The sequence below is a fragment of the Bufo gargarizans genome, chromosome 5 (genome assembly GCF_014858855.1).
Source record: "Bufo gargarizans isolate SCDJY-AF-19 chromosome 5, ASM1485885v1, whole genome shotgun sequence".
NCBI lineage: Eukaryota > Metazoa > Chordata > Amphibia > Anura > Bufonidae > Bufo > Bufo gargarizans.
In genome coordinates, this window is record NC_058084.1 from 392,027,593 (window position 1) to 392,171,771 (window position 144,179).

Genomic DNA, 144,179 nt, shown 5'->3' on the forward strand with positions numbered 1-144,179 from the left:
CCCTTACTATATAAGAACCTCCCCAGCAGCCATTTTCTGCAGTTTTTTGCAGTTCTGAGAGAGACAGCAGTGTTATTGCTGTGCTCTGTGCTTTACTGTTTAATTACATTAGATAGCTAGTTAGCTTTTTTTTATATATATATATATATATATATATATATGTATATATAATACAGATAGTTAGTGGGAGATAGTCAGTGTAGGTTAGATGGTGATATAGTGTAGCTGTCCATACATACATGCTACAGACATAGTGCTTTAATGTCACAAGTTTACAGCAATATTTAGTGCGCCAATCACTAATAAGTAGTCAGACCTGCTAAAATGTGAAGTTGCGCGTATTGCGTAAATATATGCGCATCATTAATTGCCGATTTGCGCAAACACTCTATCTGCATATAAAGCTATTGTAATGTCGTGCCAACCATTTTCTTTAGTCTCAGGAAACTTCTAGCAGCTTGAAAAATGTAGCTATAGAGACCCACACCTGTATTTTGCGCGTATTACGCAAATATTACCAATTTTTTACTAATAAGAAAATAATCTTGAATATCGCGAATCTATGACGAATATTCTACCAAATATTAGCAAAATATCACAAATTGGCTACCAAATCATAAGCCAATTCTGATGGGACCCTACAGCTGCTACACAGAGAGGACCTGTTCTACGTCTCATTTTACATTTCTTCTGACAGATCAGAAGAAGGGTCAAATAAATGATGATATCAGCCAAGTCAAAAAGCGAAATAGTGGCCCATAGTGTTGCTTGATAAAGACTTGTCTAAGTTGAAACGTCGCATTGTAATCTGCTGATGGAATAAAAAAAAAAACTGTATTTTTTGCACAAATTGGAGAGTGCTGCGGATTTTCTATTATTTCGCTAAATAGTGGCCCAGTCATGAGGTGGGGATGGGGGAAAAGCATAAGAAGTCCACCAAGTGGCCCTATGATATAATCCCAATAACATAACCTGAAGGGGGCAGCAGCATCTGGAGGCCACAGAGGGGCACAATGACAAAAGTGTGGAGATGGTGGCAGCATCAGAAGACCACAGAGTGGCAAGGTGACATAGTGTGGAGGTGGCAGCAGCATCAGGAGGCAACAGAGTGGCAAGGTAAAATAGTGTGGAGGTGGTGGCAGCATGAGGAGACCACAGAGTGGCAAGGGGACATAGTGTAAAGGTGGCAGCAGCATCAGAAGGCCACAGAGTGGCAAGGTGACATAGTGTGGAGGTGGCAGCAGCATGAGGATACCACAGAGTGGAAAGGTGACATAGTGTGGATGTGGAAGCAGCATTAGGAGGCCATAGAGTGGCAAGGTGACATAGTGTGAGGTGGCAGCAGCATCAGGATGCCACAGAGTGGCAAGGTAAAATAGTGTGAAGGTGGCAGCAGCATCAGGAGGCCACAGAATGGCACAATGACAGAGTGTGGAGGTGGCGGCAGCATCAGAAGACCACAGAGTGACACTGTGATATAGTGTGGAGGTGGCAGCAGCATCAGGAGGTAACAGAGTGGCAAGGTAAAGTAGTGTGAAGGTGTCAGCAGCATCAGGAGGTCACAGAATGGCACAATGACAGAGTTTGCAGGTGGCGGAAGCATCAGAAGACCACAGAGTGGAAAGGTGACATAGTGTGGAGGTGGCAGCAGCATCAGGAGGCCACAGAGTGGCAAGGTGACATAATGTGGAGGTGGCAGCAGCATCAGGAGGCCACAGAATGCCAAGGTGCAGTGGTGTAGCTATCAGGGAAGCAGGGGAAGCAGCTGCTTTAGGGGCCCTAACTCAGAAGGGGCCTGGGAGCAGTCACTGTACCTCATCACCCCGGGTCCCTGTCAGAGCAGCTGACTTCTCCTGCACCGGGTCCAGAGTCCTGCACTTGCACTTCTGTCACTGACCTGACATCAATGACATTGCTTTGCCTCTCCCCCTCCTCAGTTCTGTTGATGGACAGTGACCAGCATCAGGGCAGTCCAATGTGGGCGGAACTAGAATAACCCCGCCACCTTTCATACCCGTGATTCTTGCGGCCTGAACCTTCCATGCCCAGCATGCTCAACATCAGTTGGATTGCCACAACTACACCAGTGATGTGAGTGGCAGGGGAACTGCGGTTATATTCAGTTTTCCCAGACTGTGCACATGTGACCTGCAGTACAGTAGGAAAGCTGGGTGAATTATATCATAAGTAGGGATGAGCGAACTCGAACTGTATAGTTCGGGTTCGTACCGAATTTTGAGGTGTCCGTGACACGTACCCGAACCCGGACATTTTCGTAAAAGTCCGGGTTCAGGTTCGGTGTTCGTCGCTTTCTTGGCGCTTTTTGACACTTTCTTGGCGCTTTTTGAAAGGCTGCAAAGCAGCCAATCAACAAGCGTCATACTACTTGCCCCAAGAGGCCGTCACAGCCATGCCTACTATTGGCATGGCTGTGATTGGCCAGAGCACCATGTGACCCAGCCTCTATTTAAGCTGGAGTCACATAGCGCCGCCCGTCACTCTGCTCTGATCAGCATAGGGAGAGGTTGCGGCTGCGACAGTAGGGCGAGATTAGGCAGATTAACTCCTCCAAAGGACTTGATTAATTGATCGATCTGCAGCTGTGGATCATTGAGCTGCTGATACTCGATTGCTCGCTGTTTTTAGGCTGCCCAGACCGTTTGTCAGTCACTTTTTTATGGGGTGATCGGCGGCCATTTTGTGTCTTGTGGTGCGCCAGCACAAGCTGCGACCAAGTGCATTTAACCCTCAATGGTGTGGTTGTTTTTTGGCTAAAGCCTACATCGGGGTGAAGCTGTCGCACCAAGTGCATTTAACCAGCAATAGTCTGTTTATTTTTTGGCCATATACTACATCAGGGGCAAGCTGCGCCTGTCACCAAGTGCATTTAACCCTCAATGGTGTGGTTGTTTTTTGGCTAAAGCCTACATCAGGGTGAAGCTGTCACACCAAGTGCATTTAACCAGCAATAGTCTGTTCATTTTTTGGCCATATACTACATCAGGGGCAAGCTGTGCCCGTCACCAAGTGCATTTAACCCTCAGTAGTGTGGTTGGTCAAGCTGTCACACCAAGTGCATTTAACCAGCAATAGTCTGTTCATTTTTTGGCCATATACTACATCAGGGGCAAGCTGCGCCTGTCACCAAGTGCATTTAACCCTCAGTAGTGTGGTTGGTCAAGCTGTCACACCAAATGCATTTAACCAGCAATAGTGTGGTTATTTTTTGGCCATATCCCAGTCTAATTCTGTCAGTAAATCCATACCGGTCACCCAGCGCCTAAATACTAGGCCTCAAATTTATATCCCATTAAATCTGTCGTTACCGCTGTACTGTTCTGGCTGGGCAAGTTATTTAGTGTCCGTCAAAGCACATTTTTTGTTCTGGGTTGAAATACAATTCCCAATTTAGCAATTTCATAATTTAGTGGTTTCTGCTATATCAGAGCTATTTGAAATCTATCCCTAAAAGGGTATATAATATTCAAGGTGCACATAGGGTCATTCAGAATAACTTCACACACACGCTACAGTGCATTTCCAAGTCTAATTCTGTCAGTAAATCCATACCGGTCACCCAGCACCTAAATACTAGGCCTCAAATTTATATTCAGCTGAATTTGAATACAATACATTGGGCCAAATAATATTTTTGTTGTTGTGGTGAACGATAACAATGAGGAAAACATCTAGTAAGGGACGCGGACGTGGACATGGTCGTGGTGGTGTTAGTGGACCCTCTGGTGCTGGGAGAGGACGTAGCCGTTCTGCCACATCCACACGTCCTAGTGTACCAACTACCTCAGGTCCCAGTAGCCGCCAGAATTTACAGCGATATATGGTGGGGCCCAATGCCGTTCTAAGGATGGTAAGGCCTGAGCAGGTACAGGCATTAGTCAATTGGGTGGCCGACAGTGGATCCAGCACGTTCACATTATCTCCCACCCAGTCTTCTGCAGAAAGCGCACAGATGGCGCCTGAAAACCAACCCCATCAGTCTGTCACATCACCCCCATGCATACCAGGGAAACTGTCTCAACCTCAAGTTATGCAGCAGTCTCTTATGCTGTTTGAAGACTCCGCTGGCAGGGTTTCCCAAGGGCATCCACCTAGCCCTTCCCCAGCGGTGAAAGACATAGAATGCACTGACGCACAACCACTTATGTTTCCTGATGATGAGGACATGGGAATACCACCTCAGCATGTCTCTGATGATGACGAAACACAGGTGCCAACTGCTGCGTCTTTCTGCAGTGTGCAGACTGAACAGGAGGTCAGGGATCAAGACTGGGTGGAAGACGATGCAGGGGACGATGAGGTCCTAGACCCCACATGGAATGAAGGTCGTGCCACTGACTTTCACAGTTCGGAGGAAGAGGCAGTGGTGAGACCGAGCCAACAGCGTAGCAAAAGAGGGAGCAGTGGGCAAAAGCAGAACACCCGCCGCCAAGAGAGTCCGCCTGCTACTGACCGCCGCCATCTGGGACCAAGCACCCCAAAGGCAGCTTCAAGGAGTTCCCTGGCATGGCACTTCTTCAAACAATGTGCTGACGACAAGACCCGAGTGGTTTGCATGCTGTGCCATCAGAGCCTGAAGCGAGGCATTAACGTTCTGAACCTGAGCACAACCTGCATGACCAGGCACCTGCATGCAAAGCATGAACTGCAGTGGAATAAACACCTTAAAACCAAGGAAGTCACTCAGGCTCCCCCTGCTACCTCTTCTGCTGCTGCCGCCTCGGCCTCTTCTGCTGCTGCCGCCTCGGCCTCTTCCTCCTCCTCTGGAGGAACGTTGGCACCTGCCGCCCAGCAAACAGGGGATGTACCACCAACACCACCACCACCTCCGTCACCAAGCATCTCAACTATGTCACACGGCAGCGTTCAGCTCTCCATCTCACAAACATTTGAGAGAAAGCGTAAATTCCCACCTAGCCACCCTCGATCCCTGGCCCTGAATGCCAGCATTTCTAAACTACTGGCCTATGAAATGCTGTCATTTAGGCTGGTGGACACAGACAGCTTCAAACAGCTCATGTCGCTTGCTGTCCCACAGTATGTTGTTCCCAGCCGGCACTACTTCTCCAAGAGAGCCGTGCCTTCCCTGCACAACCAAGTATCCGATAAAATCAAGTGTGCACTGCGCAACGCCATCTGTGGCAAGGTCCACCTAACCACAGATACGTGGACCAGTAAGCACGGCCAGGGACGCTATATCTCCCTAACTGCACACTGGGTAAATGTAGTGGCAGCTGGGCCCCAGGCGGAGAGCTGTTTGGCGCACGTCCTTCCGCCGCCAAGGATCACAGGGCAACATTCTTTGCCTCCTGTTGCCACCTCCTCCTACTCGACTTCCTCCTCCTCTTCTTCCACCTGCTCATCTAGTCAGCCACACACCTTCACCACCAACTTCAGCACAGCCCGGGGTAAATGTCAGCAGGCCATTCTGAAACTCATATGTTTGGGGGACAGGCCCCACACCGCACAGGAGTTGTGGCAGGGTATAGAACAACAGACCGACGAGTGGTTGCTGCCGGTGAGCCTCAAGCCCGGCCTGGTGGTGTGTGATAATGGGCGAAATCTCGTTGCAGCTCTGGGACTAGCCAGTTTGACGCACATCCCTTTCTTGGCGCATGTGCTGAATTTGGTGGTGCAGAAGTTCATTCACAACTACCCCGACATGTCAGAGCTGCTGCATAAAGTGCGGGCCGTCTGTTCGCGCTTCCGGCGTTCACATCCTGCTGCTGCTCGCCTGTCTGCGCTACAGCGTAACTTCGGCCTTCCCGCTCACCGCCTCATATGCGACGTGCCCACCAGGTGGAACTCCACCTTGCACATGCTGGACAGACTGTGCGAGCAGCAGCAGGCCATAGTGGAGTTTCAGCTGCAGCACGCACGGGTCAGTCGCACTACAGAACAGCACCACTTCACCACCAATGACTGGGCCTCCATGCGAGACCTGTGTGCCCAGTTGCGCTGTTTCGAGTACTCCACCAACATGGCCAGTGGCGATGACGCCGTTATCAGCGTTACAATACCACTTCTATGTCTCCTTGAGAAAACACTTAGGGCGATGATGGAAGAGGAGGTGGCCCAGGAGGAGGAAGAGGGGTCATTTTTAGCACTTTCAGGCCAGTCTCTTCGAAGTGACTCAGAGGGAGGTTTTTGGCAACAGCAGAGGCCAGGTACAAATGTGGCCAGCCAGGGCCCACTACTGGAGGACGAGGAGGACGAGGATGAGGAGGATGAGGATGAAGCATGGTCACAGCGGGGTGGCACCCAACGCAACTCGGGTCCATCACTGGTGCGTGGCTGGGGGGAAAGGCAGGACGATGACGATACGCCTCCCACAGAGGACAGCTTGTCCTTACCCCTGGGCAGCCTGGCACACATGAGCGACTACATGCTGCAGTGCCTGCGCAACGACAGCAGAGTTGCCCACATTTTAACCTGTGCGGACTACTGGGTTGCCACCCTGCTGGATCCACGCTACAAAGACAATGTGCCCACCTTACTTCCTGCACTGGAGCTTGATAGGAAGATGCGCGAGTACAAGCGCACGTTGGTAGACGCGCTACTGAGAGAATTCCCAAATGTCACAGGGGAACAAGTGGAAGCCCAAGGCCAAGGCAGAGGAGGAGCAAGAGGTCGCCAAGGCAGCTGTGTCACAGCCAGCTCCTCTGAGGGCAGGGTTAGCATGGCAGAGATGTGGAAAAGTTTTGTTAACACGCCACAGCTAACTGCACCACCACCTGATACGCAACGTGTTAGCAGGAGGCAACATTTCACTAACATGGTGGAACAGTACGTGTGCACACCCCTCCACGTACTGACTGATGGTTCGGCCCCATTCAACTACTGGGTCTCTAAATTGTCCACGTGGCCAGAGCTAGCCTTTTATGCCTTGGAGGTGCTGGCCTGCCCGGCGGCCAGCGTTTTGTCTGAACGTGTATTCAGCACGGCAGGGGGCGTCATTACAGACAAACGCAGCCGCCTGTCTACAGCCAATGTGGACAAGCTGACGTTCATAAAAATGAACCAGGCATGGATCCCACAGGACCTGTCCGTCCCTTGTCCAAATTAGACATTAACTACCTCCCCTTAACCATATATTATTGTACTCCAGGGCACTTCCTCATTCAATCCTATTTCTATTTTCATTTTACCATTATATTGCGAGGCTACCCAAATTTGAATGAACCTCTCCTCTGTCTGGGTGCCGGGGCCTAAATATATGCCAATGGACTGTTCCAATGTTGGGTGACGTGAAGCCTGATTCTCTGCTATGACATGCAGACTAATTCTCTGCTGACATGAAGCCAGATTCTCTGTTACGGGACCTCTCTCCTCTGCCTGGGTGCTGGGCCTAAATATATGCCAATGGACTGTTGCAGTGGTGGCTGACGTGAAGCCTGATTCTCTGCTATGATATGAAGACTGATTCTCTGCTGACATGAAGCCAGATTGTCTGTTACGGGACCTCTCTCCAATTGATTTTGGTTAATTTTTATTTATTTAATTTTTATTTTAATTCATTTCCCTATCCACATTTGTTTGCAGGGGATTTACCTACATGTTGCTGCCTTTTGCAGCCCTCTAGCCCTTTCCTGGGCTGTTTTACAGCCTTTTTAGTACCGAAAAGTTCGGTCCCCATTGACTTCAATGGGGTTCGGGTTCGGGACGAAGTTCGGATCGGGTTTGGATCCCGAACCCGAACATTTCCGGGAAGTTCGGCCGAACTTCTCGAACCCGAACATCCAGGTGTTCGCTCAACTCTACACCTGACCGTTGTGCATGTCTGATCTGCAACTACAGGAAACGTTTGGTTGAAATTATTGTTGCCAAAGGAGGTTCAACCAGTTATTAAATCCAAGGGTTCACATACTTTTTCCACCTGCACTGTGAATGTTTATATGGTGTGTTCAAAAAAAACATTTAATTCTTTGTGTGTTATTAGTTTAAGCAGACTGTGATTGTCTATTTTTGTGACTTAGATGACGATCAGATCACATTTTATGACCAATTTGTGCAGAAATCCATATCATTCCAAAGGGTTCACATACTTTTTCTTGCAACTGTATATAATGGCCCCTATAATTATTATATAATGACCCCCTCCCCAGTATTATTATAATATATAATGGCCCCCTCCATATTATTAGGATATATAATGGCCCATTATATATCCTAAAATTACAGAGGGGCCATTATACATTATACAGAGAGGGCCATTATATATAATAATAATAATAACTAATAATAATGAAACTCTGCAGAGATGAGACGCAGCTGAAAGAACATGTCATGGAGGTCTTATCTCCGAATAAAGATGTTGAGGAAAGTCTACATCACAGGAGATGTCACTTTATGGATGAGATATGTGGTGCTGTATTATACTTTATATTTTGTAGTGATGTATGTAATGTCCAAACACATATTTGTTTCACGGTAGGGTTGGGGGATGGATTGAAAATATGGCCCACCCTGCCGCATCCTGACCCCAGACTTCAGGTCACACTGTGCGTGTTCTGAATTCTGGGGCCTCACACCCATCTACTACATTATCTGTACTCAGAGAGTTATCACTGTGTTATCTGTGGTGTTACATAGGACTGCAGGTAACATCTACTACATTATCTGTACTCTGAGAATTATCACTGTGTTATCTGTGGTGTTACATAGGAATGCTACATTATCTGTAAAAAGGGTCATGTTCACAGGTTGGGGGACGCAATACATGGCTTGCCCCGGGTGCTGGCAACCCACGCTATGCCACTGATTGTGAGCACATGTATGAGTGCGTCCATATATGTGGAGAGTGCATGCATAAGTGCATCCATGTGTGTGGTGAGTGCGTGTATGAGTGCATACTTGTATGTGGTGAGTGTGTATATGAGTGCATCTATGTATATGGTGAGCACATGTATGAGTGAGTCCATGTATGTGAGGGGTGCGTTATGAGCGCATCTATGTATATGGTGAGCGCATGTATGAGTGCGTCCATGTATGTGGAGAGTGTGTCCATGTATGTGGTAAGTATGTATATGAGTGCATCTATGTATATGTTGAGTGCGTGTATGAGTGTGTCCATGTATGTGGCGAGTGTGGAGGTGGCAACAGCATAAGGAGACCACAGAGTGGCAAGGTGACATAGTGTGGAGGTGGTGGCAGCATCTGGAGGCAACAGAGTGGCATGGTGACAGTGTGCAGGTGGGTGGCAATACCAGTACCTGCTGAAGATGGTGAGTAAAAGAAGGAGCCCTTGGCATCAGATGTGTGGCATCAGGCGGGTGGCAGCATCAGAATAGTAGCTGAGGCAGGTAGCCAGAAGAAACCGGTTTCTTTTGTCAAAGTGTGGCACCAGGGATGATCTAGTCTAATGCATCAGGAATTGGTGGGTGGAAATCCTGGCTTGTTCACACCTGATTGATTTTGACAAAGGTCAGTCTCTCCACATTTTGAGCGGACAGGCGAGTTCTTCTTGGGGTAACTAAGGCCCCCGCCGCACTAAACACCCGCTCTGATGCCACACTACTGGAAGGACAGCTTTTCCAGGACAAACTCTGCCAGTTGAGGCCACAAGTCCAGTTTGGCTGCTCAGTAGTGCAGTGGATCTTTAATGACTTCTGGCAGGGTGCACTCCAAGTATGCCACCACCTGCTGGTTCAGGTTCTGCTATACGTCTAGCTGCTGGTGAGTATTTTCTTCACTAGGCGGGTGAAGAAAGCTGCTCATTAGCAACTGTAGACTCAGGCTGCTACTGATGAAGATGGTACTGCCCCAGCCACCCCATCCCTCCCCAGCAGCCATGGCAGTGGAACGAGAGCGCAGAGGGACACCCTGGTCAGACCTGCGAGAGCAGTGGCATTCATTGAGAAGTAAGGGACCCATAGCAAGGATCAAATCAGATCCACCACACAGGACAGAAGGGTTTCTGCCTAAACCCTTTTCAATGACTCATGGGCCATTTTCCCACTGCCTCATTTGCTAAAAGTTGTTCCTTTAGAGGTTAGAATCCTGACCAAGTTTTCACCCCCAGTAGAAGAGGGGATGATCCAAACTGGACCACTTTTGCGCCCTGGGCCATATAGCAGTCGCCTAGTCTTCCACTATGGTAGTTACGCCCCTGTGCGAGAGGATGGACGAAGGCGCAGATAGGCAGCGGCCAACTGACTACATAGGATGTCTCTATAGTAGTTCAGTTTGTCCTCCCTCACAATGGGTGTAAAAAAGGCCCCCATTTTGGACCGTTAGCGAGGGTCCAACAGGTGGAAAGCCAGAAGTCATTCCTCTGCCGAATGGTGACAATTCTGCTGTCACTACCCAAGCAAGTGAGCATGCAGTGAGCCATTTGCGCAATTGACTGGGAGGGACTCCCTGCCTCCATCTCCACTGCATACTGTCAAGGTGTGTCTGGGTACTCTGCCTCATCTTCCTCATCGCCCTGTTGCTCCTCTGGCTGCTCCTGCTCCTCTCCTTTCACCTGTGTATAAAAAAACATCCATTTCGCTACACATTGCTTGTGCTCCAATCTCCTCCTCCAGTTCAGCCCCCACCGGGCTCATGTGGCCGTGAGATCTAGGCGCCACGTCTCCAGTCCCCTGACCAGCCCGATTTACCAGCATTTGTTCCAGGACATGAAGCAGTAGAATGACATTGTTCATCCTGTAGTCCTGGTGACTGACAATTAATGTGGCCTCCTCAAAGTGCCTGAGCAAACGTCAGGTGTCATGCATCAGCTGCCACTGCTTGACATCATATTTACACAGGGGAGTTCTCCTGTCCACTTGGATTATCAGGAAATCATTGATGGCCTTTCTCTGTTTCAACATATGGAGGGTGGGATTCCAACAGGTGGAAACGTCGCATATCAGCCTATGTTGGGCGATGCCGTTCTGCCGCTGCAGCGCCGACACAATGTTCTTCCCATTGTAGGTCACCATGGTTCTGATTTTTTGTTTTTGCAGAGAAAGCCAGAATTAGATTTCTTGCTGAAGGACATGGAGCAGTTGCTCCCCTTTGTGACTCCATTCTTCCAGGCAAACGAAGTGCAGAACAGCGTGACACTGCCGTGCCCTGCACATGTGGTATACTGGAGGGGCACAGTGAATTGTCCCTGCAGTGGAGAATGAGGACACGGTGGAGGGTGAGGAGGCAGAGGTGGACATTGTTGCTGGACCAACCTTGCGTCACCTGGCCAAGTTGCTGGTGTGGCTGTGCAGGTACCTCATTGACATGTATTGTCCCTGACCGTAGTTACAGCTCCACACGTCGGCACTGCCGTGCACTTTGGCAGACACCAACAGACTCAAGGACTGGCCCACCTTCTGTTCTACATGTGTGTGCAGGGCTTGTACTGCCTTTTTGGCAAAGAAATGATGGCAAAGAGACCACCACTTGGAAAGAGAGGGAATGCAGCACCAGCAACTTGGACAGGAGCACATTCAGCTTCTGCGTCGTTAGATGAGTGCACGCATACTGTTGTCTCTTGGCAATCGCTTCGGTGATTGATTGCTGATGGAATTAGTGACTAGGAGGAGGAAGAGCAGGAGCATCAGAACCAGCAGATGATTGGAAGGACAGACAGCTCCCTTCGGCTGAGGTGGCGGAGGCTTGACTGGCTGAAACCGGGTGCGTGCCATTGGGTGATGCAGGCTGGACAACTACATCGGAGCCATGGTTATCCCAGGCCACTTTATGGCGACTGCATATGTTGACGCAGGGCCGTAGTGCCAACATTGGCACCCTGGCCATGCTTCACCTTCTGCCCACAGATTCTATATTTGGCCACGTTCACCTCCTCCGGCGGCTTAACAAAAAACTGCCACATCGCCAAGTAGGTGATTTTACCCCCAACACTAGGCACTGATTGACTGCTACTGCCTCCTTGAAACCCTGCACCGCTTCTTCTCAGGCAGGTAGGCTTGAGCACAGCGGGTGCTCTACCCCAGGCACATTTGGCTACCGACCTCCCACTGCTGCCACCCGGCTGACTCCCGGCCACGCTGGCAACTTGCTGGCTCCGCCGCTGGCTCACGGGCAAGCTGCCACTCTCTTTTCCCGATGATGAAGCCCCTTCGTCACCTAGCTCCCAAGTGCGAACAGCTACATCATCATCATCGAGTACTGTCTGCACGTCACTGCTGTCCTCCTCAACCATCTCTGGGTCAGGAGCCTGACCGCTCGCAACACCAGCTCCCACAGCACTCTCCTAATCACTACTTGCCCGCCTAGCGGAGGAAGCGGATGATGTCTCCTCCAGATCTTGGCTGGGCAGTAGCTGCTGACTGTCCTCTAGTAACTCTTCCTCACTGAAAAGTGGAGCCGAGCCTATGGCATATAATACTTCTCGAGGTGATGGAACTGAAAATGACAGAGGAAGGTTTAAGACAGGTGGGGGCACAGGGCCTGCTCCCGGGCCATGCCAACTAAGCTTCATGTCAAAGGAACCCACCGACTCTTGGCTGGGGGTGTCTGATGTCACTTGGGACGAAGCGGATGACAGAGTTAAATATTCAAGAACCGCTGGGTTGCTGGTCAAGACACGACCGCTAGATGATGACACCGGGAGCTCAGGCATCTCGCTGCAAACACTGCTGCCATGCCCCCTTACTCTGCTGCGACCTCTGCCTGCTCCAGACACATTTAGGCCTCTGCCACTCCCCTGTGCAGGGCCTGGCACTTCTCTGTCTGAGATACTGTTAGATCCAATCAATAAATAAAAAGGAAATTAAAACACCCAAAAAAAACTCTGTAATCTTCAGCACACAACGGCTAATAAGCCTTTTTTTAACACTAATACACGACAAAAAGGGCAAATCTTTTTTTGTGCCAGTAATTCACGCCAAAAAGGGCTTTAGAACAGGTAACTGCACCGCTGACCGGCAAATATATATTTTCTTTTTCCACTAATTCAAGTCACAAAAGTCTTTACAACAAATAACTACACCGCTGAATGGCAAATATACCTCAATTTTGCCACTGTTACATGACAAACAGAGCTTTAGAACAGACAACTGCACCGCTGAACGGCAGCGGAATGTGGGGTGTAGAGAGAGGAGGAAAGAGGCTTACCAAGGAATGATATATGATGTAGTGTGGCGTAACGGCAGTCCAGTAATGAATTTTGTTTGGAGCTGTGGTGTGAGACTGCGGTGGAAGCGTATTTAAATAGGCTGGATTTATGCTGTATGTGGGAGACAGGATTCGGTGCACGCGCTGTGTAGGAGAGGCTAGCGGCGGCCATATTACTAACGGGAGCGCATGCGTTGTATGTTCTGCAGCGCAATAGGACAATGTCCTTGCATATTTGAGCGTGTAGATGAGGTGGTGGTCATATTTGATGTTGGAATGAAAGGTATAGAGGGAGTAGTAGCGAGATGTAGTGCATGTATGGAGGAAGGATAAGAAGAAGATGGGTGAAGCAAGTAAGGAGTAGTGTTGATCACGAATATTCGAATTTTGAATTTTTATCGCGAATATAGGTACTTCGAAAATTCATGAATATTTAGAATATAGTTATATATATTTGAATATTCCAATTTATTTTATTTTTTTTCTGATTTTCTTTTGATTTTTTTATTTATTTTTTAATCAGTACACATGATCCCTTCCTGCTTCTAGCTTGTGGGCAATATACTTGACTTTAGGAGTAGTAGTGTTTGCGAATTTTGCTCTATATTAGTTTTTTCGAATATTCGCTATATTGCTATATATTCTTGTTTTAGAATATTACGAATATTCAAAAAAATGAAGTTATAGCAATATAGCGAATATTCAAAAAAACGGATATAGAGCAATTTAGCTAATATAGTGCTATAATCTTTTTTTTATAGTTGTAATTTTTTTCCAATCTGAACTTCAGATGAGAAAAAAATTGCAACTATTAGAGAAACAAGATTATAGCACTATATTAGCTAAATTGCTCTATATTCGTTTTTTCAAATATTCGCTATATTGCTATATATTCTTTTAGATGGTCATATCAGCAGCAGGCCCTCACCCCTAATGTTTTAGATGGTCAGCTCAGCAGCAGGCCTTCACCCCTAATGTATTAGAAGATCAGATCAGCAGCAGACCCTCACCCCTAATTTTTAAGATGGTCAGTTCAGCAGCAGACCCTTACCCCTAATGTTTTAGATGGTCAGATCAGCAGCAGGCCGTTACCCTTAATGTTTTAGAGGGTCACCAGCAGGCCCTTGCTCCTAATCTTTTTGAGGGTCACCAGCAGGTCATCAATCATAATTTTTCAAGGGTGTGTATGATGCCCTCCTTTATTTGTAATAAAGGGTGTATTGGAGTGGCGGTTACCAGCCCTTTCACTTAGTGCATAGGCTTTATGAGTGTAGACGTCCCACTACCTGAACACTTCTAGCACAGTGTGAATGAGACCCTCCTTTATGTGACATATAGGTTGTATCTGAGTGCCTCTTCCTTGTAACTTTTGGCAGCACTTGCACTTTAGATACAAGTAAATATACAGGAAAGAATGTTTACTAACAATTTTTCCTCTAAAATCGATTTTATCTTCGGTTTAGTGCGTATTATTGTCAGTCTGTAAAAGTGGCGTACTACTGGGACAACATCGTTCCAGCAGCGACCTGGGAGTTCAAGACGCATCCAGACATCCTCCTCATGCTGTAACTGAACCATTTCACTGGTGCTTCCATTAATTTCTGACCTTTTCCTGGAACCAAACACCCTCCCCTCTTCAGAGCAGGGGTTGACTAGTTTAATGCTTGGGTTCTCCCATTGACTTCCATTGTGCTCTGGTGCTCTGTAGAGCACCCGAGAATGCCAAGGTGTTCTACTCGAGCACCCGAGCCCTTTGGTGCTCATCTGCTCAATCAACACTAATTGGGATTAAAAGTGCCACCTCCTAAATAGGGATGCTTTCTGAATTCTCTATTTAAATAAGATGTATCCAATGAGCATGAACTGGAGACATGATCTGCTATACAGCTATTGAACTAAACAAACACCATTGGCTTTCGATGTGATGTTTTGTAATAGCATTCCTATTATGATATATTTCATTCCTAGATCTATTTATTATTGGCCACTTTAGGGCTTGGCCAATTGTTTATAGGTCTATTGTGGTTTCAAGTATTTTGTGTAATAATACATTTTCATGCTGTGATTAAGAACAAGGAAGTTTGAAATGTATAATCATAAAGTGAACTGTGTGTTACGTGATCTGCCACATGTTTAAGAAATCCAAAATTTTGTTCTCAAAGTGCTGGGTCGTACTCCATTACTTTTTTGCCTGAACACAGCTGCAGGGCAAGCTGGTACATAATAGCAATATCTTCCACCTGCAACATCTTCCATCTGCTTATACTGATGCAAGGCATAATAAAGTGAAATACAGCTTGGGCAAAGTGTCCATGAGGAATACTTAGCCCAAGCAGTAAAGGTGACCCATCTTTCTATGGTACTTCCTCTAATCTCCATGGCCTATCTTTCCTATTCTGTGCCCTGAAGATTAAATAACTAAAAGTCCCCACATCACTTCTACTTCTCCTCAGTGCTCCAGTATATAAAGCAGTAAATTATACTGTCCCCATCCACTCCACCCATCTCTTCTGCTCCCCAATATATCTAAAATTAAAGCAGTAAGGTCTTTAGAGGGCCCTTCCTGACATTCAGTGCAGAAAAGGTTAGAGCTATGTAACATGATAGCAAATGACATCAACATATTGAGGAGGACCTGTCACCACTTTAATCAATGTAAACTCAGTACATTTTTTATGACCCATTGAGTGTTCTGAAGTTCAAAGCCCTGATAGTTCAACCCAAATATCTGAATTGATTCATGCTTTGCCAAGGGGAAGCTACATGGGGTCTTCACTCAAGAGGGAGTGATTTTCTTTCCTCTGATGCTATCCAATTACTGAAAACAATGTCAGAGTGGGTACCTTAACTCAAAATCTGCAAGTGATCTGTAGTGATCGATTGAGGTATTTGGGGAGCAAATTATCAGGGAACATGCGAGTGGTGAGTACTAGGGATAAAAATCTAAAAAGCTGGATACTCAGAGGGGTCCTCTTTAAGAATATTCAAAGGGCTCCCTGAAAGGCACAGACATTTGCAGTTGAACAAATAACTTTATGTAGCAGTGGTATAACTTGTCTGAACAGTCCTTTAAACAGAGTTTGGAACCTCTCTTTTACCAAAGGTACCACTAAGTTAGATTGTACCAAAATGACTGTTGACTATCTATTTAACCATGCTGCTATGGGTCTCTAAGGACTACTCTGTGCCACAGTCTGCCCTGCCTAAACACGATGCTCGGAATGTGTAGGAAATGCAAGGTACTCTTGCAGGTCCTAATTGTTACAATATAGCACTGCCTTTCACAGAATCCCAACTGCCCTCAACTACAGGTGTGCAACACGCATCATGTACGATGTGCACTCCAATATACACTTATCACAAAGGCAAAACATCTTTAAACATAACACTTTAGTCTATAATGCTACTCCAGTTTATCTACACCACTCCCTAGTTAGAGTTTTGGATTTTGCAATATGTCGGGTTTACTTGTGCCAACATTTTGTGACATTTTTCATATTTACACCACACACATTTCAAAACTGAAGCGAGTCGTTTAAAAATACAACACTTTTGCAAAATTAATCCCAAAACACTGTTTTAAAACATTTTGAGGCCAGAATTCTGGTCTGCAGGGTTTGATGTATTCTTCCTTTTTATATTTAGATGAGAAATCCCTCAGCCCTTAGAAGCCATCACAGCCATGCCTACTAATGGCATGGCTGTGATTGGCCGGTGCATCATGTGACCCAGCCTCTATATAAGCTGGATGTAACACCGCCCATCAGCTCTCAGTAGTGCAGGGACAGAAAGCAAGCAGCTGAAGTGAGGGACAGTGTCAGTGCAATACACCATCTTTGCGCCCCTGACACAGAAAGATAATCATAAATCTAGCTGTTAATTCTGTGGGTGACCCACAGCAATTTCTTTTGTGGGTGCAATGCAACATTGTACTTTGTACCCCTGACACAAATATAATAGTAAATCCGTCTGTTAGTTAGTTGCACGTCATATACCCATTTATTGCATGAAGTACACCTGCACTGCATACGTGACAGGGAAATTGATATAGTTAATTCGTCTGTTAGTTAGCTGCAGGTCATATACCCATTTATTGCGTGACGTACACCTGCACTGCATTCATGAAAGGGAAAATAATATAGTTAAACTGCCTGTTAGTTCAATGGGTGACCTCAAATAATGAGAAGAGTATCAAAAAAGGGACGTGGCCCTGGTCGTGGTGCTGCTGGGGTTGGTGGAGCTCCTGTTGCAGGGAGAGGACGTGGTCAATCTGTGCCAGCTACACGTCCAAATGAAACACCTTCCTCAGGTAGATGTAGGCGACAGAACGTTCAGTGTTATTTTGTTGGCCCGGGTACGAATGGTGAGGCCTAAACAAGGAGAGGCAGTAGTAGATTGGAAGGCTGACAGTGCCTCCAGTTCCTTCACATTGTATCCCACCCAGTCCCCTGCTGAAAGCGCAAAATTGGCACCTGCAGCCCATGGGCATCTGTCTTTCACTTCACCTCCTTGCAAATCAGCCAAGCAGTCTGAGCCCCAAGTCATGCAGCAGTCTCTTATGCTTATTTTGATGACTCTTCTGGCAGGGTTTCTGAGTGCCGTCCACATAGCCCTGCACCAGAAGTTGAAGTTATTGAGCGCACTGATGCCCAACCATTTATGTTTCAGGATATGGACATGGGAGGACCACCGCAGCACATCTCTTATGATGACGAAACAAAGGTGCAAACTGCTGCGGCTTTCTGCAGTTTGCAGACCAGCAAGAATGGCAGGGGTGAAGAGTGGGTGGAAGATGATGTGGAGGATGATGAGGTCCTAGACCCCACATTGATTCAAGGTCATGCGGGTGACGTGTGCAGTTCGGAGGAAGAGGTGGTGGTAACACAGCACCGTCTGCACAGCAAAAGAGGGAGCAGTGCGCAAAAGCAGAGTGGCCGTCCCCTAGCCAGTACGTCTGCTACTGCCCACTGCACCCAGGGACTGAGCACACCCAAGCCAGCTCCAAGCAGTTCCCTGGCATGGCAGTTCTTCAGACAATGTGCTGAAGACAAAATGCGAGTGGTTTGCACGCTGCACAATCAGAGCCTGAAGTGAGGCATAAATGTTCTAAACCTGAGCACCACCTGCATGACCAGGCATCTAAATGCAAAGCACGAGCTGCAGTAGAGTAAACACCTAAAAAAACACAAAAGATCTCAGGCTTCTCCTGCTTCCTCTTCTGCTGCAGTCTCTGCCTCTTCTTCCCCCTCTGGAGTGACAGTGGCACCTGCCACCCCGCAAACAGAGGATGTGGCAGCAACGCCACCACGTCCGTCACCATCACCAAGCATCTCCACAATGTCCCATGGTAGAGTTCAGCTGTCCATCTCCCAAACAGTGGAGAGAAAGAGGAGGTACCTCCTACCCACCCGTGATCCCTGGCCCTGAATGCCAGCATTTTAAGATCCCTGGCCTTTGAAATGCTGTCATTCAGTCTGTTGGAGAAGAAGACTTTTAAAAAACTTATGGCGTTGGCTGTCCCACAGTACCTGGTTCCTAGCTGCCACTACTTTTCCAGGTGAGCAATTCCCGCCCTGCACAACCAAGTGGTGGACAAAATTAGGTGTGCACTGCGCAACGCCATCTGTGGCAAGGTTCACATAACAAATGTAAGAATCAAAGGTGGTGGCTCACACCAAACGAAATGTAGGAACATGTGCACATAACCACCGATTAGTAGACCAGTAAGAACGGGCAGGGACGTTATATCTCCCTAACTGCACACTGGGTAAATGCAGTGGCGACTGGGCTTGAGGCGGACAGCAGTTTGGCGCATGTCCTTCCGCCACTGAGGATTGCAGGACATTTCTCTTTGCCTCCTGTTGCCTCATCCTCCTACTTTATTTCCTCCTTTACCGCCTCCTCATCTGGTCAGCGTAACACCTTCACCACCAACTTCAGCACAGCCGGGGGGAAACGACAGCAGGCTGTTTTGAAAAACTCATCTGTTGGGGTAAAAACCCCACACCGCGCAGGAGCTATGGCCGGGTATGGAACAACAGACCGATAAGTGGTTGGTGCCACTGAGCCTCAAGCCCAGCCTGGTGGTGTGTGATAATGGGCGAAATCTCGAAGCAGCTCTGGGCCTAGCCGGTTTGACATACATCCCTTACCTGGCGTATGTGCAGAATTTGGTGGTGCAGAGATTCCTGAAAAATTACCCCGATATGCCAGAGCTGCTGCAGAAAGTGAGGTCCGTCTGTGCGCGTTTTCAGCGTTCTCACCCTGCTGCTACTTACCTGTCTGCGCTACAGGGCAACTTCGGCCTTCCCACTCTCCGCCTCATATGCAATGTGGCCACAAGGTGGAACTCCACCTTGCACATGCTGGAGAGACTGTGCAAGCAGCAGCAGGCGATAGTGGAGTTTTGGCTGTAGCATGCACGGGTGAGTTGCTCTGCGGAACAGCACCACTTCACCACCAATGAGTGGACCTCCATGCTGGACATGTGTGCCGTGTTGCGCTGTTTCGAATACTCCACCAACATGGCCAGTGCCGATGACGCAATCACCAGCGTTACTATCCCACTTTTATTTCTCCTTGAAAAAAAGCTTGGGGCGATGATGGAAGAGGATGTGGCACAGGAGGAAGAGGGATCATTTCCACAGTTATCAGGCCATTCATTCACAAGTGGCTCCGAGGGTGGGTTCCTGCACCAACAGAGGCCAGGTACACAATTGTTCAGCTATGGCATGGCATGGCACAGATCTGGAGGAGGAGGAGGAGGATGATGATAAGGAGGAACCGTGTTCACAGCAGGGTGTCACCCAAAGCAGTTCATGGGCATCACTGGAGCGTGACTGGGGGGATACAGAGGACACAGACTATGCACCTCCCACAGAGGACAGCTTGTCACTGCCTCTGGGCAGCCTGGCACACATGAGCAACTACATGCTGCAGTGTCTGCGCAACGACTGCCGAGTTGCCCATATTCTAACCAGTGCTGATTACTGGGTGGCCACGCTGCTGGATCCCTCTACAAGGACAACGTGCTGTCCTTAATTCCGTCAATGGAGCGTGATTGGAAGATGCGCGAGTACAAGCGCACGCTGGTAGACACACTGCTGATGGCATTCCCACCTGACAACGGGGGCTCAGTGGAAGCACAAGGTGAAGGCAGAGGAGCAGTAAGATGTTGCCAATGCATCTGGGGCACCGCCAACACCTCAGAAGGGAGGGTTAGCACGGCCGAAAGGTGGAAAAGCTTTGTCAGCACACCACAACAACTAGCTCCACCAGCTGATATGGAATGTCTTAGCAGGAGGCAGCATTTCATCAACATTGTGGAACAGTACGTGTGCACACGCCTACATATACTGACTGATTGGTCTGCTCCATTCAAATTGGGCACATTATCTGAGCTTGCCCTTTACGCCTTGGAGGTGCTGCCCTGCCCTGCGCCCAGTATATTGTCCGAATGTGTGTTCAGCACGGCAGGGGGGTGATCATAGACAAGCGCAGCCGCCTGCCAACAGCCAATTTGGACAAGCTCACATTCATTAAAATGAACAAGGCATGGATCCCACAGGACTTGTCCTTACCTTGTGCAGAATAGACAAGTATACCAGCCGCACCCTGCCATTTTTATACTCCAGCACACTTTCTCTTTGTTTTCTTTTTTATATTTCCCAATGTTTTAGAGTCTTCCCAAATTTATAAAAAAATAGTGTTGGCTACCTCCTCCACCACCGCTTCCACCTACACCGCCACATCCACCGCCTCCTCAACCTCCTACTCCACTTTGACCTCCGCCTTCTAGTTCGAGATCATTATTTTTTACTTATTTTTAAATTCTATGTTATTTTAATTCATTTCCCTATCCACATTTGTTTGCAGGGCAATTGTCCTGCTCTTACCCCTATTTTGCATCCTTTTGCAGCCCTCTAGCCTTTTCTATGACTTCTTTAGAGCCATTTTAGTGCCCCAAAGTTTGGGTCCCCATTGACTTCAATGGGGTTCAGGTTCGGTGTCAAGTTCGGGTCCTGAATCTGAACTTTGCGGCTAAGATTGTCCGAACCCGGAGAACCAGAACTTCCATGTGTTTGCTCAACCCTACCTAAAACCATTTGGCGACTAAACAAATAAATTCCTTAATCCTTACAGCATAGAGTAGGTACCATACTTAAGTCTTTTTGGGTCTTTCCAGTCTCTGTCTTTCCTTTGGCCCCTTCAGGTTTCTATGGCTCTTCTCTTTTTGTCTGTGTTTTCTTGTCTCTTCTGCCTCTCCTTTTCTTCCTTGTCTCTCCTCTTCCTTTCTCTCTTCTTGCTCCTGTCTTTATTCTCTCTTTATTTGGGTCTCAAATCTTGCCCTTTTACAAGCTTAACAGCCTGTTCTAGCACCTTCTAGAATCTGGCTTGGATAAATCTGATTGGTTGCTCCTTATGATTGTCTAGCAATTTCTGGTTTACTTTTTAAGATTGAAAGAAGTAACTGGAATGTCCAGCATTTTCCTTCCCCATTATCCACCTACTGGACAACTGTCAGTCATTCTTTAGATAGTTAACAACTGTTTACTGACTTTGATATGTTAATGTGCCTTTGTCCAAAAAGACAGTACATGCTCATACTAATTCCTAAAAATCTGTATTTCTTATAGCATTGCTACAAAGTAGATGGAACTGTATGCTTCCTACTCTGGAGCTATGGCAAAACAGTTGATACAGTTGTACCTAGCTGCCTTCATAAGTTTACCATTAGTTACCACAACTGGATTTTTTATTTTGGATATTAAGCATGATTGTTTTGAAGTTTTTTTCTATTTTTGCCTGCTGATCAATACCTGAAGGCCACTGTATACACTGGGGGGATTTAATCATCAAAATGAGTATAAATTGTAGAGCAATTTGCTCAAAAAGAATTTTGACACATTATTTGGAGTAAACTAAGCCAAGAAATAGACAGTTAAAGGTGCACTAGATTTATCAGCTAGCATCAGTCTTTGAAATAAATATGGTGCAGTTTAAGACTGTCTAAAGACACTGCCCAAACATTGGATAGATTATCTCTAGCATGCATTTGTAGGAATGCTCGTTAGCGACTATATGCCTGTGTAAAGGTGCCACCAATTACACAATGAACGACCAAAATGCTCGTTCATTGGATTATAGGATCGTTCTTGTGGTCACCTAAATCATAATTTGCTGGCAGCAGAACGCGCCGTCTAAACAGCACTCTGCTGTCTACAAACAGTGATTCTTAATGTGGATGAGTGATGGCATTAGTGATCACTCCTCCCCATACTGTGGAGGAGATCACTGTATGTAAATGCAGCTGTCTCTTCCACTTACGAGAAATCATCTGCTCAACAGAGCAGTGTAAAGGAAATCCCATATAAATGAATGGAGCAGCCACGCTTAAGTGTGACCCGCTGCTCTGTTCATTTTACTGGGGCTGCGATGTGACTTCCATTCTCTTGATCGTGAGGGTCCCTGTGGATAGGGGATAACTTAATATAACCGTATTACCCTTTTAAGTTTACACCATTTTACTTTAGACACAATTAGCAAATGTGGGCCAATGGGTCTGACAGCTGTAAAGTAGGCAGACCATGATTTGCTATGGTGTTTATTAAAAGTTACCAAAAATAGTAGACATAACAGGTGTCATTTTGGATTTTATAGCAATTTGTATTAGACATGTGAGGATCAGATTGATCATTGACTCTACAGAAAGAAATCCTAGTGGTGGGTCAGCCAGGTTATGAAGTCATGAAATTGGATACCCCCAAAACTATTCATTTATATCTCAACATTCCAGGCTTGTGTGCAACTGAAGAGCCATAAGCCATGACACTATGTGGCATCATTAGTACTGCCCCCAATCCATACAGTAATTTGTGATTTAAACCAGTCACAGTCTATGGAAGAGCAACAACCTCTGCCTGGCAACAGGAAATATTAGCGTTCCAGTGAGAAATGTAGTACCATAATTATATGATATAGACTCTAGTGATATATGGAGCACTATTATTACACCTACTACACTATATTAGTGCACAGCCTTTAATACCAGTTGCATACAGTTGTGTTCAAAATAATAGCAGTCAGACATCACTAACCTGATCAATCACTGTTTTTGCTAGAAATGATATTTCTACATTGAAAATAATTTACTAGCAGGTGTAGTAGAGTAATAGAAACCCAACAGATCCAACAGTCATTACATGCATGCTGCTGATTCTCTGTAATTCAATCACTTATTGAAAGGGGCATGTTCAAAATAATAGCAGTGTGGAGTTCAATGAGGGGGGTCATTCATTCTTTGAAAAACAGGTGGCAATTATTGCCCTTATTTAAGGAAGGAAGTCAGCAAATGTTGTACATGCTGGTTACAGTGCATTTCTCTCTGAAATTCTGAGGTAAATGGCTCGTTCCAGACATTGTTCAGAAGAACAGCATACCTTGATTAAAAGGTTGATTGGAGAGGTGAAAACATATAAAGAAGTGCAGAAAATGATAGGCTGCTCAGCTAAAATGATCGCAAATGCTTTAAAATGGCAACCAAAACCTGAAAGACGTGGAAGAAAGCGAAAAACTACCATTCAAATGGATAGAAGAAAAGTCAAAATGGCAAGGGCTCAGCCAACAATCAGCTCCAGGAAGATCAAAGTGTAAAGTCACATTTGAATACTGTTACAATTAGAAGACGGCTATGTGAAGCCAAGCTATCTGCAAGAAGCCCCCGCAAAGTCCCACTGTTGAAAAAAAGACATGTGCTGAAGAGGTTACAATTTGCCAAAGAGCACATTGACTGGCCTAAAGGAACACTTTGTGGACTGATGAAAGTAAGATTGTTCTTTTTGGGTCTAGAGGCCAGAGACTATTTGTCAGATGACCCTCAAACACTGAATTCAAGCCAGAGTACACTGTGAAGACCGTGAAGCATGGTGGCGCAAGCATGATATGGGGATGTTTCTCATACTACCGTATTGGGCCTATTTATCGCATACCAGGGATTATGGATCAGTTTGAATACATCAGAATACTTGAAGAGGTCATGCTGCCTTATGCTGAAGAGGAAATGCCCTTGAAATGGGTGTTCCAACAAGACAACGACCCCAAACACACCAGTAAACGTGCAACATCTTGGTTCCAGACCAACAAGATTGACGTTATGGAGTGGCCAGCCCAATCCCCGGATCTTAATCCAATAGAAAACTTGTGGGGTGACATAAAAAATGCAGTTTCTGAGGCAAAACCAATAAATAGAGAAGAACTGTGGAATGTAGTCCAATCATTCTGGGCTGGAATACCTGTTCACAGGAGCCAGAAGTTGGTTGACTCCATGTAACACAGATGTACAGCGGTTCTCAGAAACAGTGGTTATACAACTAAATATTAGTTAAGTGATTCAAAGCAAAGCAAAATCTTCAAACATTATTCAGTTTATATAGCAAATGTTTGAGTTTGTAAAGAAGAATACAAACACTGCTATTTTTTTTATAAAGTCTAATATTCACTTTTCTTCAATTTTCTTAGAGGAACAACACAAATTTGATATATTTTTCTTCATGCTTTGATTTGGAATAGAATGTTTAGTGTCCCCAATGCATTTGTGTGTATGGAAATAAAAGCTATTAGAAGGATTGTATTCACTTTTTTAAGCACACTGCTATTATTTTGAACACAAATGTACCTCCCAACTTTTTGGATGTAGAAGTAGGGACACTTATGATTCATTGCGTGAAGATCCATTTTTTCTACATATTTATACGCTTTGATAGTTTTCTCTTAGGAAATAGTGCAAAAATTATACAAAAATAGAAATTTCTAAAATTAAAATTGCATCAAATAATGAAATAATATACAAGGCAGACTCTAATATACAGAGAAGAAACAGACAAATGCATTATGGGTCAATAGTGTAAATGCAATAGTGAAAAATATTCTTTAGATCAAAAGGACATTTATGGAGCAAAGAGGGACAGAGGGACTTGGGTAAAAAAGAGGGACTGTCTCTCCAAAAGAGGGACACTTGGGAGGTCGACAGTTGACAGGATGGACAGAAACAACTGGTACAAAACTTGCTACTTACCAAAACTTGTGCAAATAAATTTCCTCTATCTTATAGTGATTAGTTCCAAACTTCCAATGTGTAATTACCTACAAACAGCATTTTATTTCCTCATTCTGTTCTTAGAGCTTCATGTCTCTACTTTGTGGGCCATAAAGTAGTGAATAGGCTTGGCAAACAATTGCAAGATGTGCCAATATTTGTTCAAAATATCACATCCAAAAGATGGATGTTGGCTTGTTTTATCTCACGTGTATGCTACAGTGAATTATATTGAGAACTTTTTGCTTGTTTGCCCTGGCACAGTTGTTTTTTTTGCTATGTATAACATTTTGTTTAGCATGTTTTAGCAAACTGAACAATTGAGTTGTTTAGTACAATACTCCAGAATGTAGGCCTTCTGAGACACAAGAGGTCATATTTCTGGAATCTCAAATTTACATACATTTTAGAACTTTCCTCGTAATTGATGTCATGTGCATATAATAATACTTATTTGCATGCGAATGTGTTATGTGGTATAATTTAGTTCCGAACAACTGACCTCTTAGAGAAGAAAGGCCCAGGAGACAGGTTTCTGGAAGCCTGTGATTAAAGAATAGATTATTGGCTTTAGCCCAACGGTATTTTAAATCTGCCAAGTGCTTGTGAAGGAATGAGGTGCTGGTGATTTGACGAGACTGAAGTGTAAAATAATCCACACTACCATCCTTTGTTCTAAAAACAGAAATGAACACAAGGAGACACAGTTTTGTGTGGATGGTGAGAAGGAAGACAGACAATGAAGTGACTACTTTATGTTCCTGCAGGAAATGATGCATTATGCATCCATGATCTTATTAAATCAGTAAAAATATTTGAATTATATCCCATATCTCCTCCACTGATACAAATTTCACATAAACACATGACTTTTGGATAAGTGATGGATCCAGTATTCTTTAAAGGCGTATTCTGGCTTCATGAAATTGATGACTTATGCTCAAAATAGGTCATCAATATCAGATTAGCGGAGGTCTAACTCTAGGCTCTCCTGACGATCAGCCTTTTGAAGGGACTGCAACACTAGCATTAGAGCTGTGTCCTCTTCAGTGTTTACTGTACCTGCACACCAACTACATTCTATTGTGGGTGCAATGAAATTACAGCTTCCTCTCCCAATCTCTTGGGTCAGTAATTATACCGCTTCACTACTACAATGTAGATGGCATGCGGGTAAACACTGAAAGGACACAGCTCTTGCACTAGTGTCACAGTCCCTTTAAACAGCTGATCAGCAGGGGTGCCGAGAGTCAGACCTGCGCTGATCTGATATTGATGACCTATCCTGAGGCTAGGTTGTTAATATTATGAAACTGGAATGCACCAATAATGACACCAAAAAAGTTTTGTGCTAAACCACTGTTCATGCCAGCATTCTCAAACCCTTCATAGTAATGATAAATTAGCCTATTCACAAGTCCAGTTGTAGGGGCAATATTTGAATTTGCAATATTTTGTGAATATTTGGGCAAATATTCGGCATGTATTCGTGGATTTGAGAATTCGGGACCTCCAGTCATTATTTTCTTGATTGCAAAAATCGGCAATTGGAAAATTTGCGATACGAAAATTTGCCATTAACACTACTCCTAAAGTCAAAGATATTGCAGCCTTCTCATTTGCCCACAAGCAAGAAGCAGTGAGGGATCATTGGTACTGATGAAAAAATATCTAGAATATCCGCGATCACGAAGATATAGCACTATATTCTAGATATTCGCAAATTCTCAAAGCGCCAATATTTGCGATACAAATTTGTTGTTAGAATATTCACAATCAACACTATTCACAACTGAAAGATTTAACACCCTCTATTAGTTAAAATAGTCTACCACAACAACCAACATAAACATGGTTCCCGAATTGCAACAATTTGGTCAATGAGTAGACCCTTCTCCATTGTATACTCTATACTAGAATTGGAGTACTGACTATTATTATAATTTCTACCTATATATTCTATTAATTCCTGGCCACTTTACCTATAAAAAGGGTTTACATACATGATATCATATGAAAACAAGTATAAAAGCACACGCAAGCTATGACTAAGCAGTAGTTTATCCAAAACACGCAAGATAAGTTATGTTACAATTGGATCGGTTTAGACTGGTTTTAATTTTTCTACAATAAAGAGGAAGTTTTAGTTTTGAAGGATTGCCCTATTTGAGCCTGATTGCTCATGCCAATAAATAGCAAAATAAGTACAGAGTAATACTAAAATCTTTTACTGAAAAGCTGGGGAAAAGTTAAGGTGACCATACACATTACATAGAAGTACTGTAGGTCAATGGCTGAACAACCATTGAACAAAGAATTGTTTTGCAGACACAGCCATGCACATTTTAGTACAGTTGTTTTGACTGGCCATACATGTTCAGTGACCAGGGCCGTAAATACCATAGAGGCAGAGCATGCGACTGCTATGAAGCCCAGGGCAAGAGGGGGCCCAGTCTTAGTTGGTATCATCCTCTCTTCTACTGAAGGTAAAAACTTGGATAGGACGCTACGGTACTCTACCCTCAAAAGAAACAACTTTTCGCAAATGATGCAGTGGAAAAATGGCCCAAGAGTCATTGAAAAGTGTTTAGGCAGAAACCCTTCTGTTCGGTGTGGGGGGCCTGGTTTGATCCTTGCTATGGGACCCTTACTTCTCTATGTACGCCACTGTCAGTGACACTGAGCAAATGATGGATGATTTTTCTGTGAAAGTTCTTTCTTTGAACAAAGATTTCTGAAGATCATTCTTCTGGCAATTAGATTAATATTTCAAACATGGATGACTTTTTTGCAGATGATGATGATCCATAAAAGGTAGGAACTAGTGTTAGGGACCACTCATGAAGGCGACCTTGACGTGGTGAGTGGCTTATTACGCTTTGGCCAAAATGTACACCAATGCCTTATTCAACATCCAGCATAAAGGCAGGGCAGAGTGCTGGTTGCAGTGTGCGATTGCATTTTGTGTTTTTACGTTATGATCTGTCATCTGTTGGCTTAAATGTTTTTTGTAATATTCAATGGCAGATTATAATATGGAGGGTTTGATGGGCTTTCCAGGGCCTGATGCTTTGAGCCATGATCCCTGGTCCCATGACTTAAAGCATTTTGTAGTTTTATCACAGTTTTTGCAGTAAAAACCATAACAAAAAAGCCTTATTCAACTTTCTGCAGAACATGACCTCTAAAGTTCTTCAGATACAGGAGAGGGGACCAAAGAGGCAGAGGAGGTACTTCTCGGTACGTGTATGTGTTCAGCTGTCTGTTTAGATCTGGGTTCTAAGTTTATACAGGGGGTCTGCCTTTGGTCAGAATTGACCTTGTCTAGGGTCTGAAATTATTTAACCGCCTCCGGACCGCCTAACGCAGATCTGCGGTACGGAGGTGGCAGCTGTGCGCTCAACGACGCATATACGCGTCATCTCGCGATAGCCGAGATTTCCTGTGAACGCGCACACACAGGCGCGTGCGTTCACAGGATCGGAAGGTAAGCGAGTGGATCTCCAGCCTGCCATCGGCGATCGTTCGCTGGCAGGCTAGAGATGCGATTTTTTGAACCCCTAACAGGTATATTAGACGCTGTTTTGATAACAGCGTCTAATATACCTGCTACCTGGTCCTCTGGTGGTCCCTTTTGTTTGGATCGACCACCAGAGGACACAGGTAGCTGTGTAAAGTAGCACCAACCACCACTACACTACACTACACCCCCCTGTCACTTATTAACCCCTTATGAACCCCTGATCACTTCATATAGACTCCCTGATCACCCCCCCCTGTCATTGATCACCCCCCTGTCATTGATCACCTCCCTGTAAGGCTCCATTCAGACGTCAATATGATTTTTACGGATACATGGATACATGGATCGGATCCGCAAAACACATACGGACGTCTGAATGGAGCCTTACAGGGGGGTGATCAATAACAAGGGGGTGATCACCCATATAGACTTCCTGATCACCCCCCTGTCATTGATCACCCCCCTGTAAGGCTCCATTCAGACATCCGTATGATTTTTACGGATCCACAGATACATGGATCGGATCCGCAAAACACATACGGACGTCTGAATGGAGCCTTACAGGGGGGTGATCAATGACAAGGGGGTGATCACCCATATAGACTTCCTGATCACCCCCCTGTCATTGATCACCCCCCTGTAAGGCTCCATTCAGACGTCCGTTTAATTTTTACGGATCCACGGATACATGGATCGGATCTGCAAAACACATACGGACGTCTGAATGGAGCCTTGCAGGGGGGTGATCAATGGCAACGGGGTGATCACCCATATAGACTTCCTGATCACCCCCTGTCATTGATCACCCCCCTGTCATTGATCACCCCCCTGCAAGGCTCCATTCAGACGTCCGTATGATTTTTACAGATACATGGATCGGATCCGCAAAACGCACACGAACGTCTGAATGGAGCCTTACAGGGGGGTGATCAATGACAGGGGGGTGATCACCCATATAGACTCCCTGATCACCCCCCCGTCATTGATCACCCCCCTGTAAGGCTCCATTCAGACGTCCGTATGCATTTTGCGGATCCGATCCATGTATCCGTGGATCCGTAAAAATCATACAGACGTCTGAATGGAGCCTTACAGGGGGGTGATCAATGACAGGGGGGTGATTAATGAAAGGGGGGTGATCACCCCATATAGACTCCCTGATCACCCCCCTGTCATTGATCACCCCCTGTAAGGCTCCATTCAGACATTTTTTTTGGCCCAAGTTAGCGGAAATTGTTTTTTTTTTAGTTTTTTTTTTCTTACTAAGTCTCATATTCCACTAAATTGGGTCATAAAATGAAATCTCACATGAACTCACCATACCCCTCATGGTATCCAAATGCGTAAAATGTTTTAGACATTTATATTCCAGACTTCTTCTCATGCTTTAGGGCCCCTAAAATGCCAGGGCAGTATAAATACCACACATGTGACCGCATTTCGGAAAGAAGACACCCCCAAGGTATTCCGTGAGGGGCATATTGAGTCCATGAAAGATTTAAATTTTTGTCCCAAGTTAGCGGAAAGGGAGACTTTGTGAGAAAATACCCAAAAAAAAATTATTTCCGCTAACTTGTGCCAAAAAAAAAAAAATTCTATGAACTCGCCGTGCCCCTTATTGAATACCTTGGGGTGTATTCTTTCCAAAATGGGGTCACATGTGGGGTATTTATACTGCCCTGGCATTTTAGGGGCCCGAAAGCGTGAGAAGAAGTCTGGGATCCAAATGTCTAAAAATGCCCTCCTAAAAGAAATTTGGGCCACTTTGCGCATCTAGGCTGCAAAAAAGTGTCACACATGTGGTATCGCCGTACTCAGGAGAAGTTGGGGAATGTGTTTTGGGGTATCATTTTACATATACCTATGCTGGGTGAGATAATATCTTGGTCAAATGCCAACTTTGTATAAAAAAATGGGAAAAGTTGTCTTTTGCCAAGATATTTCTCTCACCCAGCATGGGTATATGTAAAATGACACCCCAAAACACATTCCCCAACTTCTCCTGAGTATGACGATGTGTGACACTTTTTTGCAGCCTAGGTGGGCAAAGGGGCCCACGTTCCAAAGAGCACCTTTAGGATTTCACAGGTCATTTTTAACAGATTTTTTATTTCAAACTTCTTCTCATGCATCTGGGCCCCTAAAATGCCACGGCAGTATAACTACCCCTCAAGTGACCCCATTTTGGAAAGAAGACACCCCAAGGTATTTTGTGATGGGCATAGTGAGTTCATGGGAGTTTTTATTTTTTGTCACAAGTTAGTGGAATATGACACTTTGTAAGAAAAAAAAAAATCATAATTTTCCGCTAACTTGTGACAAAAAATAAAAACTGAAATACCACCAAATGAAAGCTCTATTAGTGCGAAGAAAAGGAGGTAAAATTTGTTTGGGTGGTAAGTTGCATGACCGAGCAATAAACGGTGAAAGTAGTGTAGTTCAGAAGTGTAAAAAGTGGCCTGGTCATTAAGGGGGTTTCAGCTAGCGGGGTTGAAGTGGTTAAAGGGCCTGCCCTGGGTCGGTATTTTAAGTGGTATGGTTTTAGGGGTCTGTATTTATTTAGGTAGAGTTCTATTCTTGGTCAGTTTTTTTAGGGGTCTGGTTGAGCTTCTATTCTTTGGTCTGTACTTGTTAAAGAGGTTCTGGTCTAGGGATTGTAAGGGTACAGCCACACAAGGTCCCAGAATTGTGGGTGGAAAATCTGTAGTGTTTTAGAGTGGCAGCATTTAAAAAAATCTCAGTTTTTCATTTGAAATGTGTTTTTTTTGTGTGGATTTGATGCAGATTTTGATTGAGTTCTGAACAGCCCAATGCCTATGGTCTGCCTAATCTATCTCTGATTAAAGTTTTATTAAATAAATGCTTGTTTTGGTTCAAGTCATCTATTTTGATCAACTTTAGTCTCCTAGAACTTATATTTTTTCTGCAAAGACTATGGGACACGAGCACCCAGTATGCTATCCAGGACAGCATAATAGGCTCTCTCTCTTTCTCTCTGATTCACTCAAAAGGAATCATAAAAAATTTGCACTTCCAAACATTTTGGGAAACTTGGGATGAATTCCAATTTGGCTGACTTAATTTGCTCATCTTTAATAGGTGCCTTAAGTTCTGCGCACAGTTTCCTTTTAACTTGGTTTTCAATACTAAACTCAAAAGAGTTTTAATAAAGTTAAGATGGTTGGAAAAAAGTAATGCAAAACAATTTTCATAGCTATCACAGAACTATGTGGCTATATAGCACAAGAGATATCATGAGACAACATGGAATACAAATTCTGAATTTAACATATTTTAGCTATGCCTTTTTGAATATATATATATATATTTTTTTTTTCATACTGTTTTTCCTCTAAAGTATTTATATTTTTCTTTGATTTGTTGTATGCTGTATGTACTGTATACGTGTTCACTGACAGATATCCCAGGCTAGAAATAAAAAGGAAAGCTTGTTGAATGATATAAAAATAACATGAAAATAATGCAGATATCATTTCTAAGAACTTACAACAAACCTCAAATGTCTTGTAAAATGTTAAATGGATATTATTCTTAATATTCTACAGACTTCTATGTCAAGATTTTCCATTAGTATTGCCAGTTTTATACATATAGTTTGTCATTATCAGATTCATGATGTATCTTTATGGCATTCATTCAAGACTCTTGCAAGTACCATATTCTGTATTTTCCAAGGCCTCCTACTGTTACCATAATTGTGTCATCAAGAAAGAACCTGCTGTTTAAATTATATTTTGTGTTAAAATATTTTTGAATGCTTTTTTTCTCTTTCTGTGTCATTATCAACATTTAAAAAATACAAAAATCCTTCCATTTTCATTCTGACCACTAAGCCTTTCAATATGTCAAGACTGAACAAGTCACTTGTCAGGAGTCACCATATTATGATCGCAGGCAGGATTACAATGACAGAAAACACATCTGTATAGATAACTTAGGATCCACCATTTACAATAAGTGATGATTACAACTTATCTACCCCCTCCTAAACTACAGAACTCTCCCATAGAAGTCAATAAGGCCCCCTCCAGTATTCTGTGCCTATGGCCCATATCTAAAAACTTGTTTAAAACAAATGGGCATTTTCTGGTGACACATTCCCCTTAAAGTGTAAGCATTTTTTCAGGAAATATTTTCAGCTACCATGTGGGTATACACTATTTCTGCCCATTATATGACGTATCTGACATTTTTAGCTGTTTTTCCCTGTCGCAGAATGAACAGAGGTTAAGTACTGCTCAAATAGTCTTCTCTCCACAGGTTATCTGAAAGAGGTGCTTTAGGTGTAGACCTGGAGAACCCCTTTAAGGTCCTAGCAACATCTGCCCTAGCAACATCTGCAATGTTATATTGGGCCAAATGATTCTTATCTGCCGACATATTCTATGTTTCTATATATATATATATATATATATATATATCTATGTGCATGGAGAATGATACAAGTATATATTTTATTACTGTAGATATAGGTTTTAAAAATGTAATAATTCATAAAGTAAGTTTTAGGAATTTGTAACACTTTTCTTCTACCCCAACTTTCAAAAAATCCTAAGATTTCAGTTTTTAATAGGCATATGCAGTATCTCTTGCTACTTATATGTGTTCAGGAGACACATAGACTTCTTGTGTTCTTTACATATCTGCCTTAGACAACTAACTGTAACTGCATGCGGGGTTTGCAGCAATCCAACATTTCAATTTGGTGCATTATTTTATTTTGCATTACTTATTTTTATATGAGTGTATATACCGTAAAGCCCTTTAGTGAGAGCAGTGTTATTACACATATTGCCCTATAGTAGCACATGGCATGTTAAATGCAAACCTGTTAAGCAGTAGGAAAAGTGCTATTATATCACGTTACCAGGGCCGGTTCTAGGTGAAATGGGGCCCTGGGGCGAAAAACAATAAGGGCCCCCCCCCCATGACACTTGATGATTTTTACAGAAGAAACTGTATATTTTGGGGCACAGTGTAGAGGTATACTGTATATTGTGTGGCACAGTGTAGCGGTATACTGTATATTGTGTGGCACAGTGTAGAGGTATACTGTATATTGTGGGGCACAGTGTAGCGGTATACTGTATATTGTGTGGCACAGTGTAGCGGTATACTGTATATTGTGTGGCAAAGTGTAGCGGTATACTGTATATTGTGTGGCACAGTGTAGCGGTATACTGTATATTGTGTGGCAAAGTGTAGCGGTATACTGTATATTGTGTGGCACAGTGTAGAGAGGTATACTGTACATTGTGTGGCACAGTGTAGCAGTATACTGTACAATGTGTGGCACAGTGTAGCGGTATACTGTATATTGTGTGGCACAGTGTAGAGGTATACTGTATATTGTGTGGCACAGTGTAGCGGTATACTGTATATTGTGTGGCAAAGTGTAGCGGTATACTGTATATTGTGTGGCACAGTGTAGAGAGGTATACTGTACATTGTGTGGCACAGTGTAGCAGTATACTGTACAATGTGTGGCACAGTGTAGCGGTATACTGTATATTGTGTGGCACAGTGTAGAGGTATACTGTATATTGTGTGGCACAGTGTAGCGGTATACTGTATATTGTGTGGCACAGTGTAGCGGTATACTGTATATTGTGTGGCACAGTGCAGCGGTATACTGTATATTGTGGGGCACAGTGTAGCGGTATACTGTATATTGTGTGGCACAGTGTAGCGGTATACTGTATATTGTGTGGCAAAGTGTAGCGGTATACTGTATATTGTGTGGCACAGTGTAGCGGTATACTGTATATTGTGTGGCAAAGTGTAGCGGTATACTGTATATTGTGTGGCACAGTGTAGAGAGGTATACTGTACATTGTGTGGCACAGTGTAGCAGTATACTGTACAATGTGTGGCACAGTGTAGCGGTATACTGTATATTGTGTGGCATAGTGTAGAGGTATACTGTATATTGTGTGGCACAGTGTAGCGGTATACTGTATATTGTGTGGCAAAGTGTAGCGGTATACTGTATATTGTGTGGCACAGTGTAGAGAGGTATACTGTACATTGTGTGGCACAGTGTAGCAGTATACTGTACAATGTGTGGCACAGTGTAGCGGTATACTGTATATTGTGTGGCACAGTGTAGAGGTATACTGTATATTGTGTGGCACAGTGTAGCGGTATACTGTATATTGTGGGGCACAGTGTAGCGGTATACTGTATATTGTGTGGCACAGTGTAGCGGTATATTGTATATTGTGTGGCACAGTGTAGAGGTATACTATATATTGTGGGGCACAGTGTAGAGGTATACTGTATATTGTGGGGCACAGTGTAGAGGTATACTGTATATTGTGTGGCACAGTGTAGCGGTATACTGTATATTGTGTGGCACAGTGTAGCGGTATACTGTACATTGTGGGGCACAGTGTAGAGAGGTATACTGTATATTGTGTGGCACAGTGTAGAGGTATACTGTATATTGTGTGGCACAGTGTAGAGGTATACTGTATATTGTGTGGCACGGTGTAGAGGTATACTGTATAACAAACATATTTCACATGAAAACTTACAATTACTTGGCTTGGCCCTTGGGGGTCTCGGACACCACTAAAAAAAATACCTAGTAGCCATTGGCTCCTGAACTGGAAAATTTAGGAGCCAAATTAAATTTTTAGTCGCCAAATCGAAACCGAATGAAAATTTTGGTATCGTGACAACGCTACGCCGATCAGATCGGCGTAGGGTTGTTTCAATACCAAAATTTTGATTCGCTTTCGTCACCATAAAAAAGTATTGCGATACTCAATACCACGCAAAAAAGCCACGTGCATTTCGCATTTTATGAAATGTTCGGCCCATAATAGAACAGTCCTATCCTATTTTTTGGGGTGACAAGGTGACTAAAAAATGGCGAATGCTCACCACATAGGAGATATTTCTTAATAATTTAATAGTTTGGACTTTTCGGACGCAGCGCTATGTAATATGTTTATTTATTGTATATATTTTTTATATGTAAAATTGGGAAAGGGGGGATTTAAACTTAATATTTTAGAGTACTTTCACACTAGCGGTTTTCTTTTTCGGCATAGAGTTCCGTCACAGGGGCTCTATACCGGAAAAGAACTGATCAGGCATATCCCCATGCATTCTGAATGGAGGGCAATCCGTCCAGGATGCATCAGGATGTCTTTAGTTCAGTCATTTTGACTGATCAGGCAAAAGATAAAACTGCAGCATGCTATGGTTTTATCTCCGGCGAAAAAAACTGAAGACTTGCCTGAATGCCGGATCTGGCATTTTTCCCATAGGAATGTATTAGTGCCAGATCCGGCATTCAAAATACTGGAATGCAGGATCCGTCCTTCCGGTCTGCGCATGCCGATAAAAAGATACAAGATGGATCCGTCTGTCCGCATGACAAGCGGAGACATGGATTCATTCTTGCAATGCATTTGTGAGACGGATCCGCATCCGGATGCATCTCATAAATGCTTTCAGTCACATCAAGATCGGCGGATCTGGCAGGCAGTTCTGACAACGGAACTGCTTGCCGCATCACACTACCGCAAGTGTGAAAGTAGCCTTAGTGTTTGTGTTTTATTTTTACTTACTATTAGCCCCCTTAGGGGCTGGAACCCTTGTCCTATTCACCGTTAGGCCCCTTTCACAGTGCACCCCCCCCCAGTATAATAAACATTGAGTGCCCCCCCAGTATAATAAACATTGAGTGCCCCCCCAGTATAATAAACATTGAGTGCGCCCTCCCCAGTATAATAAACATTGAGTGCGCCCCCCCAGTATAATAAACATTGAGTGCGCCCCCCCAGTATAATAAACATTGAGTGCGCCCCCCCAGTATAATAAACATTGAGTGCGCCCCCCCAGTATAATAAACATTGAGTGCCCCCCCAGTATAATAAACATTGAGTGCGCCCCCCCAGTATAATAAACATTGAGTGCGCCCCCCCCAGTATAATAAACATTGAGTGCCCCCCCAGTATAATAAACATTGAGTGCGCCCCCCCAGTATAATAAACATTGAGTGCCCCCCAGTATAATAAACATTGAGTGCCCCCCCCCCAGTATAATAAACATTGAGTGCCCCCCCAGTATAATAAACATTGAGTGCCCCCCCCTAGTATAATATACATTGGTGGCACAGTGGGCAGTGCCAATGAGGGTTAAAAAAATAAATAAAAAATTAACTCACCTCCAACAATTGATCGCGCAGCTGCTGGTCTCCTGTTCTTTCTTTAGGACCTGTCAAAGGACCTGTGGTGACATCACTGTGGTCATCACATGGTACATCATATGATCCATCACCATGGTAATGGACCATGTGATTAGCTCAGTGACGTCACCACAGGTCCTGAAGCAAGAACAGGAGACCGGCAGCTGCGCGATCAATTGGTGGAGGTAAGTTAATTTTTTATTTATTTTTTTAACCCTCATTGGCACTGCCCACTGCGCCACCAATGTTTATTATACTGGGGGGGGGGCCTCACTCAATGTTTATTAAACTGGGGGGGCCGCACTCAATGTTTATTATACTGGGGGGGGCCCCCACTCAATGTTTATTATACTGGGGGGGGGGGCGGGGCGCACTGCGCCACCAATGTTAATACAAATGCAGGAGGTGGGTGCCGGAGTGAAATAGCCGGCACCCGACCTCTATGATAGGGGGCTGCGATCAGCGGCAGTTAACCCCTAAGGTGCCGCTCCCTATCATAGAAGTCGGGTGCCGGCTATTTGATTCCGGCACCCGACTCCTGTATTTGTATTACAGGTCAGTTTTCATCATTGGTGGTGCAGTGGCCACAGCCCCTCCCCTCCTCCTCCCATGTCTCTTCTTATTGGCGGAGGCGACAACAGCAGCACAGGGGGGAGGGAGAGAGGCCCCCCCGCCCCCTCCTCTATGGAAGCGCCGACGCCGTCCCTGCCTATAGTTAGTTGCGGGCCGGCGCGGGGGGCCCCTAAGGACTTGGGGGCCCGGGGGCAATTTGCCTCTATGGAAGCGCCGGCCCTGCACGTTACCAGGAATAGGTTGTGACTTTTATATATAGACTGTGCCTGTTGACTGTTTTGGGTTTTTAATGCTGAGCCACTGAATTGTTTTTGGGGGACAGACGGCCCCAGGACACCATTTATATTGAGCAGCCCACAGGGATTTCTCCCTGTCTAGTCAATGACCAATCCACCTCTGATAAAAATGCATATGAATATAGAGCATGGGAACAAGAAGAAGCTTCCAAAATAAAGTAAACAAAGAAATACGTGTGTGTGTGTGTGTGTATATATACAAAACCATTTAGATTTCATGCTCTGTATTTTAAACCTTTGATCAGATCTTAAAGGGGTTGTGCAGCTAGTACATATTAATGACCTATCCTCGGGATAGGACATCAATATCTGAACAGTGGGAGTCCAACTCCGGGCACCCCGCCAATCAGCTGTTTGAAGAGGAGGCGGCCCTCATTTGAGCACTGCTTCGGCTTCAACATTACACTGCGTGTCGTCTCATTTGCAGCAGCGTTGCAGTATAATAATCCATTGAACAAGCATTTGTATTTACACTGCACCATGAGACAGCATGCAGTGTAATTTTGAAGAGGAAGTAGCTCTTGTTAGAACAGCTGATCGATGGGGATGCCGGAATTGGACACCCACCGACAGGGAGAGACTGAAAACTTAAAGTGGCCTTGGAAAAAAAATAAAAGTAATCCCAATGTTATAGATGGGTACAAACTTACAGAAGGTGGGGCAGCGCTAGTAGATGGCACCAATACATGTTGACAGGATCAGTAATACCATACAGCACATAATACCATCCCACAGAACCAAGTACTACAATGCAGAACAAAATATCCCCCCATAAGTTGTCCCTCTGTGGTGGCCATCAATAGCTGCCACATTCTGTTCTCCAATTGTCTCTAATATGGATATGGAGCAGGGGCTTAGGAGGTGAGATGTGGGCCACAACACCAAGCCAGCCCAACTTGCAGCATGCTGCCTGGATTTCCTCTACCCACCCCGGCCCAAAATCAGATATTGATGAAACTAACCTGAGTATAGGTCAATAATATCAACTATAAAGTCACAGAGAATAATGCACTATAGTAATAGATGCAAACATAACATATGGACTAAGCCCTCACTCTAATAATAAAATCTAGCTAATACATTTTTATCAAAATACATCTGTGCCCACCTATCCAGCGCCAAGGTGGTCTCAGTTCAGGCAGGTCCTACACTAAACCTACCTATGCCATTATGCATCTATATTCAGGAGAGCAGACCCCGCACATATGGTGGGCTGCTCCTAGTTACCTCTATGTGCTTCAACAACCGCTGAGAGGAGGAGCACACACACCTATATGTACCACCCTAATCAAGGTCGCCAAAGGTGGGGCAAAAGTGGACATGAATGCTACTCCCAGAGTAGGAGCGCATTCACACCTGGAGGTGCCACTCCTTCAAAAGTCAAACAAATCATGTCCATATGTTATGTTTGCATCTATTACTATAGTGCATTTTTCTCTGTGACATTATACATGTAGCCATGCACAGCCGCATATTTAGCATCATATTGTGCAGGATGTTTTGTATCCCCTTGTTTTTCAATAATATCAACTGGCTGCACAACCCCTTTAACTTTAGTTTCTTAAGGAAACATCAAGTGTGGACACAAAACGATAAGACATATACAAGGCTTCCATTATATTTCCTATGAGTTTAGAATGCCTTCTTTTTGTTGGCTGGAGATGTAAGCCACTGATCAAACATGCAAGTATAAATGAGGTCTAAGGATGGCCATAGCAGATACCTCTCACAATGACGTATGCTGAAGTTCGGCAGCTTAATATTTCTTTTCCCCAATTTTTGCTTTTAGCTCAATCTTTCTTTCCCACAATCTTTGCTTTTGGGGAGGAAAAAGTCAGGACATTCCATACATATTACAAGGTTGGCTGGTCCTGCTGAAATTGGCGAGTTTGGCCGACAATTATCTAATGTGTATGGCCACACTTCTAGAAAACTTGAAAAATGTCTAAAAACAGGTTTAACAGCTGGACAGTCCTTAAGCACAAAGAAGGGTCACATACTTTTAACAGTGCAAGATCTGGCGCTGCAACATATTCAGTAGTAGTTTTCAGTAAAGTAGGCTATCTAGAGAATAGATAAATTTGATGAATGTTTTCTAAGATACTTCTTAACTAGCTACACAGATAACAATACAAGAGGCAAGAATGTGAAGTTCTTATAAAGTTCTTGCCTAAGCACCAGTAAAAACTGTTTCTAATTATGGGCATTCACAGCAGACATATTATGTGATTATGTGACCTGGATTTTACTTTGCACACTTTGTCGACATCTGTTGTATCTTTAGAAATTTGCTCCTGGCTATGAAGCTGAATCCCACTGCTTCTTAAAAATGCATGTTTTCAAAAGGAATGTACTAGTATGATGTTTTTGTGCTAGGAGGTATTGCATCATAGCTAGAGGTTCGTAACCCTTTTGAGGTTCCAGGGTTAAGCAATGTGTACATGTAATGCAAATACCCATCTATCCATCTGTCTTTGGAGTGCACAAAATGCTGTAAAGTTTTGGAGTGGCCTGGCCATAATTTCATAGACATCAACAGAAAACTACCCAAAATGGAAGCATTTTCAAATTTCAAGGCACATTAGTCACACACTGATCATTTGGGTATTAAATCTACAACTATAAGGGAGAACATCACTATCATTAATCAAAACTACCTTTTAACAAAACTACCTTTTAGGCTTTATGTTAGACTGGGGCTCATTTATTTATTATTTATTTTATGCACTTATATATTCTGAAGCACTTTACAGACATTAGCAACCAACTGTCCCCAATGGGGCTCACAATCGAAGGTCCCTATCATTATGTCTTTGAAGTGTGGGAGGAAACCCACGCAAACACGGGGAGAACATACAAACTCCATGCAGATGTTGTGCTTGGTCAGATTCAAAACTAGGACCCCAGCGCTGCAAGGTACCAGTGCTAACCACTGAGCCACCGTGCTCTCATCAGAGGAAATTAATTTTGAGGACCAACCCCCATACCATCTTTAAAATTTAATAGGTTTTGTATCAAAGTCACAGACCCTAATGACAAATGACTGTCTCCAAAAGATACCACAAAATATATATTTTTTCTCCTGTATCTTTAAGGTCCATTTTGGTATCAGAGCATGGGCCCACCAGAGGATCCTCTGGTACTGGGCCAGTCTGACCCTGACTGTTCATACAGGAATTTTCATCACACCTTTAGTATGATGATGTCGCATATTACCTACCATGTTTTCATTCCATATGCTTCTTTTACACTTGGTACACTACCCTGTTCTCTCCTCAGGGTTGTTGTTTGCCATATTTATATAACTAATTAAATCGCCCAACTTAGTACACTTGGTCCTAGTTTAACTCCTGTTGAATATCTTCTATACTGCACAGCACAGATTTTGCTATAGTCTTCCTACCATCCCATTTGCCTGACAACCACCACCCTGCTTATTACGGCTGATTTTATTTATGTCAGTTCTGCCATTTTATTTGAGACATGGTTTATTGCTGATCTGACATGTCTGGCTGTTAGTAATACTGCCTCCTACAGGTACTTTTATTGTAGTGACCATAACTTTTTCATTTATTTGTATATTCTTGCATATAATCCATTTTATCCATGTTGTCTTGAAATAACAATTTTTTAGCTAATGCCCTAAGCCTGCCTCAATAAGTGGAAGTATTCATACTTATCTGCTCCCCACTATTCTGGTCCTCCATGCTGGCTCAGGTGTGTCCATGTTCCGGTCCCCTGCTTGTTTACTTCCAATGCAGCATGGACATGGCCACCGCTAAAACCAGTTATTAGCAGCAGCAGAACATGTGACCATGCCCATGTTGCACTGGAGGTAAACAAGTTAGGGACTGGAACGTGGACACAATGAAGCCAGTGAAGAGGACAGGAGGTAATTATGAATACCTCCACTTACTGAGGCAGGCTGTGGGCATTAGCTAAATATTCCTTATTTCCAGGTAATTACATTTTGACTAAAGATTTGTGAGTAATATGTATGGTTCATTAGCATTTATTATTACTTTGCAAAAAATTTCTCAGATTACATATAATGCTAATGAGGTCAAAGAAAAGTGTAACTGCCCCCCCCCCCCCCGCTTATTTGATTCAAATGCCTTGATGCAAACACTATATGGAAATGCAAAATGCATTGCCATTAATGCCCCAATAGAAAAACCTTAGTATGTCCACAATCATCCTAATGTTCTGAAGCAGCAGCATCTGTGCTTCTACATTTCCAAAATACTCAAATTCTGGTTTCCGAGTCTATTATTTAGTACTGATAGGAGAATGTGCTGCTTTCTCCTCTCAGTTATCCCATATGCCTTAAATAAGAACAAGTTATTATAACTCTGAAATAATTTTCCCAGATATGTGTACACCCTATTTCAGCCTTATTTCCACCAAACATTTTTAATGTCAACATTTCCTTCACTTGTGAAAAGATTGCTCTACACTATTTTGCTAGCTTAATTAAATATCTGTTCCTGTAAGTAGTGATTTATTACTTTATTCTCATTGACTTTTATATTTTAAGGTAATTCCTGGGAATAGGCTACCTTATATTTTCATTATAGTTTTGTGTAGTTGACAAGTGAAAACTTTAGACCTGTGTTCTTGGCATATCTAAGTTTTATCTCCAACTTCAGCACTTCATTGTGTGGTTTGTCCAATATACAGTCTTGATCAAAAGTTTAAGACCACTTGAAAAATGGCAAAAAAATCATATTTAGCATGGCTGGATCTTAAGAAGGTTCCAAGTAGAGCTTTAACATGCAACAAGAAGAATTGAGAGTGAGACAAAACATTTTTTGAGCATTCAATTTAATGAAAACAACAAAAAAACTGAAACAGGCTGTTTTTCAGCTGATCAAAAGTTTATGACCACGCCTCCAAAAAAAAAAAAAAAAAACCCAAAACAGAAATCCAACTTCCAAACATGAACTCAGTATTAAGTAGCTCCGCCGATATTGTTAATCACTTCAAAAATTCGTTTTGGCATCCTTGATGCAAGCGTTTCCATGAGGTGAGTGGGAACATTTCTCCAAGTGGTGAAGATGGCTGCATGAAGGCCATCTACTGTCTGGAACTGTTGTCCATTTTTGTAAACTTCCCTTGCCATCATCCCCAAAGGTTCTCAATTGGATTTAGATCAGGGGAACACACAGGATGGGCCAAAAGAGTGATGTTATTCTCCTGGAAGAAGTCCCTTGTCCTGCGGGCATTGTGTATTGTAGCGTTGTCCTGTTGAAAAACCCAATCGTTACCACACAGATGAGGGCCCTCAGTCATGAGGAATGCTCTCTGCAACATCTGGACATAGCCAGCTGCCGTTTGACGCCCCTGCACTTCCTGAAGCTCCATTGTTCCACTGAAGGAAAAAGCACCCCAGATCATTATGGCGCCCTCTCCACTATGGCGTGTAGAAAACATCTCAGGTGGGATCTGCTTGTCATGCCAGCAACTATCACAACCAGACATCTGAGAAGCTCTGACAGATGCCTTTCAGAACCTCCTCCTTGAGCTTCTTTGTTTTGGTTTTCAGTTCCTCATCTCGTTAGCCTCTCTCAGCTGTCTTGTAGTTGGACTGATTGCATCCCTTTAAATTCCTCCCCATAATGCATTAGTGTGCGGTTTATACAACTTCCTGGAGTGTGTGTGCATGCTGATCCATTTCCCAGTCTTCTACAAGATAAGTGTTGTACATTCATTTGTGTGTCTAGTGTAGGGAGCCGGTGGTTGTGTCCCCTCACTATTGTAGGGTGTTCAGGTGTTATATAGTCGAGGTTCGAGGATATGCGATCATCCACCATTGGGGTGTTTGCATAAGCTGAGCAGAGTCAGGGAGAGTGCCAGGTCTTATGCAGGGGTCTCCCTTTTGTTCCTTAGTTTTGGATCCAGTGAGTCATATATTCATTTTTGCATTGTCTTGTTTCCTGTACACCTTCCGTGACAGCAACGTTGAAAACCATCAGGACCATCAAGGTTAAATTTTTTCTCTTCAGAGAATAAAATTTACTTCCACCTTTGAATGACCCATGTTTGGTGCTCTCTTGCAAAGTCCAAACGAGCAGTTCTGTGGCGTTCAAGGAGACGATGTCTTTGAAGAAGTTTTTTGTTTTTGAAGCCCTTCAGTCTCAGATGCCGTCTGATGGTTATGGGGCTGCAGTCAGCACCAGTAAGGGCCTTAATTTGGGTCGAGGATCGTCCAGTGTCTTGACGGACAGCCAATAGGATCCTCCGGCTCAGTGCTGATGACATTTTTTGGGGTCTTTCACTTGACTTTTTTGTTCTATAACCCTCAGGATCATTTAAGAAATTCCAAATGACTGTCTTACTGTGTCCCATCTGAGCAGCGATGGCGCGCTGTGAGAGACCCTGCTTATGCAGTTCAACAACCCGACCACGTTAAAAAAGGAGAGGTTTTTTTTGCCTTTGCCATCACAACGTGTGACTACCTGAAAGAAAATGACAATGAATTCACATCTTTGCACAGATTTGGCCTTTTAAAGGCATGTGGTCCTAAACTTTTGATCAGCTGAAAAACAGCCTGTTTCAGTTTATTTGTTGTCTTAATTAAATTGAATGCTCAAAAAATGTTTTGCCTTACTCCCATTTCTTCTTGTTTCATGTTGTAGCTCTACTTGGAACCTTGTTAAGATCCAGCCATGCCAAATATGATTTTTTGCCATTTTTCAAGTGGTCTAAAACTTTTGATCAGGACTGTACCTTTCCTTGCTACCTTCTAAAGAAGGAGAAAGTTGACAAAGTCATCTGAAAATAAAAATGCTGAATAAGTGAAAGTGTGGAATGCTCATAGAAGGATAAAAACCCATTGTGCACACATGGTTGGAACATTTGCTCTAATGTATGTAAAGGCAATGTTATATGAAAATCAGACATCATATTGTACATGACAATCTCTTTCCAACAAAGCTGGAACCAGCCCTGTACCTCACATGGATCCAGAGATCTCCCCATTCATTGCTCTGCTAGATTTATATCAAGCTGGATGCTCAAGGGGAGTGTCTTTCCTGCTGCAGCTAAGGGGGCGTGTCTCAGCTCTGCCTATCACAGCTCAGGAGGCAGTTGAAAGATAAAACTGAGCATGTGTGTTTTCCAGTGTACTTAGTGCAGGGAGAGACGTCAGCAGGCGCTAGGGACAGTGGTAAAAAAGACTAAAACCTTTACTTTGCTGTATAGAAGTTCAGGGAAATGATAGGGAGGAATGATTCACAGTATTGAAGCAGAACAGGGTTTGGTAGGGAATTTACAGCCTGGGTAATAGGAACAATCCTATTAAACCTTGCTGCACTGATTGAGGATCCAAATTGCCATTATGTAGCTCTGTAATTCCAGCAAACCATTCTTGTTATTGGGGTGCAAGTGCTGTTTGATACAGCCATTAACAGGGTTTATTACAAGGAAATATTTCAACTTCTTATTTGCCCTTGTGCGGTGCAGTTATATGTTCTAAAGGATTTTTTGGCATGTATTAGTGGGAAAAACTGCTTATTTGCAGTTGTGTGGTGAAGTGAGAAAATAACAGCCCTTTTTGGTGTGTATTACTGGCAAGAAAAATATATATTTGCAATTCAGCGGTGCAGTTATATGTTCTAAAACCCTTTCTGGTGAGTATTAATGCCCTTTTATGCACGTATTATTGGCAATTTTTTTTAAATTATTTGCTGTTCAGCGGTGTAGTTATATGTTCTAAAGCCTTTTGTGGCATGTATAAGTGAAAAAAAATAAGGGCCTATTTACCATTCATCAGTGCAATTATATGTTCAAAAGCCCTTTTTGGAGTGAATTAGTGGAAAAAAATATGTATTATTTGCAGTTCAGCGCAGGCGGTGCAGTTATATGCTCTAAAGCCTTTTGTGGAGTGAATAAGTGTAAAAATTAAGGGCCTATTTGCCGTTCAGCGGTGCAGTTATATGTTCTAAAGCCCTTTTTGACGTGTATTAGTGGCAAAAAAATATATATTTGCTGTTCAGTGCTGCAGTTATATGTTCTAAAGCCTTTTTTGGCGTGTATTAGTGGCAAAAATATATATATTTTCCGTTCAGCAGTGCAGTTATATGTTCTAAAGCCCTTTTTGGCGTATATTAGTGGCAAAAAATATATATTTAGGCCGTTCAGTGGTGCAGTTATATGTTCTAAAGCCTTTTTTGGCAGGTATTAGTGGCAAAAAAATATAAATATTTTCCGTTCAGCAGTGCAGTTATATGTTCTAAAGCCCTTTTTGACGTGTATAAGCGGAAAAAAGGGCTTATTAGCCATTGTGTGGTGAAGTGAGAACATTACAGACTTTTTTTGGGGTGTTTTAAATTCAGTTTTTTTTTTTGATCTAACAGTATATTAGACAGAGAAGTGCCAGGCCCTGCACAGGGGAGTGGCAGAGGCCAAGATATTTCTGGCGCAAGCACAGTTTGCAGCAGAGTAAGGGGCGTGGCAACAGGAGTCGCAGCGAGAGGCCTGAGCTCCCGGTGTCAGCTAGTGGTCGTGTCTTGACCAGCAACCCAGCAGTTCTTGAATGGTTGACTTGGAGGAGAGTGGCTTGGGAGCTGGTGTTGCGAGCGGTCAGGCTCCTGGCTCAGAGACTGTTGACAAGGACATCAGTGACGTGCAGACAGTACTCAATGATGATGTAGCCGATCACAATTGTGAGCCAGGTGACTTCATTATCATTGGGAAAAGAGAATGGCAGCTTGCCTGTGAGGGCAAGTCAGTAGCGTGGCCTGGGAGTAAGCAGTGGGAGGTCGGGAGCCAAACGTTCCCGGGGTTGACAAACCCGCTTTGCAGGAGCCTACATGCCCGGAAAGTAGTTGTGAAGGGGTTCACAGAAGCAGCGGCGGTAGCAGTCACAGTCAGTCAGTGCAGAGTGTTGGGGTTAAAATCACCTACTCGGCGGTGTGGTAGCTTTTTGTTAAGCCACCGGAGGAGGTGAACATGACCATTTGTAGAATCTGTGGGCAGAAGGTGAAACGTGGCCACTGTGCCAATGTTGGCACCACAGCCCTGCATCAACATATGCAGCAACACCATGAACTGGCCTGGGAGAACTGTGGCTCTGATGTGGTGGTCCAGCCTACCGCAGCAAGCGCTGCATCAATCACTGGCGCGCACCCAATTTCAGGCAGTCAAGGCTTCACCACCTCAGACGAAGGGACCTGTCGGTAATTCCCATCATCTGCTGGTCCTGATGCTCCTGCTCCTCCTTCTACTCCTTGTCAGTCATCCCGTAAGCAATCGATCACCAAAGCGATTGCCAAGAGACACCAGTATGCGTGCACTCATCCAACGGTGCAGAAGCTGAATGTGCTCCTGGCCAAGTTGCTAGTGCTTCAGTCTCTCCCTTTCCAAGTGGTGGACCCTGCACCTTTCAGAGAACTGATGGCTTGTGCCGAGCTGAGGTGGAGAGTCCCAAGCCATCTTTTCTTTGCCAGAAAAGGCAGTCCCAGCCCTGCACACACATTTAGAACAGAAGGTGGGCCAGTCCCTGAGCCTGTTGGTGTCTGCCATAGTGCACTCCAGTGCCGACGTGTGGAGCTGCAACTACGGTCAGGGTCAATACATGTCCTTACCCACACCAGCAACTTGGCCAGGTGACGCCGCTTCCGCCTTCACGTTCTCACGCCGTTGGTCTTGCGACAATGTCCGCCTCTGCCCCCTCATCCTCCACCATGTCCTCAGCCCCCACTGCAGGGACAATTCTCAGTGCTCCTCCAGCATACCACATGTGCAGGGCATGGAGATGTCACACTGTTCTGGACCTTTTTTGCATGGGCAAACGGAGTCACACCGGGAGGAACAGCTCCGTGTCCTTCATCAAGAAATCGAATCCTGGCTTTCTTTGTGACAACTTAAAATCGGAACCATGGTGATCGACAATGGGAAGAAAGTGGTGTCTGCACGACATCAAGGAGGGCTGGGCCATGAGCACTGCATGGCACACGTGTTCAATCTGGTTGTCAAGCGGTTCCTGAAGTCATCCACCCATTTGCAAAACATCCTAAAAATGACCAGGAATCTTTGCATGCACTTCAGCCACTCGTACACCACAGAGCACACCCTTCTTGAGCTACAAAGGCAGAAAGGCATCCCCCAACATAGGCTGATATGCGACGTTTCCACCCCTTGGAATTTCACCCTCCATATGTTGGACCGACTATACAAACAGAGAAAGGCCATAAACAATTTCTTGATGATCCAAGCAGACAGGAGTACTCTCTTGTGTAACTTTGATGTCAGCCAGTGGCAGCTTATGCGTGACATCTGCCGTTTGCTCAGGCCATTTGAGGAGGCCACGTTATTTGTCAGTCAACAGGACTACAGAATGAGCAAAGTCATTCCACTGCTTCATGTTCTGGAACAGATGCTGGTAAATCTGGCTGGTCAGGGGACTGGAGACGTGTCGCCTAAATCTCACAGCCACATGTGCGCTGTGGGGGCTAAACTGGAGGAGGAGAACATTGGAGCACAAGCAATGTGTAGCAAAATGGGTGGTTTCTCTACACAGGAAACAGGAGAGGAGGTGCAGGAGCAGCCAGAGATGCTACAGGGCGATGCGGAAGATGAGGCAGAGGACCCAGACACACCGTGGAAGTATGCAGTGAAGATGTAGGCAGGGGGTCCCTCCGAGTCACTTGCACAAATGACCCGATGCATGCTCACTTGCTTGCGTAGTAACTAGTGTTGATTGAGCACCAAAGTGCTCAGGTGTTCGGGTGCTAGGGTCAAACTCCTTGGGATGGAAGTCAATGGGAGAACCCTAGCATTAAACCAGGCACCCCCTGTTCTGAAGAGGGGAGGGTGTCTGATTCATAAGAAAAAGTCAGAAATTGATGTAAACACGACCAAAATGGTTCTGGAACAGCTTGGATGCATCTTGGACTCCCAGTACGCCACTTTTAAAGACTGACAATAATACGCACAAAACTAAAGATAAAATCGATTTTAGACGGAGGAAAATTTGTTAGGAAACATTCTTTCCTATATATTTACTTATATGCAAGTGCTGCCAAATATTACAAAGAAGAGGCACTCCGATAGAACCTGTATATCACATAATGGAGGGCCTAATTTATATTGTGGTACAATTGTTCAGGTAGTGGAACTCCTACACTGATAAAGCCTAGCACTAAGTGAAAGGTCTTCCAAAAATTACAAGGAACCCACACTACAATACACCCTTTATTACACATAAAGGAGGGCATTATACACCCTTGAAAAATTATTTACCACCTCACTGCCTCTTCCAGCCTGTTGCGGTGCTGCGGATCCCTCACCCTCTGTACTGCTGTCCTTGCTAGGCTTGCCACCTTCCCAGGTTGGGTCAGGGACTTCATCATCCACCACCTCCTCTTCCATTTTCTCACTCTGCTCATCCTTCTGACTTGTTGATCTAACAACTGTGTCTCATCCTCATCATCAACCTCTTGAGACACTAATTGCCGTTGACTTATTGGCAACTGTGTCTCATCATGATCATTATCACCCACCTCGTGAAACACTAATTGCAATTCCCCAGCGTCATCTTTTTGTGACTGTGGATGCTCAAAAGTTTGGGAATCAGGGCATAAGTTCTCATGTCCCTCCTCAAGAGGTCTTGTTACGAGGCACAAATGAAATAATGGCGCTGATAATAGCTCCTTGGAATATCCCAGTGTTGGATCACTTGTTTTGCAAGACTCTTCATGGTAGGAGGATCAGGGTGAGGATTGTGTTGACCAGACTCTTGGCTACTGAGACTGGACTTGGTGGAAGACAGGGTGGTGCTTATCTGCTGCAATCCAACCGACCACCTGGTCGCACTGGTCTGACTTCAAGAGCATTGTCCTACGCCGCCCTGCAAACTGGGACATGAAGCTAGGTATCGTGGATGATTGTTTTTTTTGTGATCTGACAGCAAGCACAGTTTCAACGCGCCCAGGGCCACGACCTCTGCGTGCACCATCAGCATCACGGCCACTTCCCTGTCCCTTACTGCTCGCCTTCTTCATATTAAAAGTCATATATGCTTGAAAGTATGTCACACATACAGAAGCGTAGCATAGAAAAATTTGGGATGTGGAAACGTCACACAGGAGATATACTGCAGATAATGTCGCTAATGTCAGCAGCAGCTAATATAAAATTACAGGGAATGTCACAGGTATTTTGGATGTGGAAACGTTACACAGGAGATGTAGCGCAGATAATGTCGCTGTCTGCAGCGGCCTAACTATTGCTGATGTCAGCAGCGGCTAATATAAAATTACAGGGAATGTCACAGATATTTTTGGGATGCACACAGGTTACACAGGAGAAATACCGCAGATAATGTCGCTGATGTCAGCAGCGGCTAATATAAAATTACAGGGAATGTCTCAGGTATTTTGGATGTGGAAACGTTACACAGGAGATGTAGCACAGCTTATGTCACTGTCCGCAGCGGACACCGTCTAGGGAAAAAGTACACTGGATGTCATAGATATTTTTGGGATGCGCACACGTTACACAGGAGATGTAGCTCAGATAATGTCGCTGTCTGCAGCGGCCTAAATATTGTTGATGTCAGCAGCGGCTAATATAAAATTAAAGGGAATGTCACAGGTATTTTGGATGTGGAAAAGTTTCACAGGAGAAATACCGCAGATAATGACGCTGATGTCAGTAGCAGCTAATATGCGATAAAAATATATATTGCTGCTGCCACACACAACAATAGTACTTAAAAGGACTTTTGGGTCTGTAAAGTTTTAGCAATTTAGTGCAGGTTGCGCTAAAAATATATATTGCTGCTGCCACACTCAACAATAGTCGTTAAAAGGACTTTTGGGTCTCTGACAAGTTTTTCTAATGAAAAAAATAAAATTTTAAGCCCTACACTATCTTTCCCTTCTTCAGCACAGCTCTCCCTAACTAACACTGAGCTGAACATGTGTCATCGGAAGCTATATAGCATCCTGTGACGTGTTACGGCCAGCCCATCACTGTAATGCCAGTAACCAACATGGTTACGGCATTACAGTGAAGGGCAGTACTTACCTGCATATTTATTGGCTGCGTAGCCTAGTTTTCGGCTGAGCATGCTTGATTCACACTAGTAGTGACAGCCGAATTGTCATCATTCGGTAGAGGAATGAGTTCTGGCTCTCCACCTTGTTGGACCCTCGCTACCGGTTTTTACACCCATTGAGAGGAAGGAAAAACTGAACTACTATAGAGGCATCCTATATAGTCAGTTGGCTGCTGCCTATCCGCACCATCGTCCATCCTCTCGTAGGTTCCTCTGCAATGGCTGCTGTTCCAGCTCCATCAGCAGCAACTTGAGTCTAGAGTCACTGATGAGCAGCTTTCTTCACCCGCCTAGTGAAGAAACTACTCACCAACAGTGATAAGCGGCAGGGGCAATATTCAAATTTGTGATATTTCGCAAATATTTGGGCGAATATTCATCATATAATCGCGAAATTCGAGAATTCGTGATCTCCGGTCATTATTTTATTGATTGCAAAAATCGGCAATCGGCAAATCCGAAATAATACATTTTCAATATGAAAATTTGCGATCAACACTAGACCTCAGTCAAAGAAATTGCAACCTTCTCATTGGCCCACAAGCAAGAAGCAGTTAGGGATCATGGGTACTGATGAAAAAAATCTAGAATATTTGTAATTACAAAGATATAGCACTATATGCTAGATATTCGCGAATTCTCGAAGTGCCAATATTTGCGATAAAAATTCACGATTAGAATATTCACGATCAACACTACTCACCAACAGCAGCAACTAGACCTGGAGCAGGGCCTGAACCAGCATGTGGTGGCATACTTGGACAGCACCCTGCCACCCCACAATAAAGATCAGCTGAACTACTGAGCAGCCAAACTGGATTTGTGGCCGCAAATGGGCGAGTTTGCCCTGTAAAAGCTGTCCTGCCCGGCCAGTAGTGTGGCATAAAAACGGGTGTTTAGCGCAACGGGGGCCATAGTTACCCTAAGAAGAACTCGCCTGGTTACCCAAAATGTGGAGAGACTGACCTTTGTCAAGATGAAACAGTCGGGTATCAGCCAGGATTTCCACCCACCAATGCCTGATGCAAAAGACTAGATCTTTTATGGTGCCACACCTTGGTGCAACACTTTGACAAAAGAGCCCAGTTTTTTTCTGGCTACCTGCCTCAGCTGCTATTCTGATGCTGCCACCCACCTGATGCCGCACATCTGATGCCAAGTGCTCCTTCTTTCACCAAGCATCTTCAGCTGGTACTGCTTTTGCCACCCACCTCCCCACTCTTTTACCGGGTCACTCTGTGATCTCCTGATGCTGCTGCCACCTTCACACTATGTCACCTTGCCACTCTGTGGTCTGCTCACGCTGCTGCCACCTCCACACTATGTCAACTTGCCACTCTGTGGTCTCCACATGCTGCTGCCACCTCCACACATGTCACCTTTCCACTTTGTGGTCTAATGATGCTGCTGCCACATCCACACTATGTCACCTTGCCACTCTGTGGTCTCATAATGCTGCTGCCACCTCCACACTATGTCACCTTGCTACTTTGTGGTCTCCTGATGCTGCTGCCACCTTCACACTATGTCACCTTGCCGCTCTGTGGTCTCCTTATGCTGCTGCCACCTCCACACTATATTACTTTGCCACTTTGTTGTCTCCTGATGCTGCTGCTGCCTCCACACTATGTTACCTTGCCACTCTGTGGCCTCCTGTTGATGCTGCTGCCACCTCCACACTCTGTCATTGTGCCTCCATGTGGTCTCCTCCTGATGCTGCTGCTACCTCCATACTCTGTCATTGTGTCACTCTGTGGTCTCCTTATGCTGCTGCTGCCACCTCCACACTGTCATTGTGCCACCCTGTGTCCTCTTCCTGATGCTGCTGCTGCCGTCACCTCCACACTCTGTCATTGTGCCACTCTGTGGCCTCCTGATGCTGCTGCCACCTCCAGACTCTGTCATTGGGCCACTTTGTGGTCTCCTCATGCCACTTTCACCTTACCACTATGTCATAGGGCCACTCTGCAGACTTCTCATGCTGTTACCACCCTCCCCACTTCATGACTGGGCCACTATTTTGCCTTTCGGCCTGGCTGACATCATCATTTATTTAACCCTTCTTCTGAACTGTCAGAAGGAAGGAAAAATGAGACGCGCAGCAGATCCTGACTGTCTAATAGCTGTAATGCCTGCATGACATGTTCCTATTTTAAATCCGAATTGGCTTATGATTTAGTAGCCGAAAGCAGGAATGGGTACAAAACACAGAAGACATGCAAATATTCCATTTACGTATCATCTCTGTTTTGGATCCCCTCATGTTTTTTTTGGGCTTTAGCAATAGTGATGGATTACTGACCAAATGCTGACCGATTGAAGGTGGATGCTTTATAGACAGAATCTGATTTTTGGGGGTTATTGTTCTGATGGATCAGAGGAAGGGCAAAATAATCAGTGACCTCAACACAAACTTACTGCTGACACCCTCTACACTCTTGTCGGGCGGGGGGGGGGGGGGGGCTACTTGTATAAGCGTTTAATAGGTTCTGTAGACATCTATGTGGAATTAGCTGCCGACGGTGTAAAAGGAGTGCTCTTCTTCTTGACGCTAACATCTACCTGTAAGGTTGAGTTCACACTTTAGTTATTTGGTCAGTTTTGGCCTTGTAACTGCCCAAATAAGTGAAGTGTGCAGTGATTCTAAGAGCAACGCCTGTTATCTGCATGTTATACTGATTCACAGTATTATTTCACTACCACAGCAGATTCCCTATGCGTGTTACTGCAAGGCACAGTGTTCTACACCACTATAAAGGCTCTCTGCAGCCAGGAAATAGCTGTTTTTTAACGCAATTCGCCGCAAATAAATTCGGAACTAACCAAATTTTTTTTAAAAATCAAGGCCGAATCTAATTTTTGGGAAATTTCCTCATCTCTAATCAGGGCACCTATGATCTCAGCGTTAATAAAAATTGGGAGCATCAGAGCATTATGCACTTGGCTGGTGGCTTTGCAGAAGGTTTCGGCCCACCAGGAATTTTCCCAGTAGAGTATATGGTCAGTCTACCCCTGCATTAAGTGATGATAGAAGCTGGATAGATAGTAGTGTGGTAAAAGCAGGTTTATTGCAGGTTTTAGACTTTTCTAAAGTGGTACATTTACATGTCTCTTTTGAAAGTTTGAATAGTGAATGAGAGTCTAATGTGCTGGGGCCATACGTTCCATAGTGTGGGGGATGCACATGAGAAATCTGGCACTTGTGGAGTGGGACTTGAATATAATATGGTTTTTCATTTGGGGTTTTCTTTAAAAGGAGAAAGGGGTGAAAGAAAGTGAGAAGATTTTTTAAATGCACAACTGTATTTTCCTAAGGCCCCTTTCACACGGGCGAGTATTCCGCGTGGATGCGATGCGTGAGTTGAACGGATTGCACCCGCACTGAATACCGACCCATTCATTTCTATGGGGCTGTTCACATGAGCAGTGATTTTGACGCATCACTTATGCGTTGCGTGAAAATCGCAGCATGCTCCTCTTTGTGCGTTGCGGTGCGATAATCCACGCAACGAAGGCGCCATATAAGTGAATGGGGTTGCGTGAAAATCGCAAGCATCCGCAAGCAAGTGCGGATGCGGTGCGATTTTCACACACGGTTGCTAGGAGACGATCGGGATGGAGACCCGATCATTATTATTTTCCCTTATAACATGGTTATAAGGGAAAATAATAGCATTCTGAATACAGAATGCATAGTCAAATAGCGCTAGAGGGGTTAAAAAAAAAAAAACATTATTTAACTCACCTTAGTCCACTTGTTCGCATACCCCGGCATCTCCTTCTGTCTCCTTTGCTGAACAGGACCTGGGGTGAGCATTAATTACATGAACAGGACCTGTGATGAAGTCACTCTGGTCATCACATGTTCCATCACATAATCTTTTACCATGGTGATGGATCATGTGGTGGAACATGTGATGACCGGAGTGACGTCATCACAGGTCCTGTTCATGTAATTAATGCTCACCCCAGGCCCTGTTCAGCAAAGTAGACAGAAGGAGATGCCGGGCTACGTGAACAAGTGGACTAAGGTAAGTTAAATAATTTTTAATTTTTTTTAACCCCTCCAGCGCTATTTGACTATCCATTCTGTATTCAGAATGATATTATTTTCCCTTATAACCATGTTATAAGGGGAAATAATCCAATCTAAAGAACACCGATCCCAAGCCTGAACCTCTGTGATTAAGTTTGGGTTTGGGTACCAAACATGCGTGATTTTTCTCACGCGAGTGCAAAACGCATTTCAATGTTTTGCACTCGCGCAGAAAAATCTTAGGTGTTCCCGTAACGCACCCGCACATTTTCCCGCAACGCCCGTGTGAAAGGGGCCTAATTGTCATTCTGCAAATTAACAATTTTTATAACATTTAAGTCAATAAATCTGTTAATAACTTAAGGGCAAAAAGCCAATGGAGCTTAAAATATAACAAAATTAGACCATTTAACTATAAAAAAAAGAAGTTTGTTCTGAATTTAAACTGTAATAGAAATCAGAGATCATGTAAAAATAACAAGAAAGAGCATTGATTTCATGAACTTGATTCAACACTAATCACAGGAAGCTTTTAAAAATATACAGAAGACAATTTAATTTTACTGAAGTCCTTCAACTAAATCTCAGTGCCCAGTTCTCCAGAATGATAGTTCAGATTCTATACACCATCTCAGCACCGTGATTCTAGGCTTCCTTAGGGAGTTCATTGAATCTTTATTAAATAAATTGAATTATATTATGTACGAATATGCCAGTAAGAGCTAAAAATCTAAAAAATATGAACTTGGATCAATGAGAACAATATTAAGAGTTGGAATAATAGATAGGTATAGTATATGTACGAAATAGTATATGTACTCAAGCGTGTTCAGAGACCATTGTAGTGAGTTTTTACTCACTACTGAAAAAAAACATAGTAACATAGTTTTTAAGGCTGAAAAAAGACATCTGTCCATCCAGTTCGGACTGTTATCCTGCAAGTTGATCCAGAGGAAGGCAAAAAACAAACAAACAGTGAGGTAGAAGTGAATTTTACCAACTTAAGAGGAAAAAAAAATCCTTCCCAACTTTAATCAGGCAATCAGAAAAACTCCATGCTAGTGTTGATCGAGCACCAAAGTGCTCGGGTGCTCTGGCCGAACACATTGGGATGATCGGGAGCTCTAAAAAGCACCTGAGTATAATGGGAGAACCCGAGCATTAAACCAGATAAAATCGTACAAGTGCTGCCAAACATTACAAGGAAGAGGCACTCCGATACAACCTATATATCACATAAAGGAGGGCCTCATTCACATTGTGGTACAATTGTTCAGATAGTGGGACTCCTACACTCATAAAGCCTATGCACTAAGTGAAAGGGATGCCAAAAATTACAAGGAACCGGCACTCCAATACACCCTTTGTTACACATAAAAGAGGGCATCATACACAGCCTTGAAAAATTATGATTGATGGCCTGCTGGTGACCCTCAAAAATATTTTGAGCAAGGGCCTGCTGATCTGACCATCTAAAACATTATGGGTGAGGGCCTGCTGCCGCTTTGTTGACTCTAGATAACCTGGGGCCGATCGCACGTCCCGGTGATGGCGACAATCCATTCGGAAGTCTGCCCAATAAACTTTCAATGTTATTTTCAGCGCAAACCATGGTGACAACGGGTAACGGGAGAATTATGGGTCGATTTTGGAGAGGGCGCCTGAAAAACAGCTATGGCTACTACATCCAAGCAAGGCAGCATGCATGCAAATTACCTATTTTAGGTTAGGATTTTAGGTGCTGGCCTGCAGGTAACCTGACCCTGTAAAAGATTTTAGGTGCTGGCCTGCTGGTGAGCTGACCTTGTAAAAGATTGTAGATGAAGGCATGCTGGTTAGCTGACTCTGTAAAACATTATATGCGAGGGACTGCTGGTGAGCTGACCCTGTAAAACATTATATATGATGGGTATATATGTGAGGACATTATATGCGACAAATAAGCATTTGTTGATATGATGGAACAGGAGGATGAAAAAAAGAAAGAACTTTGGATTCTGTGGAGGTACATAAATATGTAACTGTCGGCCAGTACAGGCCTAAAAAATTAGGCATTCAACGGACATAAAAAGCCTTTTATGCCGCTGTATGTACCTAAGACAGGGACCATGATTTGTTCCGGGTGGTGGAGGATATTTGTGGGCTGTCATGAGGAGTTTCAATCAAACTTGGCCGACGAGTCACATGTGTTGTATTCCTCCGAGATCCATGCCTCATTCATTTTTAGAAATGTGAGGTAGTCCACACTGTCGTGAGCTAGGTGAGTGCGCTTATTGGTCACGATCCCACCTGATGCGCTGAACGTCCTTTTGGACAGGACACTGGACAAGGGGCAAGCCAACAGTTCCATGGCAAATTGTGCCAGCTCTGGCCACAGGTCAAGCCTGCACACCAAGTAGTCCAGGGGTTTATCGCTTCTCAGAGCGTCCACATCGGCCGTTAACCCGATGTAGTCGGACACCTGATGGTCTAGGCATTCCCTGAGGCTGGATCTGGAGGACGGCTGTTGATGGGTTGGCTACAAGAATGATCTCATATCCGAAGTGACCAACACATTTCTAAACCGCCCTCTTCTTCCATGGATTTGTACCCGCAACTGTTTCTCTGTGAGTGTAAATTCCTCTGCCAGCACCTGCAAAAGCAGAATGCAGCGTTTCTCGAAGCAAGGCCTGGAAGTGCTGCATTCTGACAGCCCTCTGTGATAGTGGTAACATTTCCCCATTTTGTGTTTATACTGGGGGTCTAAGTACGTCAGAGATTTTCCTAACCTGACGCAAGACGTCCTGGACCCCAGGGTATTTGGCAACGAATCGCTGCACAGATAAATTCAGGATGTGTGCCATGCATGGCACGTATGTCATTTTGCCATGTTTCAGCGCACTCAGCAGATTGGCAACGTTGTCACACACCATTTTACCAACTGTCAAATTGAGCGGGGTTAGCCACTGATCTGCCTGTGACTGCAAAGCTGAAAGAAGTGCAGGAGCGATGTGGCTCTTGGCTTCCAGGCACAACAAACGCAGCACAGCATGTCAACGTCTCACCTGGCACATCGAATAGGTTCTGTGGATCTTGGGGGGCGCAGCAGAAGAGACGGTAGCAGTGGAAAAGGAGGAGTCAGTCAAGGAGGAGGAGATGGATGAAGTAGGAGGAGGAGAAGAAGAGGCCGGCCTGCATGCAATCCGTGGCAGATACACCAAATCTACACGGGTGCCACGGGTTGCATGCTTGACGGCCGTCAGAAGGTTCACCCAGTGGGCAGTAAAAGTTATGTACCTTCCCTGCCTGTGTTTGCTAGACCATGTGTCTGTGGCCAGATTTATCTTGGCACCAACACTGTGTGCCAGAGATACATTCACTTGCCGCTGAACGTTGCCATATAGCTCTGGGATGCCCTTCTGGGAGAAATATTTCCTTCCGCGGTTCCAATGGCCACAAATTTTCTAAAGGCCTCTGAGTCCACCAGTTTATATGGCAGTAGTTGGCGGGCTAGCAGTTCTGACAAGCCAGCGGTCAGCCGTTGGGCAAGAGGGTTATCCAACGTCATTATCTTTTTTCGCTCAAACATTTGGGGCAAGGAAGCCTGCCTTTTGCCAGATTAACGCGATGACGGCACGGTGGAAGGTGGAGTGAAGGATAACTGGGAGGAGATAGGAGAAGTAGAAGAGGCAGGATGGTGAGCAACGGAATTGTGGCTTTGTGGGTTCTGATGGTGTTGCTCCCACTGGGCTCGGTGATTGGACGCCAGGTGCCTTCTTAAGGCGGTCGTCCCTAGGTGAGTGTTGGGCTTACCGCGACTTATGCATTGACAGCACAGGCTGCAGATGGCAACATTATTGTCAGCAGTGGACACATTAAAAAAAGCCCACACTGCGGAGCCATGTGTCAGCGTCCTGGGAGTGCCAGATGTGACCGTGCATGGTGGATGTTTTGTTCCAGATACATTAGCAGTCTGCTTTTTGCCTCCTGTGCACTGTAATTTCTGCCTGCTTCTCCTCCCTATCTGCTGCTACGTCTCTCCCTCTTACCTCTTCCTCTCTTGTGGGCACCCACGTGACGTCCATCGACACGTCATCATTGGATTTGTCACCTTCACCACCACTGACATAAGAGATTTCGGAGTAGGCAGCAACAGCGGGGACCACCCTCCTTGGGCTGATCTGGGTACTGTCGTCAGACTGCTGGGTGGCGACCGTTGATACCTCCTCTTCCTGATCCGATGCCAAGAAGGGCTGCACATTGGTAAGGTCTTGGAATGTATGGGAAAATAATTCCTCTGACTCGAGCAGATGGGATATGGTGGTGGTGGTGGTGGTGGTGGTGGTGGTAGTGGTGTCTATGGTGGTGTCCCTATAGAAGAGCAGTATTTGTGGAAGAAGGTATATCACACCCCTGCCTCTATCAGTTTTTTGAGGGGGCAACTTGTAAATTACAACAGTAGAAATTATTGGTTTTAATAGTGTTTCTCACTCTCTGTAGAGGCAGTAACGTAGCAAAACCTGAAATGCAATCTAAATGCACTATATAGAACGTATATTATTGGTATATAACACCCCTGCTTCAATCAGTTTTTTTGGGGGAAACTGGTAAATCACACCAGTAGAAATTATTTCTTCAAATTGTGTTTGTCCCTCTGTGTAGATGCGGTAACGCTGCAAAACCGCACACAACTGCTGCACAATATAAGTGCACTATAATATACTTTGTATGTTAGAAAGTATAAGTATATTACACCCCTCAGTAAGTCATACCTATCGATAGCACACCTATACCAGTCCTTAAAATGACTTTTGTGGCCCTATTAGCTAGCGTTTGGTGTCCCTAACAGCCTGTCCCTGCTCCACACAGCAACCACTCCCTACACTGGCAAAACACTGAATGTAAAATGACTGCCAGATCAGGTTTATTTATAAGGTAGGGGGTATGTCCATGTGCTGAAATATCTCAATTGGCTGTCCTGTACCACCTGATGGATGTGTCATGGGTCAAAGGTCTGCACAATGTAAAAGAATATGGCAGGCGCGAATATGCTGCATAAACAAAGCTGATAGATATAGGTTTAACAATAAAGAATTGTTAAACCTTCATTTACCAGCTTTGTCTATGCAGCATCCCTGACAACTGGGTTTTATGCAACATCACTGACAACCTTGTTCTATGAATCTGCAAGTTTGTTTGGCTATTTGGAGTACTCTATTGAACCCCACTTTATAAAGGATAAAGTTGTTGTTTTTTTGTGGATTTCCATTCTTGTGTACCTTTTTTCCATAGGTTGCTTCTTTTTAGGTTGCAAAAGAGATTCATAGTATTTTCTAATCAGCAGCATATTGTATCGGCAGCAGTGTGTTCATTTCTGCATTTCTTACAGATCATCCATATACACATCTAGTTTTTTGGGTGGGGGGATTTCTTTAACCATGCTTTTATAAATATTTTCTATTTTAGTTCTTTTAATACTCATGTATTTGATATGTTTATGACCAAATAAATGTTTTTGCATTTGATACGGAATCTATCTCTTTGTGCCAGAAAGAGATAGTCAAGAGAATCTCCCTGTTAATGACTTGTGTGAGAGCTGTCAGCATTTGTTCTGCCCTGAGGAGGAGGTGGAGGAGGAAGCTGCAGACCCCAGGCATAGCCATAATGGTGATGGTAGTAGTTGTGGCCCCTCTTGACATGCTATTGGCATTGGGGCAGCAACAGTGGCAGTCGGGAAAGAGCAGAGGAGGGGTGGAGGCTAAAGAACATACCATGATATCCCACAGCCTGAAGCGAAAGGGAGGGTGAGAAATCATAATGATGGTGTGCTGGACAGGACCTGGGAGCCGGATCTGGGTGCTGAGGAGGAGGCAATATCAGAGGAGGAGTGTGATGGCGGCAGCAGTAAAGAGCAGAGGCCACATATCTCCCAAAGAACAGCCAGGGCCACGTCTCCTTTGGGATCTGGTGATGTTGCTGACACTGTGGGTGGCTGCTGGAAGACAAAAGCTTTGCAAAAGCAAAATAAAATGTGGGCAGCCAAAGACAAATGTTTACTATTGCTGCCGTGTGCCAGAGCTTAGGGAGAGGGAAAGGGAAAGAAAAATCTAAAAAATAAACAAAAACAGATAACAAGTTTTCCTAAAAAGTCTGAGTCCTACAAGGCTAGATGGGGGTTATATACCAACTTTCTGGTTCGCTCACCTCTACTTCACAGCTTGACAGCCCATGGCGCTTTCTTGTCACAGCGCACTACTGCGCAGTCTCTATTACAGGCTGTGGCACTCTCTCCTGGCGGTGCACTGATGCACATTTTGCACTGCTTATGTCTCAGGCATGTGATCCCTACACTCACCTGTTACTGAACCCAACACTGTTATGTACCTAGAATTAACCCCTTTCACAGCCAACACTTACCAGTGATATACAGTGTTCCTCAACACATACAGTGCAGTTCACATTACACATGGTTGCTGCACTCATCAACATCTTGTCTAATGTATCTGAAACCAAGGACATCACTCACCTGCCACAAGCTACCGGTGATCTCATCAATATAATACATGGCTAGTCATATGGCCTACATACAGTATACACAAGGAGTTTCACCTACATTAGTGCAATCTCATTTCACCCATTATTTCCTGGAATCTCTAAGTGGCATAAGGTAAATATTTCACATCATATAGCATACCACTTGGCTTACCATACTGTACGTAGAAAACTTAAGTGCAGGGAGAAGGGTGATATTACCACCATAGCAAGGTCAACATTACCCACAGGAACAGAAACGTGTAACAGCACCCTACTGCAAAGTGTATGTTTTTTTTCTGGTTAGAGGGGATATGTTTTTTAGAGATTGTTTTGGGATTCTCTCCCTATGATAAAATAAAATATCAAGTAAGGGTGGGTATACATGCTACTATTTCCATTGAATCACACAAGATCAAGATCTTTTTTTCACAACTTGTCAGTCCAAATCTGGCCAAGTGCATAAAAACTTAGTAATTCAAACCCCCAGATTTTGGTGGCATTGCACAATTCTCCTTTGGCAGCACTTCAACATCTCAGATCCTTTGTTCCCGAGTCTGATATCCCACTGCCAGAGGGTTGTAGTAATGGCTTATTTCCTTCTACCCACTTGAATAAACCTGCTCAGCCAAATGTGCATATTTATCATGGAGTTTTGAAAAATAGCCTTTGTCCAAACAAGCATTCAGATGCCAGCTCTATCATGTGTACAACTGGCTTAAGCTGTACATTTACATGCATAAATATTGTATTTGGATGGGAAAAAATGATTGCCACATTTCCAACATAAACCTTTGCTATTCTGCATTATGTTCCCTTCCTAATATGATTCCTCTAAAACATTTTTTCTGCAGGTCAGGCATCATATTCAATGGATTTTATCATTGTGAGCATTGACATACTATGTGCCAGCATGCACGACTAGTGATGAGCAAAGTTTTCTAAAATTTGATTTGGCTGCTTCACCAAATTTTACCCCAAAATTTGCTTCATGACAAATTACTTCATCACAAAGCAAATTTTTTTGTAAGCCGGCTCTTCGCACTCAAGCAGATGAGGTAAGAATGATTATTTTTTTATTGTTTTTAAACCAGTTCAGGGAAAATCAATGTGTTACCATGAAGCATGAGGAAATTCGGTTTCACGGCGAATCAAATTTTTCCTGAAATTCGGATACTAGTCACGACAATGTATTCTCACCTGAATCTTTCTATATGAGAGAGACAAGAGACAGAAGTGTATAATAGAGGATCTCTGAAAAAAAATTAAATTAAGCACAACTATCACTACTGCAGTACACTGTGGGGCACAGAATCCTTAAAGGGGTTGTCCCATGACAAATATTTAACTTTTTAAACCAGCACCTGGTTTTGAATGTTTTTGTAATTGCATATAATTAAGGATTTAGAATAGCCAAGAGAAAGAGTGAAATCTATCTGCCAACTCTTTTTCAAATTTCACTGTCCACTTTATTGAGGTGGACACACATGCTCAGTTTCATACTTTAATTGCCATCAGCTGTAGCAGACAGGACACACCCCCTGAGAAAGGACACATACATGATCGCGGGATCTGAGAGTAATGATACAGTGTAAAATTAACAGAAAAGAAAATATTCAATCATACTTACCCCCTCCATTTGCTTGTGATGGGCTGGCAGCCACCATCTTGCTTGAAAATCTTGCACGGCTGAGACGACGTAATTACGCCGGCCGGCGTGGTGGCATTAAACGGCACGACGCACAGGATTTCAGCCGAGATCTTCAATCAAGATGGCGACAGCCGGCCCGTCGCAAGAAAATGGAAGGTAAGTTTGATTTTTTACACTATTTCAGGTCAAAACGATTCGCTACCACGGAGCACGAAGAAATTCGGCTTTGCGACAAATCTAATTTATCCTGAAATTCGGATCAAATTGAACTTTGCTGGATTTGATTTTCTCATCTCTAGATAGATATAAAGGTAGGTATATATATATATATATATATATATATATATATATATATATGTTAGATATATAGATAGATGTCGAAAAGAAAAAACAAGAGCAGCACCATTGACAAATTTACAAATGGTGTTCCAGTGGACATTATAAAATACCTCCAAAGAAATAGTAGAATAAAATTTCATGCCACTCCTAAGAAAAGTAATAACACTTAATTAAAAACATGATTTGCATATTGGAAGTCATGAGATATATAAATTATAACTATATACAGTATATATATATATATATATATATATATATAGGCAAAGGTAGAGAAGTGTGGGCAGCACAGCTGTCTATAAGGTGCGGACGGAGTGCCAGCGGCTGTGGAGGCGATCCACCTCCAATAAGATAAACAAAAAAATTCCACAGCACCTCCAAAGCTTAAAAAAGTAGAAAAGGCTTTGTTCACCAGACCTGCGACGTTTCGATCTGCTTTCTGGGATCTTTCTCAAGCAGTGACATAAATGGTAGTGCATTGTGCATATTTATACAGCTTTACGTAGTTAAGTAATAATCAAATCAATTACATTAATCAAACTAAATTATCTCAAAATATCAGTGTAAAAACATTATCTGTGTACTTTTGCAATCTCATTTCATAATATTAATATATACAGGTCCTTCTCAAAAAATTAGCATATTGTGATAAAGTTCATTATTTTCTGTAATGTACTGATAAACATTAGACTTTCATATATTTTAGATTCATTACACACCAACTGAAGTAGTTCAAGCCTTTTATTGTTTTAATATTGATGATTTTGGCATACAGCTCATGAAAACCCAAAATTCCTATCTCAAAAAATTAGCATATCATGAAAAGGTTCTCTAAACGAGCTATTAACCTAATCATCTGAATCAACTAATTAACTCTAAACACCTGCAAAAGATTCCTGAGGCTTTTAAAAACTCCCAGCCTGGTTCATTACTCAAAACCGCAATCATGGGTAAGACTGCCGACCTGACTGCTGTCCAGAAGGCCATCATTGACACCCTCAAGCAAGAGGGTAAGACACAGAAAGACATTTCTGAACGAATAGGCTGTTCCCAGAGTGCTGTATCAAGGCACCTCAGTGGGAAGTCTGTGGGAAGGAAAAAGTGTGGCAGAAAACGCTGCACAACGAGAAGAGGTAAATGGACCCTGAGGAAGATTGTGGAGAAGGACCGATTCCAGACCTTGGGGGACCTGCGGAAGCAGTGGACTGAGTCTGGAGTAGAAACATCCACAGGCGTGTGCAGGAAATGGGCTACAGGTGCCGCATACCCCAGGTCAAGCCACTTTTGAACCAGAAACAGCGGCAGAAGCGCCTGACCTGGGCTACAGAGAAGCAGCACTGGACTGTTGCTCAGTGGTCCAAAGTACTTTTTTCGGATGAAAGCAAATTTTGCATGTCATTCGGAAATCAAGGTGCCAGAGTCTGGAGGAAGACTGGGGAGAGGGAAATGCCAAAATGCCTGAAGTCCAGTGTCAAGTACCCACAGACGATGGTCTGGGGTGCCATGTCAGCTGCTGGTGTTGGTCCACTGTGTTTTATCAAGGGCAGGGTCAATGCAGCCGCTATCAGGAGATTTTGGAGCACTTCATGCTTCCATCTGCTGAAAAGCTTTATGGAGATGAAGATTTCATTTTTCAGCACAACCTGGCACCTGCTCACATAGCCAAAAACACTGGTAAATGGTTTACTGACCATGGTATTACTGGGCTCTATTGGCCTGCCAACTCTCCTGACCTGAACCCCATAGAGAATCTGTGGGATATTGGGAAGAGAAAGTTGAGAGACGCAAGACCCAACACTCTGGATGAGCTTAAGGCCGCTATCGAAGCATCCTGGGCCTCCATAACACCTCAGCAGTGCCACAGGCTGATTGCCTCCATGCCACGCCGCATTGAAGCCGTCATTTCTGCAAAAGGATTCCCGACCAAGTATTGAGTGCATAACTGAACATAATTATTTGAAGGTTGACTTTTTTTGTATTAAAAACACTTTTCTTTTATTGGTCAGATGAAATATGCTAATTTTTTGAGATAGGAAATTTGGGTTTTCATGAGCTGTATGCCAAAATCATCAATATTAAAACAATAAAAGGCTTGAACTACTTCAGTTGGTGTGTAATGAATCTAAAATATATGAAAGTCTAATGTTTATCAGTACATTACAGAAAATAATGAACTTTATCACAATATGCTAATTATTTGAGAAGGACCTGTAGAATGCAGTATAATGATATGGGCACCATTGCCACATAATAAAATCATTGTTACAATCATATATTCATACTTCATTATCCTGATTGTGACTACAAACATCTGTGAAAATCTTTATATTGACAAATAGTGTACAGGTGTACCTTGAAAACATATTGATGAGGCAGGTCCTGGAGCGGGCGATGGAAGTCATATGGGAGCTATATTTATGGCCCTCATCTTTCATATCAGTCGCATGGGACTCTTGTCACACACAACATCATTGTGGCATTCCTTCAGTGTCCAATGCACATGATCTGCATGACTTTGTCATGGGTCCGGACTGTGGGACATTAGGAATTAGCGTTGATTTGAGAGGTTGGTGACACTGGGGGCTTTAGGTCTTGATTTTGAATATTTTTTCCCCCCGTAATCCAGAGGAGGTTACCTTTACTGTCATGTTAGATGTCCAGGAATGGCGGCTCGCTGACAGATTTGGTACTCTAACTTGTGGTTATGTGTGACTAACATGTGCCATATTTGTTGGACTCTTTGCAAGACTAGGGGGTTCATGAATAATAATAATATTGACCGCCTTGTTTATTTAAATCGGAGACTTGCGGTACTACCGCTATGTTGTGTTGAGCGCGAATATTCGAATATCGATTTTTTTTGCGAATATCGGCACTTCGCTAATTCGCGAATATTTTGAATATAGTGCTATAAATTTGATATTTCGAATATTCGTTTTTTTTATTGTTATATTTTTTTCTTTCCCACTTCCCTAAAGTTGTTCTTACCTGTCCTTTGGATTTTTGGCTTCCTGGCTGCTCCAGTCAGTGCCCGTTGCCGCTTCTGCCGACTTCCGTGCTCATGGAGCGTCCCCATCACCATGGGAACGTCTCCATATACTAGAATGTACTGTCGGATTTGAGAATTATGTTGAAATCGCAATTTGATTATTTCAAGTTATAATAATCGAATTGCGATTTCAACTTAACGCTGCTATATTCCATATTCCTTAATTCTAGCCTAATATGGAATATAGCAGTGCTAAGTTGAAATCACCATGCGATTACTTCGAGTTATATTAATCGCATTGCGTTCAACTTGGACCTGGTTTACTATGGTTGGCTTGGTAGAATTAGCGAATATGACGAATATATTCGTTATATTCCACAAAACGAATATAACGAATGTATTCGTCATAGTCCACAAAATGAAGATAACGAAGTATTCTGCATCTTCGTTTTAGCTACCTATTCATCAACTTCGCTAATTCTAGCAATCATATAGGAAAGTTTACTATAGAGACAGCTAAGTTTAATTCGCTATGCGATTATATTACTTTGCTTTACTAAGTTGAAATCGCCATGCGATTACTTCGAGTTATATTAATCGCAATGGGATTTCAACTTGGACCTGGTTTACTATGGTTGGCTTGGTAGAATTAGCGAATATGACGAATATATTCGTTATATTCCACAAAACGAAGATAACAAAGTATTCTGCATCTTCGTTTTACCTACCTAATCGTCAACTTTGCTAATTCTAGCAATCATATAGGAAAGTTTACTATAGAGACAGCTAAGTTTAATTCGCTATGCGATTATATTACTTTGCTTTTTTTTTATAAATTGAATAATTATAATAATTATCAGGTATTATAGTTATTCTATGTATTAAAAAAAAAAGCAAAGTAATATAATCGCATAGCGAATTAAACTTAGCTGTCTCTATAGTAAACTTTCCTATATGATTGCTAGAATTAGCGAAGTTGATGAATAGGTAGCTAAAACGAAGATGCAGAATACTTCGTTATCTTCGTTTTGTGGAATATGACGAATACATCCGTTATATTATATAGTAAACCAGGTCCAAGTTGAAATCGCAATTCGATTATTATAACTTGAATTAATCGAATTTCGATTTCAGCTTAGCACTGCTATATTCCATATTAGGCTAGAATTAATGAATATGGAATATAGCAGTGCTAAGTTGAAATCGAAATTCGATTATTATAACTTGAATTAATCGCATTGCTATTTCAATAGGAGAGTAGCCTTTAAGTTAAAATTGCAATATGTGATTATTTAAATCGCATATTAATCGTGATAACTAGAATAATGACGAATATTCGATTTCGATGAATATAAAACGAATATTCTATAGAATATTCGCGAATTTCGTCGAAATCGAATATGGCACCTGCCGCTCATCACTACCGCTATGTATACTTTGTACCCCCGTATTAAGACTACGGTACTGCCGTGCATTATGTCACTAGTATGTACCCCTCATATCCAGTGCTAATCCAGTCGTACAGTGCCGGCGACCTGACTGGAGTCTTTACACATCATTGTGTGCCACTGAGTATAGCCCTATGATGTGTTTGTTACTTGATGATCTCTTGTGATTGGTTGCTAGGACGCCTGGTAGTAAAGCGTGCGTTCCACGGAATGATGGAGCGCATGACGCCTTGCGAGGGTTCCTGTCACATGGTCGGGTTCGCGATCAGGTGATCGGGTGCGCGATCATGTGACCTGGAAGTTTTGAAAGGTCCTATGACATGCGCAATGCAAGGACTAGTACGCCCAGATCCATGTGGACCACTTCCATCGCCCGCTCCAGGACCTGCCTCATCATTATGTTTTCAAGGTACACCTGTATACTATTTGTCAATATGAAGATTTTCACAGATGTTTGTAGTCACAATCAGGATAATGAAGTGTGAATATATGATTGTAACGATGATTTTATTATGTGGCAATAGTGCCCATATCATTATACTGCGTTCTATATATTAATATTAAGAAATGAGATTGCAAAAGTACACAGATAATGTTTTTACACTGATATTTTGAGATAATTTAGTTTGATTAATGTCATTGATTTGATTATTACTTAACTATGTAAAGCTGTATAAATATGCACAATGCACTACCGATTATGTCACTGCTTGAGAAAGATCCCAGAAAGCGGATCGAAACGTCGCAGGTCTGGTGAATAAAGATACTTTTTTACGCCTTGGAGGTGCTGTGGAATTTTTTCGTTTATTTATCTATCTATCTATATATATATATATATATATATATATATAATGGACTGTTGCACTTCTGTATTGCTTTAGAAAAGTCACAGTAAGAGGACTGAAACATGACACTAGTGAATAAATGACGATACAGCAGAATTTTTTTATTTTTTGGGGGGAGTGCAGTGGAATTTTCTTCAGATAGATAGATAGATAATGGATAGATACAATGGATAGATACAATAGATAGATAGATAGATAGATAGATAGATAGATAGATAGATAAATGATAGATAGATAATGGAGATAGATAGATAGATAGAATGTTTTTATTATTATTTCTCTCCTAAAATAATAGATTTTGTAGACTGTTAAGTGCTTACATCATATGTAACATTATGTCACTGGAAAGATAGAGAAAGAAAATTACTTTTAAAAGGCCAATTTAGCCCAGGGCAGGTTTACTAGTTCCACATGAAACTCTACACCAAGCAGGATGTCACAATCTTCTTTGAACTTGATGCATCCTTTGGACATGAAGCTGCTGAATCTCCTGATTAGTTAGTGGTGCCAGTCTCCTAGTGGCACTTAATGAAGATAGTCCTTTTTATCTACTACTTTAAAGGGGATAAGGGGCTATTTGTCTAAAGTAAATGGCATGCTTAACCACAAACAGAGCAAACTTAGTTAGAGAAGATATAATATTTCTGAGACAACACATATAAAATGTACCACTGCCAGACTTTACTCAAGATAAAAGGAAAGAAACTCAAGAAAGACAAAACGTTACACTCACTGGCAAAATTACAATGTCTGCCTCCCTGTGTCTTTTATTGAATTTGGGTTTAGGGAAATATTTACTATTGTGAATTGGAATCTTTTCTTTTTCTCACATTCTTCCCAAAATAAATTTCTTCTTAAAGTCAACCCACAGTTGCTTTTTAAATAAAACACGTATTTAAGACTTTCAAGGACAATAGTTTGATACCGTTACATAGTTGAATAGTTTTATATTTTTTCCTAGATGATGTAGGTTCATTACAGAAAAGGTAATAATTGTATCTATGTAAAAGTAAAAAAGTTTATGCAAAACATTATGTTTGAAATTCTGGATAAGCGAAATAGGACGAGAAAAGAAAGTAGATTTTGTGGAATTTAACAACTGTACATTATAATTGATAATACACAGAATAATTGAGTGCATAATGTATACAGATCCCATTCACTTTAACAGAATTCTTTCAGTTTAACATAATTTTTGAGGAGAAAAAAGGTTGATTATTTCAAATGTACATTTCCTGCTACATTTGTTCTATTTTCTACTCACTTCATAATTATTTTACCCTTACAGTAAGACACAAAAAGTGTCAACTTCAAAGGCCAGACTGCATATTTTCCACATTAGCATGTCACCTTTGAAGCACACAATTTCAGCAATTTAATATCTATCTATCTATCTATCTATCTATCTATCTATCTATCTATCTATCTATCTATCTGCCTAGCACAGTTGTCTTGAAGCACTGGGGTCCTCAGTTTAATATCTGACCAAGGACAACATCTGCATGGATTTTGTAACTTTCCATGTTTTTGTGCGGCGTTGGACAGCAGAAGATGCTACAAATTTATTAAGAGCAGTGTGCCTCTTGCTACATTGATCAGATCTTAGGTCAACAGGATTTTTGTCTGACATGTGAAACACTGGTCTTTCATAAAAGACCTCTACTATGTTGCGATAACAGTTTGGATGGTCTATTAGCACTTGTACTTTACTCTTTTATTGTTAATGACATCTTCACTGTATCACTAATTATATTACTTTTTGCACTTGCACTTTGATCAGTCGACAATGCAGTGAGGACATTAAATAACCCAATGAAGACATAGTATAACTTGAAGAATACTGGGTCACAATGAAAAACCTGTAGCTGCCCTCCTTACCTACCAAGTACCATTTACTGTATATTTCTTATTTAACAGAGGAGCCTTTAGGGTACGGCTACACATTAAGGTTTCCTGATGCAGTTTTGGGAGCTAAACCAGGAGTGAATTTTAAAAAAAGTTAAGCTTTTATCTGTCTTTTAGTGTTGATCGAGCACCAAAGTGGTTGAGTGCTCGGGTGCTCTGGCCAAACGCATCGGAATGCTCGGGTGCTCTACAGAGCACCTGACTATAATGTAAGTCAATGGGAGAACCCGAGCATTAAACCAGTCACCCCCTGCTCTGAAGAGGGGAGGGTTGCCTGGTTCATAGGAAAAGGTCCGAAATTGATGGAAACAATACCGAAATGGGTCGGGAACAGCATGGGGAGGATGTTTGGATGCATTTTGGACTCCCAGGTCGCTGATGGGAACGTTGTTGTACGAGTAGTATGCCACTTTTACAGACTGACAATTATACGCACAAAACCAAAGATAAAATCGATTTTAGAGGACAATTGTTAGGAAACATTCTTTCCTGTATATTTACTTGTATATAAAGTGCAAGATCTGCCAAAAATTACAAGCAAGAGGTACTCCGATACAACCTGAATATCACATTAAGGAGGGCCTTATTCACATTGTGGTACAATTGTTCATGTAGTTGGACTCCTACACTCTTAAAGCCTATGCACTAAGTTAAAGGGCTGCGAAAACATTGAACCAGCACTCCAATACACCCTTTGTTACACATAAAGAAGGGCACCCTACACACCCTTGAAAAATTATGATCGATGGCCTGCTGGTGACCCTCAAAAACATTAGGAGCAAGGGCCTGCTGATCTGAGCATCTAAAACATTAGAGGCAAGGGCCTGCTGCTGAGCTGACCCTCTAAAAAATTATGGTTGAGGGCCTGCTGCTGAGCTGAGCATTAAAAAAATTATGGGAGAGTGCCTGATGCTTAGCTGACCATTGAAAAAAAATTACAGTGTTCAAAACAGGCTGGGACGCCTGAATATTTCAGCTAGGAATAATGGAATATGACTCCAGCTCTATTTTGTTGGTTTTTCAAACTAGGTCCATGATTAAGAGGGACAGCTGGGGGCATCCGTATTGCACCGCTAGAGTGGAAATTCTTGGACTGGTGCAAGATGAGCCAAAGCGAAAGCATTTGCAACAAATGTTTTCATTAATCAAAAACAAAAGTCGGAGATTCGAAGATGATCAGATACCGTAGTAGTTCTGACCATAAACGATGCCGACAGATGATCCGGTGGCGTTATTACCATGACCCGCCAAGCATCTTCCAGGAAACCAAAGTCTTTGGGTTCTGGGAGGAGTATGGTTGCCAAGCTGAAACTTAAAGGAATTGACGGAAAGGCACCACCAGGGGTGGAGCCTGCTGCCTAATTTGACTCAACACGGGAAACTTCGCCCGGACACGGAAAGGATTGACAGATTGATAGCTCTTTCTTGATTCTGTGGTGCATGGACGTTCTTAGTTGGTGGAGTGAATTGTCTGTTTAATTCCAATAACGAACGAGACTCTTCCATGATAACTTGTTACGCGACCCCCAGCGGTGAGGATTGTGTTGACCAGACTCTTGGATAGTGAGACTGAACTTGTAGGTGAAGGCCTGCTGGTGAGCTGACCCTCTAAAAAATTATATGCCAGGGCCTGCAGGTGAGATGACCCTGTGAAACATTATATGCGAGGACATATATGCAAAGGCATTATATGCGACGAATAAGCATGTTAATATGATGGAAGAGGAGGATGAGAAAAGTAAGATTCAACCATATACCCTTGTTTGTGGTGGAAGGGGTGCATGAGAATACAGTGTATTCAGTACATTATAAGCAACACATTTAAAGAGCCTTTATGTTCAGCTGCTTTCCTCTGGTGGAGCCGAGAAGTCATGGTCAATCCAGGCCTTGTTCATTTTTATAAGAGTCAGCCTGTCAGCATTTTCAGTTGACAGGCAGATACATTTATCTATTATAATGCCACCAGCAGCACTAAATACCCGCTCAGACAAAACGCTGGCAGCAGTGCAGGCCAGCACCTCCAAGGTGTAGAGCACCAGTTCGTGCCACGTGTTCAGCTTGGACACCCAATAGTTGTAAGGCACTGAGTGATCATTGAGGACACTGACACGTCTGCTATGTACTCCTTCACCATCTTCCAAAATGTTTCCCTCCTTGTGATACCAGGCCGCGCATCAGGGTGAGGGTGCTGGCGGGGTGTCATGAAACTGTCCCAGGCTTTGGAGACTGTTGCCCTGCCACTGTTGAAACTGCTGTGTGTTCCCCTTGTCTCCCCTCCTCGGTTGCCCAAGGAACTACGGACTCTGCCGCCAGCGTTGTCAGATGAAAATCTTTGGAGCAATTTTTCAACAAGGACCTTCTGGTATTGTACCTCTCCACCAGCAGAATAAGAGATGAGAAGTTCTCTTTGTAGCGGGGATCGAGAAGGGTGAACAACCAGTAATCCGTGTTGTCTAAACGGCGCATAATGCGTGGTTCGCGGGAAAGGCAGCCTAACTCGTAGTCAGCGATGTGTGCCAGAGTACCAACAGGCAAGACTTTGCTGTCTTCATCAGGAGGATAACTCTCAATCTCCTCATCCTCTTCCTCCTCTTTTGCCCACCCACGCAGAACGGATGGAACTAAACTTCCATGGGTACTACCCTCTGTATCGTAGGCCACCTTCTCCTGCTTGTCCTCCTCCTCTTCATCATCCAATCGCGCTGAGAAGACGAACTGAGGGTGGTCTGGCTATCACCCTGTGTAATGTCTTCCCCCATTTCCACCTCTTCCACATGCAAAACGTTGTCCTTATTTGTGAGCAGCGAGCGTCTGAGTAGACACAAAAGTGGGATGGTTACTCTGATAATATCGTTATTGTCGCTCACCATCTGTGTTGATTCCTCAAAGTTTCTTAAAACCTTACAGAGCTCAGACATTCATGCCCACTCCTCGCTTGTGAATACCCGAAGCTGACTTGAAAGGCGACGACCATATTGCAGCCAGTATTCCACTACTGCCCTCTGCTGCTCACAAAGCCTGGCCAACATGTGGAACGTAGAGTTCCAGCTCTTGCTCATGTTGCACAACAAGCCGGTGAGCTGGCAATTTCAAACGCTGCTGCAGCGTTGACAGACCGTCTGCAGCTGTCTGTGACTTGCGGAAATGTGCACACACAAGGTGCTCTTTCACCAATAGTTCAGGCAAATTGGTGTAGGTTTTGAGAAACTACTGAACCACTAAGTTTAAGACATGGGTTAGGTATGGGATGTGTCTGAGCATGCCGAGCTCCAAAGCCGCCACCAAGTTACGCCCATTATCAGACACAACAATGCCTGGTTCTAGGTTGGGTCTCTTATACCCTGTTGCGGGGCTGCAGATTCCTCCCCCTCTGTACTGCTGTCCTCACTCGGCACTCCACCTCCCCAGTTGGGTCAGTGACTTCATCGTTCACCACCTCCTCTTCCACTTCCTCACTCTGCTCATCCTCTTAACTTGTTGACCTAACCACAACCTCAGTGATTGACAACTCTGTCTCCTCTCCTTTTATCAACCTCTTGAGACAGCAAATGCCATTGAGTTATTGGCAACTGTGTCTCATCATCATCCACCTCATTAAACAGTAATTGCCATTTCCCACCGTCATGTTCTTATGATCGTGGATGCTCAAGAGTTTGGGAATCAGGGCACAAGATCTGTCCCTCTTCAAGCATGCTTGGCGAGAGGGCCAAATCAAGGAATGGCGATTAAAAGAGGTCCTTGGAATATTCGAGTGTGGGATCACTTGTTTGGCCAGACTCTCCATGGTGGGAGGAAGGAGTATCAAGACTAGACTTGGTGCTTAACCAAATCTTAACCAAATGGAAGCATTATCTGCTCACAATCCAACCAACCACTTGGTCGCACTGGTCTGACTTCAAGAGTGGTGTCCTGCGCCACCCTGCAAACTGGGACATAAAGCTAGTTTTCATGGATGATTGTTTTTCTTGTGCTCTGGCAGCAGTCACAGTTTCACCGCGCCCAGGGCCATGGCCTCTGTGTTCACCATCAGCATCACGGCCACTTACCCGTCCCTTACTGCTCGCCGTCTTCATATTAAATGTTATATATGCTTAAAAGTACGTCACACGTACAGTAGCGAAGAATTTGGATGCACACATTTTTTTAAAAAGGTATTTGGGATGTGGAAACGTCACACAGGAGATATTCCGCAGATAATGTCAATGCTGTCCCCAGCGGCTAATAAAAAATTACAGGGAATGTCACAGGTATTTGAGGTGAGGAAACTTTATACATGAGAGGTACCACCGGTAATGTCACTGTCCAAAGCGTCTATGTAAAAAGTACACTGTATGTCACAGATACATTTTTTAAGCGCACATGTTACACTGGAGATGTGGCACTGGTAATGTCACTGTCAGAAGCGGATACCGTCTATTGAAAAAGTACACTGGATGTTACAGATAGTTTTTGGATGCGCACACTTTATACTAGAGATGTGGCACAGCTAATGTCACTGTCAGAAGCGGACACAGTCTACGGAAAAAGTATACTGGATGCCGCAGATATTTTTGGGATGTGCACACTTTTCACTGGAGATGTTGCGCAGGTAATGTCACTGTCCGCAACGGACACTGTCTACGGAAAAAGTACACTGTATGTCACAAATGTCACAAATATTTTTGGGATGCGCACACTTTACACTGGAGATGTGGCGCAGCTAATGTCACTGTCTGCAGCGGACCCCGTCTACGGAAAAGTACACTGGATGTCACAGATTTTTTGGGGATAATCACACTTTACACTGGAGATGTGGCGCCGCTAATGTCGCTGTCTGCAGCGGACACCGTCTACGGAAAAGTACACTGGATGTCACAGATTTTTTGGGGATGCACACACTTTACACTGGAGATGTGGCGCAGCTAATGTCGCTGTCTGCAGCGGCCTATCTATTGTACCCTATTTAGCGCAGGATGCTCTAAAAATAGATATTGCTGCCACACACAATAGTCCTTAGAAGTACTTTTGGGTCTGTAAAGTTTTAGCTATTTAGCGCAGATTGAGCTTAAAAAAATATATTGCTGCTACCACACACAATAGTCCTTAAAAGGAATTTTTGGGTTTGTAAAGATTCAGCAATTTAGCACAGGTTGCGCTAAAAATATAGATTGCTGCTTCCACACACAATAGTCCTTAAAAAGGACTTTTGAGTCTCTGAAAAGTGTTGGTAGAAAAAATATTCTTAAATCACTCCCTACATTGTCTGTCCCTTCCTCAGCACAGCTCTCCCTGACTAAGAATGAACTGAACATGCGTCATCGGGTGCTATATTGCACCCGATGACACGTTCCGGCCAGCCAATTACTGTAATGCCAGCAGCCAACATGGCTACGGCATTACAGTGAGGGGAGTATTTATCTGCACGTTTATTGGCTGTGTAGCAGCCAAGAAACGTGCGAGGTGGAGCAGTGGTGTATCTTGGTTTTATGCTTCCTTAGGCGAGACTAAACTCGGGCACCCCCCTAATATAAATTTGACCCACCCCTTCTGTCAAAGCCAAACCCCTTCCTCTGTAAACCCCACTTCTTCCTTTCTACAATACATTTGTGTTAGAAGTTGCGCTTTTTTAATTTTTAGAATAATGATACAGGCAGCCATTTTATCTAATGCATTTGTGCTAATTTCTGTGTTGGTTGGAGGGGGGTGAGGGGCATTATTACACAATCTGTATATATATAAAAAATATATATATAAAGATTGTGTAATACTGCCCCTCACCCCCCCCCCCTTCCTCCAACAGCACAGAAATTAGCACAAATACATTAAATAAAATGGGTGTATCATTATTCTAAAAATTAAAAAAGCACAACTTCTGCCTATGCCTTTGCTATGGAAAGACACACAGCCCTAACTGCCCCCCTGGGATCATTAAGTCGCCATATTTATCGCCAATTTAGTATTTATGGGACTCCTAGGCTACCACCCATAAAAGGCCGCCTGTACACTGCAGGGGGCAGACAGGGCATGATCCACTGTAATGTAGGGGCACCCACCTATGTGGTCCATACACTGCAGGGGGCAGACAGGGCATGATCCACTGTAATGTAGGGGCACCCACCTATGTGGTCCATACACTGCAGGGGGCAGACAGGGCATTACAGCCACCATTCGCCGACTCAGGGTAGCAGGTAGATGAACACGAACAGGATCAGATCAAACAGAAGGAAGACCCTCCAGATGTCAAACCAGTAGGAGTGCTGAGACAGCATCAGCAGGCAGTCCCGAGCCTCCCTCCTCTGTTCCGCCAGCTCTGCGGACACCGTCTTCGGCCTGCCTTCATTTTGCCGCTGTGCCCGCTGCCGAGTGTCCATGCTGCGCTGCGTTCGTGTCTCACAGGGCGAAGGCGAGTCTTGAGGTCTTTTACAGGGAGGGGTCATGTGACAGGAAGAGGTTACGTCATCTCTATGGTGAGAACGGGGAGCGTTGCACGTACTGGGCGCGGCATTCTCTCATGCTGCCGCCCCATTGGCAAGTGCCGCCCTAGGCAAATGCCTTGTTTGCCTTGTGATAGATACACCCCTGGGGTGGAGACTTGAGAATTGTGCTCGAGCACATGTGGTATTCGGCATCTGGTGTTCGGCCGAGCATGCTCGATCATCACTACTGTCTTTTAAACGTTGTTTCCTTTTATGATCCACTTCTGATTTGGGCTTCCAAAACTTCATCTGGAAACCTGACTATCTGGCTGTACCCTTAGGGCCCCTCTGATCTCCGGCTCCAGGTGTGACTACAGTGACTAAACACACCCCACACCCAGTGCTCCTTAAATCCAATATTTGCTCCTATAAGTACAATAAAAAGTATCAAAGGAAACTAGTTGGAATATTTATGAGCACCTGTAGTCATCTCATTTACAGTATTGAAATTCACAGTCCAGGGAACATATAAGAGGGAAAAAAAATTGTATTTGAAAGTGTATGAGACTGCATATGAAATATATAAATCCTAATCTTGGCCAGAAGTGCGCCTGGGGTTGTGTTGCATGTCTGCCCTCCTGCCAGTGTACATACATGAAAATAATGATATTTGTCAGAAACTGGATTCCACGATGTCATGCTGTACACACGCCAATCAGTGTAAGATATAGCATCACATTAGAATTTTCTCCAGCACCTCTAACTAGTTCTCTGTGGTCATAATTGTAAGAAAAACTACTACTGTCACACACAAACAGTGATAGTGCATCCCTAAAAGAGCTTAGATCCACCATCCCTACTTACTTGCCTCACCCTAGGCAGTGACCCACAACTGCACGACAGTCCTTATACTGTGATGCATGAAGGGACGACATACAAAGAGGGACAACAAACAGAGAACCATTAAAAGGGTAGTCAAATGCCAGTCGGACAATGCAGTGCCAAAAAGTCAGAACCAAAAGATCAATACAATGCCAAAATGCCAGAAACCAAAAATGTAGTAAGAATACTAAATGCAGAAATCCAAGCCAAAGGAGTCTTCAATACACACAAAGGAACAGTAGGGGGAGCCAGAGGACAAGAAATTCACCGACACCAGACTTTTATACTGAAGAAAAGCAGCTCACACCAGCTGACCACTCGTCCTAACCCTCGGGAACCCCAGAACACATCCTCATTGGCCCAGGGCTTCGACGTCAGCACAGGCCTCCCACCCAGGTTCCTCCGGAAACTCAATACTGCTGCTGCACAGATGTAGTGGTGGCTTGGGGAAGTGGGAGAATAATGATTTTTCATAGGGCAGCTCTAATGGCATGCTGAGAGAGTTATGAAATGTGTTTTATTATCATCTGGGCCATTAATTGTAGTGTGTGAGTTATTTTCTGATATATTCTATTATCCTCCTAGAGGCTCTGCTCTCTGTGCAACTGCCACGCCAGACATTAAAAATGTCATCACATCTGGCCCTCTCAATCAAACTGGAGTAACATTTCTAGACAAAGATGGTAGGTTTAAAGGAGTTGTGCACTAATTTCCAGACCTCTCAGACTGACGGGGCCCGCATTGGTGATTATACTTACCTGATCCCTGGGGCTGGGTCTCAGCTCATTTGCTTCCCTTTGCTACTTGTCTCGGGTCACTATCTGCGACTTCGTCCTGCTCACGCCAGTTCTAAAATTGTGGGCATGGCGTGGACGGGCCCGTATCATTCACCAATTTCTACGCCTATTTTAGGCATAGAAAAAGTCTAAATATAAGACAGCTCGATAGCTGTCTTACATTTAGAACTAATACAAAACTCCAGCACATAAAGGTCCTATTGCCAGGTGGTGATTCTTTTTATTCAAGTCAAGTGCGGCTGTATACAATAAGGTGAGGTTTCATCTCTTAAGCCTTCCTCAGACTACAGTCCAAAGTAACAACCATAATACATATATATATATATATATATATATCCATACAGATATATATATATATATATATATATGTATACCAGAAACAAATAATAATGAATATAATAATAAATCACTACCTGGCAATAGGACGTTTATGTGCCCTAGTTATTTATTATTTGATAACAGGGTGGGAACCCTACTTCCAGCACGAAAGCAGTGTGCCACAAGGCTTCAACACATTATATTTACAACTGGCGCTGGATGTGCCGAAGTTATGGAGAGGCCGGCGCCTCTTCATAACTTCAGCAGATCCACCGCCAGTTTAGAACTTTTTTTTATGACTGGTGTCTAAAATACTGGTCCTAATAAATGTGCCCCCTTAAAGGGGTTGTCTCACTTCAGTAAGTGGCATTTATCATGTAGAGAAAGTTAATACACGGCACTTACTAATGTATTGTGATTGTCCATATTGCTTCCTTTGCTGGCTGGACACATTTTTCCATCACATTATACACTGCTCATGTCCATGGTTTCAGACCACCCTGCAATCCATCAGTGGTGGTCTTGCTTGCACAATATAGGAAAACACTAGCCTATGTGATGTGCGCTCCCATGGTCCCAGCCACCAGAGAGGCTGACTCTTTTTCCTATAGTGTGCAAGAACGACCACCACTGATAGATTGCAGAGTGGTCTGTATCCATGGAAACAAGCAGTGTATAATGTGATGGAAAAATGAATCCAGCCAGGAAAGGAAGCAACATGGCTAATAACAATACATTAGTAAGTGCCTTGTAATAACTTTCTCTACATGATAAATGCCATTACTGAAGTGAGACAACCTCTTATGGAGACATGATCCAGTTTTGTGTATAGGGTCTAAGAAAAACAAAAATAATTAAAAATACTGATGCTGTGGGGGCGGCGGAACCTGCGCCGGACGCTGATAGAAGGGTGAAGCACAGCTCCGCTTCTAGCTAAACCCTCTTAGCTTATTTAAGCTACAAGTGAAGGATCAAATATGTTCAAAATCGGTGGACCTAAAGCCTCTGACCCGTCCGGTCCATCTAGAAACAACATTCAAGCCGGGGAGATGGAGAAATTTATCAAAAAGGCAGCGATTACCTACATTGCCAGAGAATCCAAAATGGTGCCTGGAGAGCTGAATGCAGCCGGACATAAATCGCACGCTTCTGAAGATATGGGCAAAGGTAGGGATGATTCCCCAGAGTCCGAAGGCCTCCCTATATCAAGGGCTTTTCTGAAAGAAGCAGAAGCATTATGCCTCCTTAGCCAGGACTTAGCCTCTATTAAGGAGGATGTTCGTCATGTGGGGAGGAGAGTGGAGGCCTTAGAGGAAGCCCAAGCTGCTGCCATCCAACATCAGAGCGCAGTGTCCATCAGCTTAAATAAGTGTCAAGCCCACCTAAATGCTATTTATTTAGCAATCAAAGATCAAGAAAACCGGGGCAGATGCAATAATTTGCGCTTCAGGGGAATCCCAGAAGAAGTTTTCACTGATTCTAGAAAGGGCTCACAGAGCTCTTAGAGCTAATTCTCAACAAGGAGAGGCACCCAGAGATGTGATCTGCAAGTTTCTGCACTACCCCGTTAAAGAAGCCATATTAAATTGCGCCAGAAATACATCGACAATATTATAGGAAGACCACCACATATCAGTCTTTCAAGAACTGTCACAGTCAACCTTAAAAGAAAAAAGAGTGATAGCCTTAAAGCCACTCACAGATTGGCTCCGAGCCCACAAGATAATCTATAGATGGAACTTTTGGTCTCTCTTTTCTACATGAAGGCCAGCCTATCAACATCTCTTCATTCAGCCTACGACAAGCTCAAGATCTCTGCACTACCGATTGAGAACTGGGATCCTATCCTGGACTTAGCAATCCTTCCAGAACTCCCCTTGATCATGCCCTGGGAGACTCCTACGATCCTGAAGTCTCAAAGAGCAAAAAGAAGGACCACATCTTCTACACTCTCTAGATGACAAGGACTAGTGATACCTTCACCAGGTCCTCATCCTTTACAAGGAACTTTTTGGTTTCACATACGTATTTTTTCCTAATCTCAATTTTTCCCCACTACTATATTTTCAGGCTGGCACTATGCCCATTACAGCCAAATAGGCTACTTGGATACCCCCTTTCCTTTGATTTCCTTTTTTTAGGGAGATGGATATTTAAGTTTGTTTTGCTATCCTTCACCCAATATCTCACTGAGGGTGCTACACTATGTCTTTTTCAATCCCCCCCTGTGATTCTCTAGAGCTTAGATGCTCTAGCAAGTTACAGTTGGTCTTCTTTACTAGAGGCCTTCAAGTTTGGTCTCTTATTGTTTTTTGTTTTTTATCTCCTTTTTTTTACCAGGTTCGGCCACTTAACTATGTCCAGCCCCCGCGGAATCCCGATGCTCCGCCTTGGAGGGATAAGTATTTCACCATCTCATACATACACGGAACACTAAATAGCGTTGGTGCTCATGGAGGATTCTCCATTTTTTATGGGAGAGATGGCTAACATTACAGTGACAACTTTTAATGTCAAAGGCCTTAACTCCCCTTCAAAATCTGCTCTTACTTAAAAAATAAAAATGCTCGGTTATGATGCTTCAAGAGACCCATTTTAAATTCAATAAGTATACTAACCTTAAACACTCTGTGTTCTCACATTGGTATCACTGCGGTTTTGACTCGGCGGCCTCCAGAGGTGGGAGCATCGGGATCCGGAAGGATGTTCCTTTCTCTTATATTTCCCACACTCAAGATACAGAGGATAGATATATTCTTCTTACGGGCAACATTGCTAACCAGATGTATACCTTTGTAAATCTGTATGCTCTTAATGTTAATCAGATGACATGGATCTTGACAACTTTATCCATATTAGAACCAACATTGGAAGGTGTAGTGGTGCTTGGAGGTGTTCTTAATCTGACATTAGAACCATTATTAGATTCCACATCAAAGAAATCCGCAATCTCCACCACAGCCCTTAATAGGCCTCAAGAAAAGGTTACAATTAGAGTTGAGCGAACACCTGGATGTTCGGGTTCGAGAAGTTCGGCCGAACATCCCGGAAATGTTCGGGTTCGGGATCCGAACCCGATCCGAACTTCGTCCCGAACCCGAACCCCATTGAAGTCAATGGGGACCCGAACTTTTCGGCACTAAAAAGGCTGTAAAACAGCCCAGGAAAGAGCTAGAGGGCTGCAAAAGGCAGCAACATGTAGGTAAATCCCCTGCAAACAAATGTGGATAGGGAAATGAATTAAAATAAAAATTAAATAAATAAAAATTAACCAAAATCAATTGGAGAGAGGTTCCATAGCAGAGAATCTGGCTTCCCGTCACCCACCACTGGAACAGTCCATTCTCAGATATTTAGGCCCCGGCACCCAGGCAGAGGAGAGAGGTCCCGTAACAGAGAATCTGTCTTCATGTCAGCAGAGAATTAGTCTGCATGTCATAGCAGAGAATGAGGCTTCACGTCAGCCACCACTGCAACAGTCCATTGGCATATATTTAGGCCCAGCACCCAGGCAGAGGAGGGAGGTCCCGTAACAGAGAATCTGTCTTCATGTCAGCAGAGAATTAGTCTGCATGTCATAGCAGAGAATGAGGCTTCACGTCAGCCACCACTGCAACAGTCCATTGGCATATATTTAGGCCCAGCACACACACAGGCAGAGGAGAGAGGTCCCGTAACAGAGAATCTGTCTTCATGTCAGCAGAGAATTAGTCTGCATGTCATAGCAGAGAATGAGGCTTCACGTCAGCCACCACTGCAACAGTCCATTGGCATATATTTAGGCCCAGCACACACACAGGCAGAGGAGAGAGGTCCGTAACAGAGAATCTGGCTTCATGTCAGCAGAGAATCAGTCTGCATGTCATAGCAGAGAATGAGGCTTCACGTCAGCCACCACTGCAACAGTCCATTGGCATATATTTAGGCCCAGCACACACACAGGCAGAGGAGAGAGGTCCCGTAACAGAGGATCTGGCTTCATGTCAGCAGAGAATCAGTCTGCATGTCATAGCAGAGAATCAGGCTTCACGTCAGCCACCACTGCAACAGTCCATTGTCATAAATTTAGGCCCAGCACCCAGGCAGAGGAGAGAGGTCCCGTAACAGACAATCTGGCTTCATGTCAGCAGAGAATTAGTCTGCATGTCATAGCAGAGAATCAGGCTTCACGTCAGCCACCACTGCAACAGTCCATTGGCATATATTTAGGCCTAGCACACAGGCAGAGGAGAGAGGTCCCGTAACAGACAATCTGGCTTCATGTCAGCAGAGAATCAGTCTGCATGTCATAGCAGAGAATGAGGCTTCACGTCACCCACCACTGCAACAGTCCATTGGCATATATTTAGGCCTAGCACACAGGCAGAGCAGAGAGGTCCCGTAACAGACGATCTGGCTTCATGTCAGCAGAGAATCAGTCTGCATGTCATAGCAGAGAATGAGGCTTCACGTCAGCCACCACTGCAACAGTCCATTGGCATATATTTAGGCCCAGCACCCAGGCAGAGGAGGGAGGTCCCGTAACAGAGAATCTGTCTTCATGTCAGCAGAGAATTAGTCTGCATGTCATAGCAGAGAATGAGGCTTCACGTCAGCCACCACTGCAACAGTCCATTGGCATATATTTAGGCCCAGCACACACACAGGCAGAGGAGAGAGGTCCCGTAACAGAGAATCTGTCTTCATGTCAGCAGAGAATTAGTCTGCATGTCATAGCAGAGAATGAGGCTTCACGTCAGCCACCACTGCAACAGTCCATTGGCATATATTTAGGCCTAGCACACAGGCAGAGGAGAGGTTCATTCAACTTTGGGTAGCATCGCAATATAATGGTAAAATGAAAATAAAAATAGGATTGAATGAGGAAGTGCCCTGGAGTCCAATAATATATGGTTATGGGGAGGTAGTTAATGTCTAATCTGGACAAGGGACGGACAGGTCCTGTGGGATCCATGCCTGGTTCATTTTTATGAACGTCAGCTTGTCCACATTGGCTGTAGACAGGCGGCTGCGTTTGTCTGTAATGACGCCCCCTGCCGTGCTGAATACACGTTCAGACAAAACGCTGGCTGCCGGGCAGGCCAGCACCTCCAAGGCATAAAAGGCTAGCTCTGGCCACGTGGACAATTTAGAGACCCAGAAGTTGAATGGGGCCGAACCATCAGTCAGTACGTGGAGGGGTGTGCACACGTACTGTTCCACCATGTTAGTGAAATGTTGCCTCCTGCTAACACGTTGCGTATCAGGTGGTGGTGCAGTTAGCTGTGGCGTGTTGACAAAAGTTTTCCACATCTCTGCCATGCTAACCCTGCCCTCAGAGGAGCTGGCCGTGACACAGCTGCCTTGGCGACCTCTTGCTCCTCCTCTGCCTTGGCCTTGGGCTTCCACTTGTTCCCCTGTGACATTTGGGAATGCTCTCAGTAGCGCGTCTACCAACGTGCGCTTGTACTCGCGCATCTTCCTATCACGCTCCAGTGCAGGAAGTAAGGTGGGCACATTGTCTTTGTAGCGTGGATCCAGCAGGGTGGCAACCTAGTAGTCCGCACAGGTTAAAATGTGGGCAACTCTGCTGTCGTTGCGCAGGCACTGCAGCATGTAGTCGCTCATGTGTGCCAGGCTGCCCAGGGATAAGGACAAGCTGTCCTCTGTGGGAGGCGTATCGTCATCGTCCTGCCTTTCCCCCCAGCCACGCACCAGTGATGGACCCGAGCTGCGTTGGGTGCCACCCCGCTGTGACCATGCTTCATCCTCATCCTCCTCCACCTCCTCCTCATCCTCGTCCTCCTCGTCCTCCAGTAGTGGGCCCTGGCTGGCCACATTTGTACCTGGCCTCTGCTGTTGCCAAAAACCTCCCTCTGAGTCACTTCGAAGAGACTGGCCTGAAAGTGCTAAAAATGACCCCTCTTCCTCCTCCTCCTCCTCCTCCTCCTGGGCCACCTCCTCTTCCATCATCGCCCTAAGTGTTTTCTCAAGGAGACATAGAAGTGGTATTGTAACGCTGATAACGGTGTCATCGCCACTGGCCATGTTGGTGGAGTACTCGAAACAGCGCAACAGGGCACACAGGTCTCGCATGGAGGCCCAGTCATTGGTGGTGAAGTGGTGCTGTTCTGTAGTGCGACTGACCCGTGCGTGCTGCAGCTGAAACTCCACTATGGCCTGCTGCTGCTCGCACAGTCTGTCCAGCATGTGCAAGGTGGAGTTCCACCTGGTGGGCACGTCGCATATGAGGCGGTGAGCGGGAAGGCCGAAGTTACGCTGTAGCGCAGACAGGCGAGCAGCAGCAGGATGTGAACGCCGGAAGCGCGAACAGACGGCCCGCACTTTATGCAGCAGCTCTGACATGTCGGGGTAGTTGTGAATGAACTTCTGCACCACCAAATTCAGCACATTGGCTAGTCCCAGAGCTGCAACGAGATTTCGCCCATTATCACACACCACCAGGCCGGGCTTGAGGCTCACCGGCAGCAACCACTCGTCGGTCTGTTGTTCTATACCCCGCCACAACTCCTGTGCGGTGTGGGGCCTGTCCCCCAAACATATGAGTTTCAGAATGGCCTGCTGACGTTTACCCCGGGCTGTGCTGAAGTTGGTGGTGAAGGTGTGTGGCTGACTGGATGAGCAGGTGGAAGAAGAGGAGGAGGAAGCCGAGAAGGAGGAGGTGGCAACAGGAGGCAAAGAATGTTGCCCTGCGATCCTTGGCGGCGGAAGGACGTGCGCCAAACAGCTCTCCGCCTGGGGCCCAGCTGCCACTACATTTACCCAGTGTGCAGTTAGGGAGATATAGCGTCCCTGGCCGTGCTTACTGGTCCACGTATCTGTGGTTAGGTGGACCTTGCCACAGATGGCGTTGCGCAGTGCACACTTGATTTTATCGGATACTTGGTTGTGCAGGGAAGGCACGGCTCTCTTGGAGAAGTAGTGCCGGCTGGGAACAACATACTGTGGGACAGCAAGCGACATGAGCTGTTTGAAGCTGTCTGTGTCCACCAGCCTAAATGACAGCATTTCATAGGCCAGTAGTTTAGAAATGCTGGCATTCAGGGCCAGGGATCGAGGGTGGCTAGGTGGGAATTTACGCTTTCTATCAAATGTTTGTGAGATGGAGAGCTGAACGCTGGCGTGTGACATGGTTGAGACGCTTGGTGACGGAGGTGGTGGTGGTGGTGTTGGTGGTACATCCCCTGTTTGCTGGGCGGCAGGTGCCAACGTTCCTCCAGAGGCGGAGGAAGAGGCCGAGGCGGCAGCAGCAGAATAGGCCGAGGCGGCAGCAGCAGAAGAGGTAGCAGGGGGAGCCTGAGTGACTTCCTTGGTTTTAAGGTGTTTACTCCACTGCAGTTCATGCTTTGCATGCAGGTGCCTGGTCATGCAGGTTGTGCTCAGGTTCAGAACGTTAATGCCTCGCTTCAGGCTCTGATGGCACAGCGTGCAAACCACTCGGGTCTTGTCGTCAGCACATTGTTTGAAGAAGTGCCATGCCAGGGAACTCCTTGAAGCTGCCTTTGGGGTGCTCGGTCCCAGATGGCGGCGGTCAGTAGCAGGCGGAGTCTCTTGGCGGCGGGTGTTCTGCTTTTGCCCACTGCTCCCTCTTTTGCTACGCTGTTGGCTCGGTCTCACCACTGCCTCTTCCTCCGAACTGTGAAAGTCAGTGGCACGACCTTCATTCCATGTGGGGTCTAGGACCTCATCGTCCCCTGCATCGTCTTCCACCCAGTCTTGATCCCTGACCTCCTGTTCAGTCTGCACACTGCAGAAAGACGCAGCAGTTGGCACCTGTGTTTCGTCATCATCAGAGACATGCTGAGGTGGTATTCCCATGTCCTCATCATCAGGAAACATAAGTGGTTGTGCGTCAGTGCATTCTATGTCTTTCACCGCTGGGGAAGGGCTAGGTGGATGCCCTTGGGAAACCCTGCCAGCGGAGTCTTCAAACAGCATAAGAGACTGCTGCATAACTTGAGGCTGAGACAGTTTCCCTGGTATGCATGGGGGTGATGTGACAGACTGATGGGGTTGGTTTTCAGGCGCCATCTGTGCGCTTTCTGCAGAAGACTGGGTGGGAGATAATGTGAACGTGCTGGATCCACTGTCGGCCACCCAATTGACTAATGCCTGTACCTGCTCAGGCCTTACCATCCTTAGAACGGCATTGGGCCCCACCATATATCGCTGTAAATTCTGGCGGCTACTGGGACCTGAGGTAGTTGGTACACTAGGACGTGTGGATGTGGCAGAACGGCCACGTCCTCTCCCAGCACCAGAGGGTCCACTAACACCACCACGACCATGTCCACGTCCGCGTCCCTTACTAGATGTTTTTCTCATTGTTATGGTTCACCACAACAACAAATATATTATTTGGCCCAATGTATTGTATTCAAATTCAGCGGGATATAAATTTGAGGCCTAGTATTTAGGCGCTGGGTGACCGGTATGGATTTAGTGACAGAATTAGACTTGGAAATGCACAGAAGCGTGTGTGTGAAGTTATTCTGAATGACCCTATGTGCACCTTCAATATGATCTACCCTTTTAGGGATAGATTTCAAATAGCTCTGATATAGCAGAAACGACTAAATTATGAAATTGCTAAATTGGGAATTGTATTTCAACCCAGAACAAAAAATGTGCTTTGACGGACACTAAATAACTTTCCCAGCCACAACAGGACAGCGGTAACGAGAGATTTAGCGGGATATAAATTTGAGGCCTAGTATTTAGGCGCTGGGTGACAGGTATGGGTTTAGTGACAGAATTAGATTTGGAAATGCACAGTAGCGGGTGTGTGAAGTTATTCTGAATGACCCTATGTGCACCTTGAATATTATATACCCTTTTAGGGATAGATTTCAAATAGCTCTGATATAGCAGAAACCACTAAATTATGAAATTGCTAAATTGGGAATTGTATTTCAACCCAGAACAAGAAATGTGCTTGAACGGACACTAAATAACTCGCCCAGCTACAGCACTAGGGACAGATTTAGCGGGATATAAATTTGAGGCCTAGTATTTAGGCGCTGGGTGACAGGTATGGGTTTAGTGCCAGAATTAGACTTGGAAATACACAGTAGCGGGTGTGTGTGAAGTTATTCTGAATGACCCAATGTGCACCTTGAATATTATATACCCTTTTAGGGATAGATTTCAAATAGCTCTGATATAGCAGAAACCACTAAATTATGAAATTGCTAAATTGGGAATTGTATTTCAACCCAGAACAAGAAATGTGCTTGAACGGACACTAAATAACTCGCCCAGCTACAGCACTAGGGACAGATTTAGCGGGATATAAATTTGAGGCCTAGTATTTAGGCGCTGGGTGACAGGTATGGGTTTAGTGCCAGAATTAGACTTGGAAATACACAGTAGCGGGTGTGTGTGAAGTTATTCTGAATGACCCAATGTGCACCTTGAATATTATATACCCTTTTAGGGATAGATTTCAAATAGCTCTGATATAGCAGAAACCACTAAATTATGAAATTGCTAAATTGGGAATTGTATTTCAACCCAGAACAAGAAATGTGCTTGAACGGACACTAAATAACTCGCCCAGCTACAGCACTAGGGACAGATTTAGCGGGATATAAATTTGAGGCCTAGTATTTAGGCGCTGGGTGACAGGTATGGGTTTAGTGACAGAATTAGACTTGGAAATACACAGTAGCGGGTGTGTGTGAAGTTATTCTGAATGACCCAATGTGCACCTTGAATATTATATACCCTTTTAGGGATAGATTTCAAATAGCTCTGATATAGCAGAAACCACTAAATTATGAAATTGCTAAATTGGGAATTGTATTTCAACCCAGAACAAGAAATGTGCTTGAACGGACACTAAATAACTCGCCCAGCTACAGCACTAGGGACAGATTTAGCGGGATATAAATTTGAGGCCTAGTATTTAGGCGCTGCGTGACAGGTATGGGTTTAGTGACAGAATTAGACTTGGAAATACACAGTAGCGGGTGTGTGTGAAGTTATTCTGAATGACCCAATGTGCACCTTGAATATTATATACCCTTTTAGGGATAGATTTCAAATAGCTCTGATATAGCAGAAACCACTAAATTATGAAATTGCTAAATTGGGAATTGTATTTCAACCCAGAACAAGAAATGTGCTTGAACGGACACTAAATAACTCGCCCAGCTACAGCACTAGGGACAGATTTAGCGGGATATAAATTTGAGGCCTAGTATTTAGGCGCTGGGTGACAGGTATGGGTTTAGTGACAGAATTAGACTTGGAAATACACAGTAGCGGGTGTGTGTGAAGTTATTCTGAATGACCCAATGTGCACCTTGAATATTATATACCCTTTTAGGGATAGATTTCAAATAGCTCTGATATAGCAGAAACCACTAAATTATGAAATTGCTAAATTGGGAATTGTATTTCAACCCAGAACAAGAAATGTGCTTGAACGGACACTAAATAACTCGCCCAGCTACAGCACTAGGGACAGATTTAGCGGGATATAAATTTGAGGCCTAGTATTTAGGCGCTGGGTGACAGGTATGGGTTTAGTGACAGAATTAGACTTGGAAATACACAGTAGCGGGTGTGTGTGAAGTTATTCTGAATGACCCAATGTGCACCTTGAATATTATATACCCTTTTAGGGATAGATTTCAAATAGCTCTGATATAGCAGAAACCACTAAATTATGAAATTGCTAAATTGGGAATTGTATTTCAACCCAGAACAAGAAATGTGCTTGAACGGACACTAAATAACTCGCCCAGCTACAGCACTAGGGACAGATTTAGCGGGATATAAATTTGAGGCCTAGTATTTAGGCGCTGCGTGACAGGTATGGGTTTAGTGACAGAATTAGACTTGGAAATACACAGTAGCGGGTGTGTGTGAAGTTATTCTGAATGACCCAATGTGCACCTTGAATATTATATACCCTTTTAGGGATAGATTTCAAATAGCTCTGATATAGCAGAAACCACTAAATTATGAAATTGCTAAATTGGGAATTGTATTTCAACCCAGAACAAGAAATGTGCTTGAACGGACACTAAATAATTCGCCCAGCTACAGCACTAGGGACAGATTTAGCGGGATATAAATTTGAGGCCTAGTATTTAGGCGCTGGGTGACAGGTATGGGTTTAGTGACAGAATTAGACTTGGAAATACACAGTAGCGGGTGTGTGTGAAGTTATTCTGAATGACCCAATGTGCACCTTGAATATTATATACCCTTTTAGGGATAGATTTCAAATAGCTCTGATATAGCAGAAACCACTAAATTATGAAATTGCTAAATTGGGAATTGTATTTCAACCCAGAACAAGAAATGTGCTTGAACGGACACTAAATAACTCGCCCAGCTACAGCACTAGGGACAGATTTAGCGGGATATAAATTTGAGGCCTAGTATTTAGGCGCTGGGTGACAGGTATGGGTTTAGTGACAGAATTAGACTTGGAAATACACAGTAGCGGGTGTGTGTGAAGTTATTCTGAATGACCCAATGTGCACCTTGAATATTATATACCCTTTTAGGGATAGATTTCAAATAGCTCTGATATAGCAGAAACCACTAAATTATGAAATTGCTAAATTGGGAATTGTATTTCAACCCAGAACAAGAAATGTGCTTGAACGGACACTAAATAACTCGCCCAGCTACAGCACTAAGGACAGATTTAGCGGGATATAAATTTGAGGCCTAGTATTTAGGCGCTGGGTGACAGGTATGGGTTTAGTGCCAGAATTAGACTTGGAAATACACAGTAGCGGGTGTGTGTGAAGTTATTCTGAATGACCCAATGTGCACCTTGAATATTATATACCCTTTTAGGGATAGATTTCAAATAGCTCTGATATAGCAGAAACCACAAAATTATGAAATTGCTAAATTGGGAATTGTATTTCAACCCAGAACAAGAAATGTGCTTGAACGGACACTAAATAACTCGCCCAGCTACAGCACTAAGGACAGATTTAGCGGGATATAAATTTGAGGCCTAGTATTTAGGCGCTGGGTGACAGGTATGGGTTTAGTGCCAGAATTAGACTTGGAAATACACAGTAGCGGGTGTGTGTGAAGTTATTCTGAATGACCCAATGTGCACCTTGAATATTATATACCCTTTTAGGGATAGATTTCAAATAGCTCTGATATAGCAGAAACCACTAAATTATGAAATTGCTAAATTGGGAATTGTATTTCAACCCAGAACAAGAAATGTGCTTGAACGGACACTAAATAACTCGCCCAGCTACAGCACTAGGGACAGATTTAGCGGGATATAAATTTGAGGCCTAGTATTTAGGCGCTACGTGACAGGTATGGGTTTAGTGACAGAATTAGACTTGGAAATACACAGTAGCGGGTGTGTGTGAAGTTATTCTGAATGACCCAATGTGCACCTTGAATATTATATACCCTTTTAGGGATAGATTTCAAATAGCTCTGATATAGCAGAAACCACTAAATTATGAAATTGCTAAATTGGGAATTGTATTTCAACCCAGAACAAGAAATGTGCTTGAACGGACACTAAATAACTCGCCCAGCTACAGCACTAGGGACAGATTTAGCGGGATATAAATTTGAGGCCTAGTATTTAGGCGCTGGGTGACAGGTATGGGTTTAGTGACAGAATTAGACTTGGAAATACACAGTAGCGGGTGTGTGTGAAGTTATTCTGAATGACCCAATGTGCACCTTGAATATTATATACCCTTTTAGGGATAGATTTCAAATAGCTCTGATATAGCAGAAACCACTAAATTATGAAATTGCTAAATTGGGAATTGTATTTCAACCCAGAACAAGAAATGTGCTTGAACGGACACTAAATAACTCGCCCAGCTACAGCACTAGGGACAGATTTAGCGGGATATAAATTTGAGGCCTAGTATTTAGGCGCTGGGTGACAGGTATGGGTTTAGTGACAGAATTAGACTTGGAAATACACAGTAGCGGGTGTGTGTGAAGTTATTCTGAATGACCCAATGTGCACCTTGAATATTATATACCCTTTTAGGGATAGATTTCAAATAGCTCTGATATAGCAGAAACCACTAAATTATGAAATTGCTAAATTGGGAATTGTATTTCAACCCAGAACAAGAAATGTGCTTGAACGGACACTAAATAACTCGCCCAGCTACAGCACTAAGGACAGATTTAGCGGGATATAAATTTGAGGCCTAGTATTTAGGCGCTGGGTGACAGGTATGGGTTTAGTGACAGAATTAGACTTGGAAATACACAGTAGCGGGTGTGTGTGAAGTTATTCTGAATGACCCAATGTGCACCTTGAATATTATATACCCTTTTAGGGATAGATTTCAAATAGCTCTGATATAGCAGAAACCACTAAATTATGAAATTGCTAAATTGGGAATTGTATTTCAACCCAGAACAAGAAATGTGCTTGAACGGACACTAAATAACTCGCCCAGCTACAGCACTAAGGACAGATTTAGCGGGATATAAATTTGAGGCCTAGTATTTAGGCGCTGGGTGACAGGTATGGGTTTAGTGACAGAATTAGACTTGGAAATACACAGTAGCGGGTGTGTGTGAAGTTATTCTGAATGACCCAATGTGCACCTTGAATATTATATACCCTTTTAGGGATAGATTTCAAATAGCTCTGATATAGCAGAAACCACTAAATTATGAAATTGCTAAATTGGGAATTGTATTTCAACCCAGAACAAGAAATGTGCTTGAACGGACACTAAATAACTCGCCCAGCTACAGCACTAAGGACAGATTTAGCGGGATATAAATTTGAGGCCTAGTATTTAGGCGCTGGGTGACAGGTATGGGTTTAGTGCCAGAATTAGACTTGGAAATACACAGTAGCGGGTGTGTGTGAAGTTATTCTGAATGACCCAATGTGCACCTTGAATATTATATACCCTTTTAGGGATAGATTTCAAATAGCTCTGATATAGCAGAAACCACTAAATTATGAAATTGCTAAATTGGGAATTGTATTTCAACCCAGAACAAGAAATGTGCTTGAACGGACACTAAATAACTCGCCCAGCTACAGCACTAGGGACAGATTTAGCGGGATATAAATTTGAGGCCTAGTATTTAGGCGCTGCGTGACAGGTATGGGTTTAGTGACAGAATTAGACTTGGAAATACACAGTAGCGGGTGTGTGTGAAGTTATTCTGAATGACCCAATGTGCACCTTGAATATTATATACCCTTTTAGGGATAGATTTCAAATAGCTCTGATATAGCAGAAACCACTAAATTATGAAATTGCTAAATTGGGAATTGTATTTCAACCCAGAACAAGAAATGTGCTTGAACGGACACTAAATAACTCGCCCAGCTACAGCACTAGGGACAGATTTAGCTGGATATAAATTTGAGGCCTAGTATTTAGGCGCTGGGTGACCGGTATGGATTTAGTGACAGAATTAGACTGGGATATGGCCAAAAAATAAACCAACTATTGCTGGTTAAATGCACTTGGTGTGACAGCTTCACCCTGATGTAGGCTTTAGCCAAAAAACAACCACACCATTGAGGGTTAAATGCACTTGGTGACAGGCGCAGCTTGCCCCTGATTTAGTATATGGCCAAAAAATGAACAGACTATTGCTGGTTAAATGCACTTGGTGTGACAGCTTCACCCTGATGTAGGCTTTAGCCAAAAAACAACCACACCATTGAGGGTTAAATGCACTTGGTGACAGGCGCAGCTTGCCCCTGATTTTGTATATGGCCAAAAAATGAACAGACTATTGCTGGTTAAATGCACTTGGTGTGACAGCTTCACCCTGATGTAGGCTTTAGCCAAAAAACAACCACACCATTGAGGGTTAAATGCACTTGGTCGCAGCTTGTGCTGGCGCACCACAAGACACAAAATGGCCGCCGATCACCCCAGAAAAATGTGACTGACAAACGGTCTGTGCAGCCTAAAAACAGTGAGCAATTGAGGATCAGCAGCTCAATGATCCACAGCTGCAGATCGATCAGTTAATCAAGTCCTTTGGAGGAGTTAATCTGCCTAATCTCGCCCTACTGTCGCAGCCGCAACCTCTCCCTACGCTAATCAGAGCAGAGTGACGGGCGGCGCTATGTGACTCCAGCTTAAATAGAGGCTGGGTCACATGGTGCTCTGGCCAATCACAGCCATGCCAATAGTAGGCATGGCTGTGATGGCCTCTTGGGGCAAGTAGTATGACGCTTGTTGATTGGCTGCTTTGCAGCCTTTCAAAAAGCGCCAAGAAAGCGTCACAAAAGCGCGAAGAAAGCGACGAACACCGAACCCGAACCCGGACTTTTACGAAAATGTCCGGGTTCGGGTCCGTGTCACGGACACCCCAAAATTCGGTACGAACCCGAACTATACAGTTCGAGTTCGCTCATCCCTAGTTACAATCCCTTTCCCTACATGATGTATGGAGACTGACTAATCCCTCCACACGCGACTTCAACTTTTACTCTAATGTACATGGCTCCTATCAGAGACTTGATTATTTATTCCTTTCTAAGAAACACCTACAATTTTGTACCAAGACCTCCATAGGCAACATGCACTTATCGGACCATTCTCCTGTGTTTATTACCATCGCCGCATCCTCATTGCCCCCCCCCCCCCCGCTCAATCAGATGGCGATTAAATGAATAACTTATCTCTAACGAGCGCAAGTCTTCTAGAGGAATTTTTTGTGCTCAACTCTCTCCCAGAGACCTCCCCCCATGCTATATGGGATACACATAAGGCCTATATGCGAGGACAATTTATCAGCATGGGAGCGAGAATTAAAAAAGAAAGAACAGCCTGCATTGCTATTCTACTCACCCAGATCAAAAGACTAGAAACATTACATAAACAATCTCTGCTAGACGAACACCTTAAAGAACTTACAGACCTAAGAGCTCAACTAAAGATTACATTGAACTTGATTTCAGCTAAATATTATCTCCACTCCCAATTTAAATACTATGCTCATAAGGAATAAGGCTTCCAAATTCATAATGCAATGCATCAAACAGAAGAAATCACACAACTATATTCATAAGGTAAAGGTTGCTGGTGGGAGAGAGGTCTTTACCAACTCTGTAAATTTCATCACGAGTTATATAACCAATGTGACAATAAATTGAGAGATAAAGCCCCCCACTCCTACACAGCAGACAGTAAATTACTTTTTACACTCCATTTCATTACCCTCCATATCGGATTCACAAGCATGTACTCTACAAGTTCCCTTCACATTAAATTAACTAGAAATGGCCATTAAACAACTTCCTACTGGGAAATGCCCTGGCCCCGATTACCTCCCTGCTTTATACTACCATACTTTCCAAAAGATTCTAAACCCTTACCTCCTTTCGATGTATAACAGTGCCCTATCTGGTGTTCCATTTTCAGAGGATTCGACAAGCGCACACATCTCCTTGATCCCTAAAGAGGGGAAAGACAGATCTAATTGCGCGAATTACCGCCTGATTTCCCTACTGAACCTTGATCTTAAATTATTCACAAAAATACTAGCATCGCGCCTGTATTGGATCTCCTAGCACCCCGGCCGGGTACCTCCGTTGATGGATGCTCCCAGTGCTTCCCGAGGACTCCAAGCACTCCGCTCTACACCAAAACCACCACAGGAGCCAGGAACAGCTCTTACAAGAGCTAGAAGTAATAGCCAGGAGTGTATACACGTATAGCAATCCCCACACACATGAGACGAGGCTCTAAGTTGAATGTAAAACAGCAAGACTTTAATGGGTTATTTTTCAGCCTTTTATGCAGGTCTCCTAGCAAGGGACACTCCCCCTGGGGCCCTTGTAGAAGACTGTGACAGTTTATATTTTAGCCAATCACATGCATTTACAGTATTGACACCTTCCCAGCAATTGTACACAAAACCCCCTTTCCTCTGTCTGTAACGCAATCAATAAAATACAATGAGCATTGTCTTTGACACAATTAACTAACACACTGGCATTGTCTGAGACGCAATTAACTAACACACTGGCATTGTCTGAGACGCAATGAACAAAATACAATTACCAAGCATAATGGACTAACACAATCACTCACAGACAGAACACACACATTTTTCCCAACACCCAGAAAACACCCCAAAACCCTGCACATCCCCACAATGTATACATCCATGGACAGCTCCGATCTGGGTGAACAACACATCCAAAAATCACTCAGATCCGAGCAGGAGTTCCCGAATTCCATGGAAGTCACATTTGGCCGGCCGCAAGCATGGCTTTCCTGCCCAAAACAGTTTCACAGATTTAAGTAAGCTGTGCGGCCGGTCTGTCTTCAACTTCAAAGTTAGTACAACCCAGTGGCGAGGTTGGTTTTGCCACAACGCCTATCCCTGCTCCTGCCTGGTCTAATTCATGGGGACCAGGTGTGTTTTATCCAATGCAGAGAGGGTAAGGATAATACTTCTAGAGTTCTTAATGTTATACATCATTCAAAAAATCTAAACAACCCATGATTTTTCTTAGCACCGATGCTGAGAAGGCATTTGACAGAGTGAACTGGGATTATATGCACTTGACCCTACTGGCATCCGGGCTCCTTACCCCTTTTGTCAATGCAGAATTCTCTATGTATTCAAATGCCTCAGCTTCCATTATCATTAATAGCACTCTTTCCCCCTCTTTTGTTATCCGAACCAGAACCAGACAGGGCTGCCCCCTCTCACCACTTCTCTTTGTTTTAACCATGGAATCCCTCTTGCAGGCAATAAGAAGGGAGGACAGAATAGATGGGGTAAAACTGGGTCAACATGTACACAAAGTTGCAGCCTTTGCTGATGATCTGCTGATATTATATACTAACCCTACAACATCACTCCTTATCATTTACAATATTTTGGAACACTTCAGCTATTTATCTAACTTCAAAATTAACATGAAGAAATCCCAAATTTTGGGGGGGGGGGGCGGAGCTAGCGCCGGATGGAGATGGTCGCATAGCTCTCTGCTCTGTGAGGAGACTCGTCCCTAACGCCAGCAAAAATCAGCTAACTGTAGCAGAAAATGGTCAAGATCGGGAATGCAAAGCATGGTGACACACCTGCTCCCTCCAAGAACCAGGCATCGGGCGGAGATATGGAGAAATTTCTCAAGAAGGCTGCTGCCACGATCGCCTCCAGAGAACCCAAGATGGCGCCGACACCACAGCTCAAAGCCCTGAAGCGCGCATCTACACTGTCGGAAGGGGAAAGCGATTCGGAAGGCTCCCATCCCACTGCTGATCTCTCGCTTACAAGAAAGTACCTCGACCGTGCTCTGAACAGAGTAATGGAACCGATCCTGGCAGAGCTATCTGCATGCAGGCACGAGGTGAGACATGTGGGGGAGCGAGTGGAGTCCCTGGAGGCGCGCCAAGCGGCGATTCTCAATCATCAGGCATCGGTATCTGATTCCTTCCGACGCTGCGCCTCATACCTGAATGACCTCCACAACTCACTGGAGGATCAAGAGAATAGGGGGCGCCGAAATAATCTGAGGTTTAGAGGAGTGCCAGAATCGGTCCCCCCTGGTGAAGTGTCAGCCGCCATCATTGAAATATGCGGCTCACTATTGGGCCCTGATCATCCGCAAGAAATCATTATAGAACGAGCGCATAGTGCCCTGAGGCCCAAGCCAAAGCCCACAGAACCACCCAGAGATATCATTTGCAGGTTCCTTAACTTTCAAGTAAAGGCTGCTATTCTGGATTCAGCGCGTAACCACCCGGATTTGGCCTATGAGGACTCCAAGGTCGAGATATTCCAAGATTTGGCCCCGTCAACCCTGAAGAAACGTTGATCCCTCAAGATCCTGACAGACTGGCTTCGATCCAACAAAGTTTTGTACCGCTGGTCCTACCCATTTGGACTAACCTTCTCGTACGCAGGCAAAAGGGTTAATGTTTCGTCTTTCACAGATCTCACAGTGGTGTATGAGTCATTGAATGTGACCCCCATGCCGATCGAAAATTGAGAACTCTTCCAGGACCTAAGCATCCTGCCTGATATCCCCAGCGTGGTCCCCTTTGAAGTCCTTCGTACACCGAAGTCCTCCCGCTCCAAGAAAAGAGGCCAACATCTTACCCCAAGGAGCCTTTCTCAAGAATACTAGAGGGACTCTTATGGCTCTGGCCTGATTGTATCAGATAATGGTGTCTTTTAGAACCCTTAGCTTTGAGACATTCAAATCAGGGTCTAGTCATCATAGTGATTTAATGTTGCCTTTCTCTGAAAGGAAAAGTTTTTTCTTCCCATCCTTGCCCAAACATAGCCCTTACCTGGGCGTTATACGGTCTCCTAACCGGTCTAAAGGCCATTTGAACCCCTCCTTTTATACGACATACCCCGTTATGTCTGTTCACTCATGTAATGTTTGTCTAACCTGTTATGTTCTGTTTACCCTTTCTATTTTTACCCCTATCCCTCATCCAAGGTATTTGTCTCCACCACTGACATGGAGTGACCTCCTTTCTTCAGCGTATACCATGATACACCAGGCAGCGGACCTTCACAAATCTGAAATGCTCTCTTGGGGAAAGTCTCACCAGCTACAAGGTAATCCCACATACACATTTCTTAATGGCTGACCTATTGGTAGCTTCTTACAATGTCAAGGGTTTTCACTCCCCATCAAAACGGAGCCAAATCTTTGCCTTTCTAAGAAAAGCCGGGGCTGGGGTGATATTTCTACAAGAGACACATTTTCGCTTCAACCGCTACCCTGACATGCGCTTCTCCCACTATTCTAACTGGTATCATTGCGGGGGTAACTCCTCAGCATCTAGTGGGGTCAGCATAGGGCTACAAAGGAAAATCCCTTTCAAGTTTATTAGTCAGATACTGGACCCAGAGGGAAGGTACATCCTACTCAAGGGCACCATTGGGTCGCAGACCTACACCTTAATCAACCTATATGCCCCTAACTCAAATCAATCTCGCTGGTTCTCGGACATTTTCCCCATCATCGAATCCTTCAAGGAGGGCATAGTAATTGCAGGGGGCGACTTCAACGTGGCATTACTGCCACAACTGGATATTTCCTCTCACAAATCATCCCACTCTAACAAATCCTTAAAAGTAATTAGGAACCTCCTATGGGAGTTACATCTGATAGATGTGTGGCGATCTCATCATCCCAATACTTTAGATTTCACGTTCTATTCCTCTATGCATGGCTCCTACCACAGATTAGATTACCTGTTTATTTCTAAGGAACACATACATCTATGTAAGGAGTCATCTATAGGTTCTATTCACTTATCGGATCATTCCCCAGTTTTTATGACAGTCCTTGCTCTCCATGAAACCCCGTCGTGTTTCCACTGGCGTTTGAATGAGTCCCTCCTGGGATACCAGGACTCAATTGAGGCGATTTCCAAACATATCACAGAGTATTTTTCACTGAATAAAAATACGGAACTCCAGATAAATACTCTCTATGACGCTCACAAGCCAGTAATCAGGGGTCACTTCATTAGCATAGGCACGCATTTAAAGAAAGTTAGAGAAAAAGAAATCGATGACGCGTTAAAAAATATCCAGAGGCTAGAATCTCAACACAAAATTAAACCCTCCGACCCTCAATTTCAGGAGTTGTCAGGATATAGGGCCAAGCTTAGATCCCTCCTAACTTCCAGGGCAGCTAAATTTTACATGAATTCTCAGCACAAAATTTTCGCCCATGGAGATAGGGCCACCAAATTTGTCATGAATAGGATCAAAGGGAGGAGATCCGCAAACTACGTCCATCAATTATCCTCACAAGATGGGACTCCTGTTTTCTCATCGACTCGGATTGCTGCACATTTTCGCTCCTACTACAATGACCTCTATAACCTTCCCTCTAGTGTAGATCCGGAAACTGATGTTTCTGTAATGTCATCCTTCCTTGACGCCGCTAAACTCCCTAAAGTATCCCCATCACAGAAGCTAGCTCTTGAAGCCCCCTTTTCTCTAAATGAACTCAAAACAGCAATGAACCAAATGCCATCAGGAAAGAGCCCGGGCCCTGATGGTCTCCCGCTAGCTTACTACAAAACATTTCACGAACTCCTGTTCCCACACCTCCTAGAAGTTTGTAACCTGACTCTCCAGGGTACTCCCCTATCCAGAGATATGACTGCGGCAAACATCACCCTTATTCCTAAAGAAGGGAAAGACACTAAATTGTGCCCCAATTATAGACCCATCTCCCTCCTAAACATAGACCTCAAACTCCTGGCCAAGATGTTGGCTAACAGATTAGCCATCCTCCTCCCTCAGTTAATTCATGGTGACCAGGTCGGCTTTATCCGCAACAGAGAGGGCAAAGATAACACCACCAGGGTGATCAATACCCTCTGTCACGCCAAAAGGATCTCTTCGCCCTTGCTTTTACTTAGTACAGATGCGGAAAAAGCATTCGACCGGATCAACTGGTTATACCTAAAACACGTTCTGTTGAGATTCGGCATACCTGACCCTTTCGACCAAGCGACCTTCTCAATGTATAAATATGCAACTGCCTCTGTCCTAGTCAATGGCACCCTATCCTCCCCATTTTCCATTAGAAATGGGACACGCCAAGGTTGCCCCCTATCACCCCTCTTATTTATACTGGCTCTCGAGCCATTGCTTGCCACTATAAGATTGGACCAGGAGGTGGTAGGTCTATGTTTGGGAGGCAGGGAACAGAAGTTAGCTGCCTTTGCAGATGACGTTCTGATAATGACGGTTAATCCGAAGGTCTCCTTACCTCGAATTCAGACTCATTTAAACATATATAGTACCTTATCGGATTTCAAAATCAATGCCAGCAAGTCAATGGTCCTCTGTTCAGGCATATCAAGGGCAACCAGACACCAACTGATGTTGGACTCCCCATTTAATTGGTCCTCTCCCAATATAACTTACCTAGGGGTAAAGATTAGTTCTGAAGTAGCTGAACTTTTTTCTCTTAACTACACCCCCTTAAAGAAATCACTTTTTGATTCAATAGACAACCTGGCCCGATCCAACCCGACATTGTCCTGGTTTGGTCGCAAAAATCTTCTATCCTCTATAATACTCCCTTGACTTACTTATCTTCAGCAAGTCCTCCCCATCCCTGTCCCTAAGCATTATTACGACACAATCATGCAAAAATTCCGATCCTTCATCTGGAACGGAAGGAAAGCGAGATTATCATCTGCTCTTCTCACCAAGCCCAGACACGCAGGGGGAATAAGCTTACCAAGTCCCGAACTGTATGGGAAGGCCATTCTCCTCTCACGTGCAATTGCATGGTTACGCCCTTCCCCTCCTTCAGTAGCGGTACAGGTAGAATTAGATATCTTGAATAGATCAGCTAGAGCTCTTCTTTTAGGTCATAAACTGGTTTTCCCGAGTTTTATGTCTCATTACCCAATTCTTAGGGCCACGCTCGAGATATGGAAGTGGACCTCTTCCACACATTGCCATATCCCATTTCCCTCTCCTACGCTAACTGTATCTGATATCCTACACACTGCCCCTCCTGCCCTGAGAAGCGCAACCTCATCAGAGCTTCTGTCTTCCGCTACCCCTGTGTCCTCTCTTGCCCTCCCAACTGGAGAGTGGATGGACTTGGTAAATATCAATGCTTTACTAAATCCTCATCCACGGGATTTCTTCTCAGTTACTTACATTAGAGCCTACTTGAAACAACATGTTCAATTCGGGGACCTACTTCGTCCACAAGTATGGCTGGAATCCCAGATATCCCTACGCTCACCACCCAAAAAACTCGTCTCACAGGTCTACAGTAAACTGCGGTTACCCCCCATGCTAGCTAAACCATCCTTTGTGACGCAATGGGAACAAGACCTAGACATTACAATTCCTTATGAATCCCTACCCAAACTGCTAGATTCCCCTCACAGGGCATCCCGCTGTGTCAGAATTCAGGAAAATGGATATAAAATCCTTACCAGGTGGTATAATACGCCAGATAAAACATCAAGATATACCAGGTCTGCTTCTGACGCATGCTGGAGGTGTCTTGAGGAGAAGGGAACTTTCCTACATATTTGGTGGACCTGCCCCCTGATACTGAAATGGTGGGGCGAGGTCTTTTCAGTTGTAAATAAGGTCTGTGGCACCTCAATTTCTCCCTCTCCCCAAATTGCTCTCTTATCCTTTCCCTGTAACAAGGGGGATGAAAAACCTTCATTGGTGTTCTCACAGATGCTACTCGCTGCTCGGCTACAGCTTCCGAAATACTGGCTACAACCAGTAGTCCCGCCTATTGAACAATGGATTCAAAAAATCGATCAGATTCATAGGTTTGAGGAATTGTCATCCTGGGAAACTCGTACCCATGTAACCTTTCTCAAGAAGTGGTCCTTGTGGTCTAAATATAGATCTCCTAAATCGCAGAGCGACCTACTGGAGTGTCACTAAAATAGAATATAAATATGCAACCATTTAGCAATGCCACCCTAAGTAATAGGGCTCTTGTGTGAAAGACATCCTTTCGTCCTTCTGTCATAGTCCTAAATGCCCTGAGGATGACCTCTCTCGTTTGTTATATCTCATATGTACTTCACTGAGTCTATACCCCCTAGATTACGATAGTGATTGATTTGTGTATCGAACCATAAATGGCGCTGTACGGTTGTATATACCATCTATCTGCTATGTCACTGTACAACTTTAATATGGCCTGCGAGCCGAAACCTTGGTATCCCTGTTACCTGTTGTTCTACTTGAAACTTATAATAAAAATATAATAAAAATAAAAAAAGAAAAAAAGAAATCCCAAATTTTAAGTCTTGATCTACCCCCAGCTACCAAATCTGACTTAAAGGGGTTCTGCACTTTCAATTAACTGATGATCTATCCTCTGGATAGATCATCAGCTTCTGATCGGCGGGGGTCCGACACCCGGGACCCCCGCCGATCAGCTGTTTGAGAAGGCAGCGGTGCTCCAGCAGCGCCGCGGCCTTCTCACTGTTTACCGCCGGGCCGCCCGCCCACTGACGTCACGACTTGTATCAACTAGAGTGGGCGCGGCTAAGCTCCATTCAAGTGAACAGAGCTTAGCCGCACCCACTCTAGTTGATACAAGTCGTGACGTCAGTGGGCGGGCGGCCTGGCGGTAAACAGTGAGAAGGCCGCGGTGCTGCTGGAGCGCCGCTGCCTTCTCAAACAGCTGATCGGCGGGGGTCCCGGGTGTCGGACCCCCGCCGATCATAAGCTGATGATCTATCCAGAGGATAGATCATCAGTTAAATGAAAGTGCAGAACCCCTTTAATGGCTTCCTTCCCGTTTTCGTGGTACTCACTTTTTATTACATATCTTGGGGTTAAAATTGGCTCCAATCGGTCGACAATATTCAACTTAAACTATACCCCCTCCTACAATCAATAATAGAGCAGCTTATTACTTTAGAACCCTTAATGTTATCTTGGTTTGGGAGGAAGAATATCATCACCTCTCTGATTTTACCTAGATTAACATATTTACAGCAGGCCCTGCCCATTACTGTACCAAAAACATACTGCAATACATTAAAACGCCATTTCAAGACTTTATTACAGGAAGGGAAGAGACCGCGTCAGACATACTCTTCTTTCAATAAACCTAAGTCACATGGAGGGATTGGCCTCCCAGACCCAGAGTTTTATGGTACAACGGTTTCTTTATCCAGAGTGGTCAATTGGTTCACTGGTCCCCAACATAGATCCTGGGTACACATGGAACAAACTTGTGCTAAACATCCTTTCACCAGCCTACTAGTGGGTGTTGAGGTCTCGCCTAGCACTTAGAGATAGCTTACCCAAAACTGTGCGCTACTCTACAATCAGTGCCATCTCCCTATTTGGTGAGGGAGACGAGGTTCTTGACTCAAGAAGCATTCTCGCCTTTTTCACAGAAATAAATCCCCCCCTCTAATTTCATTTTTAAGATCTTTCACTATGAAACACATTCCCAAAAGCACCCTATTACGCCCAATTACTTGGTTTGAAAGCCTAATTAAAACGAAAACCACCCCCAAACTTATTTCAAAGATTTACAAACTAATCTGTACCCAATTCTGATGCCCAAACGCGCCTTCATTGGTCTCTCGAAGAGAGATCTAAAGGTCTCATGGTCCCATCCTCAACTTTCTTCACTTTTTATGACACCCCACAGAAATTACAGACGTGTGCGAACACAGGAGAATGGGTAAAAAATCCTAACTAGGTGGTATAAAACCCACGATGTCACGTGTCTTTTCAACCCGGATAGCTCGGATGCCTGTTGGAGATATCTTGAGCATAAAGGCTCCTTTTTCCACATCTGATGGACATGCCCCCGGATTTAAACTTGGTGGTCTGAGATCTTTGCCAACTGCAACGAAGTGTGCAATACGAATTTCCCCATCTCACCTCAGATTGCATTACTTGGGTTCTCACCTCCCAACTCTCTTCATCCCCTAAATTATTTAAATCCCTCCTATGTGCAGCTAGACTGCTGATCCCAAAATGTTGGCTTAAATCAGACCTGCCCACCCTGTCTCAATTGATAAATAAGGTAGACTAAATCTACATATTTGAAGAATTAGCAGCATGGGAGAACCACTAAATTATCAAACATAAAGAATGTTGGAAACTGTGGAGGTCTTTCAGGAATTTCTGAGATCTATTTATTATTTTTGAGTGTTAGTCGGGATTTAAACAATCCCAAAGAACCAATTTTGCTCAATATGCTGGACAACTTCCATCCTCCTATGACTTTACATTGTACCTGGTAAGGTTTATGTTTCTTTTTGTGTTTTCCCTTTTGTTTTATGATTACCATGATACGTTATTCATATTCTGAAAATTATTATTATAATTTTTTTTTAAATACTGATACTGTAAGGCTGCATAACAATAGGCCATATAAAATGTGCAAACACCAATATCATCCAACGAAGCAATCACAAGTATCTTATAATATCTTATATATATATTCGTTTTAATGCTTATAGTCATTTAATATGATTCTTTATTACGAAATATGAGAATCTAAAGGAGTTACAGTAGAAATAAAGCTGTCCACTTTAATGCTGCAAGGAATCAAAAGCAAGCAATATAAATTACACCATTCATACATCACAAATTACATATTACGCTTCGTTTGCAAGAAAACTGGGAATATATTTAATAAAGGCAGGTCCCTAAAAAGCACTGCACAGCACCTGTAAAATACACTATAAATGTATAATATAAGGACAATTTAGCCCAGGAAATAGAGTCAAATGGTTTTGCATTATGTAACTGGAGATAATTTCTTTGTATAGCATAATAATAAAAGTAGATATTTAAGTCTGTATATTACAGAAAATTCTGTTATTTTGTGGAGACATTTCATATGCACAATGGTTCCAGCAGTCAGAGATGTAGCAGATGTGATCATTGTGCCTGCCACTGGGCTTCTATTACACGCTGCATTGTATCTCTCGCTCTCTCTCTCTATATATAATATATATATAAATATATTTATAGCAAATCCTTCTCTATATTTTCAGAAACAGTGGCACAGTTAAAGGGTTAACATAGGCACCATAAGCAACCCTTGAATGTTGCTGGACTGCAGTACCAGACACAGCCACACACAAGGACGGTGTTGTGCCTGGTTGTTCAGTGAAAGGCCTCCTCGTTCCATGTGAGTGTCCCAGAGGTTGCATCCTAAAGAACGCACACATTTTTGGTGGTTGAAAAGATTTAAGAATATTTACAGAGACTCTGGAGACAGGAAAAAGGGAACTATAGGATGTTGGAAAGTAATGAAGATGTCACTTTCCTTATTAGGCCTTATGAGCATGACCATTTCCATTTGGAGGTCCACAAATCGGGGATCCACAAAATACAAATGCGGTCTGTGTGCATTTTTTTTGCAGACTCATTGACTTCCATGGCTTGATGATCTGCATTTTGTGGACAAATTCTGCCTTTTTGCAGAATGAGCATACGGATGCGGATGATCCGTGTGCTTTCTGTATGTCTGTTCTGCAAAAAGATAGTACATGTCCTAAATTTGGCAGAAGAATGCGGAACACAGACCCATTGAAATCAATGGATCTGTAAAAAATGCGGATGCAACACCGACAGTGTGTATTTTGCGGATCTGCAATTTGAAGACTGCAAGATACATAAGGTCATGTGCATGAGGCCTTAAAGGGAATCTGTCACATCAAATCTTCATATAATCCATCTGACATGTTTCTAATGTTATTGCTCCCATCTTGATCCATTTCCCCAGTTTGGAATTTCACCCTTTAATAATATGCAAAGTATCCCCTTGGTGCAATGAGGGCATTGCCCTCCATTGCGCCACTGAACTTCTTTCCCAGTCACGCCCCCAACGCTTTGACTGATGGGGATACATAGTAAAGATGCACTCACACCTAACCCTCAAGTCTCTTGACAGCACATTCAGCACACATCCAGAACATGGCTGGAGATATCTGGGCAAATGGAATTTTTCCCAGATATCTCCAGCCATGTACGGCACATAGGCCGAATGTGCGGTGGTTGTGTGGCTAGCAAAGTAGATGAGCGGAGCCTTGGTTGTAAAAAGATGCAACAGCAATGCCCTTGTTGCACCAAGGGGCTAATTTGCATATCTGTACTGGGGGAATGGATTGATATTAGAACAAGAATATTTGAATGTGCTGACATGCACAAATATACAACTGAGGTTAAGACTTATGCCTCTTTCACACGGGCATCGTGTGTGAGGGCCGGATAGGATGAGGGTGCGTCGCGGGAAAATGCATGATTTTCAAAGCGTTTTAATGTGTTTTGCACACGCGTGAGAAAAATCGCCATGTTTGGTACCCAGACCAGACTTTTTCACAGAAGTTCGGGTTTGGGTTAGGTGTTGTGTAGATTGTATTATTTTCCCTTATAATATGGTTATAAGGGAAAATAATAGCATTCTTAAAGGGGTTCTTCACTTTCATTTAACTGATGATCTATCCTCTGGATAGATCATCAGCTTCTGATCGGCCGGGGTCCGACACCCGGGACCCCCGCCGATCAGCTGTTTGAGAAGGCAGCGGTGCTCCAGCAGCGCCGCAGCCTTCTCACTGTTTACTGCTGGCCCGCCCGCCCACTAGAGTCACGACTAGTATCACCTAGAGTGGGCGCGGCTAAGCTCCATTCGAGTGAATGGAGCTTAGCCGCGCCCACTCTAGTTGATACTAGTCGTGACGTCAGTGGGCGGGCGGCCCGGCGGTAAACAGTGAGAAGACCGCGGCGCTGCTGGAGCGCCGCTGCCTTCTCAAACAGCTGATCGGCGGGGGTCCCGGGTGTCGGACCCGGCCGATCAGAAGCTGATGATCTATCCAGAGGATAGATCATCAGTTAAATGAAAGTGAAGAACCCCTTTAATACAGAATACTAAGTAAATAAGGGATGGAGGGGTTAAAAATAAATAAATTAAACTCACCTCATCCACTTGTTTGCACAGCCCGGCTTCTCTTCTTTCATGACCTGGGAGGAAAAGGACCCTTGGTGACGTCACTGCGCTCATCACATGGTCCACCACACGGTCCATCGCCATGGTGATGGACCATGTGATGAGCGCAGGGACGTCACCAAAGGTCCTTTTCCTCCCAGGTCATCAAAGAAGAAGAAAGAAGACGAGCCGGGCAGCGCAAACAAGTGGATGAGGTGAGTTTAATTTATTTATTTTTTTAACCCCTCCATCCCTAGATTACTTAGCATTCTGTATTAAGAATGCTATTATTTTCCCTTATAACCATGTTATAAGGGAAAATAATAATGATCGGGTCCCCATCCTGATCATCTCCTAGCAACCATGCGTTAAAATCGCACCGCATCCGCTCTTGCTTGCGGATGCTTGCGATTTTCATGCAGCCCCATTCACTTCTATGGGGCCTGCATTGCGTGAAAAACGCACAATATAGAGCATACTGCGGTTTTCACGCAAAGCACAAGTGATGCATGAAAATCACCGCTCATGTGCACAGCTTCATTGAAGTGAATGGGTCTGGATTCAGTGCGGGTGCAAGAGGCCTAAGAACACGGTGGTGTTCGTAAAGCGTCAACATTGTCCAGAGTGTTGTGTTCCCATACATTTGTATTGACTTCAAAAGAAATAAAGGTCAAGCTGGGTTTTAGCAGTGCTGGATTTTCCTTTTCGTTGCACATCTACAATGTGTGATGGATATATAGTTTCCCTTTAAATAAATTGTATTATAAAGTTTTATATGTTCATATTCTAGAGGATTCTGAAAAATAATAATAGGCTTATAAAAACTGTTTGTTTGTCACATAGCTTCAAGTTTAGTAACTAAAGTAAAAGTTTGTGAAAGTATTTTCCCATCTAAATAGGTCCAAATTCTGTTGATTATTATCTCCATATATCTTTATATTGGCTGCAGCTCTTTTTTATACAGAGCTTCAAATTCTTTGGAGAGACATAAGGTTAATGGCTGATTCAATTGTTAAAAGGCTCAAATTGTTGAAAAATAATAATATAATAAATGTTATACTCACCTTACCAATCTCTGCTGCCCCTGTTCTGGTGCCTTTTGGTTCCCCACTGGTCTCTTCCTGATCCCTCTCAACAAAAAAAATTGACCACTCAGCCAATCACTGGCCATAGCGGTGACAAGCCTCAGTCAGTGGCTAAAGAATGATCATGGAGACCAGGAAGGGGAGACTGGCGGGGGATTTAGAGGCCTATGAACTGGAGTGGTGGGGGATTGGAAAGGTGAGGTTGACTTATTATATTTTACACATTCTGAGCTTGTAAAAAAAACTTTAAAGGGCTTCTGTCACCCCACTATTCTCTGGTTAGCCCTGTCTGCCTTCTAAATCTCGCGCATGCGCCGCACTGGTCTTCAGTCGGCGCAGGTGCACTGAGAGGAGGACGCTCGCTCGGCCGCTCCATCCTCAATGTGCCTGCGCCGCTGACGTCACATCTACACCCGGCGCAGGCGCATTGAGGATGAAGCGGACGAGCGAGCATCCTCCTCTCAGTGCGCCTGCGCCGACTGAAGACCGGTGCGGCGCAGGCGCGAGATTTAGAAGGCAGACAGGGCTAGCCAGAGAACGAGAGCGCTCGCTGGCCCTGTCAATCAGCAGGAGGAGGGGGGCGTTTATTTGAAAGGAGGATGCGGCTGCTACCAGCAAGTAGCCGCCCTACTTGCTGTTAGAGAGGTAATTTTCACATTATAAAAGTGCGTTTTATGAAGAAACTGGTGAACGAAAAAGAGTAAGAGGACTATATATTGATAAATCGCAGTATAAGGATTTTAAGCAGCCAAAAAATGGAAAATGACTTTAGTGGGGTGACAGAAGCCCTTTAATAAGAGAAGTACTGTACAAGGATGCTGCCCTGTGTGAAACCTGACTAGGTAAGGGTACCCACTCAATGAATACAGAGCCTTACCAGAAGGAATTGTGCATCCCGGGTACCGGGTGTTGGTAACCCCAAACAGGCAACAGCTGAAGTCCCACCAGCAAATGCAGAAATGATAAGGATAATAAATGGAAACAAAGCAATTTGAGCTTGTGAGAAAGAGAGCAGTACGCTCTTGAAATGCGTAGCACTGTTTTACTAGTTTTTTACCCCCTTATGCACTTAGCTTTTATTGTTTAAGGTTTTTATCCTCATCATTCCTGCAAAAAAGAAAAAGAAAAAAAAGTAAAAGATAATTGGCTGAATGATTAACCCCTTTAAAAGATATATCACTGGTTTCCTATCACTAGAGGGAGTTTAGGAGCATAGTGCATACTGCTTTTGTACTGAACTTAGTAATAAAGAACTATTCAGTAAAGCCCTAAATTATTTTAATGGGGTTTTCTGAAATATTTTTATTGATGACCTATCCTCAGGATAGGTCATCAGTTTCAGATTAGCGGGGTCCAACACCTGGCACCCCGCCGATAGGCAGGTTGAAGAGAAGGTCGCGTGCTGAGCCTTCCCCTTATTGTTTATCTGCCCGCCGTCAACATCCCAGCAGCGAGCAGGTGTAACTACAAGCCTTCCCATTCACTTTTATGGGATGGATCCTTCTTATTCAGGTGTATACTACAGAGCCATCCCATAGAAGTGAATGGGACGGCTTCAGGGGTGGAATTCTAATTTTTAAGAACACGTTCCCTACCCAACGGCAAATACGCGGCGTCACGACACATGTTTACATATACATACACCATATATATGCAACACACATACACATAAATACCCCATGTGTACACACACACATACCACAAAACTTTTAAAAAGCCTAAGGCGCTAAACTATCAATCTTGAAGTTTTTTTTCCAGCGCTGGCCTACACCTCTAACTCCCCCCAATGTCTATATGTACATGTCCCAACCCTGCTCTGTCTCCATTGTGCCCCCCCACACCGTAGTTATGCCAGATCTGGGATGGTTGGGAGGTATGCATACATAAACAGACTATATAGACACTACACTCACATAATCACATATAAAATATACACCATACAGTATATAAATGACCCCTAGGCTACACTTACAGTAGATTTACCTACACCATATACATTTTATACACATTTGTACCTAGCACTAAAGACATATTTGCATACATATTATATTTAGTGCTAACCAGAATACAGCACCACATACCTCTTATATCAAATTACTTCTCCTACTTCTCATTATCTTCTCCTTTTAGAGCAGACCGCCATGATGATTTTTCACCCATCTCTTGTCTCTGCAGTTTGACAAAAGACATCTTAGGTTCCTACTTTTCCATCATCCTCCTATCTTTTTAACAACTCACCTGCCACCTTCAATAATAATAATAATAATAATAATAATAATAATAATAATGTGCAATACTTCAGAAATGCTCCCGTTCTGTGTGCCAGTACAAAAAATTCCCTCAGTGCCCCCAGTTGAGCTAATGTACCCATAGTGTCCCCATAATGTGTGCAAGTATAAAACATCCCTATATAATGCGCCTGGTAAATGCTCACATAGTGTTCCTCTCCTCTTCCCCATAGTGCCCCCAAAATGTGCCAGTATATGATTCCTCCATAGTGTCCCCCAGAATGTGCCAGTATAAATGCCCCTTCTTAGTGCCCCCTTAGTGTGCCTATATAATATGCCCCCATAGTGTTCTTCCTCCCCTCCAACACCATAGTGTCCCCATAATGTGCCAATATAAGATGCCCCCATAGTGTTCCCTACGTGCTAGCAATGCCCCCAGTAGATGCCCCCATAGTGTCCACATGTGCCAGTAATGTCCCCAGTAGATGCCCCCCATAGTGTCCTCAATGATGTGCCAGTAGATGCCCCATAGTGTCCCCATGTGCCAGCAAAGTCCCCAGTAGATGCCCCCATAGTGTCTACATGTGCCAGCAATGTCCCCAGTAGATGCCTCCATAGTGTCCACATGTGTCAGCAATGTCCCCCATAGTGTCCCAAATGATGTGCCAGTAGATGCCCCCATAGTGTCCCTATGTGCCAGCAATGTCCCCAGTAGATGCCCTCAGTGTCCCCATGTGCCAGCAATGCCCCCAGTAGATGCCCCCATAGTGTCCACATGTGCCAGTAATGTCCCCAGTAGATGCCCCCCATAGTGTCCCCAGCAATGCCCCCAGTAGATGCCCTCGTAGTGTCCCCATGTGGCAGAAATGTCCCCAGTAGATGCCTCCATAGTGTCCCCAGTGATGTGCCAGTAGATGCGCCATAGTGTCCTTATGTGCCAGCAATGTCCCCAGTAGATGCCCCCATAGTGTCTACATGTGCCAGCAATGTCCCCAGTAGATGCCTCCATAGTGTCCACATGTGTCAGCAATGTCCCCAGTAGATGTCCCCCATAGTGTCCCAAATGATATCCTAGTAGATGCCCCCATAGTGTCCCTATGTGCCAGCAATGTCCCCAGTAGATGCCCTCATAGTGTCCCCATGTGCCAACAATGCCCCCGATAGATGCCCCCCATAGTATCCCCCATGTGCCAGCAATGCCCCCAGTAGATGCCCCCATAGTGTCCACATGTGCCAGCAATGTCCCCAGTAGATGCCCCCCATAGTGTCCCCAGCAATGCCCCCAGTAGATGCCCTCGTAGTGTCCTTATGTGCCAGAAATGTCCCCAGTAGATGCCTCCATAGTGTCCACATGGGCCAGCAATGTCCCCAGTAGATGCCCCCATAGTGTCCCCAGTGATGTGCCAGTAGATGACCCCATAGTGTCTCCATGTGCCAGCAATGTCCCCAGTAGATGCCCCATAGTGTCCCCAGTGATGTGCCAGTAGATGACCCCATAGTGTCTCCATGTGCCAGCAATGTCCCCAGTAGATGCCCTAATAGTGTCCCCATGTGCCAGCAATGCCCCCAGTAGATGCCCCCCATAGTGTCCCCCATGTGCCAGTAATGTCCCCAGTAGATACCCCCATAGTGTCCCCCATGTGTTAGCCATGCAGCCAGTAGATACTCCCATAATGTTGCAAATGTGCAAACAATGCCCCCAGTTTCGCCACAGAAAAGCATAAAAAAAACAAAAAAACACTTTCCTCCACCCTGTCAGCGATGCGATGCAGGCCTCTTCCGGCCTGTGTCCCATGCTGTACGGCTCAGGCAGCGTGATTACGTCATCGCGCCGGCTGCATCAGCCTCTGATAGGCCAGCAGCCTATCAGAGGAACAGGGAAGGGGGACGCCTCTTCCTTGCCCTGCTGCAGTGTTCATCTGCATCGCCGTCCTGAGGATGGTGATACAGATGAATGTAGGGAGATGAGCGCTTCCACAATGCAAGCGCTCATCTCCCGCCGCACCGGATCGGGATTCAGCCGGTTCTCCGATCCAGCTGTAATTTTAACAACCGGATCTGTAGAAACGGAGCGAACCGGCTGAATCCCATGCCTGGACGGCTTGTAATTACACCTGCTTCCCGCTGCGATGTCGAGTAGGTAAACACAGAAGGGATGGCTGCGCTAGATTTGGAACTCTTTGTATCAGAAAAATGGCATAATAAAAAATATCTCAGAAAAAAAGCATGTTATTAAATGGGTTTTTGGAACTTAGATATTGATGATCACACTAATCAAAACTTTTCGTCTGCTACTGGGCAAAAACCAATTCGCTATGCATAAGTATTAGTGTTGATCAAGCACCAAAATGCTCGGGTGCTCGGGTGCTCTGGCCGAGTATAATGGAAGTCAATGGGAGAACCAAAGCATCAAACCAGGCACCCCCTGCTCTAAAGAGAGAAGGGTTGCCTGGTTCATAGGTCAGAAATTGATGGAAACACCACCAAAATGGTTCTGGAACAGCATGGAGAGGATGTCTGGATGCATCTTGGACTCCCAGGTCGCTGCTGGGAACGATGTTGTCCGAATAGTAAGTCACTTTTACAGAATGACAATAATACGCACAAAACCAAAGATAAAAATGATTTTAGAGGAAAAATTGTTAAGAAACATTCTTTCCTGTAAATTTACTTGCATATAAAGTGCAAGTACTGCCAACAATTACAAGGAAGAGGCACTCTGATACAACCTGTACATATATCAGGAGGGCCTCATTCATATTGTGGTACAATTGTTTAGGTAGTGGGACTCCTACACTCATAAAGCCTATGCACTAAGTCAGGCATGCTCAACCTGCAGCCCTCCAGCTGTTGCAAAACTACAACTCCCAGCATGCCTGAACAGCCTACACTGTAGGCCATGGATGTCAAACTCATGGCCCTCCAGATGTTGCAAAACTACAACTCCCATCATTCCCTGATAGCTGTAGTATGCCCGGGCATGATGGGAGTTGTAGTTTTGCAACAGCTGGAGGGCCACGAGTTTGACATCCCTGCTGTAGGCTGTTCAGGCATGCTGGGAGTTGTAGTTTTGCAACAGCTGGAGGGCCGCAGTTAGGACATGCCTGGCCTACAGCTATCAGCCTACAGCAGAGCATTGTGGGAGTTGTAGTTTTACAACAGCTGGAGGGCCGCAGGTTGAGCATGCCTGCACTAAGTGAAAGGGCTACCAAAAATTACAAGGAGCCGACACTCCAATACACCCTTTGTTACACATAAAGGAGGGCATCATACGCAGCCTTCGAAAAATTATGATTGATGGCCTGTTGGTGACCTTCAAAACCATTTGAAGTAAGGGCCTGCTGATCTGAACATCTAAAACATTATGGGCAAGGGTCTGCTGCAGCTTTGGTGACTCTAGATAACCTGGGGCGATCGCACGTCCCTGTGACGGTGACGATCCATTCAGATGTCTGCCCTATCAACTTTTGATGTTATTTTCAGCTCATTCCGTGGTGACAATGAATCGGTGTTCGATTCTGGAGAGGGAGCCTTAGAAATGACTACATCTACCACATCCAAGCAAGGCAGAATGCGCACAAATTAGGTGAGGACCTGCAGGTGAGCTGACCCTGTAAAAGATTTTAGGTGCGGGCCTGCAGGTGAGCTGACCCTATAAAAGATTTTAGGTGTGGGCCTGCAGGAGAACTGACCCTGTAAAAGATTTTAGGTGCGGACCTGCTGGCGAGCGGACCCTGTAATAGATTGTAGGTGAGGGCCAGCTGGTGAGATGACCCTGTAAAAAATTATATGCGAGGGCCTGCTGGTGAGCTGACCCTGTAAAACATTATATGCAAGGGCCTTCAGGTGACCTGACCATTTAAAAGATTGTAGGTGAAGGCCTGCTGGTGAGCTGACCCTGTAAAATATTATATATGAGCGCCTGCTGGTGAGCTAACCCTGTAAAACATTGTAGGTGAGGGCCTGCTGGTGAGCTGACCCTGTAAAACATTATATGCAAGGGCCTTCAGGTGACCTAACCATTTAAAAGATTGTAGGTGAAGGCCTGCTGGTGAGCTGACCCTGTAAAATATTATATATGAGCGCCTGCTGGTGAGCTGACCCTGTAAAACATTGTAGGTGAGGGCCTTCTGGTGAGCTGACCCTGTAAAACATTATATGCGAGGGCCTGCTGGTGAGCTGACCCTCTAAAAAATTAAATCCAGGCCTTGTTCATTTTTAGAAACAACCTCTCTGCAATTTTCAGTTGACAGGCGGATACGCGTATCTGTTATAATGCCACCTGTAGCACTAAATACCTGCTCAGACAAAATGCTGGCGGCAGGGCAGGCCAACCCCTTCAAGGTGGTGTAGAGCACCAGTTCATGCCACATGTCCAGCTTGGGCACCCAGGAGTTGTAAGGCACTGAGGGATTATTGAGGATGCTGACATAGTCTGCTATGTACTCCTTCACCATCTTCCAAAATTGTTCCCTCCTTGTGACAGTAGGCCACACATCAGGGTGAGGGTGCTGGCGGTGTGTCATGAAACTGTCCCAGGCTTTGGAGACTGTTGTCCTGACTCTGTTGGAACTGCTGTGTGTTCCCCTTGTCTCCCCTCCTCGGTTGCCCAAGGAACTACGGACTCTGCCATCAGCGTTGTCAGATGGAAATTTTGGGAGCAATTTTTCAACAAGGACCTTCTGGTATTGCACCGTTTTGCTCGTTCTCTTTGTAGCGGGGGTCGAGAAGGGTGAACAACCAGTAATTCGTGTTGTTTAAAATGCATATAACGTGCGGGTCGCGTGAAAGGCAGCCTAACATGTAGTCAGCCATGTGTGCCAGAGTACCAACAGGCAAGACTTTGCTGTCGCCATCAGGAGGATCACTCTAAATCTCCTCATCCTCTTCTGCCCACCCACGCTGAACAGATGGAATAAAAATTCCATGGGTACTACCCTCTGTAGCTGAGGCAACAGTATCCTGCTCCTCCTCTTCATCATCCAATTTGCGCTGAGAAGACGAACTGAGGGTAGTCTAGCTATCACCCTGTGTAATGTCTTCCCCCGTCACCACCTCTTCCACATGCAAAGCGTCATCCTGAATTGTGTAGACACAGAAGTGGGATGGTTATGCTGATAATAGCGTAACTTAGGCCCCTGGTACAAACACAAAATGGCGGATATGTTACCAGCATCACAGAGGGCTGTCAGAATGCAGCATTTCTAGGCTTTTCTTCGAGAGATGCTGCATTCTGCTGTTGCGGGTGCTGGCAGAGGAATTTCCACCCACAGAGAAACAGTTGCGCGTACCAATCCTACAGCGCATGCAAGAAGAGGGCGGTTTGAAGATGTGTTGGTCACTTACGATATGAAATCATTCTTGAAGCCAACCCATTGACAGCCGCCCTCCGGATCCAGCCTCAGAGAACACTTGGACCGACAGGTGTCCAACTACATTGAGTTAACGGCTAATGTGTACGCTCTGAGAAGAGAGGAACGCCTTGACTACTGGGTGTACAGGCTTAACCTTTGGCCAAAGCTGGCAAATTTGCCATGGAACTCTTGGCTAACTCCTCGTCGAGTGTCCTGCCGGAAATGACGTTCAGCGCAGCAGGGGGGATAAGTGCACTTGCCTAGCTCATGACAGTGTAGACTATCACACATTTCTAAAAATAAATGAGTCATGGATCTCTGAGGAAATCAACACCTGTGACGACCACGTTTAATTGAATTTCCTCATGCCAGCCCACACATATCCGCCACTACCCAGAACAATAATGGTCCCTGTCTTATTTAAATACAGTGGCATAAAAGGCCTTTTCTGTAGGTGAATGCCTAATGTTTGGGGCAATGGAAAAATTTAACACCTGTGACGACCACGTGTTATCGAATTTCAACTATTATCATTTGGTTTTTTTTCAAGAAGGGGAATTTCGTTAGCCAAGTTTTTAATCCAATTTTATATTTTTAGTTCTTTTAAACATATATATTTGACATGTGTTTATACTGGCCTGCAGTAAAATTGATATCTAATGACCGTCTAATATACCTCCAACCATATAACACTTGATATTTTCTGTCAGGTGAATGCCTAATGTTTGGGGCCTGTACTCCACTGGCCTGCAATAAAATTGATATTGGTGTCTAATAAACCTCCAGCCACATAATCACTTGATCTTTTATGTACGTTGAATGCATCATTTTTGGTGCCTGTAATATAACTGGCCAACAGTAAAATTGTTATACCGTGACCACCTAATGTACCTCCAGCTACATAATCACTAGATGTTTTCTGTCCGGGGAAAGAATAATTTTTTGGGCCTGTAGTCCATTGGCCTGCAGTAAAATTGACATCCATTGACCGTTTAATATGCCTCCAGCCACATAATCACTTGATCTTTTCTGTACGGTGAATGCACAATGTTTGGGGCCTGTACTCCTGTGGCCTGCATTAAAATTGATATCCAATGACTGTCTAATATACCTCAAACCATATAACACTTGATATTTTCTGTCAGGTGAATGCCTAATGTTTGGGGCCTGTACTCCACTGGCCTGCAATAAAATTGATATCCAATGTTTGTCTAATATACCTCCAGCCACATAATGACTTGATGTTTTCTGTCCGATGAATAAATAATTTTTGGGGCCTGTAGTCCACTAGCCTGCAGGAAAATTGATATCCAAAGACCATCTAATATACCTCCAGCCACATAATCACTTGATCTTTTCTGTACAGTGAATGCATAATTTTTTGGGCCTGTAATCTAACTGGCCAACAGTAAAATTTTATACGGTGACCGCCAAATGTACCTCCGGCAACATTATTAATTGTTCTTTTCTATACGGTAAATGAATAATTTTTGGGGCCTGTAGTTCACTGGCCTGCAATAAAATTGATATTCATTGACCGTCTAATATGCCTCCAGCCATATAATCACTTGATGTTTTCTGTTTGGTGAATGCCTAAAGTTTGGGGCTTGTACTACACTGGCCTGCAGTAAAAATTGATATCCAATGATCGTCTAATATACCTCCAGCCACATAATGACTTGATGTTTTCTGTCCGATTAATAAATAATTTGTGGGGCCTGTAGTCCACTAGCCTGCAGTAAAAATTGATATCCAAAGACCATCTAATATACCTCCAGCCACATAATCATTTGATATTTTCTGCACGGTGAATGCATACTTTTTTGAGCCTGTAATCTCACTGGCCAACAGTAAAATTGTTATACGGTGACTGCCTAATGTTCCTCCAGCCACATTATTAATTGTTCTTTTCTATACGGTAAATGAATAATTTTTGGGGCCTGTAGTACACTGGAATATCTCCAATATAATGCATAAATATTATAACTTGCAGCAGGCTCCATAGCAGGTGGGTTTCTGCTATTTTAAATAGCAGAGACCCATGGCACATGTATGCAATCAGCCATTTTTTCAATACTAAAACGCAAGAAAAATTATACAAGTCTGGTATCATTGTAACCGTACTGATCTGGAGAATGAATATAACAGGTCAATTTTACCACATAGTGTACAGTGTAAAAAAAAAAAAACTTTATCAGAATTGCATTTTTTCCCAATTCTACCCCATTTGGATTTTTTTCCCCTCTGCCTACTACATGGTATGCAACCGTAAATGGTGCCATTGGAAAGTAGAACGTGTCCTGCAAAAAAATAAGCCCTCATAAGGCTATGTGAATGGAAAATAAAAAAGTTAGGACTATGGTAAGGCGAGCAGTGAAAAACAAAAACGCAGAAATGGAAAATACCAGGGTCGGTCCTTAAGGGTTTAAAATCTAGACGTGGCAGGCAAATTCTGAGTTCATATTTGGAATCAGCACACTCATTTTAGTATAAATGACATGTTTTTCTCTCAGTAGCAAAATCAATGTTATAATATCAGAATGTAACATCCCTACTGATCAGATGTTTCAGGCAGCCACTATGCTCAGGATAGATCATCAATATCTAAATTCCTTGAAAAAATCCCTTTAAAAGAATTCAAGAATTATAAATTCATATTGTTTTGCATGCAAACTACTAGTTATCATAGCACCATGTATTTTTGCTTTATAAGACACACCTGATCATAAGACATACCTAGGTTTTAGAACAGAAAAAACTAGGAAAAAGAAAATGTTTCCTCAGACCTCAGTTCAGACCCCCAGTCTTCATCAGACCTCAGTTCAGACCCCTCAATCTTCATTAGACCATCAATCAGACCCCCAATCTTCATCAGACCCTCAATCAGACCCCCAATCTTCATCAGACCTCAGTTCAGACCTCTTAATTTTCATCAGACCCCCAATCTTTATCAGATTCCCCAATCAGATCTCCAGTGTTCATCGACCCCAGATCCGAGAGTAAAATAAAAAAAAACAACTTACCTCTCCTGCTCTGGGCGGTGTGTTCTTCCTGTACTTACTGCTCCTTGGACTTCTGCTGGGGTCACTCTATACTGTGACCAGACATGAAAATTATGAAAGCGCTCATTAGTATTTACTTTATAATACACAAGGCCACTTCCCTCCAACTTTTGGGGGGGGGGGGGAACTTAGTCTTATAAAGCTAAAAATATGGTTCCTTTTACTTGAACTGCAATAATTTTGCCATTGATGACATTTTTTAAATCCCAATGAAGGCTTGCAAGACAAAAACTCTACCCCAGATGTTTTATTTATCTCTGTTACATGCCAAAAACATTCATTTGGTGTCAGCCTCGCTGAGTACCCATAAAGAAGACCAGCCAAGAAACCTTGAGACTAGATGGCTTAGTTTCCTGCAAATGGACACTTTATTTAGTTAAACTGCCTGATCTATTCCGAGCCCATAATCAGCAGTAATAGACTCCCATCATCCCCTCTACCAATGTTAAACATCCAGCACAATTTCATTAAAACGATTAAACAAGAATGTTATCTATTGCCATTAAAGAAATTTAGTCATTTTATTTCTCACCAGTTTCCATTTGTTTATCTGATCTGATTTTTGGCATTTGTTCTCTTCCCTTCAGGAGAGGAAATGTATTTATCTTACAGTGATGATTAAGTAGTAGTTTAATAATGCTAAGTGATTTTCCAGCAATGTTTAAAAGTCTGTCAGTGACACATTTTAATAGAAGTTGGCCTTCGAAAACCTTTATATTAATGACTGTACAAACCTGTAAAAAGGAAAACAACGTTTCAAGATTTTACTATTACTTTTTCTTTCCTTTTGAGCCTTTCGTGCAATTATTTCTTGGTGACGAAGTTAAGAAAATACTCGCTAGAAATAAAATACCGGTTCAAAGCGTGTTTTTACCTTAATAATAATAAGCAGATCTATGAAATAAGGAGAAATATTAAAAAAGTAACTCATCTGCATTATCATAGAAACTCAATAATTGTCTGCCAAAAGACTTTTTTTTGGCAAAGAACATTAGGGGGATGGGATCTGGCAATGTAATATATTTTACATTGTAGGCAAATTCCACAAACATGAGCTGGATGTACTGGCAGATAAGTCATGTATACGGCCAGTATCACTGTTTGTCATAGAGTATATCTAATAAGACTACAATAAAGCTCTAATACACAGGAAAACAATTTTTTTGTATACTCTAAATACTGAATTCATTCTCAGTCCCTGTCAGGCAAGTGTGTAGTGAATAGAAATAAAAGACTGAATTCTATAGAATTACCCCAAATTTATTAGAAAAATTCTGATTTTATACAATTTAGGTGATTCGATTCAGGAGAGAGACCGGAAGGTCATCCACAGCTTTTCTGGGCAATTTAAGTATCTTCTATTTGTTTCCGAATCTAATCAGACCTCAATTTGGTCGAATTGGAGGAAAATCAATTTTACAGAACTCAGCTCGTCTCTAGTTCTGATATTACATACATATTGGCATAACATGAAATCACCACAGAGGGGTAACTTGAATCTCCTAGACCTGAATGCAAGATCTGCAGTGCCCCACATTAGCCATGTCCCACTTATAATACTGGCATCTTCTTATATTTAAAAAATGGCACCCTCAGACACTGATGCCAAGGGGTGACTGTCTCTTGTGCCCGACCTCTATGACCATGTCATAAAAATGCAGAACCACTATGCCACAAGAGAAAAAATGTTACTGCGGATTGGACACATATGGGAAAGACCAGGACTGGTGGCAGGGGGCGTAAGAATAGATTGTAAATGATAAGTACTGTATGGAGCAGGGTCTTTGTTTAGTATTTGATTAGAGATGAGCAAATATCTTGAAATCTGTTTCAGGTCTGAATCTAATGAACCTGGAAATCTAATGTTTCAGGGACAAATGAATGTGATCGGAATCGAAAGTGCTCAGATTGCCCTGAAAAGTCGTGTATGACAATCTGAGGTCTCCAAGGACTGTATCCAATCCCTTTCAAGCTCTTTAACACCAAGACAGCATTAGTAATGTCTGTGTCAGCAACATACATGGCTATTCATATATGAATGGTAGCCGGTGGTAATAAACAGCCTATTAACAACACACTGTACTGTCAGTTTTTTTAAAAATTTTTTCATTATTATTATTAGAGATGAGCGAATCGAAGTTGATGAAGTGGAATTTGACCTGAATTTAAGGAAGAATTCGATTCACACCGAAGCTGAATTTCTTCGCGCTTCGTGGTAACAAATCTCATTTTTTACTAACATGGCTGCTGCATGTGTGCGGACATGGAGAAAGGAACTCTGGGAGGGCGGAATCACCCATAATGCCATGCATGCAGCCAATCAGCAGCCAGCCAGCCCTGTGATGTCACAGCCCTATAAATAGCCTCAGCCATCTTAGATTCCGCCATTTACCAGTGAACGTAGTGCAGGGAGAGACGTCAGCAAGCGCTAGGGACAGTGTTAGAAAAAACGTAATTGTGCTAAATAAAAGATTAACAAGTGCAGGGCAAGATTATTCAACGTGTAGGGAAAGGATTGGGAGGAATCATTCCACAGCATTTACAGTCAGGTCCATAAATATTGGGACGCGGACGCAATTCTATTGGGACATCGACACCATTATAACATTTTTGGTTCTATACACCACCACAATGGATTTGAAATTAAACTAACAAGATGTGCTTTACCTGCAGACTGCCAGCTTTAATTTTAGGGTATTTACATCCAAATCAGGTGAACGGTGTAGGAATTACAACAGTTTGCATATGTGCCTCCCACTTGTTAAGGGACCAAAAGTAATGGGACAATTGGCTTCTCAGCTGTGTGTTATTCCCTCATTATCCCAAATACAATGAGCAGATAAAAGGTCCAGAGTTCAGTTCAAGTGTGCTATTTGCATTTGGAATCTGTTGTTGTCAACTCTGAAAAACTGAAGGGAAAATTAATTTCATTTCAAATCCATTGTGGTGGTGTATAGAACCAAAAATGTTAGAATTGTGTCGATGTCCTAATATTTATGCACCTGACTGTATGTAGAACAGGGTTCAGTAAAGGAAGTAACAGCCTGGGTAATAGGAACAATCCTAATCTTCCTTGCTGCACTGACTGGGGATCCAAATTGCCATTATACAGCTCTGTAATTCCATCAAACCGTTCTTATTAGGGTGCAAGTGCTGTCTGATACAGCCATTAACAGTGGTTATTACAAGGGAATATTTATATGTCTTATTTGCCCTTGTGCGGTGCAGTTATATGTTCTAAAGAATGTTTTGGCTCGTATTAGAGGGAAAAAAGGGTTTATTAGCCTTTGTGTTGTGAAGTGCTAAAATTACCGCCCTTTTTGTCATGTATTAGTGGCAAAAGTAAAATATGTTTGCCGTTCAGCGGTGCAGTCATATGTTCTAAAGCACTTTTTGTTGTTTATTAGTTGAAAAAGAAAAAATATATTTACCGGTCAGCGGTGCAGTTATATGTACTTTTTGGTAACAGATGCCTTCTTCTCTGTCTTTTGATCTGTAAATTGGTGTCCACCATTTTAGAAATTCAGCCAAATCGAATGGCAGAAAGATTTAGACTCAGAATCTGAATTCGACAAATTTGATTAATTCAAAATCTATTTACTCTTTTCTATAATTACTCCAAATTGTGACATTTAACTTATAGTTGCATGGAGGTGCATGAACCCCTTTATATACCTCCTTTATGCCTCTGATTTCATAAGAAAGCATACAGAACATTTGTCTGTTGGATTCTGTGTAAATTTGACACATTAATATTGTTGCATGTTCCATTGAACGCCATGTACAAGGGCACTAAATATACAGATTATCTCCTCACATATAGAGTACTGCTAGAATGTTTTCTGAATATACATTTTTGAAGTCACTGCATATATTCTATTTTCTGTCCTGGCTCTTTTAAAGGGTTATCCAGGGAAATATAATGACGACCTATCCAAGTCCCAGAACTCCGCCGAGCACCTGTTCCAGGAAGCTACCATGCTCGCCAGAGCTTTGGTGAGAGCGGCAGGCTCCCAGCAGCTTTCCAAGGATAAGGCTGTACATTGGATAGTGGCTGTGCTTAGTATTGCAGCTCAGGCCCATTCACTTCAATGGGACTGAGCTGCAACTAGACCACATGAACGTGACATCACATGGCCTAGGAAAAGGCAGTGGCGCTCACGGAGCACCAACCTCTTCAAACGTTTGATCGGCCGATGTCCCAGGTACTGGACCCCCAAAATCTGATATTTATGGCCTGTCCTGAGGATGGTGACCTGCTCCCCTTGTGTCCCCTTCCTGACAGAAGTGTCCCATTAAGCTTCATTTGAAAGAAAAGTAACGTCAATGTTGGGTTTATAGACATATCAAGTGTAATGCATACATATAGTGTAAAAACGTTTCCAAAATCCTCTCAACAGCTTCACTGTCTAGCATGTCATCCACGCTGTAGATTGTTTGCATGCGGTAACAGAAATGACACCAGATTCATTCAATCTCTACATTTTCAGTTTATTTAAGTCTCAAACAATGAGCACTGTGCTAGTAGTGTTTATACAGTGCTTATTCTGCCTAGCAACAGCTATGTCTTAAAGAGGAACTGTCACTTCTCCTGACATGTCTGTTTTAGTAACTACTGGCATTCCCTGTGTAATAACTATTCTGGAGCATCTCTTCTTATGACTGTATGCTGTACCATTCCTCTATTATTTCTTCAGAAGTTATGAATTAATTACTTGCTATTTTCAATAAAGGTCCAGGCTGGATGTTACCAGTTGGGGGGGGGGGGCAGACCATGCAGAGACCCCCCCCCCCCCCCCCCAGTTGGTAACAAGTTGGTAACAAGTTGGTAACAGCTGGACTAGAGAATTCATTCAGATGAGCCTGCACAGACACTGTTCAAAGCAGAGCCTGTGCCCTTGTGCTGATAATCAGATGCAGTGGCACAGGCAGGAAATTGTCATGGATGGAGCTTGTCACTCTTGTAAGCACCACAGATGAAGAAGCCCCGACTGATGAGAAAAATGGATTTGTTAGAATATGTCTCCCCGCACCCCCGACAATCAGCCACAGCACTTGTACGAGCACTGCGTTCTCATCAATGTTTAAATGCGTGCCATCTAGATTGTAGGGTAGGTAGGGATGGACTGGCCATAGACCCTACAGGGAAATTGCCTGGTGGGCCAATGCCCAGGGGGCCCCTGAAACATCCAAGTATGTAATGACCTGACAGTCTCAACATTAATTAACGATGGGAGCATTAGGTACTTATGTAACCAGCCAAGTACAACAGGTGCCCTCCTCAACTTAACTGTATCACCATTATCAAGACAGTGATATGGTTAAATACTGTGACAGACACAAGAGCCCACGGCTTCCTGCCTCACCGTTCACCCTCATAGGAAACAGGACACAAGTATGAAGCCTATACAGGAACACAGACATCTCAGACCTCAGGTTGTAAGAGGTCTGTGGCCGACACTGCAGATGGTAGGGCTGTGTTTGCCCTGTCTACTTGTGTTGCCCCAACTTCTGTAAATTTGAATGGTCCACTTTTTTTCCAGGGCCACTGTATTTTAGATCATCAATATCATCAATATCCTGACACTGCACAACTACTTTAAGAGCTCACACAACTGTGCACATATATTCAATGTCTCCTAATAGGTTTTATACGGCTTAGTATGGATTTAGAGGTGTACAGAAGGGCACTAAATGGCCTAAACCCCTCTATGGCAGCCTTATTACTGCTCCGTATATAACAGAGCCATAAAGCAGTCTTCTGCGAAACCCCTTTTGCATCCTCTAGATCATGTTTATAGTTCAGTCACTTATACTATTAGAAAAGTTGTGGTCACATAGTCATGGAAGATTATTAATTATGTGCTTTCTTTATCAAAAATGTCTAATAGTCCTTATTACCCATAGCAACCAATCATGATCCTTACTGCTCTGTAAAAAGTAAAGTGTGCTGTCTGTAATGGTCGCGTACACACACACGGGGGAGGGAAGTGACCACTGTGCTCCACCCTCACCCCTGGCCCTGCCTACTTGCCTCTCAAGTCCTAATGAAAGGGGACATCTGCACGGCAGTCCCTAACTTAGAATAAGTGCAGGGAGGACAGACCAGACATACAACAGAACGTGAACGGACCAAGTCAAATATCAGGAGAGTAACGAAGTACAAATGGAGCAAGCAGAGAATAGTCAGGAGTAGCTGGGTTCAGAAATACCAGGAGAGTTGTGAAGTACCAAAGGAGGCAGCAGAGGATCGTCAGGAGAAGTCCGGGTCAGAATACCAGAAGAGCAGCAAAAGGACACAAGGATCAGGCAGAGGATCGTCAGATATCAGCAGGAGGTAAGTATGCCAGGTCAGACACATTTGCAGGTGGAACCTAAATAACAGGCAACATATGGCCAGCAGGCTACCTGTTAAATACTGACTAGCAGGGTTCATGTGACATGGCCAGCATCACATAACTCACCCTGCTGCATACAGCTGAGAACCAAGTGCCCAGCTCGGTGCTCAGACTTACTCTGGTTGCTGGAGGAACCGAGGACGCCGGCCGCGCTGAGGAGAAGTGTGCGGCCGGGTGCTTCCCATCCCCTATCACCTAGGAGACGAGGACACTGCATGCATCCTCGCTCATGCACAGAGGCGGGACACCGTCTGTGCTGTGGAGAGTATGAGCATCATCGGCGCCCCGTGACACTGTCATTGGTTGATATTGGCAACATGATGAAGTCAATTTTTATATATGAGCTCAATAGTTGTGTTTGTTTTTTTTGCACATTCAGTATTTTACATAAGGTCTAACTGAATGGAACAACTTATTTGTATATAAATATATATTTTACAGTTTGTATAGTTATTGTACTTATTCACATATACAAATTATTGTACTGTATCTGGACATCATGAGCTTCCCTTCTAAGAAACCAATGTGTGTTTTTTTATGATATTCAAGTAAGCTTTGTTTCCTAGAACTCCATTTCTTGTCGGGCTCAGTGGTCATATCTAGAGTATATCAGGTGGAGTTTACAGACAAACTGAAGCCCTGGAGCCTGAGAGGACCCAAAAGTTCTATATGCACATTCAAGTAATTTGGCATAAGAAAATAATCTATTGTTTGCATTTTTATGTTAAACATATCTTTTAAGAATTTTTAGTGATTTATTTTAGTTTTCCATGTCACTATCTAGATGAAAAAAAAAACATTCATAAGATCTAAAATCATGCAGTTTCCAAACTGGCCACTAGTCCTAAAATATGTTAAGACTTCCTGTTTTTTTTTTTGTTTTTTTTTTAGCAGCCTCATGGATCAGGGATACGATGGACAGAAGCTGATCCTATTGACTTCTATGTGTGATTTCTCTAGGCATGCTCTGTGACCTGTGCAGGGGCCATTAGGGAGAAGATAAGCTGTGATATCAGCTATTATGAATTATGGATTCTGCCTTTTCTCTGTCTCTCTCTCTTTCTCTCTCTCTCTCTCTCTATATAATATCTGTCATTGCATTACTGTCTGTGATGATAATGCAATAGCTACTGAAAAGGTACATGTAAAGAACAGGAAATCTCAACATATTATTAGGCCTAGTGGCCAGTGTGAAAACTGTATTATTTTAGATGTTTTTTTAACTATAGATAGTGATGTAAAGTTAAAACAAAAATCACCAAAAACTATATATAAAAAAAGTCTGGTTAACATAAAAATTTGATTTAAACAATAGGTCATTTTCTGATGACACATTCTCTTTAAGACCAGACTAGTACTGTAAATGACCTGTGATTTTACACTGGGGCCCTTGAGCTTACACCTCTGTGTTCCATATACTGAATATGAATCAATGAAAATAATCAATGTGATAAATATTAACTTCCTTAAATAACTAAAACAACTAGGTGGGTAACATACAATTCTGGTTAAGTGCTACTCGGCCAACAGTAAATGTACAATGTATGGCTCTGTTTTTATAAGATTCCTTGCTTTGTATTTGCATGTTGGCTACAAAATGCACCCTGCTGTAGGTAAGTGAAAACTGGCTAAGGATCAAAGGTTATACTCACTCAAACTCATTCCCTTACTGTTATCCTACCAAGGTTTGGTCTGCTTTGCCTGACTAGGGGGTAAAGTTAAATAAGAGATTGGGGATTCATCTGTTTTCCAGCCAATGTGTAATTTGAACCATTTGGCTGGGAGCCTGCATAAGTCACATTTTCAGTTCTTCAATGGTAAAGGTAGTGTAGTGCTGTGATTTAAACACAAGCCTCTCACCCCTGAGGTTTTCATCTCATATCTGGTTTAGGTTACTAATGAATTTTTTTTTTTCTTTTCGATCCCCAATGATTAGTTAAAAACACGACATCTCTGCTTGATAAATTCCCATGCAGTGTAGATGTAGGCAAGGTTACAGTATGGACACATAGGTCAGATCTCAGAGTAATAAATTAAATTACTCTGTAATTATAATACCTACATTAAAAGAAATATCATTTTAGCTGAAGCAAGTCTTGTGTGTTGTTAAATTCACAGAAAACAACATATAAGGCAATTTAATAGACATGTTATTATTAAATTCGACTCTCAAATGAGTCCTGATGTTGAGCCAGCTCTTTCTACAGTTTTTTTTAAAGAAAACCTCCACTCTGAGCACAATACTTGGAAAGTAGGATATTCTGAAATATATTGATACCAATGTTACTTAACAACCAGACTTCAATAGAATGCGTGATCCCAACTTATCAGAATACTCTGCTGTCTGTCGGATACTAAAGATGCTTGAATGCACTTCCTCAGCTCCGATTTTTCTCTCATATTAATTAATGGCAGATTAGCATCCTAGCAAACTATCATGATTGCACCAACCAAACAGATTGTGGTAAACACTGCTTTGATACTAGGACTGTCCTAAAATTTTAATCTGTTATGTGTTGGAAAAGTTGGACTTTAAATCTGACCACACTCGTTAGATGCATGTTGGCTAAACCTGCCGATTTCGGTGGGACTAGCCAAGCATCTATTACTTGTTTGTATGAGGGGATCAGTAGGGATAGGTTTTGGCCAAACAAGGGTTCAGCCAAGGGTTTACCTGTTGATGAAGGCACATTGCCGAAACCTGGTCCTGGTCTTTTCATTTATGGAATAAAAGACATCTGATTTGCACTAAGACACGACTGCTGGGATTCTTTATATATATTGCTGTGGATTGCCGTCCTCTCCCATGCAGCGTGCTCTTGAATGCGAGTGCTGGTTTCTCTACACCAAAATGTTATGTATATGGCTGTCCTAAGGATGGGCACTATTTTTTAAGACCATTCAAAGAGTCATCTAGATTGCTGTTGCAGATACATGGATAGATGCAAAAAAAAGTTGTCTTCAAAGGCAAAGGTGTACATTACCATAGAATTATTAAATGTAGCTGTTATGGTGTATCCAGAGAGAGGTAGCTAATTCCAAGTTGTTCCCAAATTAAAATGTGGTAAGAATGTACTGTGGTCTCCACCAGTGGTGCAATAACAAGAAAATGGTGAATGTACTTGAGTTGTGAAAATAGAATGTTGGCACTAGGAGCTCCTGTCACAGGTGGTTTGGAATCCAGTGGTGTTAAGCAAAACTTGAAAGGGTACTTAGTTTTATCTTCACTATGGGGCTTAATTTTCTTTGTACCCCACTGTAAACAGAGTCTGAACTGTCAGCACAAAAAGGGGAAAATGGGATGGAGGCAACAGGACTACCAAAGCAGATAGCACCTAAAAAACATTTATAGGGAACCTATCGCTTTAGGTTGAGAAATCACCACCACCAAGTTACATCATTAAGACTAGTTTATAAGGATGTCCTTGTATAAATTGTTGGCTTCAGCAGGATTTATAATATAGCATACACTGTATGTTAATTATCGGTGAATGGTCATGGGGAAGGCATCACTGAATGAAGAGTCAAAATCTCCCTTCCAGCTTGCTGCCTCCTCAAAGTCTCAGATGTGCAGATGCCTTGTACTCTTCTCTTGAGCGCAGTGCAGTAAGATGCACTCTGGTTTAATTTCTGCATCGGGAGTACGCCGTCGGTATTACTATAAGGTATAAAGTGATGGTGGTAGTTTATTGGCCTCAAATCAAGTGACAGATTCTCTTTAATTGATATGTAATGTTAGTCTGTCAGTTGTCAGTTCGTTTTCTTGTGTAACACGATCTTCAAGTCCTACATACCAGCGAATAAAGTCGTTTTTCTAATTTAGTTTAAAACCTGCCAAAAGTCTTGCATTTAGGTTTTGCTTTACTTTTAAAACATTTTTCTTATAAACAATAACATCCTTCTCATCACTTCCACCATCTTTCCTCATGTTGATTGAAAGAAGGCCTTCATTTTAAAATACCAATGAAGTGACATTCATCTACGAACCATCTGCTTTCAGATAAACTAAACAGAAAGTAATCTAAATAAGCAAACCGAGAGTGAATTCTGTTGATGCATCATTCTAAGCAAATATTTCTCTCTACATGTATAAGTGATGTCTAGCTTCAGCTGAACCTGTAGTGAGGAGCTACAGATACAGAACAGGATCTGTAATTATTAGATTGTAAAAGTAACTGTAATTGGTATGGTTGGTTTACATTTCAAAATAACAGATTTGAACACATTTGGCTTGGGGCTATTCCTAAGGGCATTATCTAAGTGGACCCTCTGGTAATCACCCTTAAGCCCCTATACAGGGATCTGCAGGGGAACCACCAGCCCACTAACTCTCAGAGTTGACTTTTCAGAAACTAGTGCACCTTTTCAGAAACTAGTGAACTGGAACTATTCTTCAGGCACTATCTCACGGGTAAAGTGGCTTAAGTATTCCTTTGCGACCCGCCATTGGGTGGAGAAGATTTGGCTGTGTGCACTGGCCTTTCAAGAGCCAGCATGAGTGTGTGCGAACCTACTACAAGCAGCAGGAAGCAGTGGTGGCGAGAAGCAGGCTCTCGCGTGAAGACCCTAGAAGCTACTCCACTGGTCTGCTGAAACTTTTTAAACAATTTTGTATAAATCAATAAAACAAGGGACCATAAGACACCTTGCTTTTTACTTTGAAATTCATCTTAAACCTGTCCAGGATGGGTCAGCTCCACAGAAGGATCATATTACACAAGTCAACACAAGACTTTAAAGAGGAGAGGGGGAGGGGTGAGCAGAAGCTAAATAAGACACACAAGTTGAATCTCAGACACCTCCAGAGAAACCATACTCAAATGTTGTTTGTTCCTATAAATCTTAGGTTTGCTGTTCTTCTGGAGTGTCATGGCATGTGGAGAGATTTATTGGGGGATGTGCTATCTGTGCTCGCAATCAGACACCTAGTGCCTCATCCTTTACATAGTAACATGGTTTATAAGGCTGAAAAAAGACATGTATCCATCCAGTTCAGCCTGTTATCCTGCAAGTTGATCCAGAGGAAGGTAAAAATCACTCTGAGAGGTAGAAGCCGATTTTCCTGACTTTAGGGGAAAAATAATTCCTTCCCAACTCCAATCAGGCAATCAGAATAACTCCCTGGATCAATGACCCCTCTCTAGTCTATAGCCTGTAATATTATTACAGTCCAGAAATACATCAAGGCCCCTCTTGAACTCTTTCAGTGTGTTCACCATCACCACTAGAGATGGCCTTGTGGTTCGCGCCGTGGTCGTTTTGCAGCGAACTTTGCTCGTTCGCGATTCGCCAAACATGCAAACATATGGTGATGTTCGCATGCACCATATTATTTTGCTTTGCACCGAACTTTGAACCATGACACATCCATCAGGTGGGACAGGACAGCCAATTGAGACGTTTCAGCACATAGACACACCCCCACCCTATAACAAAACCCAATCTGGCAGCCATTTTACATTCTGTGTTTTGCCAGTGTAGGGAGAGGTTGCTTTGTGGAGCAGGAACAGACTATTAGGGACACCAAACACTAGCTAATAGGGCCACAAAAGTACTTTAAAGGACTGGTATAGGTGTGATATCGATAGGGGTGATATACTGAGGGGTGTGATATACTTATAATATACCTTCTAACATAGAAAGTATATTATAGTGCATTTGTATTGTGCAGCAGTTGTTGCGGTTCTGCTGCGATACTGCAGGTATATAGTGGGACAAGCATTATTGGAAAAACTATTTGCAACGGGTGTGATATACCTGCTGCCCCCCAAAAAAACTGAATGAGGGGTTTGATATACCTGCTTCCACAAAATACTGATTGAGGGGTGCGATATACCTGCTTCCACAAAATACTGATTGAGGGGTGCGATATACCGCTTTCCAAAAAATACTGATTAAGCGGTTTGATATACCTGCTTCCACAAAATACAGAATGAGGGGTGCGATATACCTGCTTCCACCAAATATTGATTGAGGCCTGTGATACACCGGCTTCCACAAAATACTGATTGAGGGGTGTGATATACCTGCTGCCACCAAATATTGATTGAGGGGTTCTATATACCTGTTTCCGCAAAATACTCATTGAGGGGTGCGAAATACCTGCTTCTACAAAATACTGATTAAGGGATTTTATATACCTGTTTCCACAAAATTCTGACTGAGAGTGCGATATTTGAAAGAATGAGGAGATGAAATTGAAAATAATGTGGGTTCCTTTATTCAATATACTACAGATCCATACAGTGACAGCATCACCTCTGTGTTCCAAGTGATCGTCTACGCATTTCGAACAAACGTGTTCTTAATCATGACTGATCAGGATTCGAAATGGCAATGGCTATAAGGGCTAGTCACAACCACTCCTCCCATTTCCAGGTGGTGATTAGAAGCAGTAAATTGCGACACACTCAAGCCAGAGCCAATAGGAAAATATGAAGTTAACATTGGTGTAAGTTAAAAATGTGTAAAAACCAAATACGTGCATTTGAAATATGTGCTGTTCAGGCTCTTATGTCTAAATCAGGAATGACAAGATATATAAACCAATCGCACATAAAAAGATGGAAAAAATAATTTCCTGAAAAGCCGCATAGTCTGAACAGTGGTTTCCAATGTTAAAAACAAAACAAAAAAAATATATCAAACATGGCAGATATAATTTTGTAATTGCTTCTTTTGAAATAAATAAACAAATAAATATATAAGCACACCAGGAATGTACTCGATCCTAGTACAAATACATAAGTTATTTTTTCAAGTTCAAGCCATTCGGATGCCTTGTTTTTAATCGAAGAATCCAAAAGGCTTCCCTCTGTATTAAGCGCCTTTGGAAATTGCCCCCTCGAATAGAAGGCAAAACTTGTTCAAATCCAAAGGCGAAAAAAGTTCGTAAGCTCCTATCATGCACCGAAATAAAGTGCCTGGCTGCATTCAAAATATTGACATACGAAGAATTGGTAACATAATTCAAATGTTCCAAGATTCTGTTTTTCAACCTTCTTATAGTGCTTCCAACATAAAGGAGGTCACATTGTGTTCATCTGATAACATAAATGACCCCAGTGATATTGCAGTTTATGTAGGACCTAATGGGGAAAGTTGAAGTATGTTCTGAATCCTGGAACATTTTGGTGGGCAGGACATAACCGCATGTTTTGCAGGAATGGCTGCCGCACCGTCTGAACCCAGTATATTGTTCGAAACGCATAGACGATCACTTGGAACCCAGAGGTGATGCTGTCACTGTATGGATCTGTACTATATTGAACAAAGGAACCCACATTATTTTCAACTTCGATGCTGGATTCATCTCTTCATTCTTACAAGTTTATGGTCTTACCAAGGTATTCCGTGCATCAGGGATGTCAATTCAAGGGATAGAGGCAGCAGGTGAGCTGGATATTGTCCACAATTGTAATTCTATATGAAGTTTTTCCGTGTCTCCCTGCCTATCCCCTTCCAAAGTTTGTTCCGACGGATCCGAATACAGTGTACATTGCAGCGTCTTTACCTCTGGACTGATTGTATCTGGCAAATCTAAATATGGCTTTCGTATCTGCATCTGACCGCATAACCAAAGCGGACCAGTTTTTTTTTACGGATGACATGCCTATACATAATCAACTAGGCATGAACAACCTTGGGTTTGAACTGGAAAAACTTCTATTACAAGAAATAAGATTGTGGTGGGACCACACTACTCTCACTAAATATTTAGAAAAATCGATGATACCCAGGGGTCTAAGACTCAAGAAGATCCCCACTGTTGTTTTTTCAGATTCATTGTGGAAGAATGGAATAAAACTCTTACCGACTGTTCACTCAAATTGATGTCCTTGATTGTGGAACAGGAGGGTCTCAAGCTGGCAGGTTTACAAACAGAGATTGATGAGTGTAAATTGAATCTCAAACAATATGAATCTCTTACTGAGCATGATGCCCTTCAACAAAAAATTGATACATCTGTTCACCAACTTGAAGAAAGCATTTTCGAAATTAAGCACAGAAAGTTTCAGAGAGACTTATATGATTATCACAACAAATAAGTGTATGAGTGGGGGAGGAGAGAACAAATGCGTAATACACCAAGACCCATCCTCAAAATCAAAGAACAGAAACAAGTCTCCGGCTAGAGTACGGACTGTCAGTTTTTCTTCAGAGTCTGAATGTTTGCAGTCTAATTCTGAGTATGATGATGCCTCGACTGAACATGAAACCGAAACTTTGTCCAATAAGATTTCGTATTGAAAAAAATCAAAAAGTAAAGGCAAAGGTGATAAAAGTTCAAAGGGGGCCGCAAACACAAGAAAGCCGCATATCATGGCCACACAACATCACAAGAAATGAAACCCACTGTGGGTACTGTTAATGATTTTGAAGTTATTAATTTATCAGATGAGATATTAACTGACACCCAGATCGGTATATTGAGATTTAGTTTGAACTTTTCTCCGACCCATGACTTTGATCTGTTCTCAAACCTCATAGATATAAATAAATGTATTAGAGATCTCACGGTCAAGAGACATTTTCATGGGTATGAGGATTTGTCCAACCAGCTCTCACATCCACAGCACTGTATCAATGAGTTTACTAGTATGTCTTTTACTGAACAATTGTCTCTGGTTAATTTGATTGAGCTCCAGTCAGATTCGGATGGTAGCATTGCGACTTACGAGGTTCCAGATTTTCTAACTCCGAACTCGCGATTCTACCCTCTGAATTCACTCACGCCAGGAATGGACCTTTTCCAAGAAGTTGTCAAGAAACAACTTCTCTCTGTCCCAAAAAAAGTTAGCTCCCAACAAAATAATTTATCCAAATCCCAAAGAAATGCCCTTCTTGAACTAAGAGATAAAAGTAATGTTATTGTAAAAATGGCAGACAAGGGGGGCACAGTGGTGGTATTGGACAAAATGGTTTACAAGCAACAAATGATGGCTATTGTTCTGGACACTTCCACTTATAAACAATTGAAAATTGATCCAATTATCGCCTTTCAGGTACAATATCTCACTCTTTTGGATAAGGGCAGAGACTTAGGCTATTTTAGCCACAGCAATTTTTGTACCTACAAGTGGAGTCGCCGATCACACCCATCATACATGCTTTACCCAAAATTCATAATGGTTTAAATCCACCCACTGTGCCCCATTGTTTCTGGCATCGGTTCTTTAACTGAAAAATTAGGAGAGTGGTTAGATGCGATTTTACAGCCCCTTGTCAAACGAGCGCCAGGGTATATCAAAGATACTGGAGAGGTTCTTAGAAGTTTTTATCAGAAACAATGGTCTTCCAGTTTTACCTGGTTCACCTGTGATGTTTCTTCGCTCTATCCTTCCATCCCCCATGACGTGGCTTTATTCGCACTGGAATTTCATTTTCACAAGTACAGAACAGCCATCACAAGTTACTGTTTATAGATTATATTATAGAAGTCAATGAATTTTTATTGACTCATAACAATTTTTCTTTTGACGGTCTGTTCTTTTCGCAAACCCAGGGAGTTTCGATGGGGGATACATTTTCCCCCTCCCTAGCGAATTTAACCATGTATTACTGGGAGGAAAGGTATATATGTACCACTGACAATCCGTACGTGCCGGCATTGGATTGGTATGGCAGGTACATTGACGATCTGCTCATTGTTTGGAGCGGCGATGTGCCTGCTATACCTGATTTTATCTCAATGACAATCCTTATAATTTGAGATTCACTCATTCACAGGACAGGTCCACGATTAATTTTCTCGATCTAACTCTTTTGGGTATTCCACATTCGAATATACATATATCTACTTATCGCAAACCGGTTGCTGGTAATGCGATTTTGAGAGCTAATAGCCACCATCCCATGCATACTATCAAATCTATACCGGTAGGCAAAATGCTGCGTGCCAGAAGAAACTGCAGCGATGATGTGGCCTTCACCATGGAATGCCGTACCATCACGTCACGTATGTTGGCAAGAAGCTATCCGAGTTGGATGATCAAAAGAGCTGAAAAAATAGCACAGATGAAAAATCGCAAGACATTACTTTTCGGGAGGAGTGATAAGGTTGGGTACGGTGAGAATACAGCAGGTAGGAAAAATTGCAACAAACTGTCTACCTTGGTTCTTACGTATAGTAACCAATTCCAGCAGGTTAAACAGGTGGTTTTGGAATGTATATCGATTCTACATGAAGATGACATTTTACATGGTTTACTGCAGGATGGCTATAGAGTGGCAGCCAGACGGTCTCCCACGCTGGCTTCTTCGCTGTCCCCTTCTCTTTTCACTTCTATTCCACAGAGAACCCAGGCAAGCACCTGGCTCAAATATACCGGGTTCACACGGTGCGACAGCCATCCCTGCAAAACATGCAGTTATGTCCTGCCCACCAAAATGTTCCAGAATTTATAACATACTTCAACTTTCCCCATTAGTTCCTACATAAACTGCAATACCACTGCGGTCATTTATGTTATCAGATGTACACAATGTGACCGCCTTTATGTTGGAAGCTCTATAAGAAGGTTGAAAAACAGAATCTTGGAACATATGTTACTAATTCTTCATATGTCAATATTTCGAATGCAGCCAGGCACTTTATTTCAGTGCATGATAGGAGCTTACAAACTTTTTCCTTCTATTCGAGTTTTGCCTTCTATTCGAGGGGGCAATTTCCAAATGCGCTTAATACAGAGGGAAGCCTTTTGGATTCTTCGATTAAAAACAAGGCATCCGAATGGCTTGAACTTGAAAAAATAACTTATGTATTTGTACTAGGATCGAGTCCATTGCTGATGTGCTTATATATTTATTTCTATATTTCTTTCAAAAGGAGCAATTACGAAGTTATATCTGCCGTGTTTGATATGCATTTTTTTGTTTTGTTTTTAACATTGGAAACCACTGTTCAGACTATGCAGCTTTTCAGGAAATTATTTTTTCTATCTTTTTATGTGAGATTGGTTTATATATCTTGTCATTCCTGATTTAGACATAAGAGCCTGAACAGCACATATTGCAAATGCACGCATTTGTTTTTTTACACATTTTTAACTTACTCTAATGTTAACTTCATATTTTCTTATTGGCTCTGGCTTGGGTGTGTTGCAATTTACTGCTTCTAATCACCATCTGGAGATGGGAGGAGTGGTTGTGACTAGCCCTTATAGCCATCACCATTTCGAATCCTGATCAGTCATGATTAAAAACATGTTTGTTCAAAACGCGTAGACGATCACTTGGAACACAGAGGTGATGCTGTCACTGTATGGATCTGTAGTATATTGAATAAAGGAACCCACATTATTTTCAACTTCAATGCTGGATTCATCTCTTCATTCTTACAAGTTTACGTTCTTACCAAGGTATTCCGTGGATCAGGGAAGTCGATTCAAGGGATAGAGGCAGCAGGTGAGCTGGATATTGTCCACAATTTGAGAGTGCGATATACCTGCTTCCACCAAATATTGATTGAGGCCTGCGATACACCGGCTTCTACAAAATACTGATTGAGGGGTGCGATATACCTGCTTCCACCAAATATTGATTTATGGGTTCTATATACCTATTTGGGTAGTTGAGGGTTAAGTGGATCTACGCGCTGAGGAAAAGACACTTCTTTATATTGGTATATCTAATTAGGTATTTATCTGCAATCAATATACAGTACAGACCAAAAGTTTGGACACACCTTCTCATTCAAAGAGTTTTCTTTATTTTCATGACTATGAAAATTGTAGATTCACACTGAAGGCATCAAAACTATGAATTAACACATGTGGAATTATATACATAACAAAAAAGTGTGAAACAACTGAAAATATGTCATGTTCTAGGTTCTTCAAAGTAGCCACCCTTTGCTTTGATTACTGCTTTGCACACTCTTGGCATTCTCTTGATGAGCTTCAAGAGGTAGTCATCTGAAATGGTCTTCCAACAGTCTTGAAGGAGTTCCCAGAGATGCTTAGCACTTGTTGGCCCTTTTGCCTTCACTCTGCGGTCCAGTTCACCTAAAGCCATCTCGATTGGGTTCAGGTCCGGTGACTGTGGAGGCCAGGTCATCTGGCGCAGAACCCCATCACTCTCCTTCATAGTCAAATAGCCCTTACACAGTAAAAATAAAAATAAATTATGGTCCAACTAAACACAAACCGGATGGAATAGCATGCCGCTGCAAGATGCTGTGGTAGCCATGCTGGTTCAGTATGCCTTCAATTTTTAATAAATCCCCAACAGTGTCACCAGCAAAGCACCCCTACACCATCACACCTCCTCCTCCATGCTTCACGGTGGGAACCATGGCATGTAGAGTCCATCCGTTCACCTTTTCTGCCTCGCACAAAGACACGGTGGTTGGAACCAAAGATCTCAAATTTGGACTCATCAGACCAAAGCACAGATTTCCACTGGTCTAATGTCCATTCCTTGTGTTCTTTAGCCCAAACAAGTCTCTTCTGCTTGTTGCCTGTCCTTAGCAGTGGTTTCCTAGCAGATATTCTACCATGAAGGCCTGATTCACACAGTCTCCTCTTAACAGTTGTTCTAGAGATGTGTCTGCTGCTAGAACTCTGTGTGGCATTGACCTGGTCTCTAATCTGAGCTGCTGTTAACCTGCGATTTCTGAGGCTGGTGACTTGGATGAACTTATCCTCCGCAGCAGCAGAGGTGACTCTTGGTCTTCCTTTCCTGGGGCGGTCCGCATGTGAGCCAGTTTCTTTGTAGCGCTTGATGGTTTTTGTGACTGCACTTGGGGACACTTTCAAAGTTTTCCCAATTTTTCGGACTAACTGACCTTCATTTCTTAAAGTAATGATGGCCACTTTCTTGCCATAATACAAGTTCTAACAGTCTATTCAGTAGGACTATCAGCTGTGTATCCACCTGACTTCTCCACAACGCAACTGATGGTCCCAACCCCATTTATAAGGCAAGAAATCCCACTTATTAAACCTGACAGGGCACACCTGTGAAGTGAAAACCATTTCAGGTGACTACCTCTTGAAGCTCATCAAGAGAATGCCAAGAGTGTGCAAGCTGTAATCAAAGCAAAAGGTGGCTACTTTGAAGAACCTAGAATATGACATATTTTCATTTTTGTTATGTATATAATTCCACATGTGTTAATTCATAGTTTTGATGCCTTCAGTGTGAATCTACAATTTTCATAGTCATGAAAATAAAGAAAACTCTTTGAATGAGAAGGTGTGTCCAAACTTTTGGTCTGTATTGTAGGTACTGTATGTGTAAAATGTTCTCACCTATGTTTCTAAGTTTCCAGCCGTCCCGATGTTCCCGCTGTCTTTGGTGGTATAATGCCGGCGAGATCCTTATTCCTTTCGAAGCGCTGTAGTAAAATGGCCCTGTCTTCTTGCTTGCCCTTTCATGTGCACGCTGCTCCAACCGGTAGCTAGCGTGCGTACGGGAAAGCTGGTAAGAGTTAGTCAGGGATTGTTCCTGTGTGACGTCACACCTGTGAGTACGGGTGCCTCCAGGGAAAAAAGCCTCTCAACGCGTTTCAAAACACACGTGTTTCTTGGTCAGGGCATTCCGTTCCCAGGACAACTCATACACAAAGAGGGAATCGATCTTAAGCCTGTTTCCCACTACATTACTGGCTATCAATGCTATAATTCATGGAGGTATTTCATATATGATTTTTACTGTGAGTTTTATGCAAACTGTTTCCTTCCAGCTATATCTTGGCCAACTATATTTAAAAGGGAGGTAATTAGAAAAAAGCAAAGAGTTTGATTTCCTGATTCAGACCCCTAGGTGCTATTCAGCATGTATATCCATTTGCTTTCACATCGTGACATTTGAATGATATAGTCCCCACCTCTCGTATTCTTTTTTACTTTCTCAATACCTCCAAATACCAAGCCTGAAAATTGGCCTTCATGGTGTTCTACAGTATGTAGTGACGTGATAAAGGGATGGCCATCATATTTTTTCTGTATGTTTTTATATGCTCTCCAACTCTTGTTTTGAGAGCCCTTTTAGTTCGACCTATATATATTTTCTCACATGGACATTTTATATAATAGATCACTCCTTTTGTGTTACATGTGATATTATCCTCAATTTTATGCAGGTCTGGACCATCCCTAATTTCTCCAATCCTGTTTTTCACTGTTCTGCAATTATTGCATATTCTGCAGGAAAAAAAAAACCTTCCTTATGGTTATTTTTATAGTTAATATCATTTTTTGCTTTTTTATTTAGGCCTATGGGGGGGGGGGGGCTTTTAAACTGACCAAATTTTGTGCTTTTTTAAAAGTAAAATAGGGCATGTTGGTATCTTTTCTTCTATCAATTTATCCTGTTTGAGTATATCCCAGTGTCTTTTAACAATACGTTTGAAGGCTACTTCTTTTTCACTGTACAGTTTTATTAAAGGGACTCTAATAATGTCTTCTTCTTTTTTATTATTTTTATTTTTCTCTTTATTCTCTGTTTTTATCCCTTGTGTTATCTTTTGTAGTAAAGTGTCACAATCCATCCTCTTCACATCTTACTTAATGGGTTCTAATTTGTTAATTACATATGCTTTTTCAAATTTCCTTCTTCAAAGTACTCTATAGTACTGCAATATTTTTGCAGTCTGATATAGGGGTTCTATATACCTGCTTCCGCAAAATACTGATTGAGGGGTGTGATATACCAGCTTTCACCAAATACTGATTGAGGCCTGCAATATACCTGCTTCCACAAATACTGCTCTTCTCTAGGGACTTTGGCACAGGGGCATTTTGAAAATGAGAGGCAGAGGAAGAGGCAGGTGGTTCCGCAGGGGTCGTAGGGGTCGGTCAGGCTCACCAGGCCGGAGCCTAAGTGGGAAGTTGGAGAAGGTGCGTACGATTACGTCAAAGGATCCACTAGAGTTGGTTGAGTGGCTCACTCAGCCTTCCACTTCTGCACCCTCCTCATCCTCTGTATCTGCACCCTCCTCACTCTCCGCTGTGTGCACTCCCAAAGACACCACCACCAGCCCCTCCACTCGAGTCAGAGGAATTATTTTCCCATCGATTTCCAGACCTTACAGATGCACAGCCATTCTTGGCATCGGATGAGGAAGAGGATGTAGCAATGGCATTACCCAGATCAGCCCAAGGAGGGTGGTCCCCGCTGTTGCTGTCTAATCCAAGATATCTAATAACAGTGGTGGTGAAGGTGACAATGATGACGTGTCGATGGACGTCACGTGGGTGCCCACAAAAAGGCACCTGGCCTCCCATTACCGAGCCCAGTGGGAGAAACGCTGTCAGAACCCACAAAGCCACACTCACGGCGCTCCACGTCCTGCCTCTTCTCCTTCTCCTCTCTGCTCCCATTTGTCCTGCACTCCACCTTCCACTGTTGTCGCGTTTATCTGGCACAAGGCAGGCTTCCATGGCCCAAATGTTCGAGCATAAAAAGTTGATGACACCGTATAACCCTCTTGCCCAATGGCTGATTGCTGAATTGTGGCAACTGCAAGCCAGCCAACTACTGCCATATAAACTGGTGGACTCGGAGGCCTTTAGAAAATTTGCGGCCATTGGCATACCACAAGGGAAGGTCCCCAGATGGAAATATTTCTCCAAGAAGGGCGTCCCAGAGCTATATGGCCATGTTCCGTGGCAATTGAATATATCTCTGGTTATCTGGTATACAGTGTCGGTGCCAAGATATAGCTGACCACAGACACGTGGTCTAGCAAACATGGGCAAGGAAGGTGCATCATTTTTACTGCCCACTGGGTGAACCTTCTGATGGCCGTCAAGCATGTAACCCGTGGCGCCCGTGTAGATTTGTTGTTACCGCCACGGATTGCATGCAGGCCTGCCTCCTCTTCTCCTCCTCCTACTCCATCCTTTGTCTCCTCCTTGGCTGACTCCTCCTTTTCCACTGCTACCGCCTCTTCCGCTGCATCTTCCAAGCTCATCAGAACGTATTCAACGTGCCAGGGGAGATGTTGCCATGCTGTGCTGCGGCTGTTATGCCTGGAAGCCAAGAGCCACACTGGTCCTGCACTGCTTTCAGCTCTGCGGTCACAGGCCTCATCAGTGGATAACCCCGCTCAATTTGACAGTTGGTAAAGTGGTGTGCGACAACGGTGCCAATCTGCTGAGCGCACTGAAACAGGGCAACAGGACAGACGTGCTGTGCATGGCACATGTCCTGAACTTAGTTGTGCAGCGATTCGTTGCAAAGTACCCCTGGGTCCAGGACGCCTTGCAGCAGGCCAGAAAAATCTCTGGCCATTTTAGAAGATCTTACACGGCCATGGCTCGCCTTGCTGACGTTCAGCGGAGACACCACCTGCCCGTAAGATATCTGATTTCTGACAGCCCGACGTGCTGGAACTCCACCTTGTATATGCTTGATAGGCTACAGGGCATTTAAATGTAAGATAATTCATTTTCATCCGGATCATGCTACTATGGTGGACTGCTGATCTTCATTCCGCACACGCTCTCAGCTCTGATTTCATTATTTAATTAGTTGCCGTGACAATGTGATGTCAGGGCTTTAGAGTTTTGGCGGGGTATTTAAGTTTGTTTGCTATGGTGGTTTTTCACTGTTTGACAAAGGCACTACGGGTGCCGAAACGCATCACAGAGTGACAATAAAAGAATAATTATAGCGCAACTTTGGAGTATCAGACCTGCATTATTATCATTAATGTTTGGGATACCAACCGTAGGACCGTGCACCCACGCGCTACCACACAGTGCCGACTGATTTACATGATATAGCCCTAAAAAATGCCGTCAGCTATCTTAGATTCTGCCATTTATTAGTGTACTTAGTGCAGGGAGAGATGTCAGCAGGCGCTAGGAACAGTGTTAGAAAAATCTTCATTGTGCTAAAAAAATAAATGTACAAATGAAGGCAAAGATTAATCAAGGTGTAGGGAAAGGCTAGCGAGGAATCATTCCACAGCATTTATGTTAAACAGGGTTCATTAGGGGAAGTTTACAGCCTGGGTGATAGGAACATTCCTATTACACCTTGCTGCACTGACTGGGGATCCAAATTGCCATTATACAGCTCTGTAATTCCAGCAAACCATTTTTATCAGGGTGCAAGTGCTGATTGATACAGGCATTAACAGGGTTTATTACAAGGAAATATTTCTACGTCTTATTTGCCCTTGTGCGGTCCAGTTATATGTTCTAAAGCATTTTTTGGCTTGCATTAGTGGGAAAAATTACCTGTTGTGTGCTGAAGCGCTAAAACTACAGCCCTTTTTGTTGTGTATTAGTGGCAAAAGTAAAATATATTAGACGCTCATCTGTGCAGTTATCTGTTGTAAAGCCTTTTTGTGGTATGTATTAGCGGAAAAAGAACAAATATATTTGCCACTCAGCGGTGCAGTTATCTGTTGTAAAGCCCTTTGTGGCGTGTATTAGCGGAAAAGGAAAATATATATTTGCCGTTCAGCAGTGCAGATATCTATTTTAAAGCCTTTTGTGGCGTGTATTAATGGAAAAAGAAAAATATATTTGCTGCTCAGCGGTGCACTTATCTGTTCTAAAGTCTTTTGTGGTGTGTATTAGAGGAAAATATATATATTTGCCCCTTAGCTGTGCAGTTATATGTTCTAAAGCCTTTTGTGGCTTGTATTAGTGGCAAAAGTTAAATATATTTGCCGATCAGTGGTTCAGTTATCTGTTCTAAAGCCTTTTGTGGTGTGTATTAGTGGCAAAAGTAAAATATATTTGCCCCTCAGCAGTGCAATTATCTGTTCTAAAACCTTTTGTGGCGTGTATTAGTTGAAAAAAAGGGCTTATTAGCCATTGTGTGGAGAAGTGAGAAAAGTAAAGATTTTTTTTGGTTTGTTTTATTTTCTTATTTATTTTTATTTGATCTAACAGTATGTCCGACAGACAAGTGCCAGGCCCTGCACAGGGGAGTGGCAGAGGCGTAAATGTTTCTGGCGCAGGAAGAGGTCACAGCAGAGCAAGGGGCCGTGGCAGCAGGGGTCACTTAGAGAGGCCTGAGCTCCCAGTGTCAGCTAGCGGTCTTGTTGTGACCAGCAACCCAGGGGTTCTTGAGTGGTTGACTCGATCTTCAACTTCATAACAAGTGACATCAGACACCCCCAGCAAAGAGTCAGTGGGTTCATCAGTCTCAACCCTTAGTTTGCATGGCCCAGGAGCAGGCCCTGTGCCTTCACCTGTCCTCAACCTGCCCTGTCCCCAGAGCCAGAAAAGGATTGTATGCTGTGGAATCAGCTCCACTATACAGTGAGGACGAGCTACTAGAAGACAGTCAGCAGCTACTAGCCAGCCAAAATGTGGAGGAGATATTCGCCACTTCCTCCACTAGTCGGGCAAGTAGTGATGAGGAGATTGGCATGGGAGCTGGTGTTGCGAGCGGTCAGGCTCCTGACCCAGAGACGGTTGAGGAGGACATCAGTGACGTGCAGACAGTACTCGATGATGATGATGCGGCTGATCACACTTGGGAGATGAAGAGACTTCATATATTTTTTTTCCTAATATAATAATGTAATTTTATAAAATTGAGTGTCCTCATTATGAATCTGCAGCGTGGGTGCTCCAAGTGGCTTCTACACACTTTCAAAATAATCCTTCAGCAGAGCGAATAGACGCCGGATGACCGGGACGCTTCATGACCTTCCCAGGAGCTTCTGTCGACCTCCGTATAGTGCGAGGGGAATCTGAAGACCCTC